Source organism: Pantherophis guttatus, chromosome 2 (genome assembly GCF_059756535.1).
Source record: "Pantherophis guttatus breed Tessera chromosome 2, ASM5975653v1, whole genome shotgun sequence".
NCBI lineage: Eukaryota > Metazoa > Chordata > Lepidosauria > Squamata > Colubridae > Pantherophis > Pantherophis guttatus.
In genome coordinates, this window is record NC_142064.1 from 163,482,469 (window position 1) to 163,609,343 (window position 126,875).

At 38.8% G+C, this 126,875-nt stretch overlaps 3 protein-coding genes and 1 long non-coding RNA gene across 22 annotated transcripts in view; 2 read left to right on the forward strand and 2 right to left on the reverse strand.

The window, feature by feature from the left end:
- Positions 1 to 9,937, forward strand: part of ZACN (zinc activated ion channel) — an 11,442-nt gene extending 1,505 nt beyond the window's left edge. Inside the window, exons 3-7 of the mRNA XM_087885159.1 lie at positions 3,423 to 3,529; positions 5,448 to 5,617; positions 6,848 to 6,972; positions 7,363 to 7,567; positions 9,733 to 9,937. Of these exons, the coding sequence (XP_087741285.1) occupies positions 3,423 to 3,529; positions 5,448 to 5,617; positions 6,848 to 6,972; positions 7,363 to 7,567; positions 9,733 to 9,923 (798 nt within the window). The 3' untranslated portion in view covers positions 9,924 to 9,937. The remainder of the gene's footprint in view (positions 1 to 3,422; positions 3,530 to 5,447; positions 5,618 to 6,847; positions 6,973 to 7,362; positions 7,568 to 9,732) is intronic.
- Positions 9,938 to 21,203: 11,266 nt separating this feature from the next.
- Positions 21,204 to 64,213, reverse strand: EXOC7 (exocyst complex component 7). Of its 18 annotated transcripts, XM_034408594.3 has the most exons (22): positions 63,709 to 64,213; positions 61,465 to 61,530; positions 60,907 to 61,091; positions 59,895 to 60,000; positions 58,399 to 58,621; positions 54,786 to 54,839; positions 52,504 to 52,653; positions 51,639 to 51,806; positions 44,216 to 44,308; positions 41,088 to 41,233; positions 40,843 to 40,995; positions 38,835 to 38,933; positions 38,246 to 38,308; positions 32,458 to 32,524; positions 31,063 to 31,101; positions 29,631 to 29,696; positions 28,120 to 28,240; positions 25,936 to 26,031; positions 24,008 to 24,071; positions 22,370 to 22,411; positions 22,117 to 22,250; positions 21,204 to 21,406 (listed from the first exon to the last, which is right to left on the reverse strand). In XM_034408594.3, the coding sequence occupies exons 1-22, from the start codon at positions 63,766 to 63,768 to the stop codon at positions 21,304 to 21,306; spliced, it is 2,298 nt and encodes a 765-aa protein (XP_034264485.1). In that variant the 5' UTR covers positions 63,769 to 64,213; the 3' UTR covers positions 21,204 to 21,303. The 18 variants fall into 18 exon arrangements, with proteins under 18 accessions (XP_034264485.1, XP_034264498.1, XP_034264489.1 ...); XM_034408607.3 differs by lacking the exons at positions 52,504 to 52,653; positions 54,786 to 54,839 and adding an exon at positions 43,465 to 43,533; XM_034408598.3 differs by lacking the exon at positions 54,786 to 54,839.
- Positions 54,723 to 72,614, forward strand: LOC117660620 (uncharacterized). The gene is made up of 3 exons (XR_004589746.3): positions 54,723 to 54,855; positions 70,723 to 70,803; positions 72,440 to 72,614. It is a non-coding gene; the product is annotated as an uncharacterized LOC117660620 (long non-coding RNA).
- A 30,259-nt stretch (positions 72,615 to 102,873) lies between these two features.
- On the reverse strand, positions 102,874 to 114,617 carry FOXJ1 (forkhead box J1). 2 transcript variants are annotated; one of them, XM_034408592.2, is made up of 3 exons: positions 114,282 to 114,617; positions 112,388 to 112,978; positions 102,874 to 103,976 (listed from the first exon to the last, which is right to left on the reverse strand). In XM_034408592.2, the coding sequence occupies exons 2-3, from the start codon at positions 112,907 to 112,909 to the stop codon at positions 103,158 to 103,160; spliced, it is 1,341 nt and encodes a 446-aa protein (XP_034264483.1). In that variant the 5' UTR covers positions 112,910 to 112,978; positions 114,282 to 114,617; the 3' UTR covers positions 102,874 to 103,157. The 2 variants fall into 2 exon arrangements, with proteins under 2 accessions (XP_034264483.1, XP_034264484.1); XM_034408593.3 differs by lacking the exon at positions 114,282 to 114,617 and adding an exon at positions 114,085 to 114,269.
- Positions 114,618 to 126,875: the final 12,258 nt, after the last annotated feature.

A 126,875-nucleotide genomic window follows, 5' to 3' on the forward strand; every position in this document is an offset into this window, starting at 1 on the left:
GTGTCTGGGTCTGTCTTTCTGTCTGTCTGTCTGTCTGTCTGTCTGTCTGTCTGTCTGTCTCTCTCTCTCTCTCTCTCTCTCTCTCTCTCTCTCAGAGGCAGAGGAAGAAGTGGTAACAGCTAAAACATTATGAGAGAGTGTCAGTTCATTGATTTCATAAGTCTCAACCATGTAATACTTTTATTGATCTATGCTGAGATTCCTAGCACAATCAACTTGGTGATGTCAGTATTATAACTTGCGAAGAGCATAAATCAATCATTAATGGAAGGCTTTACTCTCTTCAAGCTGGCTGGTAGGTATGGAGTTTGCACTTTGTACCCAGTTCCCTGGAGTTTCTCTGCTTCCTCAGCTGTGAAGTCACAGAGAGCCCATCAGCCAACTCTACAAAGAGAGAAGTTAATACCATTTCCGTTCCTGCATTCCTTACATTTCACAATATTGTTTTCATAGTGAGAGATGACCTGTGAGAATTGGTGGCAAGGAATACATTCGGAAGAAATGTAAGGGAACATCTTGGATACATGTATGAGCTGCAGAATCTAATAATTCCAGCAATTCCATAGAATTCAAAGGAAAGTGGCTTTTCTTGCTTTGAGCAAGTGCTGAGGGAAGAAAACAGCTAGACAGGCAATGAACTCTGTGTTACAAAAATTGTCAATAAATAAGATATTCTGTCTGTAGAATAAAAATCATATCTGAACAATACAGTACCTTGGCCAATCTTTAAAATAATAGCTTTTTCTTTTCTTTTTGGAACCTTAGTATTTGAAAATTATTCCTTTCCATTCTGTTCCGTTCCATTCAATTCCATTTTGCATTTTATTATGGGTTTTCCAAAAGAAAATTCAATGTGTTTGTATGAACAAATGAAAGGAAAATGACCATGAATTATTCTTCCACTAGGACATCTTGAAATACACCCTCACATCTGTTCTGGTCCTAAATCAGGTAATGCTTAATTTTTTTTTAAATGCAGTAATTGGGAAGAGAGACAAGGAAGGCCTAAAGCAGTGTGTGCAGCATGAAAATCCAAATTTTGTTTAAAAACCATAAAACGTTGGTGTCAAATTGTTAATTTTAGCATGACAGAAAGGGGAAAATTACACCATGCATGATAAACTACATTCATTGCATGTCAAGTACATTTAGATTACACCCTCTCCTCATTTAGCAACTGTTTTATTCTCACAATTAGTTCATTAAGTGAAATGGTCATTAATTGAACTCATGACTGAGAGGGAAAGGGATAGACCTACTTCAAGCTATTCAGCTCTCATCAACTAGCTATACCCTTCTGGGATTTGAACCCAGGCTGCTTACATATTAAGTAGATATATTAACCTCTAAACCACGGGCTCTCCTACCTCCGTCAGCTATACCAGGGAGAGTTTAAGTGTTTTTTATCAGAGCAACCTGTTCTACCCAAAAATGGAGCATAATGCTTCCGCATGCGAACGCTTCTGGATTGGGGCTGAAAGGCGAAAGCAGTATGCTCCATCCCATATTGGGGTAGACCAGGTTGCCCTGATAAAAAACACAAAATTTGATCATAAGTTCATACATGGGTCACAAAATCTATGTTTTTATTATTATTGTTGTATTTGCAAATGGTTGCTTATCAAGGTAGTTTCTAAATGAGGAGTGGATGCAAAGGGAAACATTTTTTTTTGTCCTGACTCCACCCACTTCTTTATTTTGGAATAATTTTTTGTGTCTAGTCCAGGGGTGGGTTTTAAATTTTTTTATTACCGGTTCTGTGGGCATGGCATGGTTTCATGGGTGTGACTTGGTGGGCGTGGCAGGGGAAGGATACTGTAAAATTTTCATTCCCTCCCCAATCCAAGGGAAGGTTACTGCAAAATCCCCATTTCCTCCTGATCAGCTGGGACTTGGGAGGCAGAGAATAGATGGGGGTGGGGCCAATCAGAATTTTCACTACCGGTTCTCCGAACTACTCAAAATTTCCGCTACCGCTTCTCCAGATCTGGTCAGAACCTGCTGAAACCCACCTCTGGTCTAGTCCTTGGCATAACACTCGTAACCCACAGGCAACCCTGAACTTGAAAGTGTTATACAAGTGTGCTGTGAACAAAAGATAAGCATCCAGGGGTGTCAAACTCAATTTCATTGAGGACCACATCAGGGTTGTGTTTGACCTCAGGGAACTGCGGTGGACGTGGCCACAGTGGGGGTGGCCAGCTTGACATCACTCATGTCAGGGGCGCCTGTGGTAGCCCCGAACGTTCTGCCAGCGAAAACAGGCTCCCGAACTCCATTTTCACTGGCAGAGGTTTGCAGGAGGCCATGGCAGCCAAAAACGGAACTCGGGAGCCCATTTTCCACTGGCAGAAGCACTGAGGGCCAGTCCTTCGCTGTTTCCAGGATGGCCCCATGGGGCAGATCTAAGTACCCCCCGGGGCCGGATCTGGCCCCTGAGCCTTGAATTTGACACTCCTGTTCTAATCCTATTTTTCTCTTCTTGCATCCTGGTAAATTTGTGCAAATTGCAATGGAATGTAAGATATAAAGAAAAGAGTAGATAAAGGCGTACAAACCATTTGCGATAAACTTTATATGTATCGAATAATAAGTGCCAAGAGCACATTTTCCTGCAGTATAAAGTTTTTAGCCCAAAATTACACTGCATTTGGAAAAATGCATAATTTGAAAAGTGACTACATTCTGATTTGTGTAGCCTGGAAAGTGTAGCTTAGAAATTGTGAATAAAATGTTTGTTTGTTTGGTTATTTATTTTGGTGCATCCCATGCAGTTTTTTCCAGTATCCATTTCTAGGTGAATTCATTCCTTTCTAACCATCAGATAGTTAACTTTCTTAAAATCTGATCCTCAAAAAGCTCGTGCATTAAAAACACTGTGGGCTTTTCTTCTCCTTCAGAGTATATTGCAAACATATTGGCTCAATCATAATTTATTTTCCCCTGGGGTATTCTGGGAGCTGTACTTTGGGCAGAGAAAATGGGCAGAAAACTCATTACGGAAAAATCTTAGGCCCACAAATCACTGATCATGGGAGATGGGAGAAGTAACTATGGCAACTGAGCTTGCCTAAAATTCTCAGACAATATCTATCATGCATTTAGGCTTCTGCTCATCTTTTCCTTCTCTTAACACTAACTTCATCCTAACACCCATGAAAAGATTGTCCATGATTGTTTATCCAGCATACATTGCTAACTCAAAAGGGAGCTCTCATTGCTTATACAAATTGATCCCCATTCACACCTTCAACCTTTAATCCTAATTGTGGGCCTTCAGCATAATGCCTATAAAGTCATTTTCCCTAATGTCTGCAGGATGGCCAAGCTGGAAAAGGGTGGCTTAAATTTTAATATCATCAATGCTGGGAATGGAAAATGTGAGAATGAAGACTAATATTTTCTCTTAATGAATCTCTCAGTCATGGTATAATGAAAGACTGGCTTGGGATGAGGAGGAATTCCCCTTCAGCACTGTCACTGTGCCTTGGAATTCAGTCTGGACTCCATCTTATATGGTTCAAGAAGCGTAAGTAGCATTAAAATAACATAATAAGACACATTGGAAGAATGATGCCCTGTAGGATGACGCAGACATGAGACACATCTATTTCAACACTCTACCTGTAAAAGAGCCAGTTGGTGGTAGTGTAGCTAATAGTAGGCTACCTATTCCCCAGCATTTGATCACAAGACCCATGTGTCTGATCTTTTAGCAAAATTAACATCATCCAATCCAATCCAATCTCACCTTTATATTTGGATAGGATATTATACTTCCTCACTTTCTCTCCTAACTTTTAATGCATATTTACAAGACTCATTGAGAGACAAAATAAATAAACTAAGTGTAGGGAAGAAAAGACTTTAGAGTGTATTTGCAAAACTAAGAGTAATGAGCATGATTGTTTTTATTATACTTTATTACAACCGAATGTTAGATTTAGTTGGGAGTCAAGAAGCTCACATTTGAATCTGCCAGTAGACACCATTGAATGAAACTCCATGTATAGCTCATAAAGGAAAACACAACTATAGGGGCACAATTTGGCACAGGTTTCCTGAAGACTAAAATCAGGAATCTATTCAATATTCTTGTGGCAACATTACCACTCAGCTGTTGTTTATAATAAAGGACGGTGCTTCTTATAGGTCTCTGTCTGGATTAAAATGTATTAAGAAGATTTTGAACAGCCCTGTGGACTTCCTCTGGATCAGAAGGGCACTCTGTATCAATTCCTACCAACATAGCTATTTCCCCCCTTTTCAAAATAATAGGGGACTATGCAAGACTTAAATAACTTGTAATTCTTTGTAACTGTTCTGTGGCAGAGAAATACATAGCATGCACAGAGCAGGCTGTGACCAAATTACCTTAGAAGCTTATTCCAGTATCAATATACCCTCCTTTCAGTTACACAGGACTTTCGGACACATTCAGGTGGTATAATTTTCTGGGAAGCAACACATAGGTAGAGGTAATCCTCAGGTTACAACCAATTGTTCAGAGACTATTCAGATTTATAATGGTGCTGAATAAGGGGGACTTATGATGGCTCCTCAGAGTTCTGGACATTGTAGTGTCCCTGCAGCCACATTTCTGATGTTTCTTGCCAGGTTCCCACAGGCAATGGGGAAGCTGGTAGGAAGTCAGAAATCATGATCACTTGAGTTCCTTGTTTAATGACCCATGTGTTCCTTGTTTAATATCAACCATGTCTAAGTGGCACAGTCACATGATGTTGCACTTTATGACCACTTTGCTTAAGAACAGAGTTTCTGGTCCCAATTGCTGTTGTAACCTGGGGACTATTTGTAGATTGCCATTGGCTTATTTCAACAATCCTTTGAGATGGGTTGGGCTAAGAGAGAACAATTGGCCCAAAGCCAGAGAGTTTACATGGCAGGATTTGAACTCCTGATCTCCAGGTTTCCAGCCGGGTACCTTAATGAATAGACCAAACTGGTTTCCATATGTCATATAGAACCAGTTAGAACAATTAATCAGTGGAACAACTTGCCTCCAGAAGTTGTGAATGCTCCAACACTAGAAGTTTTTAAGAAGAGATTGAATAACCACTTGTCTGAAGTGATGTAGGGTTTCCTGCCTAAGCAGGGGGTTGGACTAGAAGACCTCCAAGGTCCCTTCTGACTCTGTTATTCTATTCTATTCTATTCTATTCTATTCTATTCTATTCTATTCTATTCTATTCTATTCTAGTCTAGTCTAGTCTAGTCTAGTCTAGTCTAGTCTAGTCTAGTCTAGTCTAATTTTTCTATATAATCCCAGCCTTTCTACAGTAAACAATGGTAGTTTGAGAATTTTAATAAGAAGATAATTTTTTTTCTCATTTGAAAGTGAGAAATTGTTCTCAACATTCTAGAAGATAACAAAATTGTGAAAAGCAACATTAGCTTTTGTTCATGTCACATTTCTTTAATTAAAGGTTTGATGTAACATGGAGAGTGGGATCCCCTAATGTGGTACTTCACAGTGATGGGAAAACAGAATTTCAACTTGCTCTTCGCATTGATAGCAACTGCAACTTTGACCTCTTCTATTACCCATTAGATAGCAGTGAGTGCTTTTTGAACTTTTTCTCGCTGGACAGCAAAGGTAGGCAAAAGTCTGCATGCATAAATAAAATAAGGAAATTGGTTGTTGTGTACTGTACAGAACTCCATTCAAACCTCAAGTCAAATCATCTATAGCAATAGCAATAGCACTTAGACTTATATACTGCTTTACAGTGCTTTGCAGCCAACTCTAAGCAGTTTACAGAGTCAGCATATTGCCCCCAACAATCTGGATCCTCATTTTACCCACCTCAGAAGGATGGAAGAGTCAACCTTGAGCCTGGTGAGATTTGAACTGCCAAATTGCAGGCAGCTGGCAGTCAGCAGAAGTAGCCTGCAGTACTACACTCTAACCACTGCGCCACTGCGGCTCATATAGTCTCTTCTTAAGTAAATTTTGGATATAGTTAACAAGGTCCTTTGCATGTTTTATTTCTGCTGGCACCGCACATAGTTCTAATTAAAGTTTTTATGAATGATAGTTGTTGATTTGGGTGAATGTGATATGGCTGGTTATGAAGGCACAATGTACCCCTATGAATAACATTGATAGAATTATTTATGATACATCCTGCTTAATATTGCCAATTGCCACTGAGTTTAAAAATGGGAGATAATAAACATTGCTTGGTCAATTTGCATGGCTTCTACATTAAAATGTATAATTTTAATAGGTAATATTAAAGTAATATTTACTTGTACAAAAATCTGAATACATAAGCCAGTGAATGAAAACCATCTGACATTGTCCACTAATGTGCCATTAGGCACATTGTCAGCATCATTTATGTGGAGCTGCTGTACAAAATGTCCAGTTCCTATTATCAGTTTATACACAATCTCCACTGAAAGGATATTGAGCACAAGGTTTATATTCAGACAAGAAGATAGCTAGAAAGAGTTGAATCTCTCTACCCATAACCTTTGCAACTTGCTCAACGCATATATATATATATATATATCTGTTCTTAATGAAAGTAAAAACATTAGACAAAAAAAAGGGAAGAAGTTGGCACCAGATTTCGGTTGCTAAACTGTAGTAATTCCAAGTCTCAGTATCTAGTAGCAGCAACTCTGCTCTTCTAAACAATAACCATTTATTCTAAACTCTGCTATTACTCGACCCTTTTCTCATCTATGGCATTTCTTTTCCCCGATGGCTCCTAATATGGTTGACTCATACATTAGTTTGTCTTAGTAGATACTATATCAACTTTTTACGATGAATAAGATTGTGATTTTTCAAATTCTTTTAAATTATTCTTTCAAGTCAGTGACCTGGAATTCAGCCCCTCCATTTCAAATGAAATTCTAAATTTAAATCGTGAATATCTCATCACAAGCGTGAACATTACAAGCCAAAGGAATAAGGCCCAGCCTTATTTTGCAGTCATGGTAAGAATATCACTTGCATTGTAATTTTTTTAAAAGTACCTTAGTGGCATCTCAGTCAGGGCCTATTCTTCTAGCTGACTGGACTGATGACGCATATAGATGTTCTGTCTGCCTTTGAAATGGATATTAACAATGGGAAGATTTCTTGGGAGTCTCCCTCCCTCCCACCCTCATAACAATAGAAACATTATAGTTGGGTGGGTTCATTTCATGAAAAAATATAACCCATGATTTACAATCATAGTGGCTGAATTTGAATGCTGTGTTTAACCGAAGCAAACAAACCATATTTAGGCTTAGCACTGTGCTTTATCAATGCCCAGCAAATGCACTTCTGGTGAAACTTGAATTATTTCTTCCTTTTACCATGACGTCTGACTTCTTTTTCAGATAAATCTAAAAAACACAGGAATACGAGTTCTCCTTTCCTCAGTATTGCCAAGCCTTGCAGTTGAGATAGCGGATCTCTGTGGCTTCTTTATCCGTCTCCAAGACAGATTGTCATACATGATCACTTTGCTTTTGGCATATCTAGTCTTCTATTCTTCTTTTATTGATTCCATGCCAGAATCAGCCTCCTGTAATCCTCTGCTCAGTAAGTTGTACAAGCAAAAAGATGTCAAGCAGCAAGTGACCCAAATATGTCAACTGGAAAGTTTTGTCCGCTTTATCTAATAGATTAAAATAACATCGAGAAAAAAATATTCCTCTAATGATAAGATTATAAATGCGCACTCACATTTTTGGTGCTGGGGCAAACCGGTTGTTAGTTCATGTGCCGCCCACCTCTGCTCACAACTCCTGCTTGAAGAGCAGGTGGCATTCTCAGCTAATAGAGCTTCTGCACAAATTTGGGTTGTGCACTACTTACAGCCTTTCCTGTATCAGGAATTTCTGTGCTCAGCGATTCAAGCCCTTGTCATCTCATGCTTGGATTACTGCAATGGGCTCTACTTGAAGAGCTTTTGGAAGCTTCAACTGGTGCAGAATGTGGGAGCATGGGCAGTTTTGGGGGCCCTTAGAATGGCCCATGTTACATCACTGTTCTGCGAGTTGCACTGGCTGCCGGTTTGCTTCTAGGTGGAAGATTATTATCTATAAAACCCTGCATGGCAAGGATCCATATTACTTGAGGAATCATCTTACCCCTATGTGACAGGCCCGCTGGACCTATCCCCATGCTGCGGATCTTGTCAGTCAAGGAATTCCAACTGGTGGGGTCCAGGAGAAGATCCTTCTCTGCTAGGGCCCTGGTCCTTTGGAACATCTTGCCCCCTGAAGTGAGATTGTCTTCCACCCTCCTTTTTTTTTGGAAAAGTTTTTCAGCTTTATTTCTTATACACGTAACATAAAATGTACATTTTCTTATACATAATTAATCCTACATATACTGTACATGTTTTCCTTAAAGAAAGCATTAAAATAAGGCATTTTAATTACATTCAGAGTTGCTCTTCTACCCTTTCTTTCCTCATTTCGCAACAACCCTTCTTCTTCTTCTCTTCTTTCCCTCCCCTCCCTCCTCTCCTCTCCTACTTTCTCCTTCCTCCTCTCCTACCTCATCCTACTTCCCCTTCCTTTCCCCCGCTCCTCTCTTCTTTCCCCCTTTCTCACCTTCTTTCCTACTCCTGTCCCCTACCCTTCCTTCCTCTCCTTTTCCCTTTCTTCCATTCTTCTCCCTCCCTCCCTCCCTCTCCTCTTCCTACCCTCTACTCCTCTACTCCTCTCTCCTTTCTATCTTCTTTGCTGTGGAATATTCTCCTTGTTTGGTATCCAAGCAACTCCTGTATTCTAATAGTATATACTTTCTTTCAATTTCTTTTCAGATTTATTCTATCAGTATTATCATCATAATTGTACATTTAGTCTTATTATCTTCTTTCTTTCCCCCTCTCCCATCCCCCTTTTTCATTTACTCTGGTGTCATCTGCTGGGGCCCTGGGCCTTTGGAACATCTTTCCCCCTGAAGTGAGATTGTCTCCCACCCTCCTGACCTTCCACAAGAGCCTGAAGACCAGAGATGGTATTCAGCAGGTTCTGACCAGTTCTGGAGAACTGGTAGCAGAAATTTTGAGTAGTTCAGAAACTGGTAAATACCACCTCTGAATGGCCCTGCCCCCATCTATTCTCTGCCTCCCCAGTCCCAGCTGACGGGAAGAAAGGGGGATTTTGCAGTATCTTTCCCCTGGAGTGGAATGGAAATGGAGATTTTACAGTATCCTTCCCCTGCCACGCCCACCCAGCCACGCCCACAGAACCAGTAGTAAAAAAATTTGAATCCCACCACTGCTGAAGACCTGACTTTGTCAGTTGGATTGGGGCCCCAATGGGGGAGTATCACACTGTAGGTGGTTGATCGACTAATAGCAACTCCCACCTCCTCCTCCTGTATGTTCTGCTCCTTTCCTCGCCATCCCTTAGTTTTAATTATAATTTGTATTTTATTCTGATTTTACCGTGATTTTACACATTTGTATATAGATATTTATTATGATGTTGTAAGCTGCCCAAAGTCGCCTTGCAAGTGAGATGAACGGCAAACAAATTTCATAAATAAATAACTCTTACCACTCACCACACTTAACTGTAGTATAGTTTCAAGGATCCCTAACACTAACCCTAACATTCATCCTAATCTGAATTTATAGATTAAGGTACTAGCCTAATTTCAACACACACTTCATCAGTAACATAAAGCAAAGGCTAAAGGTATCCATCACTAATGCTTTTAACTTCTTTCTTCTTCCAATAATGTCTTAGGTTATTACTACACTGGCCTTCTCATATTACTATTCCTTAGCACAACTGAAACTATTTTGGTGCAGAAGCTGGTCACTGATGATGCAAAACTTTGTCTGAATTACGGATTTAAACCAAAAAAGAAGGGAACGTCTACAGCATCTAATGGCCAATTAGAACATGCAAAGGATTTTAAGGCAAAAGGCAAGTAAATAAGATATACAGGGAGGGGGAGGAAACTGTAACATTTCATAATTAAGGTGACGAGGAAGCTTCAGCACAATGTCATAAGAGCCAAGGTGGCACAGTGGTTAGAGTGCAGCATTGCAGGCTACTTCTGCTGCCTGGTGCCTGCCTGCAATTTGACAGTTCAAATCTCACCAGCTCAAGGTTGACTCAGCCTTCCATCTTTTTGAGGTCAGTAAAATGAGGACCCAGATTGTTGGGGGCAATATGCTGACTCTGTAAACCGCTTAGAGAGGGCTGTAAAAGCACTACGAAGCCGTATATAAATCTAAGTGCTATTGCTATTGCTATAAATCTTAGCAGTAATGCATGGCCTACCATCTAAAGAGTTTTTAAAACCTGGAAATTACTAGATTTTTGATGCTGAAAGTAGTGCTATTTAAATTATTTAAACTAAGAATCAATTATATTAATACTTGGTGCTTTAAAATTAAGCTATGAAGCTGTAGCTGGAATAACAGGGCAGCAATAGGGGTAGATAGTCCATTCCTTTTCCTCAGATTTCACTATGATGATACGAGGCAGGGTGCATCAGTAAAAGTAAGAGAGGGTGACTCAGCTTGTACCCAGCCAGTATATTCCTTAAACTTCAAAATAAAGTGGGAGAGTCTCTCTTATCTAACAAGAAACGACAAAGAAAAGACATCTCTCACCAAGTGAATAACTCCTACACCAAGAATTTTGCAGAGCCTACTTTTTTTTTTTAATCTTTGTTACCGTTTATTGGACCCAAATGTCTAAGCTTTTAGATCTAAATATTGGAAATGATGTACAGTATAATGAAATGTATGTAACCTGTATTTTAATTCTGTTCATCAAGTAGCAGTTGTATATTCCCTCATGATCATTCAGAGTACTTCAAATAACGTTTGAGTGGATCTCAAATTCTGCTTCTTTGATTTTGAATTGGCAAGCCGCAAATTCACCTGGTACCTTTTTCTCTTTTGACCAGCAAATTGTGGAACAGATGAAGGGTCACCATATCTCAAATCTATTTCTAGCACTTTGGACAGGCTCTTCTGCTTCATCTTCTTAGGCCTGGTTCTTCTGTTTCACCTCCTGTTATCAGGGCTCTGGTATCTATGGAAATGTGCACCCAAGAAACCTCCTGGAGAAATTTATTTAGGTGAAATCAAGTGGGACCATGGAGAATAACATGCAATTTATGCTAAGTATCCAGCTGAAATGTTTATATATCTATATGTACACAATTTGCTTGTTTTAAATAAAAAATAGCTTTTATTTTCCAATGGCTCACACCTGGTACACAGGTAGTCCTCGACTTACGACCCACAATTCAGCCCAAAATTTCTGTTGTTAAGTGAGACATTTGTTAAGTGAGTTGTGCCCCATTTTACGACCTTTCTTGCCTCAGTTGTTAAGTGAATCACTCCAGTTGTAAAGTAACACGATTGTTAAGTGAACCATTGACTTTGCTTGTCAGAAGGTCGCAAAAGGGGATCACATGACTTTGGGATACAGCAACGGCCATAAGTGTGAACCAGTTGCCAAGCATCTGAATGTTGATCACATGATAATGGGGATGTTTCAAAGGTCGTAACTGTGAAAAACGATCATAAGTCCCTTTTTTCAGTTGCCATTGTAACTTTGAATGGTCACTAAATGAACTGTTGTAAGTCAAGGACTATCTGTACTTTACAAGTTACTGCTAACTATTTAAACTAATTTAATAGATTATTTGGTACTCCAGGAATACCAGTAACACGTCCAAAGCACATTTGCTGCATCAAATCATTCTCAATCTATTTTTCTAGTTAAAGTTAGATTGCTTTATGAACTAGTTATATTGTACTATTGTGATGTGATGAGGACATTCTTCTCTACCAGTGTGGAACTGGTATCCTGGTCATGTCTGTTAAAGAGCAAATGTTTCCCACATTTTTATCTCACCAGTATGTTGGATAATTTCTCTTTGTATTCGTTTCATAGCTATGAATTTTTGTTGTGTATTGATTTGATGTTAAATTGTAGCTTTAACTTGTACATTTTAAAAGAATTTTCTATAGTAACATAATGTGTAAAGGTTGCGCATAAATAAATACTTCCAGCCATTATATAATTATTTGTTGTTATTATTATTAACGGCTCAGATTCATTGGGAGTTGGGTGGCATATGAAAGTATTATTATGGTTCATCGCATAGTCAACCAGATGTTCAGACTGAATTTGGCATTTTTTCCATCTATCAAGTCCTTGCCAAGGATCTGGGATAGGCAGATGTGGATTAGTGTTATTATTATTACACACTAATGGGGAATGTGTCTGTGTCTTCTGCTATTTATATAACATCTAAGCAGAGGTGGATTTCAGCAAGTTCTGACCAGTTCTGGAGAACCGGTAGCGGAAATTTTGAGTAGTTCAGAGTACCAGTAAATACCACCTCTGACTGGCACCCCCATCTCTTCTCTGCCTCCCAAGTCCCAGCTGATCGGGAGGAAATGGGGATTTTGCAGTAACCTTCCCCTGGAGTGGAGTGGAAATGGAGATTTTTTTTTTTTTAATTTGATTTATATGCCGCCCTTCTCCAGAGACTCAGGGCGGCTTACAATGCGTTAAGCAATTTTACAGTATCCTTCCCCTGCCATGCCCACCAAGCCACGCCCACCAAACCACGCCCACCAAGCCATGCCAAGTCCACCAAGCCACACCCAGAGAACCAGTAGTAAAAAAATTTGAATCTCACCACTGCATCTAAGTGATGTTAGAAGTTATTAAAAATTGTAAAAAAGATAAGTTTAGGTTGGTGTAAGGAATACAGTGCTGACTTTAGGAATCAGCCATTCGTGTCCTTTTTTTTTCCTCCATAGAGAAACCTTTCATGCCAAACAAGAAACTTTTTTAAAAAATTAATATAAAACTAGCTCTCCAAAACAGAGGCTATGATCATTTTGCTTCAAGGATCAAAACCATCCGTGGGTGAGGTGTCTGAGGTGGCTCGGAAGTTCATGGCTTCCATGACGGCCATGGACCTGACCCAACTAATTCATGGCCCTACGCACACTGGGGGAAACACACTGGACTTGGTTTTTGTCTCTGGACAGTGGTTGAGTGATCTTGAGATAGGGGATATAGTCATCGAGCCCTTGTCATGGTCAGATCACTCGCTCCTTCGCCTTGACCTTCGAACCGCGGCACCCCGCTGCAGGGAGGCAGAACCGGTAAGATGGTACCGCCCCAGGCGCCTGATGGAACCTGATAGGTTCCAGATGGAGCTTGGGCCAATCCCGGAGCTTCTGGCTCACGCCTCATCTGGGGACCTAGTGGCCGCCTGGGATAGGGCGGCTGCTGGAGCCCTGGATCGAGTCGTGCCTTTGCGGCCTCTGACCCGGCGCCAATCTCGCCTGGCTCCTTGGTTCACCGAGGAGCTGAGGGAGATGAAGCGCCGGAAAAGATGCCTAGAGAGCTGTTGGAGGGCTAGTCTTTCTGAATCTGAGCGAACACTGGTAAGATCTCATATTAGGAGTTACCTAGTGGCGATAAAAGCAGCAAAATATACTCATTTTACTGCTCTTATTGTGTCATCAGATAATCGCCCGGCCACCCTGTTTAGGGTGACCCGCTCCCTGCTCCACCAGGAAGCGCGGGAGGACCCCTTGGAGGGAAGAGCCGAGGATTTTGTTCAGTATCTGTATGACAAAATCACTCAGATTCGGGCAGGTCTGGACTCTGACGGGATAGATCCAGCGAGGGTAACGGAGACAGGTCTTGAGACTGTTATCTGGGATGAGTTTGATCCTGTGACCCCAGATGACGTGGACAGGATTCTGGGTAGATTGAACGCGACCACGTTTGTGGGACCCGTGTCCCTCCTGGTTAGTGCTGGCTTCCCAGGAGGTGACGCGAAGCTGGCTCCAGGGGATTATAAATGCTTCGTTGGGTGAGGGTGTCTTTCCCGCCGCCCTGAAAGAGGCGGTGGTAAGGCCTCTCCTCAAGAAGCCTTCCCTGGACCCGGCAGTATTGGCTAATTATCGTCCAGTCTCCAACCTTTGCTTCGTTGCGAAGGTTGTTGAGAGTGTGGTTGCGCGACAGCTACCCCAGTACCTGGATGAAGCGTCGTATCTAGATCCGTTCCAGTTGGGCTTCAGGCCTGGGTACAGCATGGAAACGGCATTGGTCACGTTGGTTGATGATCTCTGGAAGGCTCGGGACAGGGGTTGTTCCTCTGTCCTGGTCCTGTTAGACCTCTCAGCGGCTTTTGATACCATCGACCATGGTATCATGTTGCACCGGCTGGAAGGGTTGGGGGTGAGAGGCACCGTTTTACGGTGGTTCTCCTCCTTTCTCTCTGACCGGTCGCAGTCGGTGTTGACAGGGGGGCAGAGATCGACCCCGAGGCCCCTTATATGTGGGGTGCCGCAGGGATCGGTTCTCTCGCCCCTTCTGTTCAACATTTATGTAAAGCCGCTGGGCGAGATCATCCGTGGTTTCGGGGTGAAGTACCATCTGTACGCTGACGACACCCAGCTGTACATCTCCACCCCGGACCACCCCAACGATGCCCTTTAAGTGATGTCCCAATGCCTGGAGGCCATACGGATCTGGATGGGGAGAAACGGGCTCAGGCTCAACCCATCCAAGACCGAGTGGCTGTGGTTTCCGACGTCCCAATATAGTCAGCTGGCGCCATCGCTGGCTATTGGGGGCGAATCATTGGCCCCCACGGAAAGGGCTCGTAACTTGGGCGTCCTCCTGGACTCATGGCTGTCTTTAGAAGAGCACTTGATGGCCGTGACCGGATTTTTCATCAGGTTCGCCTGATTCGCCAGTTTCTAGATCGGGACTCATTACGCACAGTCACTCATGCCCTCGTCACCTCTCGTCTGGACTATTGTAATGCTCTCTACATGGGGCTCCCCTTGAGGTGCACCCGGAGGCTCCAACTGGCGCACAGTGCGGCCGCGCGGGTGGTTATGGGAGCAACATGGAGCTCCCATGTAACACCTCTCCTGCGCGAGCTGCACTGGCTCCCGGTGGTCTTCCAGGTGCGCTTCAAGGTTCTGGTTACCACCTTTAAAGCGCTCCATGGCTTAGGACCTGGTTACTTACGGGACCGCCTACTACCATCAACAGCCTCCCACCGACCAGTACGCTCCCACAGAGAGGGGCTCCTCCAGGTGCCGTCGGCCAAACAATGTCGGCTGTCGGCCCCTAGGGGGAGAGCCTTCTCTGTGGGGGCACCGACGATCTGGAATGAGCTCCCCCCAGAGATACGGAGGATTCCTGATCTGCGCACCTTCCACCATGAGTTGAAGATGCTTTTATTTCATCAAGCTGGCCTCGCCTAAATCTTCTCCCTTTTAAGTGTAAATTTTAAGTTTTTAATGTATTTTAAAATTATGGGTATTTTAAATTATGGGTATTAATTCAGCCAAATTTATTTAATTCATTTTATTCGATTTTAAATTTTGTATATCTATGTGTTTTATTTCATGTCTGTGCACCGCCCTGAGTCCTTCGGGAGTAGGGCGGTATAGAAATTCAATAAAATAAAACACTACTTTGTGCCCAGAGTAAACTGCTTGGGCAGTTTATAATACCATATTTGAAAATAACAAATACTACTACACATCTATTTCAATCGTTCTGGATTCTAAATTATAGTTGGATTAACTTCAATGCACTATATTCAGTTTTGTCCTCTTTCCACCTCTCTTTTTGAAATAAAAGGTCAGTGCCAATATATTAGAAGAAAGAGAAAAAAAGAATACCAGTGATAATGTTTATTGACTCAGATAATGAATCAATAAAGGGATTATGGGCATACAATTTGATCTTTGTTCACCTGTCCAAAAGAAAAATATTCAAAACTATGATTCAGGAGTTGGCTGGAATAAATATAGAGCAAAGCATAAAGCTAGAGGTTGTATACAGGTTGAAAGCTAGAACTACTGTGTATTATATCTCAATTATCTGCAAGGTCTATATACAGTAGATGTTAATTTACTGCACTCACTTGTTGACTTTAGCATAATTGTCTGTGTCAATAAATTGGGTTTGACATGTCACAGAGGACTTAACATGACTGTCTCTATGGAAGTTCTATTCAACAGAATTTATTTTTACTGCAGTTTTCAATCATTCTTTGTTGAACACAGCAAAAATGAGTAGGAAATGTGTCATCTGGTCTTACAGCATCACATTTACAAATAGGAATAAAGATAATGAGACAAGAAGAGACAGGACATTCTCATTAAGAAGCAAAGATGAAGTTTTTCCAAGAAACTGAAAATGGGAGAATTTTCTCATGTTATTTTACCAAGAAACATAGATAAGGCGGGCTTAAAAAGTCAGTGCCCTCCTAAGCATACCCATGCGCTTCAAATCCACTTTTGCTGTCTGAATTCATGGAGACCTAACCCTAACTGGATTTGCTCCCCAAGTGGATATTCCCATGTATTCTATCAGGAAACATATATAAGGCAGGCTCGAAAAGTCAGTGCCCTCCTAAGTTTACCCATGTGCTCCGAATCCATTGGCAATGTCCCTTTTGCTTCCCATATTCATGGAGACCTAACCTAAACCCTAAGATAGGAAAGCACAGAATGTCACATACAGTGGACTGCCCAAAATGTTCTACAGTTTCTGTTTTGGGCTGTAACTTGATCATTTTGGATTTATCACTCAAATTATATCTATAGCAGACCCTCTTCCATGTGCAAAGTATTACACTGGCAGTATTTTTTCCAAAATACCAAGGTGTGTTTATGAAAAAATAAACTGCAGCCTTGCCTATACTGGCACACATTGTTACAAAGAGTCATCCTATGGGAGGAATATGAAATTGTCAAAATAAAATATTTTGATCCCTTGTAGGATTGAAATTACTGCAATTTCCATTTGCCATTTCCAAGTGCCAATAGCTGCATGTTTCATAGTTTTAAAAAGAAACAATTATTGTGTACTAGTGCACTTAGGGTGTATTTTTTACTTGTGGAATCTTGTCCATTTGGACTTTTTTTCTTTTTTAAAAAAACTATAGTCATTCGATTAATTCCCCACAACATAGAGCTAACCTATTACTGATTCATAATTACTGGGTAGCTTTAAAAATTATTTTCAGTTGTTAGCCTTCAAAGTTCAAATAAACTCAAAGGAGAAACTCCTTTTGCAACCCTACGTAAACTGAATGACCCATGCCTCTCATTTGCTATGCAATATAAATGACTTCATTTATCCAAAAAAGTGATGGGTTCTCTTCCCATACAATTACCTGAATCATGAGTCCTTGTACATTAATTGGTGAGAATACAAGAAGTTCTTGAAAACCAAGACATTACCACAAAGTGCAAAGAACTACATATAGAAATGGCTGCTGGCCAGTTCTTCAGTTGCTTTTTGGGTTGCCTGACTGGTTAATTTAAATTTTTTTCTAATATCTTCCTTTTCTCTTTTTTTCCCCAATTGTATCTCTCGTCTCATTTCCGTAGTTTTGCTTCCTCCCTTCTTATCTCAAATGCATTGTGTCTTTGCGGCAATTTACAAGATTCAAAATAAGAAAACAGTATCTGCAGCAGCTGTAGAAGCTGAAGTGCATGCAATTATATGAATATTTGTTTGCATCTGTGTGTAGATACACATACATACCTATACACCCACACAACATCGCCGTTTATTGTACAGGAAAATTTTAGGTTCTAGCTGCAGTCCATGACTTTGACAAAGTTGGGAAGCTGATCGTTAAGACTGGGAACTGTTTCAGATTTAAAAACTAAAAGATTCCTTGTGGCACACAGTGGGAAAGTACACAGAATCCATAACTTCTTAATGCAAATGTGTCTGTTCTTGAGTACACACTATAGAGTAACAACTGCATGGGTTCAAGAAAAGGGCCTGTTACTTTAAGGAGTGGCAGGCAGATGCTCTGTTGGTATTCCCATACAGTCCTAAGCCCACACATTTCTATCTTCAAATCCCAAGTGTTGCGCAGCTCTACCATTTCACAGAGCCTTAGTTTGTTGTTTTATTTTTCGTCTTGGGACCGATAGACTTAAATTCAGGACTTTCTTTGTTTTGGGTAAATGCACCACTGCAACTACAAAATTCATTTTACCCAATAATGCTTAATTGTTTTGAATATTCTTAACAAGCAAAAGCAGAAAGATAAAAACATCTGTATAATGAGAAACCAGGAAAACATACTGGCAGTTCTCATAACTGCCTAAGGGCCCATCTTAAATGTAATTTATATCCCTCCCCTGCCTTCATCCACTTTTTTGTTGAACTTAAAATTTATCTTTCCTGACTGCACACACTCAGGCTACCCAGCACAGGAACTGGATGTTATGGACACAGCTATTGAAGTGCCCAAATCCAAAATCATTGTCCTACCGTCTTCAGGAATCATAAACTTTCTTCAAACTTTTTAGTTCCAGATGCTTCTCACTCCCATATTCATCCTAAATATGGCCCCTATTGATGAACCAGGCAGAATAGACATAGGCTGAGTTTTGTTTGTGTGTGTGTACAAGCGCGCGCACACACACACACAAACACAGCTGGAGGATTGAGAATTAATCATCCTGATGAAGTTTGCTCATTTTGCCATTGGGTTTTGGTGGTGCATCTATTACATGAATCTATTTGGCCCCCGAGCATTAGGTTGTGTTACTTATAAGACATGACCAGAGGAAGCAGGGCTTCATTCCATTGTTCTATTTTTAAAAGCAAATTGTAAAGATAATATAATATCCCATTATATGGGGGTTGTGAGGGGATGGCATGGAGGAATTCCATCCATTTTGTTCTTTTCCCCACTTTTTCCCTTGGCTCTTTTTAAGGGAGTTGTTCCATTTTAGAGAAATGTATCTCTTTCAGCAGGGCACTAAGTGGGTTGGGTTGGTAGACGTGCAGAGGAGTGGGGTTGCATTTCAAAGCACCAGAAAACAGAAAAAGAACTGATGGAAAAGAGCTTGAAACAAGAAAGCTGAAGGAATAAGGAGAGTGAATTGTAGATTGGCACCACAATAAACAGAGTTACAGTAAAGCTGAAACGAATAAAAATGAAGTAACAATATTAGTGAACTATAGATAGACAATAAAAACTAGAAATCAGGTATTCAAACTTAGAATGCCAGAGAAATAATTATAAAAAAGAAGTTAAACTAGAAATAAATAGAAGAGATCTTAGAAAATTGAAATACCCTATAGAAAGGATAGGCAGAGGATAATTACATTAAACGTAAATTAGAAAGAGTTAGGTAGTATTTCTTTTGTAGCAAAAGCTTTTATAATAAACCCTTTTCCAATTGGAATTGACATGAGTGAATGCTGCTTGGGATCTGGACCATCCCTGGATCTTAGATGTGAACGGACTGCTTACTTGTTTCTGAGCCTGCAACCAATCAGAACTTGCTCTTCCTTGACAATAGATTAACACAGAAAATTTTCCACCAATTAATCTTCATTCTGAGGCATTAAATGCATGCACTTTCAGTAATATGAGTGACGTTGACAATCAACAAAACTCCTTATGCTGTAATCTATTTGACCCCTTTAGCAAATCTAGCCACTACAACAGAACACGTAACACAGACACTTCTGCAGCAACGTTTGCTACTATGACAATGGGGTTTCTCAAGAAACAAAAGAAAACAAAAGCCATTTGACCAAATGGTTTATCAGAATGGTATAAGTATCAGATGACGGCACCATGTGCTTGGTGACTGACCTACTTTGATCTGTGAATATTCTCTACCCCTCTCTGGAGATGGCCCTACATATAACTATGCATACAGCATTTGAATGCCAGGATTCATTCAAGAATGAATGAATCACTTCTTGATTCAAGAAGTGCAAGAAGTGGAGATAACCGGAGCAAATCCAGATGGTTTTTTAAAGCATATTCTTGGTATCTGAAACAGTCCAATTACAGTTTGGGGAGAATGTCACAATGCAGAATAAATGCTTCAATGGGTTTGTACTACTTGGGCCTTCTGAGTGCTGTGTAGGAAATAAAAAAATGTGACATGCTTTACTTAAATTCAGGATACAAGACCACTTTACTGTTAAAAATCCCCTTCAATCTGAGTAGCGTTCATTGATGCCATTTGGAGAAATCAATTGTCTGGATTGTTCTTCTAAAAGCAGGCTTTCATAATCCAGCATGATTCTATACATTCCCCATACGTATATGAGCTTGCCTCTTGAAGATATATTTCCATTTTCAGTGAGAACACTCAACATTATAGGAAATGTCTAGGAAACATTTTATCTCTTCAATGAATGCTTTTAAATAACGTAACATATAACATTTATTTTTGAATCTCTGGAACATCTGGGAATGGAGAACTTTAAAAGGAGTACTATTGACTCTCTCTATTATCTCTTATTCTTTGGGGCAAGGAGTTTCAATCAAAGCAGATACACATATAGCTTCCCTATAAAGATACTAAAATATATAATAATACAAATTACTATTTAGAGCTATTGGTTCCAGTTTATGGCATGATTACAGCATCATTCAGAGTTTCAACTATTTTTATAAGCACTTAGTAGTATGAACAATCATGTATCTTGAGTCCAGGCCATATAAAACCTTCACATGAATAAAGAACAGCTCAGAGAAAATCCAACTGATGATGTTACCTAGTTTGGGTAATGAAACATTTGCAAGAAAACAGAGAGCACCCTCATAAATTGTTCCAGTTCAATGATATATGAGTCACACACTTTCCAATAACGTGCTAGTTTCTGTCAGGAAATTTCCCACAAGGCTACAAGGAAGTTAAACTTAAGATAGACTTCCAAATCCTGCTTTAAATAAATGTATAGTTAAAAACATGTATGTAGCTGACCAAACTAAGTTGACTTTCATTTCTTACTCCATTGATGGGATAGATATTTAAATTTTTACAACTGGCCAAAGGATGCAGAGGCATTTTTGTAACAGCCCCCAAAAGCAGATGGAAAACCCATTTCCCCCTTCTTTTTTTCTTATTTGCCTTCAACAAAATCCATCTCTTCTATTGCATCTTTAAGCATGGCAACCTCCCTCTCCTTCCTTTCCATATGTATTCTAAACAAGTCACAAAATGTAAGAAGTTGTTACTAAGGATTTCTTGGCTTTTCCTACTTGAACTTGAACAATTACCATTCATCTGAATCAGAAATGGAGAAAAGCTTTAGAGCATGTCTGTAAATTAAAAATGAGAGAGAAAAAGAAAGACACAGGCACCTGAAGAAATTAGTCTTCCTATAATCTTCAAAGAGGACATACAAACCACAAATCATGTTCTTAGAAGTTTATACATTTGATAAATACAAGTTTAATCCATGGCTTTCACAATAAAAGAGGACTAGGAAATCACTAATGTGCAGACGAGCAGATCAGGCTGATGTGTCAAAGAGCTTTTCAATCATCTCACCCACTTGCTCAACTCTGTATTTAATGTATTTTTCAGGATTCTTGGTAAAGGGTACACTGCCATACCTGTCAGGCAAAAAGCAAAGATAATACTGTGTAAGCAAGGACAACATTCTTCATTCTCCAATTGCCCCTTGCTTCCTCATTAGTTAACAGAACACCACCCATTTTTTCTATCCTGTTTCCCTGCAGAAGAGTCTTCAGATAGTATGGCCAAATGATATTATGGGAATTGAATTCTGAGGGCAGGGGGAAGGCTGACTGAAATCAACGGCCTTCTTAATTCTTGAGCATCAGACTTCATGTGCTCAAAACCATCATACTCAGATATCAGAAGACATCTGGAGAAACAAAGACTATTGTTTACAAAAATATAAGGAGCACCCCCTAAAATTACTTCAGTGAGGGTTCAACAGGCTCAATAGGTATATAATACTGACTTAGAACAGGTCAAAAACAACCCATAAAGTGGGAGAAGGAGAAAGAATGGCTGGAATCATAAACAGCAGCACTTCACATGCTGTAAAGTTCAGTCAACTACTCTATCCAGCTAATCTATGCAATGCAAAGCCTAGTGTGCCATATGGAAAATAAAAAAACACAAGCCCTGTGTTTTGTGAGTATTGGGGACAACATTATAACTTCATACACACAACATTCTGATTCTCTTAAGGGCAAGGGACACCGGCGGTGGTTTCACGGTTAGGATCAGGAAACGGCATCCTGCCAAGCCTTGCCCAAGTGTCAGAACTCTCCCCAAACAGACAAAGAGGCACCTGTTAAGGAAGGTGGCATACGTCTCTTCCACAATGGTTTTCTGGGCGTGCCGAATATTGTCCCTCTGCTCTGTGTCAGGGATGGCCCATGCCTTCTGGATTTTACACAGCTCCTCCAGGCCATCATTGAAACCCTTTCCCATAGAAAAGATTGTATTAAGAAAAGTACAGCATCTAGAACTGAACAGCAAGCAACAAACAAAGGCAAGCAGGTCAGAGGGAAAAAGCTGCAAAACCTTTGCAAGCGCATTACCTTGAAACGCTCCTTGATCACTTGCCTCTCCTTGTCTTTTAGCTGCAAACAATTAAGGGAAATGGAAGTTAGTGGCGGCATTCAAATTGCTTCTTGACTTTTTTTGAGAGCACCTACCTCGGCACTAGGCTCCATACAAACCTGGATTTAGGGATCAGAGTACAATAGTCCTATTATCCTCAAAAGCTTTAACCTGCCTTTCAAGGCCACATTGCCCTCACACACTAATTATGGAACACATAAGAATAGCCATGCAAAAAAATTCACAAGCAGATATTTCAGTCTCAATTAGTTGTCGAGAGCAGGGAGGAGGATTCAAAAGAGAAAGGGACTTCTTAACAGGGGCACGGAGACCGAGCGGTTCTAAGTGAGATCTGCAGTGTCCTTTCAGGCAATTACAGGTAGTCCTCAACTTACAACCGTTCACTTAGCAACCGTTCAAAGTTACAACGGTACTGAAAAAAGTGACATACGACTGTTTTTCACACTTATGACCATTGCAGCATCCCCATGGTCACGTGATCAAAATTCAGACGCTTGGCAACGGACTCATATTTATGATGGTCACAGTGTCCCGGGGTCATGTTATCCTCTTTTGAGACCTTCTGACAAGCAAAGTTAATGGGGAAGCCAGATTCACTTAACAACCGGGTTACTAATTTAGCAATGGCAGCAATTCACTTAATAAATGTGGCAAGAAAGTTTGTTAAATGGGGCAAAATTCACTTAACAAATGTCTCACTTAGCAACATAAATTTTGGGCTCAACTGTGGTCGTAAGTCGAGGACTATCTGTATTAAGCACATCTTTATTCTAGTAGTTGACACAGATAGTCCTCGACTTATAACCACAATTGGGAACAGAATTTCCACCGCTAGACAAGGGGGTTGTTAAGTGAGTCAATTTTATGATTTTTTTTTACTATGGTTGTTAATAAAATCACTGCAGTTGTTAAGCGAATCCAGTTTCCCCCACTGACTTTGCTTGTCATAAATAGGCTGGGGAGGTCATAAATAGTGATTGTGTGAGCCTGGGAAGCTGCAACTGTCAGAAATACATGCTGGTTGACAAGCCTACTTCTGACAAGTGAAGATTCACTTAATGACATGATTCACTTAACAACTGCAGCAATTTGCTTAACAACCATGGCAGAAAGGACATAAAATGGGGTAAAACTCATTTAGCAATGGAAATTTTGGAGTCAATTGTGGTCATAAGTCAAGGATTACCTGTCATGTCCTCCAGTTAAAACACTAAAATATGCAAAAACAAGAGCAGAATAAAATGCAACCATAGAGATAGGGGAAGTATGATGAGGAATTTTTAAAACTATTTTTAATAGTTGGGCTAAAATTTGATTCCCAGCAAAGATGATGTTATCCCTAGCAATAAAAATCCCATTAGCACTTGGACTTACATAAACTGTTTTTACTGCAGGTGGAAATGGGGAAGGGACTGTTTTTGCCACAACTACTTCCAAAACAGAAACTAATCTCTCTTTTCAGACAGGGCACACCAGCAGTGCTTTAAATTAATATTTGAAGAACAAAAGAACTGCATTTTAAGCGATTAGACACATATACAGTTCTTTCCAATTTTCTACAGTAATACATAAAACTTAATTTAAACTATTCTTACCTTGACTCCAGGTTGGAAGACAGGTAGGTTTTTATCCGATATATAATCTGTTACTTTTAACCAGCTGCAATAGATTTACAGAAGATTCAGTAAAGTAGATGTGATTTCAGTGGCATCAAATAAATATGCAAATAAGAAATAACTCTGTGGTGTGTTTCATTATTTGATCAGGAGACTCAAATGATCCAGACTTCCTTCTCTTTCAGGGACTCTTCCATGCAGGTATTCAGGGGTGAATGGAACCTTCATCTTTAGATAGCTTTGGTTAAGCAATGGCTGATATTGCAGTATAGATGAACACAAAGGATAAAAGCTAGCGTTTGCCATTTCAAACCCTTAAAACTAAAGTAATTTGTGGTTCAAATCATCCTGTGTACTAATTTGTCCATATCTCAGAAGTGGATGCATTAAGCTAAGACATGAACTGATGAATATGCTTATGTAAATATGGGTATCCTCATTTAGTTACTACATTGGATCTGGTAATTCAGTCATTAAGGGAAGCAGTTACTAAGTGAAATTAAAACTGATGACTTTACAAAACTGTCCTTTGCTTTGTAGATTTGCAAAGGTCATAAATGCAATGATAGAAGCTAAAATTAGTTTTAGTTATTTTTTCATCACTGTTGTAACTGTGAATGATTGCTAAGTGAAGCTGTCACTAAATGATAACTGTTTAAACATTCAGAGAGAGAAAATCTACACATCCAAACACATCCATGCACACAAAGGAATTTAACTCATAAAGCAACAGACTTTGACTCAGCAGACTCAGATAAAATCAGTTGCAACTAGTTTTATTTTGATTTCAAGCAATAAAAATAACAGAGTTCATTACGAATGAAGGCAAATATACATGTCCCAGGATAATGTTGCAGGAAATGTACACCAAATGCTGGTGCTACGGCAAAGAAGGTGTGGTTCTGTGGTCCCAACAGATGGCATTATTTAATCAATGGAACCATAAGTGTGCCAATCATACCAGAGGATTTAAAGGGGAGATAAGTGGTCCCTCTAATAGTTAGGCCCTAAGTCATGTGGAGGTTTATAGATAATGACCAGCACCTTGAATAGCATCTGGAAACAAACTGATAATGAATGCAGCTTGCAGAGCAGGGCGGTAAAGTGTCCATCACTGATCATGTTGCTGCAATCTGGACCAGCTGAAGCTTCCAGTCAGCTTTCAAGGGCAGAGCATAATATAGTAGTCAGGCCATGAGGTGACCAGGGCAAAAGTAAGGACCTCTCAATCTAGAAGAGGGCACAATGGGCACATCAGATGAAGCTATCAAAGGGTTTTCCTAAGTTTAAGGTGGAACATCCTCAAATCAAGGTGGTTCAATCACCCACAGCCACTCAGTCTTGATAGGATTGAGTCAGAAATTGTTCCTCCCTATCCAAACCAGTATAGCCTCGAGACCCTGGGAGAGAATGTTGTAGATCTCACATTGCCAGCTTGGGATCAAAAGATATAATTGGTATCATCAGCACACTGATAATACCAAACCCCAAACTGTCAGATGAGTCAATGGTTCATATAGATGTTGAACAGGAAGGACGAGAAAGTAACCTTCCATTCCCAATTAAATAACAAGGATAAGAAGCCAAATGCCATTTATCTTCATATCAGTTTCTGCTTTCATCAGCATGTTTTATCTTCAAATATTATCTTAGCATCAGTAATGCTGAATTTTCAGAAGGACAGTATGTCCTTCATAATGCAAGCTGATGGAACTGAATTTGCTTCCTAATTAGTGCTAAAATCCAATGATACCAATCATTTTACTTGTCCTTTTCAAAAAGAACAACTTGCCCTCTCTTGCTCTATCACAACTTGCTAAAATTCTCGTTGGGTAGGCATGAGAGTTTGATTAAAGCAGTCAAGTCCAAACTCAAATGGAAAATGACTAGATAAGTTGTCTTCTCACCTGCACTGATAGGTCAGAATTTGCTGCTCAATAAGTTCTCTGTAAGACCTTTCTGCCGTCTTCTGTGTCACAGCTACCAGCTGGATTAATTCAGACCTAGGAAAAAGGAAGAGGGCTCAATGAACAGGAATTTGTGAAACAGCAGCATTTTTCTGCCTATAAAGAAGAATCTGTTTCAAACTGGTAAAGAAAAAAACCCTGTCTTTCCGTAATTCTTAAACTGCATCAATGCTCAACATATTTTAACTGATACTGGAAGCCAGGGAAAAAGAATTACGAGGGCAACAAAGAATGAAGCCTGCCTCTGTAGGGGATGGAGGTGGGATTGGATGGCATGGGCCACTTGATTATGACATTGTGTTGAGTTGCAGAAGTTCTCCAAATTTCTTCAGGTTATTTGAGCTTCAAAACCTTTAGAAAACAAAAGTTGGTTTCATTTCTTTCCAGGGATCTACAAGGTTCATCACAAGATTAAAGAGCTCTTTTGTGTCTCTCAACCACGAAGGAGGGGCAATTAATTTCAAAATTTGCTCTAATTTTTAAAGGCATAACAATACTAAACATTGCTTTCTAGTGCTCTTTATAATTGGTGCAAGGTCTGGAAATCTTGGTTGTCATCAGGCTAAGAAGAAAACAAAGAATAAAAATAAAAATGCATTCACCAATGAGGAGGAGATTTGCAGATCTTTATATTGAAAATCAGTTTAGGCTAAACAATATAAGTTATTATTCATGTTCATCTTCTCTTTTCAATAGTTGCTTATCATCAGTCAGGAACAATCTGATCTTGAATATATTCCAAAAATATTTTCTTCTACTTCTTTTTGTGGGATGTAGAAAGGATCGATGCTGAATTGCTAAGAGCATTTTGGTCTTACTTGGATTTTTTAAGAGTTATTTGTGTGTTTTTACCCTTAAGCACTCTAAAACATTTTAAGCAAACAGGGAAACAGTGAAGATAAAGCTGCAGTTTCTAGGGAGGTAAAAAAAAAACCAGTTAGCATGATTTTTAAAAACATCCTCTATGCTATGCTCTTAAGAGTCTAGGATTTTATTCCCTGTCTCAAGACATACTGGATTCCAAACAAGAGATGATGAGAAAATGAAAGTGGCAGCAAATGCACACAAAAGCAGTGTTTATTGGGTTGTACAACTGGAGAAGCTTCAGTTGATGGAAATTGCAAGCTGGGAAGACAGGGCATTCCAGGGAAAGCACAGATGCCTTCAACTGTATTTGAAGAACGTAGAAATTAAAAAGCCAATTCTTTAAGATTACCAGGACCCAGACTTTTAAAACATTGAGATGCATCAATGCCTGGCCCAAAGTCACCCAGCTGGCTTTCAAAGTTAAGGTGGGACTAGTTCTCACTGTCTCCTGGTTTCTAGCTCAGCCCCTTCAGCACTGCACCAAATAGGCTCTCATGTATCAGGCTTAAGGACTGTGGTCATCTCACTGATAGATGAGCAGAAGAATTCCTGATGCCTTTTCCATGTTCCTCTGCATTTTCTTTAATTCTATTTAAGCCAGATGGCTTTTCTTGTCCAATGCTCAAAGGATGGTATGTATCAATTTCTTATGGCACATTATGTATCTGAATAACCTCAACTCCATTTTATTATTATATGCCCTAGTTACCGGTAAGTCCAATTGTACTGAGAAACTACTGCACTAGACAATGCACAGAATCCACAGAGCTGTACAGTAACTATTACAACACTTATTTTTCTGAGTTGGATTGATTGTCATGAAAAATGCAAAACTACCAGCAGAAAATTATTCCTTGGATTTCTTGAAAAGTACTTCTCCAGAACAAAAAGCCTCTCAGCTGACAAGATGAAAGTCCTTTCCACATTGAAGCTATTCTCTTTTTTCCACTGCCATACATAAGATAATTTTAACAGAAGAGATGAAAGACTTAAAAGGACCTTTTTTGAAAGGACATAAAAACAGCAGCAGCAGGGGGGGGGGAAGAGAGAGAGAGAGAGAGAGAGAGAGAGAGAGAGAGAGAGAGAGAGAGAGAGAGAGAGAGAGAGAGAGAGAGAGAGAGAGAGAGAGAGAGAGAGAGAGAGAATTCTGCAGAAGAATGAACAAAAGAAGCTGATGAAGACGACAAAGGAGATAAATGGAAGAATAAACATACTGGGTTTTCTGCCAATATGTACAAGTAATCTTCTTATACTTACTTTTCAAGGGACTTGAGAATGTAATTGTAGTTGTTAAGCAGGAAGATGGCACTTAATGCTGGATCCTCATAAACTTTGGATTTACTGAGGAGGTTTAGTTGCAAGTTGCCCAGAACTTTGCCTTAATAAAAAAAATGCATGAGAGGGGGGGAAAAAAGACTACGGTATTTGCAAAAGTTTCAAGTTTAACAGCGGTGTTAAGTCTATCATACTTTCTGACTGTAGTCATTTGAAAATGTAATTTTAGTTGTTTTTCTTTTGTATAAATCCTTAATGATCTATTTCAAAAACTCCTGAATAATAGTTTCTCAAGTGTGAAACATCTTTTTCACCATGTAGTGAGAAAGTTTATTATTAATTTTATTAATTTATTAATTTATTAATTTATTATTAATTTTAAAATTAATAATATTATTTATTAATTTTGTCTATTCCTTGATAAATAGAGTTAAACCTTCATAAAGGACTGAATGGTAGATCTTTCAACTATAAGACACAAATTAGTAACACATATCAGTGCCTTCTTGATTTCTGGACTCCAATAACCAGAATTCTCAATCACATTAGTACACGCAGATTGGGAAAGACTAATAAAATAAATCTAAAGCAGGGTGAAATGCTCCCGGTTCGGACCGGATCGCGCAATCCGGTAGCAATGGAGGTGGGTGGTTTGGAGAACCGGTAGCAAAAATCCCTGCCCCCCCCCATGCCCAGCTGAGCCACACAATCATCAGAGGCTTTTTTTTTTTTTACTTTTAAAAGTATTTTTTCTACAACCTCTTCGGCTGAAAAAATGCTTTTAAAAGTAAAAAAAAAAGCCTCTGATGATCGCGTGGCTCAGCTGGGATTGTCAAAGGCTTTTAAAAGCATTTTTTCTACAACCTCTTCAGAGGTTGTAGAAAAAATGCTTTCAAAAGGCTCTGACGATCCCAGCTGAGTTGCCTGATCTGCAGAGGCTTTTTGTCTTTTAAATGCCTCCGACGATCAGGCAACTCAGCTTGGATCGTCAGAGGCTTTTAAAAGAAAAAATGCCTCTGATGATCAGGCAACTTAGCTTCAGAGGCAACTTAGCATCTGAGGCATTTAAAGGCATTTTTTTTTCTACGACCTCTTCGGCCGAAGAGATTGTAGAAAAAATGCTTTTAAAAGCCTCTGATGATCCCAGCTGAGCCGCGCGATCATGAGAGGCTTTTTTTTTACTTTTAAAAGCATTTTTTCGGCTGAAGAGGTTGTAGAAAAAATGCTTTTAAAAGTAAAAAAACAGCCTCTGATGATTACGCGGCTCAGCTGGGCATGGGGGGGGCACAGGGATTTTTGCTACCGGTTCTCCGAACCACACACCATCGCGACCGGATCGGGTGATCCGGTCCGAACTGGGAGCATTTCAACCCTGCACTAAGATCAGTTGTCAACATACTCTCATGTTAGAAGTCACTGCACTAAACAAGTCAGGTCAAATGTGCATGAACCCGAGAGGGTGAGGGTGTTACACACTTGGAGAAATTACTCACAGATGTAGGTGCTCAGCAACCGTCTACTGAACTCTGAACTGTAGCTACTGGCTGAAGAGCTAGTCTCTGAAAGGAACAAAAATTAAATTAGTTACTATATGCTAGTTAGTAATTTAGGTACAGCTGTTTTCTTTCTTCTTCTACTTTCTGTTTCTATAAGATCACCTAAAATATTTATTTTTGGATGTACTACAACAAAAAATGTCCCCCCACCACCACCACCAACTGACAGTTTCATCTCTGAGTCTCAAGTTATTGTTTGCCTGCAGTTTTATTCTCTTCATCACTGGCAATCTTGGCTGGAGAGAGTGGGAACGGCTGACTTCCTGCAGCTGAGAATTTAAAATTTGGAGCTAAGGGCTACTCTAGAAACGTCATTATTTTGCAAAAATTTAAATAAAATAATTTCACATTTACAAATACCCTCATCACTGTGAACTCCATTGAAGACTTCTGCTACTATTATGAAACATTTCACAGCTCTTTTAATAAGCTGATGAACTGTGCAGTTTCACACTGAATCATCCTCACTCCAAAATTTATTTTGCCACCAGAACCATTAAGGTTGAATTAAAATGCATTTTCATAAAAACTTAATAGCCTTTAATCTATTATCCCTGCAGATAATACTGAACCTTCTAGGAGACTATGGGGATATTTAAGGTTTCTGAACAGGACAGTTTATCAATTATAACCGAACAGTAAAATATATGTCATATGCCAATACATGTAACAGAGACACAGCAGCCAATTTTGGTAAACAAAAACTAGCAGTGTGTACGTTGTCACATGGGTGGGAACAGGAAGAGTAATTAAACCTTTCTTTGTTTATCATTTTCCCAAAGCAAACTTCTCTTCCCAAGCTGCCCTCCCATCTCTATCTTATGATATTTCAGATGTGGAATCAGAAATAAGAGATGCACCGTTAGTCATATCAGGAACAAAAGTATGTGGATGGCACTAGTTTGAACAGAAGAACTGTAACCCAGCAACAATCTTTCAGTTTCTTGTTCAAAAGCAGAGCTTCATCGAAGTTGCTTTTTAAAAAAATAAACAACAGAAAGAATGGCTCTTGGTATATTTTATGATATACAGTATGCGTATAATGTGTTATTTGCTCAGACGAATGACTAAACTCTTCAGTTGAAGAGCAAATCACCTGGTACCATCAACAAGAGCTTTGTGCTGCTTTACAGATGTCTAATCTTTATGAAAACAGGCAGCAGCATACCAACTATATGTGCATAAAAAAATAACTATATTACAGTTATAACTAGCCCCACTGATTTGGACATTTTCAGACAACCAGATAGGCTGAATGATTTAAAAAAAACCAAACAGAAATCTGTAAGTAGATACAAAGAGAGAAAGAGAGATCGAGACAGTAGTATTAGCTATGCATGCGGGTAGTACAAATATTGCTGCTGCTTACCTCTGGGATCTAAAGGTATATTGTATGTGTCCCCAAGAACTATAGAATTTAAGGCAGAATTGAGGTGAAAGGATTGGAAGAAAAAAGAGAAAGAAGAAAATAAAGAAAGAAAGGCAAAGTTCAAAAAGACAGGTTAGAAACAACCATACTTTCCAGAACAAAGCAGAAGATACCAACAGACAGTGCTATGGATTTGGCAGAGGGGAACCACTTCTTTTTAAGAGGATGCATTCTTATTCCCCACCTAGTTGGAAACAAGCCACACTGAATTCAGTGATGCTCACCCTTCAATAAGTGGGTGAAGACTGCAGCCTGAACTGCCATGATCCCAGTCTCAGCCATGACATCTTGCCCCAAATATGCAAAACTGAAGGGCTCTAGAAGCAAGAGAAATTCTTCCCTAGCTCCACTGTTTGTTTTTTAATTTCAGTACATTCTATTCTGTGAACTGGTTTCCTGGAATCCAAACAGAGGTTTTAGGAAGTTTGGGATGGATAAATATGATCTCATTCACTTTCTATAGTTTTCACATTTCCCCCCATTTCTACACCAGTTTGAAAAAACATAAAATCATGTTCCATGTGCTGTTTTTAGCTTCACTGATAATCAGCAGCCACTCTATGGGCCAATTAAGAAGTTGGCTCTACAACTGCCTTTGTCCATAATCATTTTAGCAAGTAAAGGAGGTATAAAGATAACGACACTGACAGAAATGGATGTTTTAAATATTGTTTGGTAGCTGTTAGCATGCAAGATGCAGTTGCACAGTTAAACCTTCTTAGCATGGATCTGACTGGACAAAATTGATGTTCATTTTAAAGACCTCAAGGAAAGTCACAATAAAGGAAACAAAAACATTATGATAATTAGGTAACACTCCTGAAATCATCAATAGCTGAAAGGTTACACATCCTGAAAGATTTAACATGAAAGCCATGTGATGTGGTTTTAGCTTTTAACAGAAACAAGGATTTCAAAACTTCTCACTGTCTTCTATCAAAAATCCCCTCAAAATCAAATGAATATTCTCTGCTACTATGGGTGGGTTATGAAATCCAACTAACAACCTTGCCACACATTGAGAATGATCTGGGAAATCTTTCCCTAAAAGATGCTGGATTTTGGAGATAAAAGGCCATTTTATATTCATCCTTTTAGGTTTCAAGGATCTCAAAGCTAGCAGCACATTTAGAGGCTGATAAGAAAAGCCAGAGCCCCTCTCTAAGCTTAATATAATTACTTAGACGGTAACAGCCTTTACTGTATCAGACCAAAACTAGAATTCTGAGTATGCAAGAAGTGAATAAGCCACATCCTTGTAAGGAGGTTTGACTGCAAAGCAAGCAAAGGAAATGCCAGTGCCAGGAATGCATTCGTGGGTCTTGGCATAGGTACCTTGGGATGCCAGCATGGCACCTGCGGTCTCTTGAAAATCCAGCAATTGTTGCAGGAAGAGAATGGCCTGTAAAGAGAAAGGAAAAGCACTTTAGAATGAAATCTCTGGTCCATCTAGTCTGACTGGGAGCAGCTCATAAGGTTACAGAGAGAACTCTTTTGTAGTCTTGCCCAAAGATGATAACGGCTGGAGACTTCTGGATGGAAATATGGAAGACTAGCAAATCTCCACAAAAACTGTGGGGATGACACAGAGACAAAGACTGACGGTTGAGCAATATGCTCAATGGAGCAATGGAGCTTCTCTGGACAAGAAGGAGCCACGAGATCGCCCACATGAGCCCCACCCCACTCCAGAGCGTCTTGTGAAGATGCCCAGAGGATCCAGAGGGACCCTGTGGACAATTTGTGACTAAATGCCAGGAGCTGTGGAAGAAAAACTATGCTCACAGCTTTGCATGAGGCCTGTTTAAAGGACACTGGGTATGCCTAAACCGTAAAGACCTTAGTCCAAAAAAGTATACTTTTTCAGAATACTAAACCTTTTCTGGACTTTCTCTAATGAACTAATATGATGACTTTTAAACTGGATGATTGAAAAAGTGTTGAGGGGAGGAAGTGATTATGTTTATGTTTAAGAACGAAGGATAATCATTTTGATTGTAACTTAGTAATGAAAATTGGCAGTCCCTTCATCTTTTTTAAAAATTTCTTTCCCTCTTAACCACATTGCTTCCTCCATTTCTCAATAAAATTCTCAATAAAAAATATTTTTTAAAAAAAGAAAAGGAGGAGTCAGGGATGAAGTTCAAAACCTTTGCTTATATCACCTGCACTCATCATTTGAAGATTGCTCTAGATCAGGGGTGTCAAACTCACAGTGTCATGTTGTCATCACGTGATGCATCATGACTTTCCCCCCCACCTTTGCTAAAATGGGGGTGGGCGTGGCCAGTGTGTGATGCATCCGGCCCATGGGCTGCTCTTGGTGAATTTTTTTATTTTTATTTACTGGGGGGGGGGTGTTCCTCCATTTTGTTTTTTAAAAATCAGTTCTATAGCCATTAAGAAAGAGTAGATGTATTCTGGGAAACCCATGTCAAGAAGCGCTTGGTATCAAAATAATATAAAATACAGGCCTCTATTAAGCACAACCCTAAATGCCATCTAATTCAGAGCTTAACATAAAACAGATCTCTTTCTATGGAAAGAATCTGAAGCTGCAAATATTATTTACATTTTTGTTCTGTTGCTCAAGCAATAAATCAATTGTCCATGTGAAAGAATAAACCACCTACGTGTGAAATATGCAGCACATAGCTGCCCCTCACTTTCTTTCTTTCTTTCCAGTGGTGCAAAGCATAAAAGAGATCATTGATCAAGAGCACATGTAAACTGAAGCTGAGAATTTCCCTCAGCCATTTTTGTGGATCTCACCATTTAATTTTTTTTTAAAAAAAATAAAAACAGTGGTAACAGTTTTGTTTTCCATGTTTAAAAGACTATATTAAGGGAAGACAATTTTGCAAAGTAAATCCTTGTGACGAAGATTTTGCTCCAGGCATATTATCTTGATCAGCATCTCTCCCTGTGCTTATATAGTTATAAATAAATGCCCAAAGACCAGCTGCATCCTACATATTTAATGCATTTTGTAGTTTAGCTCTCAGCTGAAGTGTGTATACAGCTGCTCAGGGATCATCTACAACTGAGCCTCAACAGGAATTCTACTTCAATGCTGCTTTATTATCATGTTCTCCACACTGTCATCTTTTCTTGAATTGTCAGGACTTTGCTGCTTCCTCTTTTAAAACCACAGAGCTACTCTTCACCCACCTCTTGCCTTCCTATTAGCCCTTCCTGCTGTTTTCCTTAGCAAGCTGAACTCTCCTTTTCCTACTCCAGGAGAGCAGATCACAAAGCAATTTGATATCCTGTCAGAGCCTATGAATTTTTAAATGGACTTCCATTTCTGATGAAGGTCTTGGCAATGCTAAAAAAGACTGTTTGCATGCAAACCCCAGGAAGATATTGTGCTTAGTCTTTGCCAAATTGGAATCCCAAGGATTTTTTTTCAAATTGGTAGAATATCCTTGACTAATGTCAGAAATAACCAAATATAAGCAGTTTAGTGTTTGTGTGCTACGCTAGTATTCTCTAGTGCAGAAGTGTATGGGGGGGGATGTTATTGTCCTCCCCAATTGGAAGAGAGATCATGAAAAAAGAAGAAAAGAACAAAAAAAGCAGATCAGCCAGTTTCCAGCTGAATGAGCTGAAGCAAAGGGACTGAGTATCTCAGCTGTGTACTTCATGGAATCCAGGATTAGACTGGACTTTTCCAAGATTTAACCTTAGAAGCCAAAATAAAACACTTTTTTATGGTAGTTAAATTTCTCTCATGATTGGGATATTTGTGTATTTCATGTTCTGGGCTCAGGAAAAGAATAGAATCCCAGTCCCAATTAACTCTTTCTTGTTATTTTACTGTTATGGCAGACAAAAATATTGTCAACAATATTATTGTAATTTTTATGGTCTTAACACTTAACATAGTCAAGCAAGGTAACAACAAAATGTTTCCAAACACATCTACTTCCTCTTCAGAAAAAAAGTGTTCTTCTTTGACAGAATGATTGTGGTACTTAAAATAGAAAATGTTAAGAATGTCTGTACCAGCTCAGCTGTCCATTTCCAGCAACCCATCTTAATTCCCAATATAGCAGGTTAATGCTGTACAGGTAATCCTCGACTTATGACCACAACTGAGCCCAAAACTTACGTTGCCAAATGAGAAATTTGTTAAGTCCCCATTTTATGACTTTTCTTGTCACATTTGTTAAGTGAATCACTGCAGTTGTTAAATTAGTAACACGATTGTTAAGTGAATCTGGTTTCCTCATTGACTTTGCTTGTCGGAAGATTGCAAAAGGTCATCACAGGACTCCATGACACTGCAATCGTCATAAATGTGAATCAGCTGCCAAGCATCCAAATATAAATTTGGATGTCCATGTTTATTGGACCCGTGTCCCTCCTGGTTGGTGCTGGCTTCTCGGGAGGTTACACGAGGCTGGCTCCAGGGGATTATTAATGCTTCATTGAGTGAGGGTGACTTTCCCACCGCCTTGAAAGAGGCGGTGGTGAGGTCTCTCCTTAAGAAGCCTTCCTTGGACCCGGCAGCATTAGTAAATTATCGTCCAGTCTCCAACCTCCGCTTTGTGGCGAAGGCTGTTGAGAGTGTGATGGCGCAACAGCTTCCCCAGTACCTGGATGAAACGGTTTATCTAGATCCGCTCCAGTCGGGTTTCAGACCTGGGAACAGCACGGAAACGGCATTGGTCGCGTTGGTTGATGATCTCTGAAGGGCTAGGGACAGGGGTTGTTCCTCTGTCCTGGTCCTATTAGACCTCTCAGCGACTTTTGATACCATCGACCATGGTATCATGCTGCGCCAGTTTGAAGAGTTGGGGGTGGGGGGCACCGTGTTGCGGTGGTTCTCCTCCTTTCTCTCTGACCGGTCTCAGTCTGTGTTGGCAGGAGAGCAGAGGTCGACCCCGAGGCGCCTTGTGTGCGGGGTGCCACAAGGGTTGGTCCTCTCGCCCCTTCTGTTCAACATTTATGTGAAGCCGCTGGGTGAGATCATCCGTGGTTTCGGGATGAAGTACCACCAGTACGCTGATGACACTCAGCTGTACATCTCCACCCCGGGCCACCCCAATGATGCCCTTGAAGTGATGTCCCGGTGCCTGGAGGCCGTGCGGCTCTGGATGGGGAGAAACAGACTCAGGCTCAACCCGTCCAAGACCGAATGGCTGTGGTTTCCAGCGTCCCGATATAGCCAGTTGGTGCCATCACTGACTATTGGGGGCGAGTCGTTGACCCCCACGGAGAGGGCTCGCAACTTGGGTGTCCTCTTGGATACACGGCTGTCTTTAGACGAACATCTGACGGTTGTGGCCAGGAGGACTTTCTATCAGGTTCACCTGATCCGCCAGTTGCGTCCCTTTCTGGATCGGGACTCCTTATGCACAGTCACTGATGCCCTCATCACTTCCCGCCTGGACTACTGTAATGCTCTCTACATGGGGCTCCCCTTGAGGAGCACCCAGAGGCTCCAACTGGTCCAGAATGCAGCCGCGCAGGTGGTTATGGGAGCGACATAGCGCTCCCATGTAACACCTCTCCTGCGCAAGCTGCACTGGCTCCCAGTGGTCTTCCGGGTGCGCTACAGGGTATTGGTTACCACCTTTAGAGCGCTCCATGGCTTAGGATCTGGGTACCTACGAGACCGCCTTCTGCCACCGGTAGCCTCTCACCAGCCAGTACGCTCCCACAGAGAGGGGCTCCTCAGGGTGCCGTTGGTCAGTGTCGACTGCGGCCCCCAGGGGGAGAGCCTTCTCTGTGGGGGCACCTGCCCTTTGGAACGAGCTCTCCCCCCCACCCCCCGGAGATACAGAGGATCACAGATTTACACACTTTCCGCCGTGCCCTCAAGACTTTTTTATTCCAACAAGCTGGGCTGGCCTAACTCTTTTTAATTGCTTAATTTTAATTTGCTTTTAAAAATGGGGTGTTTTAATTAGTATGGGCCAAATTTGTTTAATATGTTTTAAATTGTTTTTAAAATTTATATTGTATGTGTTTTATCTTTGGCTGTTCACCGCCCTGAGTCCTTCGGGAGAAGGGCGGTATATAAATCCAAATAAACCTAAACCTAAACCTATAAATCAGGTAACCATAGGGATGCTGAAATGGTCATAAATGTGAAAAATGGCCATAAGTCACTTTTTTCAGTGCTGTTGAATGGTCACTAAATGAACTGTTGTAAGTCAAGGACTACCTGTACATACTTCCTGACATCTTACTGAGGTATATATAATCTATGTAGATACACTAGTCTTTCTCAGTCTATGTCTTCTAGATGTAGTCCTTTCAATCTAGAAGACAGACTCAGGCTGGAGCACCCTGATAAATTATGTATTTCCCAAAATCCCAATATAAAGAGGTGATTTTTAAATTAAGGAGTGTCAGGTTGGCTAATATAGGCTTGAGATTCATGGTTGTGACCAGGGGTGAAATGTAAAATTTGTTACTACCGGTTCTGTGGGCGTGGCTTGCTGAGGGGGGGGGGTATTTGTGACTGGGTGGGCATGGCCAACTTTTTTTTAAAAAACTTTTCAAAGCATTTTTTCTAATGCTTTGAAAAGCCTCTGCCGATCAGGCAACTCATCTGGGATCGTCAGAGAGGCTTTTTAAAAAATGCCTCTCTGATGATCAGGCAACTCTGCTACAACTGGATGCTACAAATGGTGGAAAGTGTAAAAGAAAAGCATTAAAAACTTAATAAAGCTACAGCAGGTGCCTAATGTGTGGCAAGTATTCATGTATTCTGGGTTTGGAGCTAAACTCATAGCCTGTATATAGGACCACATGGAGTGGAAACAAGAAAGAAACAAGACTAGGGATAAAATGGCTCCCATTGAAGTCACATTTTTTTCTTTAGCATATAACATAGGAACCAGAAAGAAGAGAGAAGTGTACAAAACTTTTATCCTTGTCCACCAAAAATCCCACCAAGTTCTATAAACTACATAAAATGAGAGAAGAAAAATATCTTAGCAGAATTTGTAGGTACTGTATGATACTAATCTCATTAGACTAATCCCAGGCTCTGATGGTAAAAGTTTAATCTTACAACATTAAGTTTCTTCCTCTTCTGAAAAACTAAAGAGAGGGGGGCAGTTACAGGCTTGATGTTACCAAGGCATTCGGAATTGTTTTCACATACATTGCTGGTGAGTTCATGAACTGTCCCATCTTTTGGCATATTATATTCCTTATCTGGATTGTTCTGGAAAGAAAAAAAATTGATGAAATAGTTAAGAATGGTTTAAAATGATTGGGGTTTTGGGGTTTGTTTTTTTTTACAAAGAGTCACCTGAATCAGGACATGAGTGGCAAATAAATTTGAACCACTTCACTCTTTCCTTGGCCCTAAAGTCCAAGGGCACCACCTACTGGTAACTGAAAAAAAATGCTTGGATAGATGCATATTTTAAGCCACCTCCATTGGTATGTTTGATTTACCCATAATTCAACTTCTCTTTTTCAGATGAACTTTGGACATTTTAAAAGGGTGAGAACTTTGTTGTATAGTTGGAAATCCCTCTGACTGAGAGGTGTTATCCAATGCATTTTGTCAGAAATGTGTCTTAAATTCAAGAAAACATACAGACAGATTTTCTTTCTCTTCTCCAGGATAACTTTTGGAATTTGTGATTATTACTACATAATTAACAACTGAAACATTTCTACAAGTTTCTTGGATTGCTTTTGGTTGCGAAGAGATAATTCACCACCAGAGGGATGATAATTACCTTGATATTGTCTGCAAAATGTTCCAGAGCCTTGGCTCCTGTGGTCTCCATTGAGGTTATGAGGCTTGGTAACTTGTTCTTAGTGCTGGCAGCAGTACCCTGACATACGAGTCACAGCATGAAACAATTCAAAATGAGGATAGCAATTAATAACTGACAATGAAGCAAATCACTCACAGTTCTCTTGGGGTATAAAGATCTCATATAAAGTGTATATCACAGTCAGGAAAGCTTAAAACTTTCTTGATTAAATGCTTTGCTAGGTACAGTATGTACTGACAGATTGAATTTTATCTTTTAATATTACTCCATTTCCTGCCTGAATGGAGCATATGCATTAAAGTATTTCCCATTATGGTAAAAGGCAGCTTAACTTATCACCCTTAATTTGAAAAGCTAAGACTCCCAAAAAACTTTCCATGCTTCTAGGGGCAAATCTTCTTAAAACAACTAGCCTTTTAATGGTATTGGGCCTGATTACCTGAGGGACTGCCTGTATCCCATAACATCTATCAAGCCAATTCAATCCTGCAGGGTTGGCACGATCCAGGTTCCTACAATTAAGCAATGTCATTTCTCAGGACATTGGACGTGAACCTTCTCTGAGGTAGCACCTGCCCTCTGGAACAAGGTTTCCCTCGAGAACTGGATAGCCTCCACTCTGCTGTTGTTTAGAAAAGCAGTGAAGACCTAAGCCCTTTATCTAGGTCTCTCACTTCATCCCAGTGTGAGGTCTAGATAATCCAGATAATGAATTGCTAAATTTTTCCTTTATGTTTTATTGTAATTTCTTTATTACCGTCATCGAGATTCAAGCAACATACAAGTTTAAATAATAATAATAATAATAATAATAATAACAACAACAACAACAACAACAACAACAACAACAACAACAACAATAGCAAAGTCTAACCTGAGTCCTGTAAGAATTGACACTGTATCTGTGTGAAAGGAACCCTATATATAAAAACACTCTGGAAGTTTCAGATACTATATAATTCACCTGTATATTCTGGGCAGAAAGAAGCATATCATCCTTATGCCGATTTCCCTGCTCCTGCAATGCAATTTAACATTTTCTATCCTTATGAAAGCCCATCTTGATCTAGATCCACTATATAGATAGAAATTATTTTCCTTTTTGTTTGTCTTAAAGATGTATATGGCTATGCATTTCACACTAGTGGGTCTATTGTGTTTAAGTTTTCAGAGGTGCCCTATTTCCAGTTTCTACCTTTTCACTTGGTCAGGTTGAATGAGATTAAGAATAAGATCAGAGTACGACCACCTTTGCTACTGAACCACTGCTTGGAGACTTGGAGACCCTTTTCATAGTGATCAATTCAGTTGGTCACATGGGATCTGTTTTATACTGTACGGGGGATACTCATTAATTTTATTATTGTGATCCTGAATGAAATCTAATGATACTGTATATCTCTATCCTGATATCCTCTATCCTGAGCCAAGCAAGAGATGCAGTGGAGGTCCTGACCTGGTGCTTGAGAAGGCTGTGAGGGACAGGATGAAGAAGAGTAATCATAGCAAGAGGGAGATGCTATTTCTTTAGAAGCTCCCTGTTTTCAGAACTCTGGATGAAATGGTACTACCATCAAGGAACAGGCCTGCAATTTGGGGTTCGTCCTAGACTTGTGGTTCCTAATAAAACAGGAACAGCAGGTAGAAGTAGTGGTCACCGACCCGTTTTTGCTTAGCTTGACTCCTATTTTCTGTGAACTGTTTCCTTTGAGCTTTATACTAGTTCTGCTTACTAGTCCAGAGTGTACATTTATTTATTATTTATTTGATTTCTATAGCCTCCCATCTCAACATCTGCATTTGGTATCTATTACTCTTTCATTTGACCTTGGACCTGCAGGTTGTCAATCAAACTCCTATAGTTCACAAGTATTTGCAACCATCACTACTCTACCATGAAAAACTAGACATTGAATTCTGAGTTTATGTGATCTTGTGGGTTCTAATTTCATTAATAACCAATTACCTGCAAAACCTGATCAAATTCTGGCTTTGTCTGCTTTAAGTGCCTTAGGATGGGGAAGATAGTCAAGACAGCTGAGTAATCATGACGCATAATGGCCTTCCGGGCTGCAGACACAATGTTGTCTCCCTCAATCATCAAGTTGTCTAAAGACTCCTGTAGAAAAGCAAATATTGGTTGAGTTAAAGAAGTGAATATGGGATTTTGAACTATAACCGAAGGAAGGGCATGCTGTGTTTTGAAGAGACCTGAATAAGGGAATCAAATGTCTTCTTCTGGTGATGCTCCGGGATGATTTCAGTTAGTAGCTGGTACTCGCTTTGGGCCAGTTTTATGAAGGCACTCACACAATGGATGTACGCATCAATCTCCATATCCAACATGTCATCTCTCCCTATGGGGGTTATAAAAGAACGTAAGATGCTGATATATAAACATATGAATAAATACAGAACAGTCAAATATAGCAGAATATGAAAACTGAAGTCTCCCAATTGTGTAAAAGATGCAACTTTAGGCCCTTTATCTAATCACAAGGTAAAGCTGCCAAATAAGCACATCCAACTGAGATACATATAATGGATATTGGATATGCCATCTTTTTATCAGCAAGATAAAACTTTTAAGAAGTATATACAGATGTAGAAGAAATGTGAAATACCAAATGTTAATTGTTCAACATTTTTCTCTTATACAGTACATTCTTTAATTACTGTAAAATAGTGATAACTGGTGTCTTTACAATAGATTTTTGCTAAAGCCTGCAGAGCTCCTTAAATATTTCTGACTGGGGATTTTAGAATTAATTTACAACAATTAAGAAGAATCAATTACCATTCATTTAATATTTATCATTTGTAAATTGTCTACATATCAGAGCAGTGCTAAGTTATCAAATTTCTAATTTCTTAAATAAACAATGCAATACTTTCAACAGACTAGGTTCAGATATGGTTTTACTGTCTAAAATAACATACCCCATTCCTAAAATGAAGTCTTTAGTTCAAGAATAAAAGCATACTAATAGATAGCAAGAGAATTATTCTTTTAAAAATATTCATGCTACAGGAATTTGGCATGTCCAAAATGCTATGATCTTCAGTCAAAAAAAGAAGTGGTTTCAAAGGAAATAACTAATACCCTTAAGAGTGTCTAGAACTTTTCATAGCTTATTATTAATGAAATCATAGCAGCATTTGGAAGTATTATTTCTCCTAGAATTCATTCATTAACTAAATTGATGTATCACGCTCTAACAGTCCCACCATCTGATTTTTCTGCTTCACTTCTTTATGGCTGATGTTTTCTCATCCAGCATCCAACAACAGCCAATCCACCCAAGCTGCAGAAATTCAATAATGCATCTTTTACCCAGTTGTATGACATCAAACTGCTTAGGCAGCGTTTGATGAATGTTCCACACTGGCAAAACTATGTGTGTTCTGAAAACCATTTTGTCATGTACTCTTCTCTTCTTTCTAACTCTATGCAAAATGAGTTTACTTTCCTCCCTATCCAACCTCCCCACTCCAAGAAGTTTTCAGGCACAATATTTTCCCTTCTTCTATTTCAAATGGCCTAGTCCAGAAAAAGCAATACATTTTTGGAATGAGGATCACATTTTTACATTATATTTTGAACTGAAGGGCAACTGATTTTATCTAATGCTAGAATTAAGAATGGGGCTTTCAGAATTATCTTTCAATATAATGACGTTGCAATGTCTGGATTCTGGGACAGAGACAAGGATAAATTTTCATTTAATGCCAAAATAAGATTTTTTGAGAATCTTGCTTGAGAATGGTACCTATTGGTCCTGTGAATGCATCACTTACTTTCTGCCAGTCACTAAGATGCATAGCACTGACTGTGCAGGTATAGATTTACAACATGCTACCTGCCGCACTGAATGATTGCAGTGATATCCTTCATGATGTATAGGGAAAGAAGAGACATCTATTTTGCCATTACACATACTCATGCCATAAACAGCGTATAACTGAGGGGGGAAACGTAAGAAATGCTCCCTATCAAATTAAGGGCTTTGTAAGATGAAAGAGCTAATAGAATAAAGGTATTTTATTTCACTTTTTATATGTTCCTTCTGACTCTGTGTAATGAAACACAATCTGCTCAATTTCATATGCCAAGAGAACCTGCACATCTATCCGTTACTCAAATATATGGAACAAGCCTATGATAAGTGTATAGAAATGCATTCCAGCAGAATAAAGAGGGGGAAAGATTAATTACCAAGATTTGAAAATAGCCAGGAAGGGATGAGCAAAGAATCCCGTAATAATGGTCTGACGCAGCAACTTTAAGCTGGGATGGGGATGAGAACAAGAGTGGCAAAGGAGACAAACTCCTACAGTCAATGGATCTGCTTCTGTGCCTTCGACTATGACCCTAATTAAATCTTACTTTGCATCTTACATCAATTAAGAATCAGCACAATAATCAACATAAGTCCTCTACATCTTGCCGATTTCAGCCATTCTAATTCTGGAAAACATTTTCTTGGAAGCATTCTAAGAGAATATTGCAAGACATGCTAAAAAAAACAAAAAAGGGGGTGGGGGAGAAGTCAAATTAGTCAGCCTTAATGTTTCATATGGTACTTACCAGCAACTGACCCGTGCTTGTCAACCAAGGAATCGGAAAGATGCTTAGCTCGCAAATCATGCTCATGACCTAGTGAGATGTCAGCGGGCATTAAAGGAAGGAGCGGTTTATCCAGGGCCATCACAGCACCAGGGTTTGTCCTTTGAGTTTTATTGTTCATCAGACATTTAGAAAAAAAAATCCTGATAATACAACCTACTACCCTATGCTGGAACACTACAGCAGTAGTAGCAGTTTCAAGCGGGATAAAGTCATGACGCAATGCAACCTCGGAACTAAAAAAGCAAGTGCAACCACGATTTTCAACGGCTGTTGGCTTTATTTTCAACATGGACTCTCTGGGAGGTGGAAGGGATAGTGCAAAGTTGCACCTCAGTTGAACAATCTTGATCTAATCAAGGTTGAAAGGGCTACTACCTTTGTAGGTGAAGTACACAAGGACAGAATGTGAAGGAAAAGGTCCCCAAGCTACACAGAACTTCTGTTAGCCAATCAAACTGCATCACGGAATCAGGATCCCTAAATTTAGATGACTCGACAAGCATTCAAGCTGTATAAACAATTACCCACTACTCTTTAACATTCATCACTTTTGTTCTTGCTTTTTGATTCTTAAACAAGCTCTGTTATTTCTAGTGTGACCAGAAGACATCCCATCAGTGGAGGCTAAAGGCTAACAGAAGCCTTGCATATAGAAATCCAAAACCCAAGTTAGAATCAAAGAGTGAGAAAAAGAGAAAGGAGTGATTACCTTCTATAGGAATGAGGTTAGAGGCCCCCTTTTTCCCATCTAGACACTGCTGAGAATATTGTTTCAGAAGGTTCTGAGCCTTACGGATCGTGCCTGTCACCAGAACCATAAGAAAGGAGAGACAAAGAGACCTTGGAAGTGAATGAGAAACAACAACACCAAGCAATCCTCCACCAGCACCTGGGCCTCCAAATCAACGGTCAGAGCACTAGCCAACCGTGAGAATGCTCCACAGTACATATTTAGGTATGTGTACCAGAACTCTCTTGCCATGTGCCCTTGTAATATAATTGCTAATTTCCTTTGAGAGATTGTTAAAGAGTTTCACAATATGAACTTGTTTTGAAATGCTGCCCAAGCCACTGAGATCCTCTAGTTCAACTATATATTGCATAGTTTGAGAAGGATAAAAGCATGGAACAATCATTCCAGCAGTCATATTTGAATCCTGATTTGCCACAGAATAGTTGTATGACATTTTCATGATAAAGGCATTAACAATAAGGGCATCTAAAATACAGTTGTAAATATTGTTTTAATCTGCTTTGTGTGTGTGCGTGTGTGTGTGTGTGCTTGCACGCTTCCATCAGTCAAACTCAGCTTCTGGAGAATATTTGGACATGTACATATAGCTTTGGGGTTTCTTTTAGCAGAAACACCGAAGATCTTTGACACTGTCTTCTGCTAGGATATTATTTTCAATTTGCAGTTTACAGCTGTAGGATTTTCTGGTAGTCGTCCATCCATATATAACCCTGCTTAGTTAGCTTTCTTACGATCAGTCTAGGCTAGTTGGATGTCACCATATGTACAAATGTCTCAAGGATTTTAGTAATATGCATATAGAAATATTACAAATAATATACAAATAAATAAATCCTGTTGTCTGGATCAAGGCCCTCTGGGGGCAGCATTTGGCCTTCAAAAACGTTATCTGTATAGTGGATCCTCAGCAGGCTACTGTGGACAGCAGTGTCAGAGTCAGTCTTCTAACTACAGAAACGAAGCAAGTTGTTACCATGAACTGAGCCTTCCCGCTTGCTCTGCTTTCACTGGGACATGCCTTCTCCGTCTATCAGCTGGTCTCTTTATCTCGGTCAGATGCAGCCCTTTAGGGAAGCTTCTGGAGGAGACTGAGAAGGCAAATTTACCCCGGGATTAAAACTTTGGCTTGTTGCTGATTTTGTAGATGCTGCTTGTCAACTATACTGCATGTTTTACAGTAGTTGTTTTATTTGTTGTTGTTTTTCCATTTATTTTGTGGATATAATTGTTTTGATTAACTTATTCGTCACTTTGAATCCCAGAGGAAAATAAAGTAGATTTTTTTTGTAAAAAGAAGTACTTTACAGGCATCTGGTGGCATCTGGTCCGCTGTTAGTGAAGCCCCTTGTCAGTGACCTATCTTAACTGATGTTTGAGAGCACAAGCATGGAAAACAGATTCCTCATTCCAAAGAGTTGCTCGGTATGAATGAAGGGGAAGTCAACTAATTGCATTAGGCCTCAAATTAGATACATCTACACTGTACTCTAGGATCCCCTTCCCCATTTTAACTGCAATTATGAGAGAAGAACCCGGTAATGTGTGCAATGTTTACAGATAATTAACAAGGAAGTACAGAGGCCATCTCTAGCTGATGTTGAATCAGTTTAGAAGAAACTACCTAATTTTTTAGGCTTTATATACCGTAAACGGAGAGACTCAGAATATTCCCTTTCTGAGACAGGGGTGTCACACGCTGGCCATGCCCACCCCCGGTTTCGCAAAGGGGGGAAAGTCGCAATACGTCACGTGACGACGCGAGTTTGACACCCCTGTTCTACGCAAATAGTCATTAACAGAGCTGAGTTTTCATAGCATTTTACTGGATTCCTCAATGAAAGTTGACTTTCAAGGTCACACACACAAAAAATCCATTCCCTTCTCCCAGAAACAGTTAACCAAAGAAATAAAACTGGTGTTATTCCTGAGCATTCTCACCATGGATAGAGCATGATTCTCAGCATGGATAGAGCATGATAAAGAGAAAGAAAAGAGACAGCTTGATCTGTACAAAACAGGGCAAGCACCAAGAAAAGCCGAACGCTCATCAGAAACCAAGAGGTAGTTTAACAGGCCACTTCACATCTCACCCTCTTTCTAGCAATAAAAACTAAAAAAAGGGACAAGAGGTTCAGCTGTTTTCCTCCCCAACCCAGGACTTCAATCTTCATTTATTCAAAAGTACAATTAAACCAAAATAAATATTTTTTTAAATAAGAGAGCATTAAACTGGCCGAAGCAGGATGTTGCAACTTAGAAACACTGAAAAAAGCACAAAAGAGAAAGTATTAACATGTCACTCTATAAATAAATATTTTTTAACATGAGAAGTATTAGTAAACATGCAACAAAATAAATAATGGAAGCAGAGCACAGGCTGGAATACACAAATGCGATATATTTCTCTGGGCTGTTGTTATAGTTATTTCATAGAAAACTACTATAGGTACAACCTCCCAAAATTGAACAAACTGGAAATATTTCTTTAAAAAAATATTTTATAAATATTTAATGAGAGCAGAGAATATTTTTAAACACATAATAAAAAAAATTGCACCTGCCAAAACACAAAACAAGACAATCTGAACATCTTGACAGTAGAGAGATGCTACAGTATACATATGATATAGGAGTGGCATAAGGAATCTCCTCACTGCTACACTACATCTGGTTCAAGTGGAATTTGCTACATAGAAAGTGAAAATATTTGGTATCAAAGTAAATAAAAAAAACACACACACTGTGACCATAAATGGAGTGTATACATGAAATGTACATCATGGAAAGCAAACATATCTTCTAAAGTGTGCTATCTTAATTCGATTCACACATTTCATCTATTCAGAATAATGTGCAAAAGGTGAACAATTTATATGGTATAAAGACAAATTAGAGTATAATACAGAGTGCCAGGATAAGAAAATAAAATAGGAAGGAGGAAGTATCTCGAACAAAGTTACCAATCGGGCATGAATACGATGTTAGTTAACGTCCTTGAAGCTGATTTACAATAGGAAGAAAATTATGTGATATCTCTGTTGAACTTGTGCCTCATTAAATGTTATTTTCTGACAAGAATCCTAAATAATTCTTTTTAAAGTATCTTTAGCAATTCATAGATATTATATTTAGACTATTTCAAACAATGTTCCAAACATTGGGCTTTCTTTACAAAGGACTTACAAAGACTGTCCAAGTCAAAAAGATTTAAGATTTGCAATAAATTGTGAGATCGCTTATATTAACAAAAGAATGTCTAGTGTTCTTCTAGGTCAGGGGTCACCAACCTTTCAGACCTCAGGGACCACTAAATTCATAATTTTAAATCCCGCGGACCACTAACATGATTTTTTTTAAAAGATAAATAGTATTTAGTGCAATATAAAAAATGCAAATAATTTTTCTGCGGACCACCAAAATTTTCTCACGGACCACCAGTTGGTAACCACTGTTCTAGGTGACTGATGGCACATTAAGAGGCACCTGTCTATTTCCCCCATAACTGAAAAACTTTATTTTTTGTTGGTAACCTCAATACAAGTTTAGCTATTATGTATGCAGCCAGCATCAGCATGAGCTAATCCCAATGCAAGACTGCAATGTTAGCCCTCCATGCTCTCCACAGATAAGGACCCTTCATGTCTTAGCATCCTCCTCCAATTTGCATAAGAACAATTAACCATGTTTATCTCCAGACACACTAAGTGCTGCTGGGTATTAATTCTGTGCTACTGAAGAGCAGAGTACTTAGCATCCTAATTATGCCTTGATGGATTCTATTGGAAGTCAAATGCCTTTGTTCTAGATTTATTTCTCTTGATTAGGCACTTTTGAACCAAGTGGGACAGCCTGGTGGTTACTAATGAAGGCATCACATTCAAGGTAGAAGCAGTGATCACACAGGAGAGGAGGAACAAGCTGTTGCTTCTCATCTTACCCAGCTGTCCTCAGAAAACTACTGCCATGCAAGCATCCTGGAAGCATTCAATGATTTTTGTACAGAAGATTAGTTAGCATTCACCAGCAGGAAGGTAAAATTGGAACAAGCAGATGGCTTGTAGCCAGCCTAGAAAGGAGGACTAAACTGGACTTCTCTGGGGGAAGAAACATCTTTTAAGAATGGGTCCACAGAGGTTTCTGTACAGAAATCATTTCAGATGCAGTAACTTTTCTCTGCTTGGGGTGGAGGTATCAGTTTTAATTCTAACAAATTAGAGTTTTGGTTTGATTTGTTTTTTTAACTAACTGATCTTAAAGTTGCAAACAATTATTGAACATAATTTACAAATTCTTTACCTTAAACACTTTCTTTAAAGGGAAGTTTCCCTACATCTTTGCACTTTGATTAGAAGCTCAGGCAACCATAATATTAAATATGTATCAGTCGATATCAAAAGCAAGCTCTCCAAAAATCCAGTTACCTTTTGGTGGAAATATTTCACTTGCATGCTAAAATCTTATTTTTCTGCAGCACAGCTTTATAGGTTGTCAGTTTATCTTGTTCGCTTTATGATACACTACTATTAAAACCATGGAACAGAACTCAAAAGTTTAAAACTGACTGGGAGGAGAGGATTTAACATTTACAGAAAATGGAATAGTTGTTTCCTTGCCTATCATTCAAGATGAGTAGAAGATAAAATAAGAGATGATTGCATTCCAACAAAAGAAACCAATAGCGACAATTTGACAGACATTAGAATTTCCCCTCTAGAACAGCCCTTGAGAGCTGAATTATTTCTGGGAAATAGATTTCTTATCTACCAAAGAATTATGAAGGCACAATTATCTTCCATTATTTCGTCAGATTGCTTTGCTGTCAGGCTCTTTTAGATACACAGTTATCCTTCCTGGCAGATCAATTCAAAATGCTATCCGACCTAGCTTGTCCAGCATATTAGAAGCAATTGTTTCATTATAGGTGTTTTGGGCAAGTGGCTTATCACATCTGAAGATTTTTTAAAATGTGTGAATTAGTCCTATCTGAACTGGCCCTCCATTTCATGCATGAGATGTTTTCCTGGCTGGAAATGTCAAAAGCAGAATTCCGTGAATCTACTGTATTACACACCAGAGGAATTAGTATGCCCTTTCTGATAGCACTTGTCATTTCAGATGGATGTTACTGGGAGAAAGAAGGGGAAATGTTTAGCTCAATAAATTTGTCTATAGGTATGGCAGGAAGCAAGGAACATTTGATAAATTAACAAAGATGCACATATGTGAAGTTGATTGTTGTAGATGACTTTATCCCCAATCTTCTTGCCTTGTGAGGGTGAAGATTCATTCTCTGAGCTTGTGGGTTGGTTTCTGAATGTTTTGTTACCAGGCTAGGTAACATCTTCAGTGAAGTTTAGGGGATGTCAGTGTCAGTGATCTGTTTAAAAGGGCTTCGTGTGGTCAGTAGGTCTTGTGATGGGTCAGGTCACCTACTGATCACACAAAGCCCTTATAAACAGAAGAACACTGACACTGACATCCCCTAAACGCCACTGAAGATGTTACCTAGCCTGGTAACAAAACATTCAGAAACCATCCCACAAGCTCAGAGAACAAACCTTTACTCCCATTCTGCAACCGACCTACATATATTTGCCACTCTTTCTTGTCTCAGTACTGGCCAGCTTTCAGGAAAAAATTTAAGACATGGCATAGTTTTGAGAGATCCAACTGGGGTTTGCCAAGCATTCTCTTTGGAAGCAGAAGTATAGTGAGTCTGAAATTGCATATATTGTAAAATGCAATAATTCATTCTGAGAAGCTGCAAATGGACACACATAATACATACCTGGGATGTGGACTGTCAATGATATAATGAAACATTTTTTAAAAACTTCCCAAAATAATGATGTTTTCATTCCTGCAATTTAACTTGATTGTTCTATAACCCCCTATTCATCTATGTCTTCTATAATTCACAGTTTCATTCTGCAGGGCATTCCTCCTGAAACATTACGTTGCAAATTCATTTTATCAAAGGTAAGAAAGTGTTATTATGGGGGCCTTAATTATTGCCTTCTTTAACACTATCATTTCTATTTAATTATCAGTTACACTCTAAATTAATTATATGAAGCGATCTGCCCTAGAGTAGCTAAAAGATAAGAGAATCTTAATAAAAGCAACACTCAGAAAAATAAACTTAAAGAGATTGGTTTTCTTTAAATGCATAACTAAAAATCAATTAAAAGTTAAACGTTACATTTCAGAAGCTAGTAAAATTAAGGCCCTTGCTCCAATGATTAATTACAGAGAAAAAAGTCTTACAAAGAGAACAGATGCCACTGTACAATGGCTTTAGATCATCAGAATGATGGGAGAGAGGCCTAATATAGACAGGGCTGAGATAGGAAGATAAAGTAAAGGAGGGCTGGAGAGAATGATGAAATTATTTGAGGTGAGAGGGGAGGATATGGGTTTGTACACATCTGTGGGCAACATGGCAGAAGAAGTGAAAAGAAGAGTGAAGAAGAGAAGAGTGAGCTTGGCAGAGAGGATTCTAAAAGGAAGAGTGGAATGAGTGAATGAATGAGCAGACTTTGTCAACTGAGAATGTGGATTATGAGAAAGAGTAAGCTACTAGTTCCATAGGATACTTGGTTATATCATAGATCAGATTTCATTTCCATCTTGCATCCAGACCTTGAATCTGAAAAGTGAAATCTCTTTCAAATAAAGCTTGACTTCTGCTGATACATGCCATTTTCTTGGCCACAATATAGAAAAGGGTTGCCATTGATTTCTTTGGAGATGTGGATTTTGGGTTTTGTCTGCCTAAAGCTCTGCATGCCCTAGTGGTTGGTAATGCCAATATAAATCAGGCCTGATCATGTGCAGCTTTTGGACGTCAGCCAAGGTCACCTAGATACTTCATTCCAATTGGACAGTTAATATCCAGTTATTTATTTAGCTTCCCTGCTTTGCCTTTCAGTGAAATCAGTGCTTTGTGATTAGCCACATCCATTATGAATCTATGAATAGTCATCTATAGGAGCCATTCTGCAACTCAGCCCCTGGATAAGGATACCTGGTCTAAGGAATCCTTGAAGGACAGGACATCACAGGAAAAGATAAAGATGGTGCTGTTGTGGGATTGGTGCAATGTTTTAGCCTTGGGCCAGCACTATTGCAAGGAATTACATTTCTACCTCCCACCATTTGCCTGTTATTTTTTTGTAAGATCTCCAAATTTACTTAGAAATTTAAGCAATCTACCAACCCTTTACAAACAGATAACCTGAGATCAAATACTAACCCTAAAACAAAGTGATTCCCCCCCCACTTTCAAACTATACTGATTAAAAAGCAAGTAAAATGGCCTGGCTTTGATTTTCCAAGACAATTAGACAGAAATTATAATCTGAAATTTCAGACTAACCTGGCCTTTTTATTGGTTTTTTGGTGGGCGTGTCTTTCCTCTTGTTCTGAACTGCAGGAGAGTACGGGATGCCCGAGGAAGAACTATTCTTACGAAAATGTTCCTTCAACCCCTTGATAGAGCGGTCCAACTGGCTGGAACGGATCTGGTAGTAAACATTCATGAAATCTAGAAAAAAAATAATGCACATTACAAAGCAGACTTCATTTTTATTAGTGCTCCAAAATACTGATAGCACAATAATGTAACAGAAAAATTGCTCATCAATTTCAGTAAATTGGATTAGGCTTATTGGAAAAAGAAACCACACTGTCAAACTGTTTCATTTTTTTTTAAAAAAATCATATAAATATAAAATATATAAATGTTTTGTTTAGGAAATGTCTATTTACTAAAACGCATTGCTTTATAAATAAGAAAAAAAGAAAAGAAAAAGAAAACGTCATTACACCCCAATAGCCATTTGAAGTAAACTATATTTATGAAGCTTGACTAGAAAATATAAAGTTAGCAAAAATCAATTTGTAAAAGGCACTGTATTTAAAATTAGATCAATCAGGTCAAGTTTAAACATTTTTGCTTTTTTAAAAAATACTGACTTTAGTACAGTTACCACTGCCAAAGATGACTTATTCAAGGGTACACAATGTGCAGCTCTCCAGATGTTGCTGAACTACAAATCCCAGTAACCCTAAACAATATAGCTAACAATCTGGGATGTTGGAAGAAGCAATTCAGCAATCCTTTCAGAAGCCAAGCCTTGTGCACTTACATAAGAAATACCAACAAACAGTTTTCAAAGCATGCAGAGTTAATTTTGCCTTCTCCAAAATTCCCTTATGCCTTCTAAATTTCAGTCTCCTACCCTTACTAGAGCTGTGCTCTAATTCTCTGAATGCTCGCTCTACAAAGCTCTCCCTAGAAGCTATGCTGGTGTGAGAAATGGCTCTGTTCCTTAGGCTTCCCTTCTGGACTCCTGCAGGTGGTTGCTTCTCCTCACACAGGCAGTTAAAACCTGTACCGCAAAGAAAATGAAGACAAACCAAGTCACCCAAAACAGGCCCATCAGAATATTTAGAGGGGCTCCTTTCAGCTAGGCTGCAAGGGAGGCAGTCAACAATTAGGAACAAAAGGCATGGAGCTATCTCTGGGAATAATATGAATTCAGTTCATGGTTCAGTTGCATGACAGAACACCACAACAATCACCTACAGCCAAATTAAGAGTTTCATGTTTGAGAACCAAAGTTGTGTTGGTTTTGTAGCAGCAGAAATGTTGGTTTACTGAAATGGACAGGCTTTTCTGACCCTGTATGGGCTACTTCATCCAATGCTATATCAGGATGGTTAAATGGGTGGCTGAGTTAAATTTAGCCAAATCAATCACAACTTCAAGCATTAGAAGATATGGAAACTGTATACTTAAAATGGTCATTTTTTAAAAAAAAACAGATTACAAGAATTGAAGACTATAAGGCAAGGGAATGTAATGGCAAATTCCCAGATTAAATTATTACAGGTAGTCCTCAATTTATGACTCATCACTTAGTGACTGTTCAAAATTACAACAGACCCTGAAAAAAGGATTTACTACCTAAATTCAAATTCCTCCCCCTGCAGACATGTGACTGGATTCTGGGCATTCAGCAACTTGCCTACTTTTATAGCCATTTGTAGCATTCTGAGGTCATATAAATGTGATTTGTGACATTTTTGCAGGAAAGTGGCATTTACTTCTGGTTTCCAGAAACCCCCCCCCCGCCCACAGAATGAGCAATGGGTTGCTTAATGACCATGTTCACTTTATGACTGCGATGTTCACTTTATGATCATCACATTTGCTTAATGGCCACTCCAAAAAAAGTCATAAAATTATGTGGGTCACATAGCAACCCACTTTACGATTGTCATGACTTATAACCAAAATTATGGGTTCAATTGTAGGCCGATCCTTGAAATGATCTTCAATTTTTGAAATGATTTTACAATATTTTAAAGAAAATATACAATTATCCCCTTAGCTTTCCTCTCTGCAACCAAAAACAAATCTAGAAGGCTACTTGGAGTACTGTAATGTCATGGCTCTCTTCTCTCCAACATTTAATTCCATTTGCCTACAGTTTGTTTCTTCTGTGCATTTCAATTCTTGAACTTGCCCCCCCCACCCCCGCCACCCCAAATGTGCCAAACTAAGCATTTTAGGTTATGATGTAATTTTTCAAAATAAAAGAATGGAACTCTACGTGCTTTTTTTCACAGTATTCCTGATGTCAAAACAGAATAATAAACAAAAAGATGATAAACCTGAATTGGGAATAGACTCCACCCACAAGTCTGCTTTATGTGAAATCAATTGGACATCTTCGTGACAATTTAAATTCAATTAATTTCCATGGAAAGTAAATCCAATTAACTTAATCGAGATTCAAACTTATGTAATTTGTAATGGATATACTAGCGCGTCTGCTAATTTATACTGAGCCCCATCCCGTTCGTATCAGAGGCACTGATTAAGGCACTTCCGGGTTGAAAGGATTAGCCAATGACATCAGCGCTGCCTGGGGGACGCCCATTTATATTGAGTGAAGTAGCCCTATGTTATCAACGAGAACCAATCTTAAGAAAAGGATTGTTAATATGGAAATAAACTGAGAAGTTTTACGATTGTTCTTATTCTATAGCTCTTCACATGAATGGAGCTCAAAGAACACCAATTTGGTCAAATAATTTGGACAGTCAACCCCATGCAAACAGCCCCTTATCAAATAACACAGAGTTTTCAAGTAAATATAGTTCATTTCACACACAAAACACATGAAGATTCATCAGTGAGAAATAATCTGATGCTTTCGTTTTGTGTTTTTCCTGTTATAACCAGAAACGCCTAACAGTGTTTCTTCCTGTCCCTGACTTCCCAGCTTCATCCATATTTAAAACAACATTCCCCAGTTTGGAAACCCAGATGTGTTGTGGCTACAACTCCCTAAAAGCCCCTCCGGGCTGGGAATTTTGAAAACCACAGTCACAAAAAGCTGGAGTTTGCTTATGTCAGAAAACTGCTCTGGAGATCCGAATCCTCTTCCATTTATTCCTTCCTATTTTCTCCAAGAAATTCCCAACTGCCCAGGCTTCCCCCTCTCCTACTCACTCCAGACTGGACTTGAAGATATCAACTGTTCCTGTGGTTCTTGTTGCTGGACTGCTGAGGACAGAGAAAGGTAAGTGGCTGATATCAAGAAAGCATGCAAAGCTCATGGATGTGCCCAGAAGAAGAAATAAATTCCTTCAGCTAGCAAAAATAATGTATTATTTTGACTATTATTCTAGAAAAAAAGGAAACAATGAAAGATTTATTTGATTTTTATAGGAACTTCTGAACTATACTCATTTCCCCCCGGGTTAGCATAGGTAAATGCAAAAGAGGCGGAAGCTGAAATGAGCATATTTTCTCATGTCACATTTTAAATCATCCGCATTTTTGGTATTAGTTTAATTTCTGTTCAATAAATAAATGTCTTGAGCATTTTTTAAAATCTACATTAGAATTTAAAGCAAGCTAAAAATTACATGCAGGGGAATGTTGAACAATTCTGGCAGTTACTGGAGTTCATGCATTTCCAAGCCATAAAGTTCTCTGGTTTTAATCTAATTTGTTTTGTGGATCCAACCACTGTAACTAAGATTTATAATCCAGCACAGGATTACTCAAACAACTTTGAACCAGTAGAGTTTTGACAGTTATAAAATGGCTATGTTGAGCATGGGTAATTAAAATACATCCATTTCCCAGAAGCACAACAAGGAGCATGTTTAAACAAATTAATATCTTTACAATAATTGTGGGGGCTTGGAAATTAACATTTGTGCTTGAAGCTGATGCTTTTTTCATCATGCTCATTTCCCATTTGTGATTTTAATTAAAATGATTAAAAATACATGGAAGTAAGACAGGAAGTTTGATAGATATTGTTAGGCATGTCTGCACATACAGGTATCATACCAGGGACCAAAAGCTTCAAATTATGTGTGCATTCAGCCATTGTGTTTATAAAAGAAAATATAAAAGCCTTAAGAAAGGAAATTTAGAATGGAAAAAGAAGAAAGAGTTAAGTATTTTTTACTTATTTGTTAGATCCTCTTCATTCAAGAACTCAAGGCAACAAACTCAGTGCTCCCTTTCTCTCTCTCCTTTTTTTTTTTTTACCATTTCAAACAATTTATAAAATAAGTTGGGCTGAGAGAGAGTGACTGGCCCAAAATCATTGAATAAGAATAGGCTAAGATGTTTTTTTCAGAGCTGCCAAAATAGCTTTTCTTTTGAAAAAATATGTTTAAATTCTGGAATACTTGCTTTCATTCTCCACACAATCTGTTGAAAATCAGACTCTTTTACAGTTTTCACCTCTTTTATCCTAGCAATCTTCTGGATAAGTCACTTATATTTTTACACTGAAAGTGAAAAACAGGCTGACAATATATAAACAGTTCAAACAGTAGATTTTGGTGCCATGCTTAGAATCACAGTAATCCATGTAGACAGCCAATTGCTTTCCTTGTCCAGGCAATGTTAAAAGTCAAAGTAGTTTCAGTTCAGCAAAAACATCTACACGTGGAATCTGCACCAGGTTCAATTCAATTTCTAGATTTCAATAAATGTGAGCATTCTGATTGGGGCATTAAAATTAGATACTTCATTTGCTTTGACCAGAATAAGAGAATCAGCTTTGCCAAATGCCAAAATATAGCAATAGCACTTATATACTGTGCTTCCCAGTGCTTTACAGCCCTCTGTAAGCAGTTTTACAGAGTCAGTGTATTGCCCCCAACAATCTGGGTCCTCATTTTACCGACCTTGGAAGGATGGAAGGCTGAGTCAGCCTGGTGGAATTCGAACTGCCAAATTGCAGGCAGCTGGCAGTCAGCAGAAGTACCCTGCAGTACTGCATTCTAACCACTGCGCCACTACAGCTCTTAAAAGGTAGTATCACATAACAAGCTAATAATCTCCTGGCTTCAGCAGGATTTAGATGGGGGAAAAACTTTTTCTCAGAATTTTACTTTAATTTCTACTTAAAATTCATGAAACCACACTTTTTTGGGAGGGGGGGAACAAAGGGATATTATATATATTCAAAGGGCTTAGGACCATAATTCACAGGCATGCTTGTATATCTTTCAAGCATGTGTAAGAATCTTCTGATAAGATCCTTTTGAAGAATTCTTAACTGCATTAATTTACCAATATTTAAAGTATTGGGAAATTTGGGAAGTTAAAAACATCAACTCAGACAGCCACTTGGTGCAGGGGTTACGGCACCAGGCTAGAAACTAGGAGACTGAATTCTTTTCTCGCCTACAGCATAAAAGACAGCTGGGTGACTTTGGGCCAGTTACTCTCAGTTCACAATATCAGGCTCGGGTGACAAATACTTTAAAGTATTTTAACTACATCAACTATTTTAAAGAAATCTCAGCAAAAATTACAGGAGTCTTCTGCACATACTGTACCATTTTAGATTATGCCATTAGAAACCACTCTAACATTTACTGGAACTTTAATTCAAACTAATGGAACCAAATTGTTGTCTTATGGCATTGATCAGCAAATAGAAACTGACATACAGGTAGTCCTCAACTTACAACCGCGATTGAGCCCAAAATTTATGTTGCTAAGTGAGAAAATTATTAAGTGAGTTTTGCCCCATTTTACGACTTTTCTTCCCACATTTGTTAAGTGATTCACTGCAGTTGTTAAGTTAGTAACACGGTTGTTAAGTGAAACTGGCTTCTCCACTGACTTTGTCAGAAGTTTGCGAAAGGGGATCACATGACCCCAGGACACTGCAACGGTCATAAGTGTGAAAAATGGTATTAAGTCACTTTTTTCAGTGCCGATGTAACTTTAAACGGTCACTAAACGAACTGTTGTAAGTCAAGGACTACCTGTACTTTGTACATATGATGTGAGAGGAAGATGAGACTAGAAAAAAATGACTGAGCTTTCCAAAGTTGAACAAAGGAGAAAGGGAAGACAACAGGTAAAGTAGGCAGACAATATTACAGAAAATACAAGAGCTGATCATGGAAGAACAGTAAGCTATTATTAAAGGCTGGTTAAAATGAAGAATATTTGATCATGTATTCCCCAACTCTATGATATCTAACTAACATCCCAACTGAGCCCAACAATGATATCTAACTAATATCCTTCAATTTTTGACGTGAAACTTTTGGGAAAAATAAAAAATAAAGAAATAATACCTTCTGTATATTGTATGTATTCTATATATAGAATACATACAGTATACGGAATGTATTATTATATATATAGAATATATGCCACATTCTATTAATTTTTCACATTTAATAATCCAGACTTTTAATTTGCTTCCTATGACTTGCTTGTTACCATACGTTTGAAACATATATTTGTGCCATAAATTTAAAGATGCATGAGAATTAAATTATTCAGAAATCTAATGAGTGCAGAGGCAAAAGGGCACTTTTTAAAATGTCTCATTGAAATACATTAGGACCATTGCTGGCTCAGTGGAAATGTGAATTTCATTTGCTTGTTCAGTGTCCCAAAAGCAGTTCATAAACAGCCAAAATGGCTAAAATCAGAATAAAGTAATAAAACAAAGTACAAGATAAAATCACTCAACACAGAAATAGGAAGGCAAAACTGAAGTCCATAATAAAAGCCTTGCAAACTAAAATGTGCCAGGCAAAAGCTTAGAACAATCCCTAAATCAACTTACCATGATTCCTTCCATACTCCACTAGCCAACCAGAAATACGGACAATGTCCTGTAGGACGCTCTCAGGAAGGTGTTCTAAGGACACATCTTCTTGAGTCTTTAAGTCATCATCCAAAGTGATAAGATCCAGGATAAGGATTGGTGGAACTGGTTTAGAATTTCGGGTCATAAGGCTACGAAATTCAGATTCCAACGATTCCTTCCCCCTCTCAAAAAGCAATTTCTGGATGAGGTAATGCAGATAAAAAAAGATTAAAGCTATATATTATAGCCTGAAAGTGATAAAATAATAGGTTCTTTGTATGGTTACCCAAATCACAAACATGGGCCCAAATCACACAAGCAAGGAAAGGGTATCAAAAAAATTTTTTAAAAAAAACCAAACACTGCATGTAATTCAACAATAGTTCCTATTTAAAAAGCTTTGGTGTCTCAACTTTAAAACAACATCTTAAGGTTTGAAGAAAAAAAAAAAAGAAAGTTGGGTAATGACCCCTTTTGTAAAGGACACAAACACTGGATTTGCAGTTATCATGCTCTTCTTGACCATGACATTCAGACATTCTGACTCACAAATATTTGTTTCCTATTGAAGAAAACATGGCAAGAAATAAAAAATGTAACTCCATTTTATCCCTCAATAATTTTACAGTGTCTCAACTAAACATAAACCATGAAAGGCAAACCACTAGTGATCGGTTTCAAAATGCAAATATTGTAGTTCCTTTCAACCCTTGGGAAGCCAGTTTTTCCCTCTTCCCTTGCTTCAAATACAGATGAAACTTGTGTTCGCACCACAGTCATGGATGTTTTCTTTCTCATCGGATGGACTGCCAGTTGCAATCCTAATTCCATTTCACTCAATCCAGTTGAGTGCAGCTTTGTCAGCATGAAATTCTTACCGTTTGAATCTATGGATTATGCATTTGTAAGAAGACTAGGCATCACACAGAGAAGGCTTCTTAGTGACTTCTTACTCCCTCAAAATCCTGTTTTGCAAGCCCTCCCCTTCAATATAAGCTTACAAATACTTGTGAAGAAATGAATGGCCTGGTGAGAGAGACGGTGTGTGTGTGTGTGTTTGTGTGTGTGTGTGAGAGAGAAAGAGGGAGGGAGGGAGGGAGGGAGGGAGGGAGGAGAGAGAGAGACTCTGAGACAGAGACTAAAATATTGTTTGCTTCTTTTTCTATGAAGGAAGGAAAAGAGGATGCTTAATTCCCAAAGCAGCAGAGACTCTCTGAGAAAAATTAAATTCAGCAATTGGCCAATGTGAAGTTTTCTCTGCTCAGTGACTGGCTGTGTTTGGTTGAAATGATTGGCATGTCTCAGAGTCAGAAGCATGAACACCACTACCCTAAACTTGCTTGATTTGAAGATAGTCAGGGGCTGTGGGCAAATATGAGCTGCTTTTAAAGTAGATATGGAACTGTCTGCAGTTGGAACAGATGGTGGTTTGGCAGAACTCATTTATGTTCATATTCAAACACACTACATACCACTCTATTGAGTTCTGGACTATCAGGATTGTTATCTTGAAAATATTCCACAGCCTTCTGGATTTTAGCCATGCAGCCTAAATATTCTTCCAGTCTCCCTGTAGGACTATAATGGGGGAAAAAATTAGCTCAGGAAGAAAGGTAATCAGACAACTGATTGCTACAAAACTATACAGTATACAGGGTTTTTTAACCATTTTCCCCTGGAGACTAGAAAATAATTATGTTTATTCCCACTCAGAAAAGCCTGCTGTCTTTAACCAGAACTGGACCTTTGGTTCACCATTTAACTGCTAGTTCAGAAGTTTCAGTTGACAAGTTCCCTTTGAAACACTGGCATAGGTAACTGGTAGAGATATAAGGAGGGGGGTGGACAGGGGGTATGTTTTTTTTAATTTTCTTTATTCATTTATATACTATATATCCCCACTACTCAATTCATTTGATAGTATGGTATGGGAGCTATCATAAAATGATTGCCACAATGGACATGGCCAGACACAAAGCTGTCCTCTATTAAAAGGCAAACAGGCAAGATTGCTTATTGTTTACATCCTCAAGATTCCAAAGATGTTCTGTACTAAACAAGTACATTCACTACCAAATACAGCAGTTTCTCACAACCTTCTATTGTGATTTTCTAAGAATACCTCTGGAACCTATGCAAAGGCATCCTGGAGGAATAAAAATGATGCTGAGTATCAGTATTTATTTATTGTTTTTTTTTTATTTATTTATTCCATTTATTTTATTAGGATTTTTCTGACTTTTTTGCTTAGGTTTCACACGATATTCCATTGCAGTATTTTCTCACATTGACAAATTCTATATATGGAGTTCAACTTCCAGAATTCTTAAGAACGGATATGCTAGCTACAAATCCACACATCAGGGGAGTATATATTGGAAAATATTGTTTTGATTCAGCCACTTTTCAAAACAAGTGAAATTATTCTGTTTGGAAGAAAACTGAACTTTTAAAGAAGATCAGTGTTATTATGTATCAACTTACCCTTCCTTTATTATCTTCTCTGTGTCCTTTGCTACATGGTAGTAACTTATAATGTGATCCAAACAAAAGAGAGTCTTCTCCACATTCTCCTGAAGACGCTGAAGATTTTCAGTTTGTTTATGTACAGGGATAATTGAGTTCTCCAGCTTCATCAAACGGCTTTCAAAGGACGAAAGTATTGAAACCTAAGCAAAAAAGTCAGAAAAAATCAGTTATAGGCAACTGAGACCATTTTCTTCAACCGTTTTCACTACTATCTTTTACTTTGCAGTTCTATCAAATAAAAATAGAATTCAAAATGTATTAGGTAGCCATAGTAGAAAATGTTCAATATGCTTTATGAAAGCAAATTATCTTGATGGGTTAACTCAACATTCTGGAATTATTTATCAAGGTTCTGAGACTTTCATCAGACAAGATAATATTCACAGCAAAAACAGGGAAAGATCAAAACTTGTATTACACTGAAGCCATGAAACTCTGTCAAGATGAAATGTGAGAGAAGCTTACTCGGATGATTTCAGGTTGCACCAAAAAGCATAAATTATATAAGCTTACCATATTCCTTGTGAGCTGATCACTTTTTTCTAAACTCTCTCTAATGAAAGACAATGTTTCTTCTTCCTAATGTTACAAAAGGAAAAAAACATACAATTACCGAACTAAATAATTTCAGAATATAAAATTAATGTAAGTTCCCAACAATATTTAATTGTCAAACAATGTAACACTATTCAGAGGGAAAGTTGAAATTCTTATCACTTGGCCGCCAATCTTGGCTGTTGATTAGCATGCTTTTATTTTAAATATCACATCAGAGTTTACTAGCTAAATTATACCCTGAATCTAGTGTATATGAATATAATTTTAAAATAATCATTTATAAACCAACAAGTTCTCTTTATAACTTTCGGAGGGGGTGCAAGTGAATAGAAGAACCAAGCATACTCCTCTATCAAAAGAAGATGTTTCTGATATCTGAAGGTATCAGAAGGTGATTCCCAACATTCTGGAGAAGTTGCCAAGCTTCTTTTTTTTAAAGTGAAAAAAGGTAGTACAAATTACAGCTTGGAAGGAAAAGCATTCTATACTTTTAGGAATTAGGAATTGATACAGAGGAACCCTTTTCTATGGATCTCCATAAATAGATCTCTGTAAACGAGGATGCTCTCAAAAGCGGCCCTTCCACAAATCAGGCATCTTTGTAATGAAACAGGTCAATCTTCTTGATAACCCGAGTCCAAATCATTTAGAGGTTTAAAAATTAAGGCCAACACTTGAACTGAACCTGAAAAACAACTGGAAACCAGTTAAACCAGTTAATAATCTTAGCTGCCACATTTTAAATCAACTGAAATGATTCTCTTTAAAGATAGCCTTGCCAACAATGCGCTTCAATATTCTTAATGTGGTATATTCACATTGTTTACTGTAGTTGTCACCTTCAGAATCACCGTCCAAAGATGCAGGGACAGCTTATTATGAAGAAGTATTGTGTTAAACTGACCTTTCAAGTAGAATGCAATTCCTTCCAAAACATATTGATTCACAATCCTAAATTACACATTTTGTCAACAAACAGTACCTTTATTTTATTCAGATTAAAGTTCATTCACTGTCAAATTAGCATATTCAGGTTCAAAAATATCAACCGCTTCTTTGAAGTTATATGACAAAATACAAATGAGCTGTATTTCAACTGCATTTCACTCTAAATGACTTCTGCCGTGGTTTCATTCAATCACTCAGAGGGCAACCAAGAATTTTTGGAATTATTTTTTATTCGTATCCCATCTTTTATGATTTTTAGAAATATAGCTCAAGGCAGTGAACATATCCAACACACCTTCCTCCTCCTATTTTCCCCACAACCACCCTGTGAGGTGAGCTGGGCTGAGCGTGACTGGCCCAAAGTCACTCAGCTGGCTCTCATGGCTAAAGGAAGACTTGAACTCAAAATCTCCCATTTGCTAGCCTGATGCCTCAACCACTGGACCAAACTGGCTTGCATTTTGCCATCCCCAACCCTCGGCTACATTTTACTTGCAGATTGCAAAGAAAAAAAAAGGGAGGGGGGAAGCCCACCTTTAAATCATCCAGTCATAAGTGTCACTTGTCCTATTTCAATGCATCCTTAAGTGCATCCACGTATCTTTTCTTTTATGTATACTGAGAGCATATGACCAATTCCTTGTGTGTCCAATCCACACTTGACCAATAAAAAATTATATTCTATTCTATCGTCTGCAGGGATGGGTCATATTTAAAGAACTTGTAAGCCCAATTCTTTAACATCATCCTTGGACCAGTATTTAATTCACCATTAATTGGACCATGATGTGTTAAGTCCCTTTTCTGAGCGTATGCAGCACACTGACACAAACCAACCCCATTAGCCTCCTTCTCCCCAAGCCCAACTCGCCAATTGGAAGTGATGGGCGAATTGATGGGACAGAGTGCTGCTAATCCCGCCACGAGAGGCGGAGGGTTTCCCCAATGCCTTACAGCAGTGTTTCTCAACCTTGCAAGCTTGAAGATGGGTGGACTTCAACTCCCAGAATCCCCCAGCCAGCAGCTGCTGGCTGGGGGATCTGGGAGTTGAAGTCCACCCATCTTCAAGCTTCCAAGGTTGAGAAACACTGCCTTACAGGGACCCCAAGACTCCGGCGCCAGATTTCAAGGCAGTGCCCGGGGTGTGACAGGGAAATAAGAAAAGGCCAAACCCGGGCGAGGGGAGGGATTAAGTCCGATATCGGGGAGAGTCTCCGAAGAGCCGGGGGAGAAGACGCACCACCCGCCCACCTGCTTGAGCTTTTCTTCTATTTCCCTCCTCCGGGCGGACGCCTCCTCCGTGGGAATCATCTTGAAACCCGACCGACCCCGGGAACCTGTGACAGACGAGGCCGGCACCTCCTTCGCGCTCCTGTCAACTCGTCTACGTCCGCCTCATTCCCCGCCCCTCCGCTATTGAACGGCTGCCATGTTGGGAGGAGAGGCTGTCCGGAGCCGAGCCGAGCCGAGCCTGCGCGGTGTAATTGGGCGGAACTGTGGCGCGCGCATGCCCGTGCCGGCGTCTCCCCCCACCCTCACCCCTCTGAAAGATCGGCCATTTTGGAAAAGCCTTTAAGGCGGTTGAGTTTTGAAAGCCAGGCGGGGTTGTCGAGAAGTGGGAGGAGCTCTAGCCCGCGTGTCACGCCTGGCTCGGTGCTACTTAATTGTAGTGGCTTTTCGTTGCTTAAAGCCTATAGACCAGGGGTCTTCAAACTTGGCAACTTTAAGACTTGTGGACTTCAACTCCCAAAGTTCCTTAGCCAGCCGCTGGCTGAGGAATTCTGGGAGTTGAAGTCCTCAAGTCTTATTAAAGTTGCCAAGTTTGGAGACCCCTGGTCTATAGAGATTCTCAGTCATCCAGGTCATGGTTGTCCCAAAGGTGCTTTTTCAGGAGGCAACTGGACTTACTTTGTTTTTTCTTTAAAGACGTTTCGCTTCTCATCCAAGAAGCTTCTTCAGCTCTGGCTGGCTGGTAGAGAATGGAAGGATTTATATTTCTTGCAGACAGCTGGTCATTTGCATTCTTTTAGAGGGTCGTGGAAGTACTTGGAGGTTTATCTGTATCCTCAGGGTCACCTGAGTAGTGCTCCTGGTTCCTGTAGTCTGCAATTTTTTTCTTTCTCTGGAAATCCGTTCATACTCCCACACCATTCGAAGGGTGTTGTTCCCAAATTGGATAGCTAAAAGTCTATAGAGATTCTCAGTCATCCAGGTCATGGGGTGGATACAGATAAACCTACAAGTGCTTCAAGGACCCTCTAAAACAGGGATGTCAAACTCAAGGCCCATCGGCCGGATGTATCATGTGCTGGCCTCACCCACCCTCGGTTTAGCAAAGGGGGAAAAAGTCCTGTTACATCACGTGATGGTGATGTGAGAACGTGAGTTTGACAACCCTGCTCTAAAAGGATGCAAATGACCAGCTGTCTGCAAGGAATATAAATCCTTCCATTCCCCACTATCTTGTCAGAGCTGAAGAAGCTTCTTGGATGAGAAGTGAAACATCTTCAAAGAAAAATAAGAAAGTCCAGTTGCCTCCTGAAAAAGCACCTTTGCGACAACCTGTCGTTGCTTGAAAACCACTCTCAGTGGGAGTTTAGTGAGCGACTATCAATGTGTTGTGACCTAGACCCAAGTAGTTATTACCTAAACAAACATATTTTATTAGAACAACTAAGAATTATTTCATTCTCAGCTTAGTCCAAATTAATTCCAAAACTAATTCTTTATAAACAGTCCTTCAGCCTTATCATCAACCTTTGTCTTCTTTGGGACCCTGCCAAAGGCTTTTCTTGGCAAAACCCCACGAAGTTCAGAAGCAAGAGGTGACGTTGCTTTCCTACAAAGATCCCAAGAGCCGTTGGTGCTCTTTTAAGCCTTCTGGGAGGGGCAATCATCTCCTGGCCTTACTCCTGAGTTGTTCTTTTTGCTTTAGCTGCTCTTGCCTTCTGGCAGCTCTTTGCATGCGTGCACTAGGAACAGGCTCCTCCTGTTCCTCTGCCTCTCTGCTATCCGTCTCTGGAGGCTTCGGAGTCCGCACATCGCTCCCAGATGGCCCTGGCCCCATCTCTGCCTCCGACACAGAGCCCTCGTTTGGGCCTTCCCCTGACTCCAGGACTGGCCCATGGTCCTCCCCAGCCTCCTCACTGTCTGACTCTGACTCAGCCAGCTCTGTAGGCTGTTGGTGGACCACAACACAATGAGCCAATTCTAGCAAATGCTTAAGTGGGTCTATCCAGACGTAATTCCTACTAAATTTAGTGGAAGTCGCTCTTCAATGAATCTGATCTTGCAATTAGTATGGGTAGTCCTCAATTTACACCAGTTCATTTAGTGACTGCTCAAAGTTACAATGGCACTGAAAAATGTGTTTTAATGGCCATGTTTCATATTTAAAACCTTTGCAGCTTTCCCATAATCATGTGACCAAAATTCAGACGCTTGGCAACTGGTTCGTATTTATGACCTTTGTTGTGTGCCAATGTCATGTGATTCCCCTTTTGCAACCTGACAAAGTCAATGTGGAAGCCAGATTCACTTAGCAACCAGGTTACTAACTTACTGACTGCAGTGATTCACTTAAAATGGCAAGAAAAGTTGTAAAATGGGCAAAACTCCCTTAAATGTCTCACTTAACAACATAAATTTTGGGCTCGTCATAAATTTTTTAAATTTAATTTAATTTTTATTTTTATTAAATTTGTATACCGCCCTTCTCCTGCTGGACTCAGGGCGGTGCACAGCCAAAAATAAAAAACATTCCAATACAAAATTTAAAAATTTTTAAACGAATTACACAACTTTGGCCCAAAATTTAAAACATCCCAACTAAAACCCATAGACAATTAAAAATCTAACATCTCAAAAGGGGGGGTGTTTACGCCAGCCCTGCTTGGTGGAAAAGAAAAGTTTTTAGGGCACGGCGAAAAGCCCGGAGATCTGGTATCATGCGTATCTCCGGGGGCAAATCTTTCCAGAGGGCAGGTGCTGCCACAGAGAAGGCCCTCCCCCTGGGGGTCGCCAGCCGACACTGCCTGGCTGACGGCACCCTGAGGAGTCCCTCTCTGTGGGAGTGTACTGGCCGGTGGGAGGCTATCGGCGGCAGAAGGCGGTCCCGCAAATACCCAGGTCCTATGCAACTACTACTGTATGCCAATGTGTTATAGATTATTTTAGCTCCTCTGGCAGCTATAAATGATTTATTGAAACAAATATCCTTACCTCCTCACATACTAGAGTACAATTTGTTACTCTGCTGTTGGAAACAAAATATGAAAATGGGACTATTTTGCTAAATAGTCATTCTTCCCCAGCATGGTTTCCTTAAAATGAATTGGATGTAAGCTGAATTGTAAAATGTGTAAAAGCAATACTATGTATCATGAGCTATAAATGAAAATGTATTTTCTGATGGGGCACAAATAATTAATTTTCAAAAATAAGTCACAAGTACACATTGCTCTTAACAATACAGGCAGTAGAAAATGGGAAGATCAACAAAATGACAATAATCTATCACAAATATATAAAGTGCAGTATCTGGATGATTACTTGGTCATGTATTTATTGTCATTTGCCCTTTGGACAGCTATACAGTTTGCTTGCTAGAGCTCTGTTTTCTTTCCCTGAGATGTCACAACTCCAAATCTGGTTTGCCCCTCTTTTGTCATGCCTTACATTTCTAAATAAATGTACTGGGTGTAAATATCACACCATTCAAAGTGATTTATGTTCAGATAAGCTTGCAGAGAAGTAGAACGCTTGAATAAAACAGACTTTCTTATTTTGCACTTATATTTTAAACAAATTTCTCTTGACTACATGGACTTATTCCCATATTCTTAAATCTGTGAAAATGTTTTCTTATCAAGTAGAAGCAATTAATTAGGTTGTCCCCTTAAATTGTAGGGACAATTAATACTGTCCCTACAACTTAAGGGACAGTATTTTACAGTGCAATTTTCGTTACACCTGAAGCATTCCTTGAAAGGAAGAAGCATCAGAAAAGAATATTGTACCTTTATGTCTAGGTGCAAACTGAATTCTTAAAAGCCATTTAAGTCTGAGACTTACTGTATGCTGACTCATGTGAAGCCAGCTACAATAGTACTGAAAGGACAGCCTGGATGCTTTAATCCCTGGTTATGTAGAGATGGGAATATGTCACTAGCAGTGGTGGGTTTCAAAATTTTTTACTACCGGTTCTGTGGGTGTGGCTTGGTGGGCGTGGCATGGCATGGCTTGGTGGGCGTGGCTTGGTGGGCATGGCAGGGGAAGGACACTGTAAAATCTCCATTCCCTCCCCAATCCAGGGGAAGGGTACTGCAAAATCCCATTTCCTCCTGAACAGCTGGGACTCGGGAGGCAGAGAATAGATGGGCATGAGGGCAGTCAGAGGTGGTATTTACCGGTTTTCCGAACTACTCAAAATTTCCGCTACCGGTTCTCCAGAACTGGTCAGAAACTGTTGAAACCCCCCTCATTTCTACAATTCACATCAGTGTATCTTCCTCAGAAGATTCCTATTGAATTTTTCTACTATTGTTGTTTTCTTAAGGTGCGGGTACAAAAAATATGTGAATGCCTAGTGGGGAAAGAGAGTTTTATAAAGTAAACTTTAAACATTGAATAAAGCACGATGCAAATTTACTGTTCTTTTCCCAAACAGATAACATAATTTGGCTGAGTAATTCTATTTAGTGAAGCCAGTCAAACCTGGTCTTTTGATCATAGAAAGGCACATCCCATTCTATTTTAATGGTTTTACACAAAATTGATGGCAGTTTGTAAAATAAAAAAAAATCTGTAAAATTGTCCACTAGGTGTCCTCATATACCAGTTTTAAAAAAGGAATAATAAGGCTTGAATGCTTTGTTTCAAGCAATACAGTATTCAGTCTTACATTTAGGACATGTCATTTGTAATTTAATTGGGACATTCCTTTCAGGTAGGGGGCCAGCTATTCTTGATGCAGCTCAGATAAAAGTAAATACTATGTTCTGAGTCTTAATCCACTTAGCAAACAGAAGTGCACACACCACAAAAATGTGTTGGAGAATGGGGAAATGAAATACCTGGCTGAGAATTGACTGATTCTTTCAGCTAGAGATACTGGAACATAGAACAATTTCTCACTTTAGGTCTCTGAAATAAACTGATAATTCTTACCATGTTTATATGATTCACATTAATAGTGGGCATATATAGCAAAGATGGAGCTTATAGTTTGTAAAATATGTTAACAAATATTTTGATCGGTCCCAGATTCTTAAATTACATTTTACAACATTTTAAAATAGTATTTTTCCTTTTCTTCTGATATAAGTTTTGCCATGGATACTATCTTGGATACTTCATTAACAATGTGGTTGGTGTCATGTTCAGGAGATGCTGGCATCTCCTGAACATGGGTGCACTTTCCTCCCCTCTGATCACTGAGGACCTTCCTCTTGGTTCAGCCCACATGTCTCCTCTGTCACTGTGACTCAGTCTACTTTTGCACACATGCTTAATGCTCTTTGAAAAGGTGTTAAGCGTGTTCAGAAATCACCTGACTCTATGTGTCACTTGTCACTCTGGTAACTTGAAAGGTGTCTAAACCCTCCATCCCAGGCACCTGTCCAAGCCTGCCCATTATATATTAAGGAAAGCAATTGATTGTTGTTTTTTGTGCCAGTAAATGACATTTAATAGGAGCGAAATCAAAGCCTGGGGAATCTACCAATGCCCCATATTAAAACTACAAGGGCAACACTTATTACCTAAGGCAGAGTAGAGTCCAAAAATATATATGATATGCTTCTATTTTACCTTACATAATTCTTGCAACAGAAAAAAATACCTATTCTGAGGCTTTCTTATAAGAATGCTTTGTTCAGTCCTGTTAACCATAAAATTTTCAGTATATTATTTCACATCGCAAGAGGGTGTTTGTTTTTAAAATAGTAGGAATTTCTTGTAAATATTATTATCTTTTCAGAAACTCCAAAATCAAAGACAATGTTTCACATTTGTTATATTTTTCTTTTCCATTTTCCTTCTTTCTGTGTATCATGTAATTCTGAATTTATCTGAAAGTATATTTCATTTTAACTGCAATCATACTGTATTATATTATGACAAAAATTGTCCCATGCATTCAGATGGAATAGACAGCTTTTTAAAATAATACCTGAAATTATCTTGCTAACCTTAGAATAGATATGGTTCCTTTTTTGTTAATTTAAGCCCATATGTGAGACATGAATCACCTAAAAAAATCCTTCAAGCTTCCTTCAGGTACTAACTTATCAATTTATAGAAAAATGTTACTTCATGCCTTTTAGAATCAGTTATCAAGTACCACACATTTTTAAAAAACAACAAGAACAAGTTGTTGATTAACCGGCAGGTCCTTGCTGAAAATGGGATAATACAATAATTTAGTCTTATCTAATGTGGAGGAAATCTCCAGTACACTATTACATTACAGTCCTGTATTTCCCAACCGACACAGCCATCATATCTAGAGGAAAGCTGATGAAATAGCTCCTCTTAAGACTCTTCCCTGCACCCTGGGAGTTAGAATTTCCTTGAGTTTCTAGAGCCATCCAACTGTCATTGTGGCAAAATAACTGTAATGTGGATGGGCTTTATATCACTAAGAAGAGCTTGTGTTTATCTGGTCAGATAACAGTAGCTGTGAAAACTCCCTTGGCCTTGTGGCTCTGATAAATAAAGGCTATTCATTTGTGGCGATTATTCATTGCTTTTGTGGTGCTGTATTGCTCACTAGGCAATGTTTGCTTGGGCACGTAAATCTGAGGAATGGGTCTGCTGTCTATTCATCTGGCATTGCCAGTGGAGATTCTCAATTATCCATCATGGTTTTCCCAAAGATGCTATTCAAAAGGCAATTTTCTTGGGGTTTTTTTTCCCCTTGAAAATGTTTCGCTTCACGTCCAAGAAGCTTCTTCAGTTCACTTCTTGGATGAGAAGCGAAACATTTTCAAGGAAGAAAACCAAGAAAGTCCAGTTGCCTTTTGAATAGCACCTTTGGGACATCTGGCATTGCACTTCTTGCTTTCCTCTGCTGTTTTTCAAAGCCTTCAGAAACAGCAACAACTTCCTGGTTACTATCTGACAATAAGCATTTGAGTGTTTGGAAAGGGTGTGAACTGGACTGGAATAGAGTGGAGAAATAAGAGCTGCAGTTATGCTACTGCTGAAATGTTTTCCTGGTTGTCGAAAAGTGGTAAAAAGAATTAAAGCTTTTTTTTTCCCCAGAGAAGTCCAAGGATGGAGGTGGAGGGAAGAAAAGCTCCAATACATTTCCTCCTTCCTGAAGAAATACTCTGCAAGATAAAGGTGAAGAGCCAAATTCTTCTCAGACAGAATCCCAGCAACAAAGTCACAGCTGGAAGGAAGAGAAGGAGGGGTACCAGAGAACGGAAATTAGTTGTTCCACTGGTGGCCTCTTAAAGATATACCAAGAAGCTGCTAAATTATTAGGCCAATATTCTATTACAGAATATTGCAGTTGCTCAGTTCTGAAGAAAATGAATCGGTTGTAATGGAGCATTATCATAATAGTTGGTGGTATATAAAGCCTAAAAAGTAGTATAAAGGAATGCACAACTTTAAGCATATTATTATACCAACTTTACCTATCCTGCTGGTAGTTTTCTCTTTCTGGAAGTGAAAGAAGCCATAACAGGATCATTTGTTGTTAACCTGGTATTAATTAATAGGAAGCCTTCACCGAGGAAGTAGAAGTAGCAGGAATACTGAGAGAAAACGATAATGCATGTTATTAGAATTGTTGATTTTAATAGATTACATGTGAGTATAGTTGAATGTGTGTCTTGGACCTTCAAAAAAGCAAATTTTAGTAAACATTAGTAAAAGTCACATAGCAAAGAAGCTAATAGGGAAGAAAAGCTTAGAAGAGATGGGAATTCCTTAAATAAATCCTCAAAACACAATTTCAATGTGTTACAGTAATGGGAAACAGCAGTGGTGGGTTGCCCCTGGTTCGCACCGGTTCTATAGAACCGGTAGTAAAACCGGCGGGAGGCTCCGGCCACCGACTCCGACATCATCAGAACGCTTATGCACATGCACAGAAGCTTCTGCGCATGCGCAGAAGAGTGCATATGCGTGCTTGATTTGCTCGCACATGTGTGCGGCCCCATTGCAAACCGGTAGTAAAGGTAAGTAGAACCCACTCCTGGGAAACAGCACATATAGAAGTGACCTGTTCTTAGGTCGCTAAGGAAAGAAAAGTATAGAATTGTAATCTTGTTAATCTCAGAATGAGCTGAGATTAACAAAAGACGTTAAGAACAAAAAAGAGTTGTATTTGGGTATGTTCAAATTAAAAGAAAGAAAATGAAAACATATCATACATTTGTTATTTTTTAGTAACAAAAAGAGAATTAATTTAACTCTTATTTTAGCTCAGTCTTCTCAGAGAAAAGGATATGTCTTTAACCAGGCAATTGTAAAAACCAGTATGAAATGGCAAGGTTGAAGCTTGAGACTGATTGAAACATGGTACTGGTAAGAATATACCTTTTTATTGAAACAAAACAAAACCCTACATCTCTAGGAGATAAATTGTAGAATTGTGTTCTACAATCCTGGGGGAAAAAACCTTGCTGGTAAACCGGCAAAACCTGTGTGCATGATCTTTGAGAAATCCTAGTGAACAGGTAAAGTACCAGTTGCTTGGAGGAATGCAATTACTCTTCCAAAGACGAGAAAAAAGAGGACCTAGGGAATGACGGTCAAACTGAAATCAATATCTGAGGAGATTCTAGAACAGATTATAAAATGATTAATAAAATAAAACATTATTTTCAAGCTTAGCGGAATATAATTACATCATTTTCAAAACTTTGAGTCATTGTTAAAATTCAAACAATGCATAAATATCAATAGCAGTATAATTTTCGAATTGCTTCAGTTCATTCACCAGTATATCCTCTTGCTTTTTTTATAGTTGTCTTTGATGCCAGAAAGATAAAGAAACCTCTCATAAAAGCTTTGCTGGAGTCCCATCATTTACATACAAAGACATAAATTGATTTAGAAGAAGCTCTTTCATACTTGTTGGCATTTCAATATGATGCTTGTAATGATTCTTGTAATAATAAAAACATTTTGTTAAGTCTCCACTTCTTCAGGCTGCAAATTCCTCGGTTTAATCTTAGAATTATGAATTATGATCTATATATTAGGTACAATTTCTACATTATGAGATTGGTTAGCAATTATAAATCTAGCATGTATTCACAATAGGTTTTATGAGCTGAAGAATAATACTGTAAGTATATATTTGTATCTCCACATTGAAAAGAAATAGTAATGACATGTAGTCTTAAGATAATTCAAGAATATTTATACAGTTTCTTCTAGATAAAATGGATTCGTCTGTTTAAAGGGTGGGGGGATCATATCTTCAAGTAGTAGAATACCTTCTTCTACAATTTCAAGAAGCAATTGAAACAATCTTACTTGGAAATTTATTCTGTTGTCATTTGGTCCATAAATTGAAGCAATTGTTATTTTCCAAAAATTATATTTGAAAATACAGTATTATAAATCTCCCTCATCGTCTTGGATTTCTTTTCCCAGATTCTGTATAATTTTGTTCACATATATAGCTACTTAATTTTCTTCCCTATTTGTCTGAGGCCATAACTTTTGGCATTACATTTGCCTAAGGCCACAAGATACTAACATTCAATAGATTTATATTATTGCTTTTAAAATATGTCACTTGAAGACACATAATGTACTGTGTTTTTTTAACCCATCAATATCAGTTGAGAATGTATTAATTTGGTCCATTGTATCAGTTCTCAAATTAATTTAGGTGTCACAGTCGCTTCTCCTAACTCCTACTCCTAACCCCTAATTCAGAAGGTATCAAAAGCTGCTGAAAATCAAGAAAAGCCAGGATGGAGGCAACACCTATTCCAATCCCACTAGAGATCATCTAACATATGATCAGTGCCATCACACTACAATACTTTGTGCCAATCTGAAACTTGACTGAAAAGATCTAGGACTAGGTAGTCCTTTCTTCCAGGGCCTTCTGAAATGGCAAACTGACCATGTTTGAGGAGGGACAGACAGTTCTGGTCTAGTGGTAAGGCATGAAGCTAGAAAGTGGGGGACCATGAGTTCAAGTTCTGCATTAGCCATGAAAGCTGGCTGGGTGATTTTGAGCAGATCATTCTCGTTCAGCCCAACCCACCTCACGTGGTTGTTGTTTTGGGAAGGTGGAGGGGTGTGTGTGGGATATTTCACAGTCTTGAGTTATTTGTAAAAATAATAAACGCAGGATCCTTCTGCCACAGTAAGTAGGAAAAATGAGTTTTTCATTCTTTCAAAGTAAATAAATTGGATTTTATATAGATCCAGAACCTATTCCCACTGAACCTAGAGAACATGGATTCAGATTAGATTTTTTTAAAAAGTTTGATGGCTTTCCAGATCCAAAAAAAGGGGCACTACAGTAATTATTATTAACAATTCAACTTGATGAGTGGCCCTAGTTTTAGCAGGAATAATTTTGTAAAGCACATGGAAGAGAACAGAATGCCATAGGGAGTTATTTTAAATAGTTGGGTTGAAAAATTTGTTGGTCAGCACGATTTTTAAAAAATTCTCTACAGTACTATGACTTCTAGAAATGCTTTTCTCAACTGCTTCTGCTCTATAAGTAAATCAAAGGAACATATAATTAATATTTACAAAAGATGCCCTACAAGATAATGGAAACTAAATTGATTTATTCAACTGGCTTGGTTTAACTGCATAGTCTGCTTTACCAAATATGGGTTTTTAAATGTGTTTTTGAAAGCATTCTTATTCAGAGAGGAAAACAAATCATTTCAATGCAATTCATCAGTTCTTATGGTAAAGTAGCATCTTGTTACTGCCATGGACAGTTTAAAGGAGAATATGAATAATTTTTTGCACTGCTTTAGAGAGCCAAGGAAGTCATGTCTGAGGAATATCTCTTAGAAAGTACTGCTGCTTTTTATTTCAGTAGGGAGCTGAAACTGCATACAGTAGGATCAGCAATGTGTCTTAGTGAATATGTGCGTGCATGAATGAATGTGTGCATTCATGCATATATCAGTATACATATATGTTTCAGGACAATGTGTACATCAGTATAAAGACTATGGAAGATTTGATTGATTTGTCCAGAGTTACTGCATTGTCTAAGAAGAAAACATTTTTGGAAACTTATTGAGCAAAACTTGATGTAATAGTTTGTCATTTGTGAAACTGCTACAGTCAGATCAAGACAGTATAACAAGCTTCCAAAGTTCACATTTTAGGGACTTTTCTGGCTGATACAAATTTGCTTTGATCTGATTCTGAGCATAAAAAAATAGTCTCAGTCATTTGATCTTCACAACTAATTGCTTTCTTTCTTTCTTTCTGCAAAATGAAATTAGGGCTGCAAGATTTAATCAAGATAATTAGAAGATTCATCAACCAAAACATATAATTACAGATTAAAACTTTTCCCTAGATAATTAACTGGGCTAGGATCGATGAACACACAGTGGTACAGCTTGAGTTCAAACAAGGCTTTCAAATCGGTGCTTTTTCACATTATTGATGGGCTCTGGGATGTGAATGAGCAAGATCCTTTGCTCCAGCTTAAAATGCTCACCACAGCCCTCTTGATCTGCTAGTACTCACGGAAGATCATCAGTTTCCACTATTTCATTGGTAGGGTGCTTCCCTGTTTTGGAATTACTGCTACCAGAACCACAGATTTGTAATTCCATATCAAGTATATATATATATATATACATATATATTAAAAAAAAGCCAACCCAGTTTGAAAACTGGCCTTACTGGAATCCATCAAGTTCTTCTAGAAAGCTTCTTTAATATTTAAGCTACATTTAGATCAGGGAAAGTCTTTTTGATTTGCATCATAATGATGCAAGCAGTTGACAAATCTGGCCACGGATTTTGTTTTTCAAGCAGTCTTCAGAGAGTCCCAAAGAACATAGCATTAATCATAGAACTTCCTCGACAGTGATACAGTTAAAAGTTTTGGCCTGCCTTTTTTTTTTTCTTTGAAAACTGGAGTTTTTAAAAAGTAATTAATTACCTGATAATGCTTTACAGATTCCTAATGCTTACAGACTTCAACCGATAGTTAGAACTGCAGAAAAAAACAATTGCAATTAGCCCATCTTCCATAGAAGACCTGCATATTGCATGGGTCAGAAGGAGGGCTGAGAAAGTTACTACAGACCCTCATATCTTGGAAGTAAACTGTTTCAACTCCTCCCCTCAGGATGCCTCTATAGGGCATTACATGCCAAAACAACTAGACACAGGGATAGTTTTTTACCTTCATGCCATCACTCTGCTGAACCCCTAATCCTCACAGTACTGTTTTGTGTCTAAGGATGTTGATCCATATTGTATGGCTGTAGAATTATTATTATCTTTCTCATCTTCTCTACTACCCACTCTTATTGGTATCATTATTATGATTATTATTATTCTGTTGCTTTGCATGTATACTGAGAGCTCCTGCACCAGACAGAAATTCCTTGTGTGTCTAATCATACTTGGCCAAATATTCTGTTCTGTTCTGTTCTGTTCTGTTCTGTTCTGTTCTGTTCTGTTCTACTCTACTCTACTCTACTCTACTCTACTCTACTCTACTCTACTCTACTCTACTCTACTCTACTCTACTCTAGGCACTTCTATACAGCCTAGATGACGTATGCTCCCTTCTTCACCCTTAAAGAATCAGTGATAGAGCACAAAAACCAGCACTCCAGCTAATACTTTGTGTGTCCCCCCCACCCTTTAACTACCTTGCTGCGTTTTGTGGTTAAGGATAGTGGCAAGAGAGGCAATAATTAATTATGGCACCTTGCCTTCCAGGCAAAGGAGGAGAAATTCCCAAGAACCAGAAATTAGAATTTCCCACCAGTCAGCAATTACTGATCCCACAGCTCCAGAGGAAAGTCTGCAAAAGTATCTTCATAGGGTTACCTCTGGAGTAGAAGATGGGCTGATTTAATTTCTGAACCAGATCAGCTTGTAAGGACTGACAGAAAATCCATGGTTTCATGCAGACATAGAGATGAAATGTCAATTTCAAACTGATGCAACTCTTGCAAATGGAAGTGACTAGGACTGGTCTAGAATAGCAGGAAGCTTCCAGACTCACTAAGGGTGGTGGATTCTGAGATATTTACTATTGGGATCAAAGTATCCGGAATTGACTCTTTAACTTTTAAAATGTTTGATAAACTTTCTAACTGCCTGATGTTCTTGTCCTTTTGTTTATTTAGGCACTTAATTCCACATCATATGATACCACTGAAGAAACAATTTTATCCAAAAGTATCTGAAGAAAAGGAAAGGATCTTCTGTGTTCTGAAGAACAGATAGATCTTTCTGCTAAAAACATTTGTTTAATTTGTTCTGTCCAGATAGATGATAGACAGACAGACAGACAGACAGACAGACAGACAGACATATATAGATCATACATGCATGCGATCATATATAGGCACAGACACTTACATATGTGTATAATTTAGGATCTTTCATATACATGGCTTAAAACAGGACTTGCAATTGGGGAAATCTCTATTGAGCAGGGTGCTCATTTGCATTATAAATGCAAATGACTGAGAGTCTCCAGGGCAATTTAAACCTCACGTATAAACATGCAGTTTGGGTTAACATAAAATTACAAGATTTTCATTATTTGGTTGAAACCAAGGACACTTTAGTCTGGGAACTCCCTTTGTAATCCCCCCACTCTTCGTATGACGTTATGATGGTTTCACAATGAAACAATGTGTGAGAACAAGTTTCCGAGTGCCAACTGCACCACTTTCCCATCTCCCAACATGCACTCTAATCTTTTTTATCTCGGCTATCACCTTTGAGGGTGATTACACTTTACCCATAAAATTGTAAGTTCAAGGTTTTCAAAACATTGGAAATTTTCAGTTCTTCTCTCCAAAGTGGTATGTAAGAGAGGCAGGGCTCAGAATCTATCAACATGATGCAGTTTTCTCCCATTGCTGGATTATTTGTTTACTGAATTTAAAACGTTTATACCCTGCCTGCCTATCCTCTGTAGACTTTTAGGCGGCTCACAATATTCATAAAAACACAGAAATTATTAAAGGGCAAAACCAGAAAGAATAAGAAAGAATATTTATGGGCAAAGATAGTTGTTCAGGCATTCAATCCTAAAACCACTCAGGTTTTAAACTTCAGTGCTGGGACTTTTAAGTTGTACCAAAACAAACTTGAACCCAGTGCAGCTATTTCAGTAAGGAGTCACATGCTGCTTTACGCAGTTCCTTTTAGCAAGTCCGATTCAATATTTTGGACCATTCAGACTTTCTAAATATCTTTCAAAGGCAATCTTGAATAATTCATATTGTGATTATCCAAATATGAAGCTAAATCATGTGTCATCATGACAAAAATCTCCATTCTTGAAGAGTGGACATAGTTGATGCACCTGGCCCTTCTATTACTGATTATCTGATGTTATCTCTGGGGTCAGGTCTAGATCCAGAAGAACTCTAAAGCTACATATCTGTGTTTTCGAAGAGAGTGTTACTATACTCACTACAGAGTGAAATCCAATTCCTGAATTAACTTTTATTGATCAAGAGCACTTTTGTTCTGTTACCATTTGAATTTGAATTGCTAGCCCACATCTACTCTAGTATGTTCACTAGCAACCATGTTCCTTGAGTCAGGAAAAACATATTTATTTAAAAGGTTCAGATAGCCATCCATCACCATATTGGTGACACTAAATTCCAAAATCCTAGATAGCTTTGTGCAGTGGTTTCCCCTATATATTAAATAGCATGGGGAAATATAGAATCTGGTGGAATCCCACAGACTCATGAGTGTGAAGCTGGGGAGATATTTCCAGAACCATTCTGTGAAGTCAACCTTTCAGGAAGGAATAGAGCCATCACCAAACTATATGTGCAACTCCCTTCTCTGAATATCTGTCAAGAAGGAAACTATGGTCAATTTAACAAGGCCATTAAAAGATCTAGCAGGACAGATCTTTTTTTTTCTTTGAGAACTACTAGTAAGTTTGCACATGAGAGGTGCCTTTGAGTTTTTGACTCCTGGTGACTCCCTGGACAAATTCCTGCAATTTTCTTGGCAAGATTTCAGAAATGGTTTTCCCTTGCCTTTTTCTTAGGGCTGAGAGAGAGTGACTGGCTCAGTCATTCAGCTGGCTTCATGCCTAAGGCAGAATTAAAAGCTTCTCTCATTTTAACCTACAATAAACCCCTGTGAAGTCATTTGGGCTGAGTGGAATTCTTATTCAATTCCTTATGTACAGTCATTCTAAATATTAAAATTCTGTATTTCTTAAAAGATTTGAGACAGCCAATTTTAGCTGGTGCTGTGTAGATATAAGACATTTGTCATTCTTAAACTTTCATGCTGACTAGGAATTCAGTTGTTTTCCCATTGTCTAGAATTTGTTATGTACAAAATTAAGTTATCCATCCCAGCACGATTCATTTCTCCCCAGATGGACCATTGCTCAATACTCAGATGGAGCCAGTTGGCATGGAAAATGGAGTATTCCATGTTAAAATGGAGCATTCTGCAAATAGACCACTTTATTTTGTATATCTCAAGCTTAGAAATCACTAATGGTAATGGTTAGCAGAATGGAAATTACAGTGAAGTATAGTAGTTATACTATTTTGCAGGTCACTATAGTAGGCACTGTATTATTTCTAATGATAGTCTTCTATATCACCCTACAGAAGTATATAAAACACTTAAGTGTTCAGCATACATCTTCCCTTTTAGGGCCAGCGTAATTGGAAGTCAATCTGACTAAATGATTAAAGAACAACCAAAGACCTCTCTAAATGACCTAGAAAAGTTATGTTGATAGTATTTTAGAATAAGTGATGATGTCATTGATAAATTATAATTTATTATTAAGTGTAATTCCTGCTTGGAATTTCTGTAGGATTTTCTGTAGTAACTCACACACTCCAGACTTTATATAGTCAGAAGTTTTAGATATTTCTGGTGATTGAAGCTACTGCTAATCATATTCTTATATAGTGGAGCCAAATGACCTTTGGATATTTATACATTCTTCCTTGTTAATATGTCTCATAGTGAAAGCTGCCACAGCAAAGCACTACCTCCTGCAAACCAAGCAAATGAGCCATGCACAACTCCCAGATTCCTTTGGCTAATCCCCCTATGATCTTCTACTGCACTCTTGCCCTTTACTGACTTTGCTAATGAATAGAATAGAGGAACTGATACACCTACTCATCCATACAATATATCTCCAATCCCTCGTTCTGGAAAATTCAAATAGGATGACACCGTTCTTTAAGACCACCCTTTTTAACACAATCAGTTGAAAAGCAAATTGAAAATCTCTGGTATAAGCTTGGTTTTGATAGAAACCTTATAAAGTTGCCCAACAGGTGGATGTCTAATTGGACAGACTATTAGCTTCTGAGTCAATCTGTCCCATTGTCAAATAGCAATTGCAATAGCACTTAGACTTATATACTGCTTTACAGTGCTTTACAGCCCTCTCTAAGCGGTTTTACAAAGTCAGCATATTGCCCCCCACAATCTGGGTCCTCATTTTACCCACCTCAGAAGGATGGAAGGCTGAGTTAACCTTGAACCTGGTGAGACTTGAACTGCCAAATTGCAGTCAGCCAGCAGTCAGCAGAAGTAGCCTGCAGTACTGCACTCTAACCACTGCGCCACCGAGGCTCATAAAATAAAATAGCCTTTTATCATTAGATGTTTCTCCTCATGGTTTACCAAATCTCTTATGAGATTTATACTGTTTGGCTCTGGATCTACCTGTGAATGCGGGAATTTTTAAAAGCCAGGGATGGGCTAGATTTAACACGACCTATTTTACTTTTTAAAAATTCAAAGAATGGAACATTCCAGCCCACTGCCCTGTCAAGCGTGCAAGCTTCTGTGCACTCACCTCAATGAATTTTTAAAAGTGCATCTCTGTTTGAAAAGTTGTACAGACCAAGGATGAATGAAACTAAAGAACCATGAGGAAAGAGGCCAGGAACTGGAAAATTACCTGTCTTCAGTTAGTACTTGGTAGGAAGACAGAGCAAATGAACAGATGTGTTCAACTTATCACACTCTTTTTGGCTAAGTCACAATGTATCTCATTTCTGTTTAAATTGTGGTAATTATTTCTAAAGTTGTAGCTTTCTATATAGCATACAAATAATTTTGCAGACATGTATTCTCTCTTCGATGTGTTTCTACCTTAGTTTGTTTGAAATTCATGAGTGAGTCAAGCTGAACACTTCTTTTCGAGGTCATTTCCACAGTCTAAGCACCTACAGTAGAGAATCAATAACCATGCATGAGATAGTGATGCCAGACCACTGAAAGTGACTCTGAGTGAGATCCATGCAGTAGACTTTTATTAGTGTGAGTTATGACACATCCCATTAGGTTCTTTCTTAGATCTGTAGATGTTAATGTTCTGGATATATTTTATGCCGTTTTTCTTTAATTAAAGATTCCCAACCTTTGGGGATTCCCAATTTTTCTTATTAATACTGATTTACAGAGATCAAACTGTCACAATCCATAATTAAAACCAGCCTTAAAAAAAAAAAAAAAGCTCAGCAAAGGGAAAAATCCTAAAAATGTTTAAATATCAAAAGCCTGCAAATTGCCCACAGGAAAGTCAGCACAGTCTTGTGTCCTCCAAGATTCTTTGTTTCTGCCAATAATTCATATCACCATCTTGTCTCTCTCCATGTCTTTCCCCTATATGAATCATGTTTTTATGCATATCAGATGTGTATGTGTGACTACGTGTGGTTTAATATAGTTTTTAATTTATTTTAAATCTTGGAATCAATTGAGATGGGATGGAATCAAGATCATTGGCTATAAGTGTGTGTTAAAAATAAAAAGTTACATAATAAGGTAAAAGTAAAAATGTTGACATTTAATTTAATTATTTGCCTCCTTTTAACATATTTTTCTACCATTTCCCACTGCATCCCTCAACAAGTCAGTCAAAACCTGTTGTGGCCCTTGGTCCCAAGCAAGTTGCCCATCAACTTAAACAAACAGCATGGAAGATTGAATTCCATCATGGAGATTATATATACAACTTTTTAAAAAATCCTGGTGTATATAATTGTACATGAGCAGGAAATGTTATTACACCATTTTTACTTCCCTCTTCTCTGTTAGCATTTGTCCATACCAAAAAGATTTAGAATGCTTTTGAATTCTACTGTTTTGTAATAAGTACAACCCAATTCATTGCAAGATTAAGCATCTGAAGTATGTCTGTATTAGGAGGGTGGGGGGAAGCTGATTTTCAAAGCCGGTGCTTGACAGGCCATTGTCGATTAAATAAATGCAGCAGCATGGGCTGCAACAATGTGTAACTGGGGGAGAGCTCAGTCTGTAATCCTTGAAGGGAGAATATATGTGTTGTCAACACAGAGAAGTGTGTCTTTTTTCTTCTGTGGAAAAGGTCCCGGGGGGGGGGGGGAATACACATTTGTTCTGTTAAGTGTACAGATACACAGTGAAAAGATGTTTCAGAAACATTCCTCTTAATGAGGAGAAGTAATTACACAACTGAGTTTTGCACTTTGAGATTTCTTTGCATCCATCCCCAAAGAAAGATCCTGAGAAATGTAACCAACTGGTATACATTTTATGAGGAATCTTACGTCTGTTTGCTACTGACCCAGCCGCAATGTAGTGATGGAGACTGGGATGGAATGTTTGGGATGTCAGCTAATTACTGCAAAGGAAGGGGTGCTCTGAAAATCCTCCTTTACCATTGCCTGAACAGAGTCAATACTCAGCATATATTGGATGAGTAGGAATTTATGCATTAGACATGAAGAGGCACAAAGTTACTCATTCTGTTGCCCATGCAGCGCCTTTGTTGAAGGCGAAGATTTATGCAGCAATCACTGTAAACTAGAAGATGGAGGCCTTGGTCAAGATCTTTCCAGCAGAATTGCTTTCCCCAGTCGGTTGTTTGCCAATTCATTGCAGGCCTCCATTTCTGGAAATGATTATAGTCACAAAAACCTGGTAGGTGCCTGTTTATGAAACTCTGCTCTGGAGTAGAGATGGCAGTTTGTATTCTTCCCCATTGGAAGCTCTTGTTTTCTCTAAATCCAGTGAAATGCCATTTCGTTTTTATTCTGGTTCTATTTTATGATTGTATCAATAACATGCCACTCAGCAGTAGCCATGGGAAAATGCTTACTGATTACAGCACTGTTCTAAAAGCTGGAAATAACTCCAAGGGATCTTCTTCAGAGGCCACGTCTACATTTTGAGGAATCAGGGGCCTTTGGTTACCCTTCGCCCTTACCAGGATGTGAGCTAAGAGAATTGGATTTGACAGGCCATTTTGCTAGCAAACTTGATGTGAAAAGGACAGGCTGCACCTGTGATTTGAGGTCATTGGTCGACTATTCTACCTAGCCCCTTCTTCTTTTCATGGGCATGCCTTGGCTTGCCTGCTGTATTGTGCCACCTCTTCGTCTCAGCTGAGAAGCATGTCATCCAGTAACGGCTGGGTGCCATGGTGGTTGTTTATATTTGTTTACCTCCCTGGCCTCCCTTGGGTGCACGGAAGGAAGGAGGCACTCTAATTACAGAGCAAGGCTAGAGTAAAGAGCTCCCTGGGGCAGGTTGCTCTGCAGGACACACAGCACAGCTCTACAATACTGCCAAACAGGCCAACCATGAGTTAGAACCTCTCTTAGCTTGGCTATTCTTATGCCACCTTGATTTGAGAGTGGATTCTGTTAAATCGTGAGTTAGATGGAAGAGACAGAGAGAGATCTGATGCAACGCTCTTTATTTGTAATAAGCAAAACCCAGCAAAAAGTCTGGCTGACAGCTCACCTTTTATAGCGACCTGTCAGCTGGCTCAGCCAATAGGAATGAACTGTTTTTCCTGCCTTGGTGGCAGACTGCAGTCAAGACATTTCCTTGGTCATGTGGCCAGCATGACTAAACACCAAAGGCTCATGGAACACTGTTACCTTCCCACCAAAGGTGGTCCCTGTTTTTCTACTTGCATTTTTTAAGTGCTTTTGAACTGCTACAGTCGCAGAAGCTGGGACAAGTAACGGGAGCTCACCCCGTTACACGGCACTAGGGATTCGAACCGCTGAACTGCCGACCTTTTGATCGACAAGCTCAGCATCTTAGCCACTGAGCCACCGCATCCCGTAAAGTATTCATAAATGGACTCAAATGAAGGATTGAAAGGAAGGCATGGGGACAAGTTTAAAGAAAGGCAACAGGCACCTAGGAAAAAGAAAAAGGCATCAAGGAAAAGCTAATATTGCTTAGAGAAAGCTTTGTGGTGGATTCTCTTGGAAGTACAGGAAAAGGAGATGGGCTTCCTGAAGCAGGACTCTTTTCCATGAACATTTTTTTGAGCACAAACATGGATATTGTGAGGCGGCTTTCCACAAAATGATGCTCTCTGAATGTTAGTTAACCAATTGGCTAGGTATTATTGAATTAAACCTTGACAAGGGGTGACAGCATGCATGGGTAAATACCAACTTGAACTACAATTTGTAATTCTTCCACAGATATTCCTATACTCTCAGACTCTATCCACCATAACCATTGTCTTCATATCAAATTATGTTGAGTGACAATACCCATAACTATAGTAACTGAAAAGGATAGGAACTATAGCCCTAAATGTCTATGGTAGGGCTGTCAGACTGCTGGCCCATGGGCTGAATGCATCATGTGCTGGCCACGCCCACGCCCAGTTTAGTGAAGGGGAAAAAAGTCCCAATATGTCACATGAAACACCACCGTGACGTGAGTTTGATACCTCTAGTCTATGCAGATTTTCAGCCATCCAGGTCATGGTTGTCCCAAAGGTGCTTTTTCAAGAGGCAATTGGACTTTCTGGTTTTTCTTTGAAGACGTTTTGCTTCTCATCCAAGAAGCTTCTTCAGCTCTGTAAAGCTCTGCATCTTCAGCTCTCATGAAGCTTCTTGGATGAGAAGTGAAACATCTTCAAAGAAAAACCAGAAAGGCCAGTTGCCTCTTGAAAAAGCACCTTTGGGACAACTGTAGCTCTAGTATACCAGGTTAAAAATGGCTGGTGTTAGCTTACAGTCCTGTGGTCTTGCAACCCAATAAACAAGTAGGAACATAAATTTCAAACAAACTTTGGCAATACAGAGCAAATGAGCTCATCTTGAAAGCAATTCTGACTGCCTTGTTGCCACCTTTTCTTCTGTTTCAATCAGCTTTTCCTTTTGTGCCTTGCTCTATAATGGCAGGTTCATCGTGCTTATCTCCAAGCCAAGGAAACACTTTATTTGCTCTATTTCTTATGATTTATTTTGATGTCTGTCATTCACGAGCAAGATTACCAGTTCCTTCCATTCCCTTCCATCTCACAGAAACCTCCCCTCCAGGCCTCTCCTGCATCCTAGGGGAGGGAGCTGGGTATGTTTTTCCATGAATTGTATTTCTTGAGGAATTACTGCCTTAAAAAGTTGGCCCTGGACTGACTGCACAACAGGAGTAGCTGGCTGTGAATTAGGAGTGTTGTAATTCAACACATCCAGGAGGCACTACTACTGTCAGTAAGAGAACACTCCGTTTTAGCTTTTTCTGGACAGTTGCTGAGGAATAATTGGGGGTTTTGGCCAATGAATTGTCAGCATTCAAAAGAGATGCAAGATTCTTGCATTATAAAGATCACTTAAAATTTGAGTTTGTCAAATTTGGGGAAACAATTATGACCTGAAAGGCTTTAAATGACAACAAACTCTTAGTCTAGTCAAAATCCAGTTCCTCTTGCTCCTATACATTCTTGCTTGCTTTAAGCCATTTTCCAGTCCCACTTCATACAAATACAAGTCAACCCATGTTCCCTAACAGGTCTGTTATCTGTTTCAGAGTTATACATACCTGTTACATATAATCCTTTTAAGTTTGGGATATGGAGTTGTCTTGTGCATAGAATCCTGTCATTTTCCGAAATCATGGTTTATTCATGGCTGAACCTTTGCAGTACATTCTCTGAGTAAGCTTTACTGGTACAATTTCAACCACATTTAACTTTTTAAATCAAAGGCAGTTTAGATTCAGCCCAGCAATTTGGGGAACCTTATAAACCTGAGCAGAAAAGATGACACTCTCTCCTTCCATTGCTGAGCTATCATAGAAACTCCTTCTGCAATCATCTAAACATCATTAGTTCTGAGCACGGTCTCTTGGTAGGGAATTTCCATCCCAAAGGATTTTGCTGAAGACATACTGTGTCGGTGCCTCTGGGTGTTTGGCTTGCCCTTGCAAAGAGCAATTATTTGGATCAAAATATTGTCTGCAGTGTGGGGTGCCTGAATTATAATATTGGATCAGCAATACTTGCTCTGTTTTGACCTGTAGAGTTTTTTTTTTTAAAGTGTATAGTAGGTTTGCAAGAACCAACCAGTAATTTTTAACTGAATTGAATTATCTGAGCCCAACCAACAAGGTTAGATTTTGGCTCACAGTGTTGTGTGAACAGAAAAAAATGGTAATTATCCATGGATATTTCATGGCATAAAGAACAACAGGAAAGATATTTCTTAAAATGATTAATAGGAAGTTGTCTTATAAAAGGGCCACCAGATCTATGATGCAAAAATTCCAGATGACCAAACAACCTCTCTTTGTTACCACCTAGTAACCTAGTGAATATGTGAAATGGCTATTAGCTTGAATAGGAAAGCAAAACTTGCCTAGTGAATCCTAACATTATTTAGGGTGCAGAATTAAAATTCAATAATACCAAGACTGGAGAAAGAAAATTGGATAATAAAACTATCACACTTTGAATATCTTGATTGATCCTGGATTAGAATCATGCCTCAAGGAACTCACTGTCTTGAGATTTTCTGGCTGAAAAGAACAAATACTTTATAACCATTTCCTACATACACACTCACACAGACACAGACTTTAGAAAGTCCATGCTTGTGACGTCTCATTATGCATGATAAGGAAGCAGGTTAACAGAGAGTATTTGAACTTCTGGAACCTTCTTCACACCAGAAGTTGGAAATTCCTAAACTTTGGAGCCTAGTTTCTTCATTACTATGCAATGTGTGTCCAGCCCTTCTGCTTCTCTGCACCATTCCTTACTTTTTTTCCCAGCCTAGCAAGAAATGTAAAAAGGCGCTGGATTTTCAGAATGAGAGGGAAAAAATGTAAACAGAAGAGGGTGGAGGGAAGGTCTGGAGATCCATCAGCTGTGACTTGCTCAGAAGGCAAGGCTTCAAATCCACAGAAGGAAACAAAGACTACTAGATTAGCATTTCCAAACTGAGCAAAGACCGGCCCCATTGCAGAGCTGTTTATTCTAGGCGTTGATTTTCAATATTTAGAATGATTAGCAAGTGAAAGCAGATTGTTGCCAAGATGGATTGATGCCAGCCTCTATGCTCAGTGAAAAAGGAAAAAAAAAAAACCCAACCTATAAAAGGACAGCAAGAACCAGAGAGAAAAGAAAGGCTTATGTTATATTTTCCCCCAGTCAGTTAAGTGTTTTGATGTGTTCACATTTGCACAATTGGAAAAGAAGATAGATTGTAGAAGAGCTGGGCAGGGGAGAGGAGAGAAGAGGAGGAAAAATATCATAAACAACCAACCAAATCATAAATGTACTGATCCAAACTCATATTATGCAGAACCTTTGGTCTTCAATTCCATGCTGTATAGTCACTGTTCAGGATTTTAGGGACTAACTTCAGACAATTCAGTCAATATCTAAATGTAGGAAATTATTTGCTCTTCCAAGAAAAGCCATCATTTGGAGCAAAATTTCATTACTTATTTCTACTACCTGCTCACAGTTATCTCTGGACCATTCACAATATAAAATTGTCTGATGTTACATTTAAATACATAGTATTTGTGAAATACTATGAAAATCAAGAATCCATTGATTCTTGATTTTCATAGTATTTCACAAATACAACAATTTGGATTAGATGACCTACAAGGTCCCTTCCAACTGTGTTACTCTAAGTAAGTTTTACTAAAAAAAACATAGGTATCTCACTAAATCTGAGAGTAGATCAAGTAATCTCAGGGGATTTGAGGGAGGTAGATGGGGGAGTCCTATCCCAGGTGTCATTTTTCATGCGTGACAAAAACCTGGGGATCCTAGTTCATATTTATACTGTGTGCCTTGCCATTGAGATTTATTCAGTAATCCATGGTTGAGAAAGCTGAGTATATGAGCCAGCCAAAGAAGGGGGTGATCAGGATTTATCAATGAAACCTTACAAACCTTGCAGACACCCCCCACCCCTCATTTAAAGCCTGATCCAGAAAGAACCGAAAGTGCAGTCTTCATGATAAAACTGACTTTACCAGATCAGGTCCTCCATGCATTTTGGATAATAAAATTCATAGCATGACAAATGATTCTGGCCGATAATGCTGAGAATTACAATTCCAGCATAACTGAAGAGATATAAGCAGGAAATAATTTTGTCACTTATTTGGGAGAAATTCCATTTCTCCTCAGCGTAAGCATTGGCCTAGAACAATATGCCTAAAACATATATAAACTCTATGCCACAGAAGTCTTTCCAAATAGGCATTTATTAGGAACACACCTGCCAATGTAACAGTATGTGGCAATGACCTTGGGAGACAGAAGGAAGAGTTGCAGACAGTCAGATAAGAGGAAGAGTGGGGCGTGTGGCAAACATCTCAGAAGGGACCCTCCCTTGTTTCTTGGACACTAAAGTTGAAGGGGGAGATAAATACTTCCAGATTTGCAAGATTATGTTAATGTAACCTTACAATAAAGTGGGAATTGTTATTTCGGGATGTACTTCTTGCCTGAACTTCCTCATAGGGCTGAGAGCCTCCTTCATAGATATCTTGCCATCTTGCACTGGCAACCCTCTCTGCTTTCTCTTTCTTACTTTAACCTGAAATGTCCGTTAAACAGAAACACACGGGATCACTTGATCGGCAGCATTGGGGTGCCCCCAGAATGAGGCCGTCTGCAAGAAGACTATTGTGTAGAAAGACTCTGAACTTTCCTTCTCTGAGATCATATTGCCCTCACCCAAACGGTGGTTTTCACTCCTTGTGCGGATTTACCAGAAAAGACCAGCAGCGTGATTGCGGTTGCACAATTCTGTTTGAGCAGCCCCCGCCAATGGTAATACATTTGCGCGGTTCGCCAAACTCCCTTTTCTAACAATTCCTCCCCTGCTCCCTCCCACAGCTCAGGAGGAGAATAGTGCTGGGCTCTTTGTGAAACTGACTGGCTTAAACAAACAAATAGATTCCACAATGTCTTTCTCTCCCTCCTTTGCCTCCCCCCCTCCCCGGCCACTTCTGCTCATGGTTTGAGGAGGAGGGAAGCGCGCTATTTCCCCCAGAATGGAGGGAAGCAAAGAAGGCCAAGGGTGGGGAGCGGTCCTGCTCACAAGCATTGGTGTTTGAAATCATGCTTTACCCAGGCAAGCCTGGGCAGGCTCAGTAACCAAGAGGTCATGACCTGCCTTTCTCGTTGTTTTCTCTCTCTCACACACTTTTTCTTCTTCTCTTGAGTACACACCGTGCTTTGTGAGAAGCAGGGTAGTCTCCCCAGCTCACATTGGAGGGCAAAGTTTACAACCAAGGGAGAATGTTTATTGTCTCACATTCTTTTGCTCAATCCCTACGTTGGATGTTGGAAAGCCTTACAAGTTATGATGGAAGCAAAAAAGTTCCTTCTCCCAGTTTCCTGATCATATCTTTTGTTCCCCAATAGATAACACAGTTTGGAGGTTCTTGTTTTACAACTATAGAAAGCGGGAGAGCCAAACCCAACCTTGTGTGCTGGGGGAACACCATTGGGAAGATTGTTTTGCTAGTTTTAATTTGGACAAAAGAGGTCCTTCTTTCTTCCAAGCCTCATATGACACCGCTTTTATTTCTCTCTCCCTCCCAGGGTTTGGCTGGCTCTTTCTGCTGCCTGAACGTCAGAGGATATTTTTCATCAGTTTCCATGTTTCCTGGACACGTAGGATTTCAAGGGGGTGTGTGGTTTCTGTTGTGTGGAAGAAGGAGGAGAAGGAGTGGTTGAATAGAACCCCCTTTTTTGAACTCTCCCAAAAGAATATTGAATACCTTATCATTTATTTTTATATAAAGGCAGTAGAAGGCGGCTGATTTGGGGCACTGGTGCTGGGTGTGGTAGTGGTGGAGGAGTCTGTATCTCTTTGTTTCAATTGGCAGGAGCGCCAGCGTCCCCCAGCTATTCCAAGCTTCCTTAGAGCACATGACACTGCCCTTATTTTCCTTCCAAGAATTTAAACATGTTTTGTCCTTCTTGTTTTAATAGCAATGGTTCTTTTTCTTGCTGAAGCCATCATAACAATAATATAACAAGCATGAAAAGCTACAGGGTTTCCCTACCTAGTTCAAGGGAGATAGATCAGGTGACATGGATATGACCAGAAATCAATCTTGGGCATTTGAGAAGATATGGTCAACCCCCAATCCTTCGGACACTGAGTGATTGGATATATTAGCCATGTCATTCACCAGACGACAACCAATCGCTAGCCTGAAAATACTGGCATGCAAACTGTAAAAATGAGAAATTAGCAAGCTGAAAGAACAGCTTTTGGATGGAGATCAAAATCTGGAAAAAAAAAAACCCTCTTTAAGGAGGCTGTTCTTTTACCAGTGAAAGCACATTAATTCATTAACAAGGAAAGGCCTTTATCACATTTCTGGATTGTTTCTGAAACCAAACCTACTCCTACTTGCTGCAGTACAAAAAATGTTAGGTTACTTGAATCTACCGCTTGCAGGGCAAACTGCAACTTCTAGGTTGGAGGTGGAGGTTGTGGTGGTGGAGAAGGTTGCTTTTGGTTGAGAAACCACCCAAGAGAAAGAATGAAGCATTTGTCCCTGTGTGTGTTACTCATGGTCTGTTCAATCTCACCCCCCCACCCCATTCCTTTGCATCACTTGATTGTAAGTGCAAAGGGAAAGGAGTAAAATAACGGCCTAGATATCTATTTCGTATGATGAAGAGTTTGAACTCCATTCAGTAGGAAATCGATCACTGGAGCTGTTGAACACCTTCAGATGTTTGTGAAATAAAGATCAAGGACATGCTGCAAATGTTCTGTGGTCAATTATCAAGTTTCCAAAACTGGATGGAGGCATTACAATCTCATATCACCGATCAGCAGTGATACTTCTGGAACCAATCATTTACTTTTCAGAAGATCCATAAGTAAAATAAGAGAAGAAAATTACAAAGGCCTTTTCTCCAGCAAAGTCTGCCAAATAAAGACATTTAAGGAGTCCCTTTGCAGTCTGGTGCAGCTATTCTTGAGATGAAGGAAAAGGCCATTGTTGTATGTAGGACTTATTGGTTAAGAATGGTTCCACCCTTTGATTATAAACTTTCTGCCAATTAAGACATTATTCTTTGTTCTAGAAACTGCGCCTTTGCGCACCTTTGCACATTTGCTCCAATACTGGAGGTTTTTAAGAAGAGATTAGACAACCATTTGTCTGAAATGGTACAGGGTTTCCTGCCTGAGTAGGGGGTTGGACTAGAATACCTCCAAAGTTCCTTCCAATTCTGTTGTTCTACTATCTTCCAAAAAAAAAAAAAAAGACTGGTGTGCAATACTTCAAAAACAGTTTGGAAGAAATATTTTGGAGCATAAGGAAGCATAAATACAATTTCTGTTTGCAGCTTAGTTGAGGCTACTTTAGAGGATTGTGGATTGAACTTCTTTTTCGGTATCGAAACCAAAGCATTACTTGTTCTTCCATTCAGCCTGCTATGCAAGTATTAATCATTAATAGGCAAATTTGAGAACCTTTGAAGCACACTTGCATCTCCAAATCAAGGATTGTCCTTTGAAAAGTTGCACACATGACTTATACCAGTGGTAATACCTGTGAATAACACCTGCTACATAACATTTTCACTTTCCTTGTCTATTATTTACCTACAGTTGATCATAAGAAAGAGATGGACAAGGTACCTTCCACCCATTACATTCTATGATTTTGTGATAATGCAGAAGGAATTGGTTTTCTTTTAATTGAGAGATGTTCAAGCACCAATTAGGTGAATTTGTTTCATCAAGATTTTGACTACTTTTTCTTCAAAAGGAAAACCAAAGTAATAATAAGATACCAATAAATACAATAATTTCACAGCCACCCAACAACATAAAATTTATCTACAGTAACAATTAAAATATAACACTGGCAATAATTTATCTCTTAAATCATGATTTAATTAGTAAAAAGAAAAATACATAAATATGAAATCAATAAGTTCAGTGTAGAAATGTTTTTAAAAAACAGCAACATAGTGATCTACAACAATGTTCTTCAAGATGGTAATACATTCTTACTACTTAAGAAAAGTTTTTAAAGTGCTTTATTTTACCAGTCTGAAAATATGTGAAATAGCTAATCAGTGCTGTAGACATTGTAATATATGATATTTGAAATTTTGTTCATTGTATTTTGGCATCCTGCATGTATACATATGTGTGTGCATGTACTTTTGCACCAGTGGTGAAATTCAATTTTTTTTACTGCTGGTTCTGTGGACGTGGCTTGAGTGTGATGTGGCTTGGTGGGCGTGACAGGGGAAGGATACTGCAAAATCTCCATTCCCACCCCACTCTGGGACCAGCCAGAGGTGGTATTTGCCGGTTCCCTGAACTACTCAAAATTTCCACTACTGGTTCTCCAGAACCTGTCAGAACCTGCTGGATTTCACCCCTGTTTTGCACCCCTTTGAGCTGATTTGGAATCATCTATTTATGTGTGAGTATACAGGTACAGATACTCCAATAGGTACACACACAGAATACAACAACCAACTGGCCAGCCAAAGAAAGAACATAAGGCTCCCAGAATTCTATGGGCATCTAGAGAAGAGGGAGTTGTGCTATTTTTTACCATTGCTAAGTGCATCATCAACCATATCTAGTAGGTTTACATATGAATTTATGGAACCATCTATCATGCCATAGTTTTGAGAGCAAGGGATATCCAGATAATGCATAATTGCTCTCTTGGCTTCAGCCAAAAGAACACAAAATAAATGCATGTTTATTTTTTTTAAAAAAAGCAATAAACTTGAGTGTTCAGAAAAATGTTAGAATGAGGGCTCAAGATATTCCTATCAGTATTTAAACCAGCTGACCAGAATATTCGTTTATAGAATAAACATTTTCTCCATTTCTCAAGGATAAAATGTTCTCCTGAATAGCCCAAGAGAGGTTGAAAAAGTTACTGTCTCGTGAATGAAAATGCTCAGAATGGAGCTTGGGGGAGCATATGTAACTCCCATATGCTCCATGTCCTCTGTGGCAGGCTCTATTTTAGAAGATGTTCCCTGGCTTACGCCAAAACAGCACGAAAGATTGAAAAGAATTATGACGTATGAATGTCATCCATATAGAGCTGCCTTACTATGGAAATGGAGCATCATCTCCCCATGTGTCCTTTACACTGGCTATTTTGACCCCGTATCTTTGTAACCTGAGCTGCTCTCTCTCTCCCTTTGCTCATCCAATGTCTTCAGGGATCATTAACAGGCCATCCTCACTAACCTTTCATGTCCTATTCCCCCCTCCCAGGTTCCCAGAACCAATTGCTTCTGATCATAATTAACCTCAGGTGGTTTCATTTATTAGCATCTTTTTTTGTAGTCTTGCTCTAGTGCTTCATTCATACGGGTACCCAGTTTCTTGTCCAATACACCCAGCTCTGTACATTGCAGAAAAAGCAGGTGCAGAGATAAATGGACTGGATGTTACTGATACATTTTTGGAAAAACTAACCCTTTTTCATCCAGTCCTGCTTCTGTCCAGTTCCTCTCTTTAGAAAATGTACCAGTGGAAAGAAGCCACGGAGATCTTTTGTTCCAGTTATGCTAAATGCTATGAACTGGAATCTCCTTAGCTTTATTTAATTACAGTAATGGAAGGACTTCCAGTATGATTTCTATGAAATAATTACTAGATAATTGACAGGATTGTAATCAGGAAGGAGAGGCACTGAGGAGGAAAAAGGAAACAAGCAAGTGTAGGTATCTATACTTAAACCTAATTCCAGCGGATGCCACTGAGAAAGAAGAGCTGGGAGCAAGATTCTTGCACAGGTGGACCTACTCTGCCTCTCTTGTGGCTTGGTTGAATGATAGTGCAAAGGTGAGAGCTGAGAGCAACAACCCCCAATGGAGATGGACTCATTCCAGCAGATAGACTATAGTGTTCATATTCCTCATGATACCAAGCATATTTGAGTGTGGTGGCCACTTTTTAAACTAACCAGCCACCTACCCACAGCTGGCAAGTGTGTAGGGCTCTTTGACTCTGGAACCTTTCCTTTCTACCATTCTACCACTTAGTGTTTCCCTGAGTCCAGTTTCTTATTTCCTTGTCCCAAAGGCAAAGGATGCTGAGATGCATTATTTTGCTCAGAGGCAAATGTTGAGCAAATTTTATCTGACAAGACCAGAAAGTACATAAAGTTAAACTACAAATGACGGGCCAAGAGAATGGTTTGAATTAGGATTCTTATTCAAACCATTCTCTTTGTCTGTCATTTGTAGTTTAACTTTATGTACTTTCTGTGTCTTTGTCAGATAAAATTTGCTCAACATTTACCTCAGAACAAAATAAGGCATCTCAGCATCCTTTGCCTTTGATACAAAGAAATAAGAAACTGGATATGCAAAAGAAACTGACTAAAGTTTTAAAAATAAAAAGGAAATAACAAATGATATTTGCAGAGAATGACCTGGAAAATGTTTTCCAACTGGATTTTAAAAAGAGGCTTGTTAAAGCCTTAAAGAAATCTAGGTGATGGGATTAAGAAGAATTGAAAAGAAATGAAATCCTATGACAATACTTAAATTGAAGATTAAATTAAAGATTAAAACTGTTAGAAGTAAAAGGAAGGTATATAAAGTTGGTTTATTTGATCAGGGTTAAAATAAATATTTTTTGCAAAGTTTTGGCAACTGTTTATGAACATTTTACTGATACTAGTTGTTGAAAAATTGATATTTGATGAATTTGGGATGGGATAAGATAAGGGATGATGTGATTGAAGAGATGCCTATTTGTAACCACATAGGGAGTGAAAAGTCACCAAGTTTGTTTATGCTTGTTCTGCTGAAGGTTGAAACCCACTTCTTTATATGTTTGTTTTCTTTTTATTATATTCTTTCTTCTCTTTGTATTCTTTGTTTTTCTTTTTCTCTGCACTTTTTATTCTTTTCGATTCTCTTTCTCTAAGTTTAGTTTGCTTTTGTTTTTACTTTTGTAATCAAGATTCTTAATAAAATTATATGTAAAAAACAAAAAGAAAATGGGGCTACTACAAAGTAAGAGAGATAAGAAATAAGGAGGTGGAAGAAATAAGAGATTTCTCCATGTACTTGGAAAACCTTAAGCTTATCAGAAAGGCAAAGAAGTTGAAGTTTTCTTTTTAAAATACAATAAAGTAAAATATATAAATAAGAATTTTCTAAGGATATGCTTATATTGCTAAACATGTTTTCTAGATATATTTCATGATTTTTAGTTTTGCACTACTTATAAAGCTTTCAGTTTTAATCTTCTGCTCTATTTTGTGGTTCTACAGTATATATACCATATCTTACAGGAGGTTTCACGGTGCCTTCATGTATTCAATTGAACTGATTTTAGACAAATGTTAGTGCATATTGCTTTGCTAGTTATGTCTTACAAAGCAAGTAACTGCAGAAACTTACCTTTTGAAGGATAATAAGAACTATTCCAATTGAAAGGCATTAGACTCATGTGTAGAGGATGATGTATCCTGGCTGTAGAATAGTCTTGTTAAATAAATGAGCATGAGCTGGTAGGGATAGATATATGAAGTAAAGGCTGGTTCAAATCCATTCTTTGTTGACACATCATAAATCAAAATCATGAAAATCATTCAACTGATATAGTTACCAGGGTGGATTTTGGTTGGCATATGAAAATCAGAGTATACCACCCAATTCTTATTCTAAATGTATTGGCTCTCTCCCAAGCTTTGCTCAGGATGCTAGTTATGACCTTTAAAGAATTAAATGGCTTAGAACTGCTTGCTTCCATATGAATTCCATATGAGTGAGTTTCCCACTCCTTCTTAAGTCAGCTAAAAAGTTAACCTTTTTAATGACTGATCCCTCTTGAGAACTCCATACATTCTGAAGTTATTTAGTTCAATTTTTCACATCACTGCCTTATTTGCAGTGATTTTTACCAGTTTTATTTATTTTATTTTATTTCTATCTTGTCATGCTTCTACATTGAGATTTTAAATGTGCACTGTTGTATTTTTCAATCGTGATTTTAAAACAATATTGTAATTTGAAATCTGGTTCTCAATTGTCTTCCTCAGCCCCTTTGAACTAACTCACATCAGGGAAGGATGATTTAGTGCCCTGATGGTGAATCTATCAAAGGTGGCATGCCATGACGTTTTTGGGTGACATGCCAGTGTTCACCAACACCCACCAACAACTATTCTTGAAAGCATGCCTTGTTCTCATATGATTTTTGAAGGCTGTAGAGGTAATGAGAGAATGGGGTGTACTCTGAAACTCACACAAGGCATGCTGCTTTTTGGAAGCAGCATGGTTTTTAGAAGCTGCAGAAGCTGTGGAAGAATATTCTCCAAAGCCAATTCAAGAATGAAGGCCTCGTGCGACCTGGGGCAGCTTCATGTAATCCACAGAAAGAAAGTATTGCCTGAAGGTAAGTGGCATGGTAGATTCTGCGGAGTGCTGAGCCACAGGAGCAATTGCCTTGGGGAACGGCACAAGGTGGCCTTTTTGAGTAACAAGAGTTGTGCTAGGGCAGAAGTTGAGGCCTCTACTGTATATCAGGCCCAGCCTCAGTGTAACTGCCAAGAGCCACTGTTCAGGGTGGCCTAGATGGGGGGGAGAGACGGAATTGTTCCTCTTTTGTGTGTGTGTGTGCGTGCGTGCGTGCGTGCGTGCGTGTGTGTGTGTGTGTGTGTGTGCGAGAGAGAGAGAGAGAGAGAGAGAGAGAGAGAGAGAGAGAGAGAGAGAGAGAGAGGGGCATGCAGGCAGGCAGGCAGGCAGACATGCCAGCAGAGTCAAGTTTGGCATTTTACTGACTGAATAGTGGAAGTGAATAAACTCAGGATAAAGCTTGGTGCAATTCCCAATCATCAGTTTCTCCATCTCCCCATCCCTCCCAAAACTATTTCAGAATGACACCCCACCCCCCCAGTCACTTATACTTTTGCCAACCTTGAAATGATGAAGAGATTATAACTCAGTTGATGCTAAACCCCCTTTTCCTCCATCTGACCAATGGGATCTTATCATTCAGTGCCCTCCTCCCTGAGCTATAATCAGCTGTGGTATAGCAAATATCTCCTTCATTCCACACAAAATAAAAACAACTGAGTGTCCCCTATTCCGTGTCTTTTAGTACAGGGGGCTTTTGTCTTTAATGATTTCCAAAAAACGTTTGAGAGGTTGCGATGAAGTGAGGCTATCTGAGGTAAGATCGATTATAAATAAAAAAAAAAGACTAGACAGCAGCCCTGAAGAGGTCTGAAAGCTTCCCAAATGCCTCCTTCCCATTTCTGTCTTTCATTTAAAAGCAGCTATGAATTGTGAAGGGGAAATGATAGCATCTCAGCAGTTTTGCAAGTTGGCACGTTTTCCGGTAGTTGCAACTACAATTGCATATTGGATTGAGTGATGGGGGAGATAAACTCTAACAATGAAGGCAGGAAGAGACAAGGTGTAGGACAAGATGCTGAACCACTACAACAGGGAAAGCAAGCAATGGTTGATTTAAGCCCAAGAGATAGGAAGCACATGGAAGTGAAAATCCTCACCAATGGCAAAATGGATTGCTTTCAAGATATGCAGAAATGAAGTGAGAGAGGGAACCAACTTGGATATAAATTCCACAGAAGCAGAATTTGGAATGATTCGGCTGCCCCTAAGCACTGGTGTGGGATTAGAAAGCTCCAGAGTTGACCTTGAAGTGGTGCAAAACGAAGAAGACACTCCCTGGTATTTTTCTGTGTGCATTGTGGAGAAAGGAATTAAATGAGGTCCGCTGCAGCATATTTCATATCATTTTAAGTTTTTGCAAGAGTGGGAGAGAGAGAAAATAAATTTGAGCACCATAGGGAGCAGTGGTGGGATTCAAATAATTTAACAACCGGTTCTCTGCCCTAATGATTTCTTCCAACAACCAGTTCACCAAACTGCTCAGAAAGTTAACAACCGGTTCTCCTGAAGTGGTGCGAACTGGCTGAATCCCACCACTGATAGGGAGGACTGGAGGTCGCAGCCAGGCATAGAATCACAAGTAGGTTGTATTGGTGATAGTAGTAGCTGTTTCAGAAGTAGTTAGTGGTGGTGGTCTCCAGGAATACAGAACAATTTCTTGATAGATCATATTGCTTTGGCTATATATCACAAGCTGAATAGCCTCAGAGGGCTATTTCAACTTTACTGACTCAACGAAGAATCTTGCAACTACTCCAGAACTAAGAACAACTTTAAGTTGCAGGCTGAAACAAATTTCAGGAGCAAACAGGTATCTCAGATCCCATATGGAGTGGGCATTATTGCATCAGATATACTTCTGCTAATGAGATTGCTTCTGTGTAATGATGCTTAATGACCATATGTGGCCTAGTATAATCTGATGGCCTCCGTGTTACTAGTGGAAATGCTGTCTTTTGCTCTGCATACTTGCTTTTGGCTATCCTCGCAGAGCACTGCTGAGAACAACGAATGACTTTTAATATATTATAGAGCAGGAAGCAAAGTGTACCAATGTTTTGTTTTTATTTATTTTTTTTAAATAGCAAACAGCTTTCCATAGTTAAATTGCACACGTATTGTTGCCGTTTTTCAACATGAGTAGGAAACAAACCCCAATCCAAGCCATTAAAATGGAACAGAAAAGAAATAATTATGTTAAGAAAAAGCAAAACCAACCAACGCTCCCCCATGTCTGGTTTGATAGCCAGCAATGGTATGATTTCATTGCCGGTAAGTTTCCATAGTCTTGAAGGATGTGCAGTGCACTTCTCTTAAGTTTGATAGTTCAACCCACTCCTGGAGCAATTTCACAAGTGAACGATGACAGAAGAAATAACTAAATCTACAAAGTGAGACAGATTTGAAACCAGACTCAAGTTCTGTCAGCGCTATATTACAGCCACTAGTTTTGACAGAGCTTAGTAGTAAATCTATGAGCCCAAAGCCTACAACGAAAGCATGCTACTCATTGCAGTGTGAAATCCTGAATGCAATACAATGTGTAACTTGCTATGAACAACAGTACATTTACAGCATAAAAGCCCCCTGCATAGAAATTGCTCATTTTCACTCTTCGGTATCCTGTTAAGAGTTCTCGTGGAACTGTAGTTCTGTCAGGTGCAGAGATGTATTTGACAGGTTCACTGCCATTCACTGAGTTATAACTTTTAGAGTTCCTTGGTTGGGAATTAAAGAGGCTGAACCATTACGGAGGCTTTACATTTGTACTATAGCCATTCAGAGAATGCTCTCGACTTGTTCCAATAGCAAACTGGCTTTGCTCCATAGTACTTCACTTAATCTTGACAGCAGCCGGTGGTCCAAAATGCTGACATTATGTTTATTATTACTATTACTTTTAAAAAAGGAGAATGGAAGCAGAGTTTTCAGCAACAGTCAATCCAGAAACACAGACCAGTTTCTCTGGCATCTGCTTCTGCTGAAAAGAGCCGAAACAAATTCAGGATTCTAAAATTTACAAAATAAACATTAGTTTGATTACCTAATTAGAACATTTAAATTAGAATCTACAACTGTCACAGGCTTCTAAATTAGGTTGGAGTCATTGTATATAACCTATAGAAATCAATAGCAAAGCTCCAATTAATTTGAATATCAAGGCAGCAAATGTACATAAAGTTGCAGCTTTAACCATATTGCTAAACTACATTTCTATGCAATTATTGGTAAGGGAAAGGTAAGCTATTATTCAAATGCCTCAAATTATTTGCTTTATGTGGTTGTGGGTGGGCCTGCATTTTGAAGTGCCATATCCTATGGTTAAAAAAACAACAACATTGGGCTGGACCAAGCCAAATCCAATGTGTATTAACTTAACTGACCTCAGTAGAAAAGTGTAGTTAAACTAACAGGATTTTAAAAGACTAAAATCTGTATAGATCACAATTATTACTGAACCAATTTCAAATCTGAATTCATGGAATTACAATATTCCTAATTTTAAATGTGACATACTAGTCCTCGGTTGTTTCAAAACTGATGCTGTACAGATGGTCCATTTTGCACATAAATTCCATTTTCACATTACTTTTAAATTTTATGTTATTCCATCACTTACTAAAAATAGAGGGTTTCCAGCAGTTATTCCATTTTTTAATTTAAAAAAAATCATATACATGTATCTTCTGATATGGTTAAGACTGCTCATATTGTTTCCAACAGCAAAGTTTCTTTCCCATTCACAGATTCCCCCTTCCCTAAATTTAAAAAAATCTAATATTTTAATTACCAGTAAGTCGACTACATTTTGATTAAGAAAGAAGGGGGTTAGAACCTGAAAAGAATAGCTTGCATTCCAGATCAGTTCCCCCTGCCCCAATAATGGGGCTCCCTCTGATGCTAAAATATCCTACAATTCTTCCACAACAAATAAATTTGTGGGCTGAATCTTATTCAATGCCAGGAAGCATAATTGTTTTTACCAACACTATTATTACCAGCAGTCCCACATCTGTTATGAAATAATAGGAATGTACTTCACTCCACAGTGACTGTACTTTTTCAGCTCCTTAGACCTGTGGAAGCAATATATTTTAGAATAAGTACAGCCAGGTTCCTAAAACTGCCCATAATCCTTAATGACCAAATTGTCTGGAAAAGTCAGCTACTGGAAATTGCAAAGAATAAATTTAATGCTGGATAGGGTGAAGGAAAGTAGTACTGGTACTATATATATATATATTTTTGCACTACCAATTCCATATACAAGTTTATTTCAGGGAATATTTCCAAGCATTTTCCATATGCCTCAAAGTTGTTCCAAAAGAATCATGAGTGTATGTACTTTATTTCCTTTAATTAGAGACCTACTTTGGTGTTGACCAGAACTGCAGGCCACAAAAACCCACAGACTATTGGAAAGTACACCATTGACAATGGATGCAGTCTAGAAACTGCCAGTTGGTCATCCATTTTCTTCTAGACTGCTCAGTACAGATTGAGGAAAATACTGCACTTCCTCCAAATACAAACTATTGGCTTTCATGCTGCATGATCAGAAGCCTCAGGAGAAATTGGGTAGGCAGTACAAAACAAACCAAAATCACATGCACATTTATTGTGCATGCCTCACTCACTCTTACTCTCCAGCTGATTTGGAAAGGCCTTGAAATTGCTATAGAAAGAGAGAGAGAGGGACAACTGAAAGCGGGATCACTGTGAGAATAATTGTTAAAAGACTTTTCTAGTGCTAAAGGTATTACAAACTAATAATACATTTTTCTGTCCAGACTAAAGTGAGTTTAGCATTAATATTTGTGGCACAGCACCAAGCCCTAAATTTAGATTCTCTGTTTCTGATAATACATGTATCCATGATGTGGGTAATTTCTAAAATTAAGAGCATGCAAAATATTCAAATTCAGCTCTTTCATTCACATAATCTAAGGGCACGTGTTTTTGTTTTCTCTGTACAGATTTGATCAGAAGAGTGTTTGTTTGTTTTTTATCACACACAAATCATTGTATTTGCTGTAGAGTAATGTAGCACCATAACTTTTGCCCTGAGAATGTGACACTTTCCACACCAGAGGTTTGTTAGGAGAGACTAAGTATATGAAAATATACATATTTCAAAATGCATTTTGTAGCACTTAGGTTAACAGCTTTAAAGATATGTAGGCAAGAAAAAATGGTGCAGAATTTTTCAGTACTGTAAATTCTATTTGGATGCTGAGCCTTAACCCGAATGGACCCATTGAATAGCTCCTTTAAAAAGTTAACATCTATGAAATACCATTGTGGTGTCTCTAATAAGGCTATTATTTTTCAAAACATATTTTCCATAACTACCCTAAATGTCCTCATTTTACTTTATTTGAATACATTCAAAAGGCTATTATGACAGCTGATTCTAGGCTAAAAGTGCCTAGTTAGATGACAAGAAAGTTCAGTTTTAGTTCAAAAGCAAAAGTAACTCATCAGAGTGAAGATTTAAGTTGTTCTTTCTTTAGTATTTTCTGCTGTATGTATAGTGGTCTATAGTGTTCTGCTTTAGTGTAGAAACACAAAAGAACATGACAATTATGAGTAGTTTTGGTTTGCTTACATTAATCACTTCTACATTGCTACTGGTTGGTGAGTCACATAAGACAAGGCATAACTTAAAGCAGAGAAATGTTTTAGCAATTCTGACGGTTGACCAAAAGACAAGAAAATAGAGCCCTACATAATCAGCCAACTGAGCTGATGACTGAGTTGTTGAAGCATGCCACAAATCCCTTCATAAGCTTCTACTTATAAAAAAGTGAAATGTTTTTAAAATAAACTTTAACATCAGAGGGTTTACCTACTTTGACTTTTATGTCTAGGTATTACAGCGTACAGAGTCAGTCAAGAAGTATTTTAGATACAAAAATAAGTAAAAAGGAACATCTAGAGTAAATCAAGTCCCATGTATAGATTTTTAAAAAATCTTGTGGCAGATGTTCCCACTTATGTATTATATTTCCCTCTGATAACAAGCATTTGATACACTTCAATCTGAATTTCCATTATTACAAATAGTCCTCCCTCCCTACCCAACCCAATACTCTACTGATTTTACCCTCTGTAGCTAAAAATATAACTTCCATTATAGGTCTATAGATAGATAATAGCTTCTGTTTTAAAAGCTTGAAACAACTTGACTTATTGATTTATTTCAAAGCATATAAGTTTTAAAATCTAAATTGATCTAGCGTGGTAGACAGGTGGTTGCAACTCCTTGAACAGAGATGGAAATTGTACTTGCCTGCTAGATTGTCCCATGTTTTAGCTAGAGATCTTCCCTGGGAAAAACAAATACAAGCACACTTACCGAAGAAAGGAAAGAAAGAAGGAAGAGGAAACGGTCAATGATCTAATATACCCTAATCATCAGAAAAGGCCTGCTCTTCCAACCTCTTCAAATGTCCTCCCTTCTCCCACAAAGAAATTATCCCCTTTTCATTTCCCTCTAGCCCCAAATAGAAAAAAAACCTGTATTTCTTTAAAAGAACACAAATAGACACTGTATTATTATTTTTTGTTATCTGTTGGGGTATAGTGTTCCTCATATCAAATGTGTTACTTTTAGGTACATCCAGCCCCAATTATCCAGATCTTCTTTTTCCCCCACCGTAACTTTTCAGTGAGACAGCAGGTCCCAATACTAAAGCTGTCTCATTTGTTCATGGATTCTTCCTTTTGTCAAGTCCTGCAGCTCTGGGACCATCTTGTTCTTAGAGTTGGTTAATCTTGAACCTTCCATTCAGGGAACTGTCTTTCATTAAAGACACCCAGCATTGCTCCAGTCATTCATTTCTGTTTGCAAAGAAGGGTCATTGAGTTCAAATAGTGGATCCATGTTGACAGAATTTGAGAGGTAATCATTTCTCCCTTCATCCCAGGGATGCTGAAGGAAAGAAGTGGCAATAAATGTTTCATCAAAGTCCAAGCTACTCTGGTTAGATTCTGTGAGCACATAATCTTGCCCAGCTGGGCACCACTCCTGTGGGCAATCGATATGTCTTCCATGCACTGTCAAGTCTACATCCCTGGTTATTGGGCTGATTGGAGGAGTAATTTCCAGATCCTCAAAGGTAGAGAAATCACCATTTAAGGTGGTATCAAAGATAGCCTCCCAGTCAAAATCACCTTTGAGAGAGCCAAGCTCTGTCTGTTCTTCCTGAGTAAGCATAGGGGAACTGGAGAAGCGGGCTGCCTTATACATTCGTTTTGGCAGCGGCTGCTTGCGTTTATGGCTCATTTTTCCATCTGCTGGGTTCCAGTTCTGGTCACTGGTCACTTCTTCAAATTCTTTGAGCAGCTGCTGGGACTCTACATTGATCTTCAGAATGCTGCTGTTTTTCCAAGAGGTTGCCGATTGGTGAGCTGAAGAACTGGAACTTGCATCCTGTTGGATTCTTCCGGTGAAGGCTGGATGTATCTGCACAGGGGGCATCCTGCGTTTTTTGAAAGCTCCATTCATCAGTCTGTCTGCATACTGAGGATCAATCTTCCAGAAGCCACCTTTTCCCGGTTCATCTTTCTCTCGTGGTACCTTGATGAAGCATTTATTCAAGGACAGGTTGTGCCTAATGGAATTCTGAAATTTAAAAGGCAAAGCTTAATGTGAGTTGCTCTGGAAAGAGTGCTAATTTGTAGGGCAAGTCTCCTCACTGACATGAATGCAGTTAAATAGAGACCCTTTAGGATTACTATGTTCTGTTCCAAAAGAAAGATGGAACACTGAAATGGTCTACAAGCTAAAACAGATCTTGTTCATCAGTTAACAAGTACATTACTCATACCAAACTATAAGGATCTGAAGAACATTATCTTTAAGATTAAACAACATATCTTTTAATGAATGGATTAAATTCATATCGTGTTTTTAGTGGATATCCTGCAAATGAACTAGGATAAAGGCCATTTAACCATTGAGTACAATCTCCTGCATATTGCAGGAGCTGAAATTGAAACATCTCAGGCAGATAGAGGGCTTTTTATCCTCTGATTCAGGGGTCTCCAACCTTGGCAACTTTAAGACTTGTGGACTTCAACTCCCAGAAGCAAAGCTGGCTGAGGAATTCTGGGAGTTGAAGTCCACAAGTTTTAAAGTTGCCAAGGTTGGAGACCCCTGATCTGATTCAATACTAGACTGAAGGGGAGTCCATTATCTCTCTGAGGAATTGATTCCCCTATTGAGTTGCTTTTCTGCTTAGGAAGTTTTTTCAGATGGACTTTGTTTTTTGTAATTTAAATTTCTAGAAGTTTTATTAAATGAAAAATAATTTTGTATATCACTAGCAACTGTTTTTAAGGTTAAACAAAAGAAAAGTTAAACAGAATATTAGTATCCAGCCTTTATCTACTTTCTACTGTACACATAGGATGGATTTTCCAGGCTGATTGTCCTAAAATGCAAGTTAATAATGAACTATGGGAAAAAGACATTTTCCACCTGAGTTATAAGTTTATATCTGTTTTAACTGCTTCAGGAACCTTCAACCTGCAGTTCACCAATGTCTCTAATTCTCCAGAATTTTGAAAACCACTCTTCCTAAATTATACATTGTTTAAAAAGATTAAGCAACTAAACAAGTTTTGAAATTCAAATTAATGACTCGAAGTATAAAACATAAGAAGGATCTCACTCTTCTCAACCTCATATTTCTAATATTAGACTGACACTAGTTCTCTTATCCTTCATACTGGCAAATATATAAATTTCAGCTAAATAATTCACTCCTACATTCATATTTTCTACATATAATTATATGGTTGTTGTATGTTTCTGCACTCTACTGAAAAGAGGGGTTTTTTTTTAAAAAAATCTCCCTATATTTCATTCCTTACTAAAAAATAAGAAATGATTTAGTGCACAGAAATAGGAACCACAGCCAATATTTTATTTTTTTTAATTAATATTATGTTTATGTCTTGTAACTTAAGGAAAATAAAGCATCAATGAGCTTTTTTTCTTCTAATGGACCCTAAAATTGCATGCAAAAATAAAAGTAAACCATGATTTGTTGAATAAGACAGTGCCAAATTTGGCAGAGAAGTAAAATAATTCTGGTTCGCCTGGCCAATTCTTGCTTTGTTCCCTTTTCTTCTCTTCTGCCAGAATACAGATGCTTCTCTACTTCCCAGCAGCAGTAAAGAACTCGTCTGCCAGTCTGTGTGTGAGAGGTGTTTTCTCTTTTTTGTATAGTGGGTACTTTGCTTTTGTGTCTCTGGAGGTTTTGTGTGTGGTTCTCCGTTTAACCTCTCAATATGTGTGAGAATGTGGCTGCTAGAAAGAATGAGAAATTTGGGGGAAAAACAAGTGGGCTTCCTTTATTCTGTGGAGTGGTTTCTCTGGTGGCTAATATGTACTGCCACATACTTCTCTATTTTGATGAGAAACATGGGTAAAAAATGAAAATAACTAATCTGGGGTGCAGATATTACTTGCTATAATTAAACCAGTCATTCATTCAGTCAATTTCAAGACCAGCTTTGCTCTAAAAAATAAACCGCAGTTTGTTTTATCACCTAAGGTGGAGTCATTTAAAAAAAATCACGTAAAGGTGATTTCCTTACTAGTGCTATAAAGCATCTTCATAGCATCACCCAAGTGTAGTTGAAGTGATATAATGCCTGTCCTTGCAGTTGTTACTTCGGCACAATAATGTTGGGGACCCTAGAAGAAGATGCCGTAAATTGCCAGGGAAAAAATGTAACTTTAATCAAAACAAATCTTAGATTAGTGCCGAGTGTGAGTAAGGGCTGTCTGTTTTCAGGAGTCACTGGTGAATTCACAGTTCCTGTTTCATTGATTTTAGGTATGCATAACTACAGCAATTTACAATGGAATGGAAAACATAACCTTCATTCCATACCAGTTCATTCTATAGAACCGGTAGTAAAACTGGCGGGAGGCTCCCCCCACTGACCCTGATGTCATTAGAAGCGATCTGCACGATCCCATTGCGAACCGGTAGTAAAGGTAAGTAGAACCCACTCCTGTTCCATACCTTCAGCTTTGGAAAAAGGCAATTTCCTTGCTCTCACAACACTAGAGAGTAGAAAGACTAGCTAAATATCCATTACAATTCCATGATAGCCAGAAAGCCAGCATTATCAGATTCCGCCCCCACCCCAAAATACACCTGGGCTATTTTAATGTGCTGTGGCCCTACATATAAGAACTATGTACTGTTGGATTTAATTTAATCCAGGACAGATACAGAGAGGCCCACATAAAGAACACTTACTTTATTTACCCACTTGCTTGCCTATTGAATTATATCTGCACCCCTCTGTGCTACATCTCGGGCATCCAAAGATCATCTAATCATTTCGTTGAGCTTTTCACAAAATGGTGCTCGCGTTCACGATCAAAATGCAAAATCATAATGATCAAGAACATCAGTAAAGAGACCGATCCTCAAAAGAGACAGTTCTAATTTTACAAAAGAAAGAATGTGTCTAGAGTGGTGGAGCCCAATCCCCAAAGAAATTCAGTTATCCAATAAATAACTTGGTCTTTCAGTACACAAAGCCAGGAGGGTGTTAAGAGATTGGATATGGTGAAGGATTGTGTGTGGATTTTTTTTTTTAATGTTGCCTAGATATCTTTATGCTTATTCATCCATAATCCTTATTGCCAAAGAGCAAAAGCAGGACTTGAATGCCTGGAGGGCTAAATAAAAACCTATTCCTCCAGGCTGAATTCCCTGGGTATCTTGGCTCTTTTCCAAAACATACAACTGACTCCCACAGGAATCTCCTTCCATCTCCCCCCCACCCCCTACCCTGCTGATGGGAGGCCTGACATTTTGACTTGGAGTCTGTATTTACAGGAACGGGAGTTAGTGAGACGGGTGAGAATGTGGACACCAGTGGAGGGAAAAAAAGAGAAAGAGAGAGAGAGAGAGAGAGAGAAATTCTTGCAAACAAACTGATCTTGGATGAGTTAGAATTTATTGTATAATGAAATCTTATAAGGGTCAGTGAATACTCCCTTCCCCTGCCTTAGAGTCATTTCAAATCTGCTGGGCCGTCGACAGCTGCTTGTGCCCAGCTAATTAGCATTTTTATAATTTTCCCTGCAACTATCAGCCAAACCACCTGCATCTTTGAAAAGAGATACTGAATGTTATCAGAAAGAAAGGAAAAAGAGAGAAACAAGTGTCTAATCTAACAGGTTGCACATACCCATAAGATCAAGCTTTTCTTTCCCTTCTCTCTCTGCAAATGTTAGCGCTCACTTAGTTTATTCTAAAAAAAAACAACATAGCATCTCTCTGTTCTCTAAGAATCTCATGGGGAGCTAGGAGATTTAAACATCTGGCAATACGCTCAAAAACCTGCTACTGTACTTCATATTCATTAATTTTTAGCTTTGTGCTCTTTACCCATATTCTAGTTGTAGTTGTTCTGTAAACAGAATATAAATTTTTATTCTGAAAACTTGTGTCAGCCATTAACAAAAATCTGAGTCCCTCATTTAGTCACATACGTAAGAATTATGGGTGCTTTAGGTGATGTTTGTATTATTATGATTCCATTCTGCCAAGTTCGTGGGTACTTTATAGGTTGATTTCCAGTTCTCTACATATATTTATTTTTAAATTTTAAATAGATCTATCATCTATCTATCTATCTATCTATCTATCTATCTATCTATCTATCTATCTATCTATCTATCTACCTACCTACCTACCTATCTATCTCTCTGTCTATCTATCTATCTATCTATATCTCTCTCTGTCTATCTATCATCTGTCTATCTATCTATCTATCTATCTATCTATCTATCTATCTATCTATCTATCTATCATCTATCTAATTTACACAGCCAACTAACATGCTAAAAGGGACTATGGGCAACATATAACAAAGCTAAAACAATGATTAATAATACTTATTATATGATACATGCAAATGTTGCTTTCAATCTTGAAAACAGTAATATTATAAAAAGGCTGTTTCAAGAATATGGCAGACTTCCTTCAACCCTAAAAATGCATTATCCACAGTATTTATGGTGGTTTTCCAACAAATTACTGAAAAACCAAATTATGTGACTCCAAACATTTCATCAGATTAACATTTTTATCACTTAAAGGTATATGGAATCTGTTCAGATTTAATTTAATTTAGGTTTAATTTAGGACAAGTAATGGGGACTTTGGGACCAAAGGGAGTCCAATATGGAGGGGAGCCAACATCATCTGGAGGGTGACTTCTTGATGTAAGAAGCCCTCTACTTAAGAGATCATACTTCATTTGATAATGGTATATTTTGTTGGGACAACAATCTATCTAGAATTACATAAATACATATGTTTGCATATATGAATGAATGACAGTAGTAGGAAGATGCTTATGGCCATATCAGGATATAGAGGGATGAATGAGCAGAAAGTTCTTTTTAAAACTTTCTCAAAGAAATGCATCTTCTCAATAGGTCGGAAGTAATGTCAATCAGCCCAAGACATGACATTCCTGTATAAGTAGATAGATAAAACAAAGAAATTATCATAGATATATCTTCAAAAACAAATTTACAGGAACACATATCCCAGAAATATCACTGAATAAGAACAATTTACTGACATAAATGTCTTATATGAGGAATCTCTACACCCTTCTTCCATAGTAGGAATTCATAACATGAAGGAAAACAAGTGCATATATGAAATAGTTGTTTTGTGATCAGGGTGGGAATTATTCAATATATTACAACGAGGCCATTTTTGGCAGCATAGTGGCAACCATGGAATAAAGACTGACCATAGTCAGTTGTTAGCAGTTCATAAATTGGGTTGAATTTGGACATCTGTGAGGGGGTTGGAGAGAATTTCAAGTGGCGTGCTGGTATCTTTGGACAGAAATGAAATTGTATCACTCACCTTTGGTATCTTCATTATAATGTCCAGCAACTGACTTACTACTAATCAGTTACAAAATGAGAAAATGTTAAGAGTTTTTCTCTGAGATTCTCTGCTATGCTTCAATGGAATTTTATCTCTGAGATTCAACATTGCACCCTAATCTATAATTTTACAAATACAAGGGAAATCAGATACAAGAATGCCTGAATGAAACACATTTTCTTTTGGTTGAGATTAATTGGGGATGATGTTAAAAGATTTCTGCTTGTATTATGTTGGCTTTTAAGTATCCATCTTCTACTGGAAAATGTGGGCAAATCACAGGCAGAAATCATATACACTAAACTAAATTATCATTTGTTTGGCTTTGCTATGCATTGTATGAACTTAGCGGCTCAGATTTATAAATTATGTCTTAAAGTACTGTGTAAATCCATAATGACTTACTCAACAAACAGTGAATTTAGTGTGATGCTTGAAATAAGCTACACTTCTACAAGCATCAAAATTACAAATAAACATCATGAGATGTACCATTTCTCCTTATATAGCAGCCAAAATTGAATAAGTGCATTAGAAAAGACCTGGTGATTACCCCTTACTTGGTCTTTTCTGGTTTTCCTATTCACTTCAAACTTTGGCTCAAGTATATTTTAATAAATCACATAGAGCTAAGTATAAGACTGGGTGTACCAGCTATGGTAGTAATTGGAGATTCAAAAAATATATGGCAGATTCATATCTGTTCCTTCTGGGCACTCCTAACTACTGACTCTGATGGAAGTGGCTATGACCAGTACTGACATAAGATTCAACTGTAAGTTCAGTTGGCTTCTACATGGAATGAGGGAGGGTGCCATCTTGTTTTCTGCTTCAGGAAGCAAACCATTTTGGGCTGCTCTTGTGTCGAATAAAATAGCCCATCGCTTCTGTTCCCTTCTTTTCTCCTAGTATCTTTTCTCACGTGCTTATTGCTAATTCTTTCACATCTTTCTTCATCTTCAGTCCTGTGGAACACCAGATGGCATCCAGCTCTTTGCCTTGTATATAACTGATATAGCCAGAGCTTTTGATCTTCCCTCTCCAATGGATTAAAGAAAGGAGGGGGGGAGGGATGAAAAAGAACCTTCCTTAGGTCAGGTTACCAGTTAATGTGTTCTTTCCTTTCCCCTGTTCCATCCCACTCCATAACCGGCAAAGGATGATTGCTTTAAAGTTTTCTTGACTACAGTGGCATTAACCTGGTTTTTCCTGTTTATGACAAACCAAAATCTGGAGTATAGAAATTGAGCACTAAAAGCTGAATATGGACTGCTTTTCATAGCAAGTTGCCGTTTCCAGGTTCTTATGGAGAATCGAGATATTTCAAGATAAAGCAGTATGTTAATGGCAAAGCTAACAGCCTTCTCTTTGGGCCAGTGTAAGATCAGCATTCAAAAGCCTAAACATTCTAAAAGCATTTTAGTTAACATTATGGTTCAATAACTCTTCCTAAAAAATATAAATACCCCTGGAAAAAAAAAAATCAACTGGCCTCTTTTCCCTGTAGATAGTTCTCTTATCTTTTGGATCTATATTTGTGACTGAATGGATTGGAGGCATCCAGTGTATGACAGAGAGGTAATAGCTTTCACGCAATTTTTAGATGCACAGAATCTGTGATTAGGTTGACATATTGTTCTAAGTCATAATGTGTATGTTTGTGGTTCAGTGTATTGTGTGAACCCAGTCAACACGGTTATAAATAATAGTTTATGGTGCAATATGTAGCATGACTCCATTAAATTGTACATTGTCTACTAATCAAAGACAGTTGGAGAAGAAACCCTCAAGGTCCCCAAGAACTGTTCCATTGGCTTAAGGCCTACTCCAGTCTTTGCACAATGTACTTTGGATGCATTCCAACAGAAAAGGAATCAGAAGAGAAGTGTTTAAGGTTTGAAAATAATGCTATTAGTCTTTGCACGACTTAAAATCTTGGTTTGCCATAGGTGCCGGGCCACATTTTTTGTACCCCAATGATGGCTCAATAGGTGGATGGAGTCTAAGATATACTGGTCTATACAATAAATAGATCTGACCACTATGAGAATTACTATCTGATTCCTTATCCTTTTGTACTTTTTTAGAATAAACCACACTTAAACTGCTTAACTTTTGTCTCGTCCGCTACATTTCATCTTTCCACTTTTATTTTTTTTATTCATCCCTCATTTTCTCTTACACACTTTCCCCATATTCTGGTATATTGTCTTCAACAGCCTTCCCAGGTAGGTTATGGATTATGGGAATTGCAGTTCAACGTATGTGGACAACTTGGGGAAGGCTGTATCTGAACATATTTTTTATACTGGCATTCTGATTGTGTGTCTGTTTTCTATAACTACAACCATTAGCCTCTGAATAATCCACAGTGTTTATCCTTCAGTGGGAAGATAATAGATAACTACTACCTTTAAAGGAAGAACATGCCTGTTTACATTGTTCTGTTTTCTCATTTACAACAATCTCTTGTGCTACTAAGTGCTTACTCCAAGCAAAACACTTCAATAGGAAGCACACCGAGCAACAGTAATTGTACTCAAGGGAGAAGGAAGCAGAAAAAGGTTCAGCACGAACACTAAGTGCCGTTGGTTGCTTTCTAATGTCATGGTGGGTTGTCAACAAATCTATTCTTCTCTCAGAAGAATGTCCTACAGCCAGAAAACTTAGCAACATGGTTCTCATATAAAATGTCAAAACTGGAAAAAAAGAAGTATGTTACTTTTTGAGGAAATTTGATCCAAAAAATAAAAGACTAACTCTATAACTTAAAAGTGCTAAAGACTGTTTGTAGATCTACCATAATTGTTTCTGAAATCCCTGAACATGTAATTTTAGAAGTTACTCTTAAGAACCATAAAATGTTAACCTGGTTTATCTAGAATGCAAAGGAATTACACTGAATCTCATAGACAAATTGTCAGAACAATTATAATAAGCCATTACTACTGTTGGATGCATTTTGAATGGAAAGCTAGTCATTAATTCAAAACTATTAAAGTATGCAGGCACTATACCTTCCCATACATAAAGAGAGTGTCTTACTCAAAAGACAGTTGCCAAAACAGAAATATTCCTAGTCACCTACCTGCCATGTGGGGTCAGCATGCCGGAAATAGCAGAAATTATCAGTAATCCATTTATAGATGTCTGAGAGGGTGATTTTTGTTTTCTTGCTTGCTTCCATTGCCATACAGATGAGGGTAGCATAAGAGTAAGGAGGTTTCACATGAGGGTTGGTCTTGTAATCTATGTTTTCTAGTGGCTGGCCTTGTAGATGTGCAGTCCTGGATGTGGAAGAGGAAATTGGCTTGCCAGGGGTATGGGGCATTCCCATGCAAGCTGGATCACCAGCAAGGGGAGAACATGGTGCAGCCGAGCCAGGTATTTTGTGATAACCATGAGGATCTGTGCTGCATAGGGAAGAGGATGACTTGCCCATGTTTGCATTGATGATGGAGAATTCCTGAAGCCACTGTAGACTGGTCAAGCTGTCGTCCAGGTTGCCCGAATCCATCATGCTGTTGTCCTGACTTTTTTCTTCCTCTGACTGCATATTTAGCCAGCCGTCAGTCATGCCAGTGGAAGCCAAAATAGGCAGGTCCAACATTCAGGAATTGTGGGAGAGCAGGAAGGGGGGGATTGGAAAAGAATGGGGAGGATGGGTAAGGGAACAATCCTGAAACAATAACATGAAGACGTTCAAGGTCCCTAACCACCAGGCAGCACACAGATGAACACTTGAGCAAGTTGCTTCCCAGCCAAACATCAAAAAGCACAGGAGCCAAATATATCCTGGATGTAACCCTAGAGAATTGAGTCACACCTCTCAAATCAAATCAAATCAAATCAAATCATCCTTCTCAACTATAGTAGCTAGCTTTATATAGGCCAGGTGATAAATTGGGTGGAAATCACCCAATCCCATTTGTGGTGAGGTTTTTTTCAGAACCGCCAAAAGCCTGAATAGCTTTGTTCCTATTGAAACACCATTACAACACAGAAAGAAACATACCACTGAAATAATCCCTGATATTTCTCTCAAGAGTTGTAATGATTTCTTTAAGTTCAGAAATTAAAGGTATTCCAAAATTGGCGCCTTCTTTCTATCTTTTAATGAATCAGCATGAGTGATAAAGAGCAACATTTGTTTTTCTTTCTTTTTTTTCTGTAAAAATTGTCTTTGTAAAAACAAATGGAGATATGAACACATATATTTAAGACAGCAATTCTATATACGCTTACCTGGGAATAAGCCCTATTAAATGCAGTGATATCTATTTCTAAGTAGATATGACCAGGGCTGCACTACAATAATACTAATAATTGAATGGACATATCTTCCATCATCCAAATTAATAAGTACTGGTTGTATAAATTCTTTTAACAATGGTTAGAACTGCCAATTCTATCCTGGCCATACCCATTCAGTACAAATGGGGAAGGTTGTTTTGTTGTTGTTGAAAGTACCTCAATACAGAACACATTATGCGATCAACAGTTTGAAAATTATTTCCACTGACGATACGAAGCTAGACAATTTAAACAAACTAGATCATCTTAGTTGGCTTAGAGATTCTTATAAATTTTCTGGGGCAATTTTAAGGGGGTGCTGATATAGGTTACAATCAGACCATAAAGTGGGAAAATCGACCACACATAACAGCAATAAATACTTGTATTTAGGTGTAGGGTATCCAGAACTAAGAAATGAAAACCATGCCAAACACCTTTGTGTTAAACGCATAGAAACCCCGATCCCAAATACACGACCGAGATCGTTACCTTAGATAATGTCTCCTCCACTCCCTTGAAATGAAGGTTTTGCTATAGGGTAATTGATTCAGGGAACCCACGATCACAATTTGATGGGAAGGAGAAATAAGGCTTTCCCCCCCCCTCCCCAATATAAACGGGAGGTAAGAAACCTAAACGTCCCTCTTCTTAGCCAGCCTAATAAATAAATAATCCCGTCACCTTACCTGCTCCTATGAAGAAACCCCACCGCTGCCCAAGGTTTACAGCTAAACGGGGGCTCTTCGGTGGGGTGACGAAGAAAAAGGGGAGGGGGAGAGGGGGGGTTTCTACTGTTCTCCCGCCGGATAAATTATGAAGGCTGCCAGAGCCCTTTTATCCCAAAGGTACTGTGATTTGTAAGCAACAGAATGACTGTCAATAAGTAGCTGCTCCAAAAGGCTTCTCTGGATGCCATGGAGACGCTCCGCCTCTATAAACAGCTTCTGCCCTTCTCATTGGTCCTCGGGTTTCCATGGAGAGCGCAATCATTGACAGCCCCCCCCCTCCCGTTTTTCGGCTCGGTTCTATGAGTTTGCACCAACTCTTTTTTTTTTTTTATCCTCCATCAATCTTCCCTTTCCCGTTTTTTTTTTTTTTTTTTTTTTACTACTAGTTAATTTTTAGTTGCGGGTGCGGGAGAGGGCTAACCCACGAAAACCCGGAGACCGGAGTTTTCCCGGTGTCACACATGCTACGCTAACACGTGAACGTCTCTCCCTGTTTTGGGCGCGCTCGGCAAGGCGGGAGGCGCGCTCGTTCGCTTACCGAGGGCGAGGGATTGGTATGTGGTAACTACGCCGAGGGGGCGCTTGGAGCTTTACCGCTGTGAGTTTCATTAAGACAAATTAAAGTCCACTTGAAACGGCTCCCAGATGCCCATTATTCTTTGGGTGGCGGTGGCGAAGGGGCCCGTCTGCCAAGAACAAACAGCCCAGCAACCAGAAAGATCCATGCCTTGAAAAGAAAGGGAACCATTTAAAACGTCTGCTCCTTCCTTTCAAAACTTGGCAACCTGAAGTTGCTTTGCCCAAGCCTCCTCAGGAACGGACTGTTGTGGCTTCTGCCTTTCGTTTGCTTGTTTATTTATATAAATCATCATCATCACCATCATCATCACCATCATCATCATCACGATCTATTAGACAGTGCTTCTGCCTTGAAGTTGCCTTTTCCAGAAGAGGCACTGCAGGAAGAGGAGAGGACATTCAGGGGCAAAGGGACATTCCTGCTCTTGAACTCTTGCCACAGCTGCTTTAACATTCTGCTTTTCATGAGGCTAAAGACTTCAGGGACCAAATTGATCCCATGCCTAGACCTCATGCAGTAAAGAGGCAGTCATGCCCTGGGGAGGGAGGACTACATCAGCCTCCTTTCTCCTAGGCGCTGAGTTGGACCTGAAACTGCCTCCCTGACCTTTGTGTAACCCGATCGGTGGGGAGGGGGAGAGGTGAAACCAGAGCTCAGGTAGAATTGGTGAGGGGGGGACGACAGACCCTCAATCAGAAAGATTGCAGCATTTCCCCCCCCCTTTTTTTTTTAATTAAGAGGCAGGGGTAGAAAACCTCTTCTTTGTCCATCTGTCCCTTTCTCTCCCTTGGGGGAAAAAAAAAGCATAATTGGGAAGGATATTCAATATTTATCACGTTCTTCAAGAAACTGCAGTCAGCTTCTAGCACTGGGCCATTTTATTCTTCCAATTTCACCAGCCAAGGAAAAAAGTTCTCTGCTGGAGCAGCCTTTCCAGCACTGCTTCTACAACCCTCTTCAGTTTTTCCTATCCCTCAATTCTCATTTAGTCACACAGGTTTCCTTTGGTGCAAATGCATTTTTGCAAAATACATTCCTGCATGAGATGTTGCTCCGCAAATGGAAGAATCAACCTACCTTTTCCTGGTTATCCGTTGCTCTGATGAATTTTTGATGGTGAAGAGCCTTTTTGTGTAGAGAGAGACATTGGTGACATCATGAAATCTGACTAGTGGGATCCAGGCACTTCTGTTAATCAGTCACCTTTTTTGCATTCTTTGAAAACTCTGTATCAGGGATAAGGATGGAAAATGGAGAAACAGAAGCAGTCCCTCTGGGTAACAAAATAATGAAAATGAGGACCCTATTTTTATTACTAGATTTTTATCTCGCCTTCATTTTCTTGTTAAGGTAAGATGGCATATATACATAATACTCCTTCCTCTTCCTATTTTCCCCACAACAACCCTGTGAGGAGGGTTGGATTGAGAGTGAGAGGGTCTGGTCCAAAATCACCCAGCTGGTTTTCATGCTTAAGGAGGCCTCAAGGCAGTGGCGGGATTCAAGTAATTTAACAACCAGTTCTCTGCCCTAATGATTTATTTCAACAACCAGTTTGCCAAACTGCTCAGAAAGTTCACAACCGGTTCTCCCGAAGTGGTGCGAACTGGCTGAATCCCACCACTGCCTCAAGGCCTTCCAATTTTTTGCGTGCGCCTTAGCAAAATCTTTATTGGCTTCTGATTACCAAAATATGAATTAAGGTACCATAGTTTAGTTGTGATTCAAACACAAGTCAGGGAGGCCCAAGGTCAAATTCCTAGATGGTTTTTCTCAAACCTAACCTACCTCACAAATAATACGAATGAAAATTATACTCTTGAGTTCGTGGAGGAAATATAAGGAATGAATCCAAGAGTCAGAATTACAAAGCATTGGAAGACTTCCCTCTGATATGAGTTCTGCTAACACAAAGACACCCTCCTGCATTGATGTAACTTCTCTGCACTACTCTTGACATTTGCATATCATCCATCTTATAAAAACTTCAGACAATGCCCCTTTCTGGCGGTTACTGGTTTTTGGAACCTGGCCCAGCTCAGCCAGTAAAGGTTGCAGCCCTGCCATTTGGTCACTCCCCAAAACGATGTAAAATGTGAGTAAAAGAATGCTCACCGTTCTGCCTTCCCCCTCTCAAAGTGAAAATTATGTGTACTCAAATCTTTGTTGTAAGAAATGGTGGACTTCATCTCTCATGGGCCAGACTAAATGGAAATTTGGGAAGTTAAAACTTTGAGAGGATTCAGCATCCTGGAAGGCTGAGCTACTGTCTCAACCGCCACCGAGTTAGAACCTGTCTTGTGCTAAGGCATTTGTGGCTTGAGGTTCAGATGAATCTTCTTTTCATATATAAAGGCAATGATTGACACTTGAATTTTACTTCAGTATGATATGAGCTTAGTGCCCTTCAGACCGCTTCAGGAGATTGGCTCAAAGAGGATACAAAAGTCTGTTCATTCAGGTGCCCTCACTTTGTTTCCCTCTTTGTGCCCCTTCAAAATTTAGTTTGTGCAGTAGCTATCTCATTCTTTTTAACAGTAGGCTAGACTTTTTAAAATGGCAAGCAAAACAAAGATACTGATAATTTCGTTGTCTTTTGAATTAATAAGGCACAGCTCAATCTGCGTACAGAAGTAGGATTGCATGGAAAAAGGGAAAAAGAAAACATGTACTTTTAAAGTTGTGGTAGTGTTAATGTTACTATCTATACTGCGTATAAAAATAAAGAAATCTTTAAACTGCACTGCTTGCTAATATGCAATTGAAATTTGTTTATTTTCAGAAGTATGGTTATTCATAACACGAGAGCAAAATTTATGTTGACTTCCTTCCTTCCTTGCGGTTTACATCAGGAGTGTCCAACCTTTAAGATTTGTGTACTTCAACTCCCAGAACTTCCCAGCAAACAAGGTTGGACACCCCTGGTTTATATTATTTTAGGTCAGGGAAATATTCACTTGAGATTAAAACATTGCTGTCACCTCTTTTTTACTTTGCATTCTTCAGGAGGACTTTATGACATAGGCATATCAGTGAAGCCCCCAGATTTTGCTGAACTGTATCTCCCCTCTCTCTTGGCTATGTTGACTGGGGATGCTGGGAACTGTAGATCCACTCATCTGGAAGACTGCATGTTTTGGCTTCCTTTTTGGCCAGGAAAGTATCATGAAGTCAGTATCATCATCATTACCTTCTTTCATTTTCTTTCATGCTACAAGTTTTCAGACTTTGGTCTTCCTGGTTTAACATAAGAGGTGCTCCTTTTAAAACGTAGCATTATACTTGGTTTTTCTCTCTGTTATCCCCAACTGCAACAGGAGAGGGAATGGGGAATAGGGACATTTCATTGACCTGGCTGAAAGAACAGCTCCTGTCACTGAACTGTACCCAGTTAATCATTGTACAAAGATCACTATAATTGAGAATTATTATTAGGAAATGATGCTAATTCTTTCCACTTTTTTCCTGTCCCTTTTTCCTTCTGTGTCGTATTTTTTAGATTGTAAGGCTACATGAAGGAACTATGGAAAATAGGAAAATGGCATAGCTACCACAGTAATGTATCATGTACCACTTCAAACTTCCTTCATCTTTTACAGTGCTGGCAGAGACTTCTGGGAATTGTAGTTTAGCAAAATCTGGCAGGATTAAAAACTGCTCACTTCTAAAATATTGTAAATAAACCTGTATAATGGAGGGGAAAGTTTCCTGAGAACATGGAAAGAAAAGCTCAATTCTTTGCAAGTATCGCCTTAATAGTCCATGCTGTTTAGAGACAATTAAAATGGATTGCTTCTGTTAAAGATTGACAATTACTGCAACACATATATTTGTAAAATTAACTGATTAATTCAGCTGAGGTGGGTAAGAAGCATTTAAAAATACAAGGTATTGTTGGGGGGGAAAATTAAGGCTTTTAAAAACTTACAATATCCTATAGATTGTAAACTTCTAAATCTGACCCAACTAACCTTTAAATGTCATCATCACCTACATGAAGTACTACCATATTTACTTCTCCGTGGTATTTTTCTAGAAATAATCATAAGCCTAAGGATGCATAAATTCTCTTCCATACATATTGCTTTCTATACGCTGAAGTTCCAAGAGAAGTTGGCAAGTATTTGGCTCAGTTTGGTTTTTTTAACCTTTAAATCTCCATGTGACCTTAGTTTTGAATGTGTCCCTTTATATTTGATTCCCTAGCCAGCTTTCTGTTAATAAGAACAGTCTCTTAAATTACACAGACTATGGAGAACAAGTTGATTTCTATTAAAAACGTATCTCCCTTGCTGCTGTCCTAATTCTGTGCCATTTTTCTTTTGAAGGAGCTTTGTAGTATTATTTCAGAGCAAATATTATTGCTTTTTCTCTTAGGGCAACATTCTGATTCTGACGGAAGTAGTTTTACTATTTTTATTATAGCTTAGACCTGTTAAGTTTGTTTGTTGCATTTTATGAATTGTGTAAATAATTTGAAATAATCCCCCAAAATAGTTCCCTAGTTCCTAGCTGTATTGCAGCATCTCCCTAAATCTTCATTAAAAAAGAAGAGTCCAGTGGACATTGGAAAAAGGGCTTAATACAGTATTTCTCTCCTGCATTTGAATGTCCGTGCAATTGTGCCAGCAACAAGGAACTTTTCATTTTGAAAATGCAGAAAGTGTGTACCATTTTGAATGAAAGTTGTTGAATAAATCACATGATCTCCTCCCTCCCACAATCTTTTATCTTTAAAAAGCTTACTTTTGTCTCTGGGGCCTTTTGTGTAAGTCAAACCGCTTTTTCTGGACTAGCAACATTTGGCTCTTGCCTGCCCTCTTCTGGTTTTCAAGCCTTATTATATCTCCTAAATAATTTACTGGTGCCTTATGTTAACAGGTGCCGTTACGAATATTTCCATATTCACAATTTGTTTTACAAAATAAAAGATATCAGAAAGCTACTTCTCCTTAAAAAAGGGGTTATTTTCATTCTGCATTAACTGGTTCCTACACATTGGTGCATTACTACTTTTATTGCAGGTAGTCCTTGATTTAACAGTTCATTTAGTGACAATTCAGTTATAATGGCACTAAAAAAAGTGACTTATGACAGTTTTTAATATGACTGTTGCAGCATTCCCCATGGTCACATGATCAAAATTCAGATGTTTGCCAACTCATATTTATGAGACTTACAGTGTCCTGGATCATGTGCTCACCTTTTGCAACAAGCAAAGTCAGTGGGGAAGCCAGATTCATTTAGCCATGTTACTAATTTAACAACTTCAGTGATTCACTTAACAAATGTGGCAAGAAAATTCATAAAATGGGACAAAACTCACGTAACAAATGTCTCATTTAGCAACATAAATTTTGGGCTCAATTGTGGTTGTAATTCAAAGGCTACCTGTATTTCCTTTAAGGCAATGCCACTTTTTAGAGGCTTTACTGTTATCCAAGTCATAACTGACATGATATGAACATGAGTTGCACAGTACAACTGGGAGCAACTCCACTGAAGATGAAGAACTCCATCTTAAATCCCTGCCCAACAACATGTCATGCTTCCCTCATCTTCTAGCCATTGTAAAGAATAACAGAATAAGAGTTGGAAGGGACCTTGGAGGTCTTAGAGTCCAACCCCTTGTTCAGGCAGGAAGCCCTATACCATTTCAGACAAATGGTTGTTCAATCTCTTCTTAAAAATTCCAGTGTTGGAGCATTCACAACTTCTGGAGGCAAATTGTTCTATTGATTAATTGTTCTAACTGTCAGCAAATTTCTCATTTCTAGGTTACTTCTCTTCTTGATTAGTTTCCATCTTGTTCTTCTTCTTGTCCTGTCCTCAGATGCTTTGGAGAATAGCTTGACTCCCTCTTCTTTGTGGCAGCCCCTGAGATATTGGAACCCTGCTATCATGTCACCCCTAGCCCTTCTTTTCATTAAACCAGACATACCCAATTCCAGCAACTGTTCTTCATGTTTTAACCTAAAGAGAAGCAGATTACTTGCTATCTGTGCACTGATATCAGTTGGAAGGATTCAGATTTCTTAGGCACTGAGAAAAGATTTGGAACAAACAAACCTATGCAAGAGAGAAAGGCTTTACTTCAACTGAAATCGAACAAAAACTTACAGATACATAACATCCAATGGTTGGTAAAATAACCTTTCAACTAAACCATGAAAGAAAAGTAATTGGTGTTGGGCAATATCTTGTTTGGAAGAGTGTAGTTATGTCCCAAAATATTGTTAACAGACAGACCAATGTTAGATATGAGTTAATTGGTGGTCATGTTACATGTTAAAAAGCAAATTATTCCCTACGGATTATTTTGAAAGGGACTGCAAATAAAAATGCCAACGTTAGACTGCTTATGTACAAATCCATTGTATGCCTGCATCTGGACTACCGAATACTGTCTGGTCACCATGTTTGAAAAAGCAATTAATAGAATTGAAAGAGAAACAGAAGAATTCAACCAAAATGCTCAAGTTAGTTGCATGTCTTCTCTACAAAAAAAAATAATAAAATACTGGGACTCTTTAGCTTGGGGAAAAAGACAAATTGAGAGGTATATAAAATTTGTGGCAATTATTAGTCAAATTGTTGTAATAGCTACCAGTATTAACATGGATGGCTTTAAAAAGAGATTGGATAAATTCATAATAATCTGTCAAAGACGTTTGGTCTTTAAATTTGATGTTCCTTCAAGACTGATGATGACATGCTTAAACATATCACCTGCGAAGGAAGAACTGCAGTGTGTATATCTGTGTGTGCATGTATCTTTTTCCTCCTTGCAAGGACTCCTGAGTCATCTGGTTAGCCATTGTGAAGAAACAAAATGCTGGACTAAACTGGACTTTGTTCTGATTGGGCATACCTAATACTTCTGAATGTGCTCCTTTATATCAAAGCTCATCAAGAAATTCTAGCATGTCTGTTACTACTCGCATGGGAAGAACTCAGCGGTGAAATCCGCTTACCTTCGTTACCGGTTTGAGAATGGGAGCGCGCTATGCGCGTGCGTGCCTCTTCTGCGCATGCATAGAACCTTCTTCATGCGCAGATGGTAAAAAAATGGGACATAATGACATCCCAGCGGGTGGGCGGAGTTTCCCGCTGCCGGCACTACCGGTTCAGCGAGCCAGATAGAACCAGGGAGATTTCACCGCTGGAAGAACTGCTCCTGACATGGAAGAACAATCTACAGTATGCCTGAATCAAAATGCGTTTTGGATGTTTGGTCTATACAGAAAACAACACAAAGCTAGTTCACTCAGGCTGAAATCTGGTTGCTCCATGTCAAGCCATGGGGGAGGGTTAAGATGGGTAAAAATCCAAAAGACTAGCAGCAGCTGAGGGGAGGAAGAAAAAGTGTTGGAAAGAATATGGGGCAAGTAGGCCAATGAAATATGCTCTACTGGGCAGGGATTCTTACTGCTGAGATCATCTAATATATTGGAGATCATGTGGTAAAGGAGAAGAAAAAGCATAGGGCATAGGGCAAGTAGTATTTTTTGAAGACGCTTTGGACCATAAGAAGCACTTAGCTTTTGGGGAGGAAACAAGATAAAAAATCTGCCTCTGCGTCCCAGCATCCATCGGTATTAATCTGGCTAGTGTCCTTGCAGAAAAAACAGCAAACAGCCTGGTCAGCTTCAGCACATTATTGCAGCCTGATTTAGCACGAACAGCTGATTGGCGGTTGGATTGGCCTCCTGGAATACCGCTGATCAGCTATTTCAGGCTGCGGGGATCACTGCCGCCTATCACCGCCTTCACAAGTCCCGTTTTCGGCCTCCACCCACCCCATTTTCGGCCTCCACATGCCCCATTTTTGTCCCGTTCCAGGCGATGGCAATCCCAGCCTGAAACGGGCCAAAAACGGGGCGTATAGAGGCAGAAAACGGCTGGCAGGTGTGGGCCAGCTGGTGGGCAGGACATCAGCAACATTTGCCCTATAAGACGCACAGACATTTCTAGCCACTTTTCGGGGGGAGGCAGTGTGTCTTATAGACTGAAAAATATCGTATATGTGGTACTGGGATATTGGCTGTGGCTGGGGAGGAGTAGGAAAAATTCGGGAATTATCAAGGCATGGCAGAGAAGGAAGTGCTGGGAAGATCAGGGCTGTGTAGGCTACTAAAAACTGCGATAGTGGGAGGTGCTTAAGGGAGGTGGGGAGATAGCATTGACACATATGGCTCATGTTGTATTTGCCCTGCAACGTTATTTAAATTTTTGTTTTCTTTCTGAAACACAGAACCAAAGTCTTTGGGATTTTGTTTCTGATGAACTGTGATCAACCCAAAATGGTTTGGCAGATCTTTCAGGATGTGGTGGTTTGTTCTGGATCTGAATCTTAACCTAAATGACTTTTGGATTCTTTTTTTTTTTTTTTAGAACTTTCTAACTCAGAAATCCTGCCAAACCTTAAGCATTTGAGTGTTTTGAACTACAATTTCCTGAAATATTGTATTAATCAATGAACAGGATTTCCTTTCTGAGCACAAGCTAATAGACTTGCAATAGCTATTGGAACTTTTCATTTCTTTGAGAATGTTCAGTACATGAAATAGTGTGGCTAGAAAGGGCAGCGAGTTTCAAACATGACACAGGAAGTAGTAGAGTACACCCTGAGCCCAACATACATCTGATTAACATTAATCTTTAAACCTTTGAGTCTTTTCACAGCTATAAGAGCAGCTGTGAGAAATAAAGCACTGAAGAATGTGAAAGTAACACACTTTCCTTGCCCCCTCCTAAAAACAGACTATTTCACTCAACAGCTTTCTTTCCATTGTAAACAGTTTTATTCACTCTTTGAAAGAGTCATGCAATCCTAAATACATATTGCATCGTTGTCATTGAGGTGCACACAAATGTATCCAGAGGGCTTCATCCTTCATTGCCCAGAGTCAAAATATAACTGCAGTCCTGAGTGAGGTTCCACTTGCTTATCTGCTCCCACTTTCTGCATCTGGCAATTTCTGTTTTCACAAAAACAAAAACTGGCTAGGAGGGGTGCATGAAACATGGCCTTCGTCCCTGAGAGAAAAAGGCTACAAGAGAAAGCTACATTTTAGAATGCCCTTGCTGGGCCATTTCTTTCCCCGCCATTCAATTACCATTATTACAGTCTTTATAGAGAGATGCCTGGAACATTAGGACCACACACGTTTCAAGAGTATTGGTGAGAACAGAATAAAATATATACACATCGCCTAAACCAACCTCATGATCCCTTTTAACATTTGTCCTAATTGCAGGCATTGTCTCAATATATGAATATTTTACAGGCATACGACATAATAGGTGAGATAAGCTCGAGGAAATGCACTTTTGCCTAGTTTTCTAAATGAAGAATGAGAACAGTTGGACAAAGTCATGCTCATAGGACAAAATACTTTTATGGGTGTTCACCAGCTGCACCAAACCATGTGAAGACTCCAGATCCATTTAGTCACTTCATGGGGCTCTATTCTGAATGCCCCTCAAGCTTGTTCAAGCTGAGCATAATTATCCAAGGTTTTATGCTAGTTGTTACTGCTGTTGTCAGACTTTCAAAATACTATCAATATTGTTCATAAAGTCAAAGAACTAGGAGGGGCCATTTAGTCTATCAAATCCAGCTCAGTGCAAGGATTCTTAACAGATAGCTGTCTGGCATTCGCTTTACACATGCAGTAAAGGGGAACCCACCATTTCTTTCAAGCTTTTCCTAACATTCAATTGAACCCTCCCTTAAGTTCATAATTACGTGTCCTGTATTCTAAAAGGATAAAGAACAGAACTTGATCTTCTTCTCTGGGTCATCCTTTCGGGCCTTTGAAGATGCTCTTTTCCTCCTAGTTTTCTGTTCTCAAGGTCAATCATTCTCAGTCCCTCTTTTCACAAGTCTTCATTTCCAGCTTCCCCATCATTTTCATTGCTTTCTCTGAACTTATTGCATTTTATTTTAATCATTTTAAATGTTTTGTATCAAGAACTGGGATTGATAGTCAAGATAAGATCTCACTATAATAAAATGGAACAATTACTTCCTGCAATTTGATATTTATCCAATAAAATCCAAATTTTATTTTGCCATTTTTGTAGCAACGCCACCTGCTGATTAAAATTTTTGGCAACTACCGTATGTCAAAATCTTTCTGTCCAGTTAGATATTCATTGTATACCTGTACAACTGATTTGATTCCTATACAACTTTGCACATATATTAAATTTCATTTTATTATTTTGATCCATTATTTTTATTATTATTATCTATTATTATTATCTATTATTTTTTATCCATTTCTGTAACCTGTCAAGATTGTTCTAAGCCTTATTTCTAGCTTTGAAGGTGTTGTCAGTAAATCTGAGAAGCATCATGTGTCCAATCACACTTGGCTAATAAAGAATTCTAATCAGATTTCTACTTCTCATTCCAGTCATTTACAAAAGTTCATTTGATTTGATATGGAATAGTTGATGGATATTCTTAAATATAATTTTAAAATCAACTGTTTACTTATTATACAATTATATCCACAAATAACCAGTTAGCTAATCAGAATGTCATGGGGTATTTCTTTCAAATTCTTTGCTGAAATAAAGAATACTGAATTTCATCTGTGGCATTTCATCCTGTTGCTAAGGTTGCTAAATTAGACTTCTTGATAAATCCAAGCTGGCTTCTGTAAGCATATTGAAAACAAGGTAATTACTAGATCAACCATTTTACAATCTGTTGTAGAATCTTCTCAGATACTGATATTAGATTGACCTCTAGTTCCTCTGGATCCTTCTTCTTCCCTTTTTTGAAGAGGAAAACATTTATCCTCCTCTGCATTGCACATTCCCTGATCTCCAAGATTTTTCAAAGATCATGCAGCACTGTCAACCAGTTCCTTTGGTATCCAAGGATAAAATCCAATATTGATATTGATATTGAATTAATTTTCTTATTCAAAAATAAACAAGTACTTCCTGACCATGTTTCTTTTGCTCTCAAACCTCAATCCTGTCACTTTATTCTGTTCTTCCCAATTGCTTTTGTAACATCTCCTTGTTAGAGATTTAGTCAAAATAAGAGCGGAGTAGTTTTGCATTTTGTTTATTTTTACCATTTTTTCCTTTTTTTATTGTTTAGTTAATATGTATTTAAATTCGGTAGGTATTTTTCATTAAGTCATCCAAGGATGCAGTGGAAATGCTGCCTATGTAGCAATGCACACATTTGTTCTTATGTGACTACACAAAGTAAGGTATGATAGTACCTGAGCAGATTTGCATTTTTAACCTTGAAAAGGGGATGAGGAATGATGCAGAATGTGAGGAGGTGTACTTTGTCTTCTTCTCTTGGAGGCTACACAAGATCATCATCCAGAAAGTCTCTCCTGGAAAATAACTCTAGGTCTCTGTGAAGAATTGTCAGTTACTATAGCTTATTAACGAAGACCTAAGAAGCAAGGATTCAAGTAAAATGAAGCATTCCACCACCATTACTCCTATGGAAATTATAAATGAATCCTTCTCATTGAATTATTAATGGAACTAGATTGTCCAGCTGTAGGACTTCATGGTTATTTTATGGTTAATCTCCAATAGGATGGCACCCAAAGACTGGTAAAGCAGCTTTAAAAGGGGAGGGGGGGGAGAACCCTAGACATCTACAGTTAGTAGTTTTGTTCTCACCATGTCTTCAAAAATTGCTTGAATGCCATTTATTTCCATAGTAGTCCAGTCCACTGAATGCCATCAGTAATCCAGTAGAGATCATATCTCAAAAACTGTAAAACTTCCATTAGTTTTAATGCATATATTCAAAAACGGTCAGCCCCAAGATACTGGAGATTCACCCGATTGCTAATAATATGTTGGGGAGGGAGGAAAGCGAATTGCAGCATGATCGTTACATGAACAAGCAAATAATTGTTTTTCAGTGTAAAAGAAATCACATTGCTGCTTTGGTATGATTTTCATATACTCGTCACCAA

What these genes read in the sequence shown, in the direction of transcription:
- EXOC7 (XM_034408594.3), bottom strand. Translation starts at nt 63,768, where the DNA reads ATGATTCCCACGGAGGAGGCGTCCGCCCGGAGGAGGGAAATAGAAGAA. An exon ending in ATTTTGCAGACAATATCAAG is followed by an intron (nt 38,309 to 38,834) that starts GTAATTATCATC and finishes TTTTCTTTCCAG; the next exon opens with AACAATCCAGATAAGGAATA. An exon ending in TATGCCACCTTCCTTAACAG is followed by an intron (nt 21,407 to 22,116) that starts GTGCCTCTTTGT and finishes TTTGCCTGACAG; the next exon opens with GTATGGCAGTGTACCCTTTA.
- FOXJ1 (XM_034408592.2), bottom strand. Translation starts at nt 112,909, where the DNA reads ATGTTGGACCTGCCTATTTTGGCTTCCACTGGCATGACTGACGGCTGG. An exon ending in ATGCTGACCCCACATGGCAG is followed by an intron (nt 103,977 to 112,387) that starts GTAGGTGACTAG and finishes TTTAAATTTCAG; the next exon opens with AATTCCATTAGGCACAACCT.